The sequence below is a fragment of the Cheilinus undulatus genome, linkage group 16 (genome assembly GCF_018320785.1).
Source record: "Cheilinus undulatus linkage group 16, ASM1832078v1, whole genome shotgun sequence".
NCBI lineage: Eukaryota > Metazoa > Chordata > Actinopteri > Labriformes > Labridae > Cheilinus > Cheilinus undulatus.
Window position 1 is genome coordinate 46,597,521 of NC_054880.1, and position 144,179 is coordinate 46,741,699.

Consider the following 144,179-nt stretch of genomic DNA (forward strand, 5'->3'; position numbering starts at 1 on the left):
TGGTTGTGTAGACTTCAGGCTTCCATCTGTTGAGGACTGGAGGATAAACGCAGACCTGAACTTTCTCCTCTGGTTCTAAAGCTTCCTCTGACCACAGAGGATCAGCGCAGCAGCGTTGTTTGTGTGTGTTTGTGTGTGTGTGCTCCCGCTGTGTGTATCTCTGTGTCGCCCACGTGAGCCAGGAGTTTTGCCCTGTTATTATTATTGTTTAATTTTTTGGTTAATATCGTTTAATGTTAAAATCTCCACACAGCAATTTTACGGAAAGGTTACTGAAACATTTGACACCTCTTTATCAGCAGGGCTCCATAATAAATGTGCTGTTAACTGATAATTAATGGATCTAAAACATGATGTATAAAAGATCGTTCATATTTCTGTTTTTCTATTTACTGCAGTGATATTAAAGACAAAGACAGCGTCAAAAACAGATGTTTAAGTGTAAGTCAAACTCAATGCAGCAAATCTCAGTTATCTGTTATTCTCACAGATAATTTAGTGCATTTTAAAACTTTATTTTTATATAAAGACACATTCACCATAAAGAATACACCAGGATACATGCAGTTTTAAAGAGAATAATGGGTCGGGAGGGGTCTGTCTGAGTGAGAATTAGATATGTTCATGAAACCATATTACTGAAATGTAACAATACCCTTCAAAGAAAAAAGTAAAGAATCATGTTTTTGTGTGTCAGTTATAGCGCTTCAAAGAAAGAAAACATCAGCCAAACATATTCCAGCAGGAGTGTCCAAACGTTTTCTGTTGAGGTGGAGTCACATCCATACACCTTTGAGGTAATAACCAGCACAGGTTATGCTGAGTGATGGGTATGCTTAAGTCAATAGTTTCAAGGCAAATAGCAAATCATTTAAAGGATTTTGAGGAGGCCAGTCTGATTTCAGGGGTCCCACTCAGCTCTGGCTACCTCTGGTTCTGGAACGTCTTCATCACTGCTGTTTGCTGCTGTTTGCTGCTGTTTGCTGCTGTTTGCTGCTGTTTGCTGCCCTCAGCCATCAGGGGGTTGTCAATTCAACTCAGCAACTTTATTAATCCCTCAAGGGTATGGGTTTGGAGCAGCTTCTCCATACAAGTATGAGCTAAAATACACAAAAAGATGTAAAAATGACTGCAGGCATAAATTCGGCTGACAGTAAACAGGCTTATAAAACAATTATGAATGGTCTCTTTAGATGGACTTTCAGGGTGAAAGACTGAGAGATATAAAATCAAAACTCTAAGGAGCATTTAATGATCTGATTGCAGAGGGAATGATTGAGTCAAGATGTCATTATTTTTTGGCCCACATTTTGCCTCTCATGGTCTCGTATCATTTAATCTGGTCTCATCTTGCCTTGTACAGTTTTAAATTGTTTAATCAGGTCTGATCTGGCCTGGCATGGCCTTGTATTGTTTAATCTGGTCTCATCTGGCCTTGCATGGTCTCTTATCGTTTAATTTGGTCTCATCTTGCCTCACGTGGTCTGGTATATTTTAATCTGGTCTCATCTTGCCTCACATGGTCTGGTATTGTTTAATCTGGTCTAATCTTTCCTGGCATGGTCTAGTATCCCTTAATCTGGTCTCATCTTGCCTTGTATGGTGTTGTACCAATTATCTGGTCTAATCTTTCCTGGCATGGTCTAGTATCCCTTAATCTGGTCTCATCTTGCCTTGCATTGTCTCATATCGTTTAATCTGGTCTCATCTTGCCTTGCGTGGTCTCGTATCATTTAATCTGGTCTCATCTTGCTTCGCATGGTCTTTAATCATTTAATCAGGACTAATATTGCCGAGCATGGTCTCGTATCATTTAATCTGGTCTCATCTTGCTTCGCATGGTCTTTAATCATTTAATCAGGACTAATATTGCCGAGCATGGTCTCGCATCGTTTAATCTGGTCTCATCTTGCCTGTCATGGTCTCGTATCGTTTAATCTGGTCTCATCTTGCCTCGCATGGTCTCATACCATTTAATCTGGTCTCATCTTGCTTCGCATGGTCTTTAATCATTTAATCAGGACTAATATTGCCTAGCATGGTCTCGTATCGTTTAATCTGGTCTCACCTTGCCTCGCATTGTCTGGTATCATTTAGTCTGGTCTCATCTGGCCTCTCATAGTCTCGTATCGTTTAGTCTGGTCTCATCTTGCCTTGCATGGTCTCATATCGTGTAGTCTAGTCTCATCTGGCCTCTCATGGTCTCATATCGTTTAGTCTGGTCTCATCCGGCCTCTCGTAGTCTCGTATCATTTAGTCTGGTCTCATCTGGCTTCTCATAGTCTCGTATCGTTTAGTCTGGTCTCATCTGGCCTCTCATGGTCTTGTATCGTTTAGTCTGGTCTCATCCGGCCTCTCATGGTCTCGTGTCGTTTAGTCTGGTCTCATCCGGCCTCTCATGGTCTCGTATCGTTTAGTCTGGTCTCATCTGGCCTCTCATGGTCTCGTATCGTTTAGTCTGGTCTCATCCGGCCTCTCATGGTCTCGTATCGTTTAGTCTGGTCTCATCCGGCCTCTCATGGTCTCGTATCGTTTAGTCTGGTCTCATCCGGCCTCTCATGGTCTCGTATCGTTTAGTCTGGTCTCATCCGGCCTCTCATGGTCTCGTATCGTTTAGTCTGGTCTCATCCGGCCTCTCATGGTCTCGTATCGTTTAGTCTGGTCTCATCCGGCCTCTCATGGTCTCGTATCGTTTAGTCTGGTCTCATCCGGCCTCTCATAGTCTCGTATCGTTTAGTCTGGTCTCATCCGGCCTCTCATGGTCTCGTATCGTTTAGTCTGGTCTTATCCGGCCTCTCATGGTCTCGCATCGTTTAGTCTGGTCTCATCCGGCCTCTCATGGTCTTGTATCGTTTAGTCTGGTCTCATCTGGCCTCTCATGGTCTTGTATCGTTTAGTCTGGTGTCATCTGGCCTCTCATGGTCTTGTATCGTTTAGTCTGGTCTCATCTGGCCTCTCATGGTCTTGTATCGTTTAGTCTGGTCTCATCTGGCCTCTCATGGTCTCGTATCGTTTAGTATCACATGTTCTCGTGTTGTTTTGTCTCGATCGTATCGTATTGCTTGGTCTCCTTCCGTACCTTATCGTATTTACATGAGCAGCTCTTCTCAGAGAGTAAATCTTCCCTCACCGTGTCAGAGTAACGGTTGAGTTCTAGAATTGAAGGATTTCATCCTTGCAAAGAGATCTGTGGAGTTACCAACAGTTTAGGTCCTCTCAGCTCTGGCTTTTTAGGAATCTTGGTGTTTTCTATAAAAGCATGGAGGGTGTTTTACTTCCTGTGTCCGACTGTCTTTGAGTTGACAGCAAACTTGTAGAAACCATAAATTCTCTGAATAATTGAAGGAATGTTTAATAACTGTAATCATAATCTCAGATATGATATGAAATGATAAGACTTGATAAAAACTGTGACAGTTAAAGACAGAGATTGTTCAGGCAGTGTCTGTGAATGCCAAATAAGCCAATTATGACTGAACCCTGCTTCATTCCTTCTTTGTTGAAGTGTTAGCAAACAAAAATATTCTAATGATGCTTCTGCTTGTCTTTATTTAACTCATTGTAAATTACCCTGGAGGAAATGGCCAGGCAGAGTGAATTGTGGGACTTTATTTGAATGTTTCCTGCGGTAAGTTATTCCTTTGTCTGGGCCGTGCTAATAGCAGGGAATGGGATTCAAATAGAGTCAAGCTGCCTCCTGAGATCCCTCAATCCACCGTTGCCATAAAAAGAGGTCTGAGGCCAGTCTAAATATTTGGTAGTCTTAGCAGGTTCATGTTAAAAGACACACACACAGAGCACACACACACACACACATGGTGAATGCACAAGCAGGCCGAGGCTGTGAAGTTGAATGGCATAGCTCAAAGCCTTCCTTCCCCTATCCCTGCCTCTTTCTCTCTCTAAACCGCCAAACCATTCTCCCCCTTTCTCCAGCTCAGAGGAATTCATTAACTGCCTCTCCACAGAGACACTATGGAAATCAGGCAGCTACAAAGGCAGAGAGAGAGGGAGAGAGAGAGGCAGAGAGGCGGGAGGGGTGGTGCTGAATGGGGCTATATTATCCTATTAGGTGGTGGATATGTCTCGTTTCCCTCCCCTGTCATGAGAAAAACATTAATTTTAAGTGAGAAAGAGACAGAGGAAGTGGAGGAGAGAGAGAGAGAGAGAGAGAGAGAGAGAGGAGACAGAGGGAGAGATGGTGAGGGTCTTTAACATTGCTCTTTTATCGAGCTGAAATAGAGAGTCCCTTGGCTCCATTTACCTTGGCAATGAGGATAGAGTCGCTCTCCATGAATGCCATTTAAAATGCCATGGAGATTAAGCATCCTCTCTCTCTCTCTCTCTCACACACACACACACACACACACACACACACACAGCAGCAGTCGTAGTGGTGGAGGCAGAGCTCGTCATAATATGTGTTTAGGAAAACAGCTTTGAGATTCATGAGTAAAGCCCTCTAGGTGCCAGCGCTGAGGAGGGGAGAGAAGGAGAAAGAGACAGAGAGGACCATCACTTAGCCAGAGTGGGCTTTAAGCACTGTAATTAAATCATTAGATCCTCCTCCCTCTCCTCCTTCCTCTCCTCTCCTCTCAGCTCAGCCAGGCTCGTCAGGGGCTCCAGTGTGAAATGATGAATCTGTATTTATGGGGATGGAGTAATTACACAGCTAACCTCTGAGGGAACCCAGGAGGGCCACGGGGCCACTGAGCAGGGCGCAGGGTGCTCAACCTCATTAGCACTGCTCAAGTGTGTGCGTCTGCAAGTGTGTGCGCTGTGCTCGCGCCTGAGTGTGTTTGAGAGGATGTGAGCAGATTGATAGAGCGCTGCTGTTCTGATAGATAAGCCTGTCAATAAGGAAATATGAATCTGCATCCCTCTGAAATGTCTGAAGCCTTTCTTCAGAGTTAGTGGCAGACCTTCTGCACTCTGGGACAGTGGTCCATTCATCTCAGAGAACATCTGCCTGGTTCCACTCCACGGCTCCTGTGTGCTTCATATATCTCTGCTATCCTCCTCTCTAATATGCTCCACTGACTCCCCCCATTATCACGGACACTCCTCTCGGACCTGTCCGACCATAACGATGCTCCTGGACCCATCTGCCGGACAGGACGTCCCGGTAAATCTGCAGATCAGCTGTCAGAGTGTTTGGGGAGAGTGGCCCTGAGATCACAGCAACAGTTGGAGAGAGATGAGTGTGTTTACATGAGCAGTGTTCTTGTTTCTGATACCAGAGTCTGCGTCCATATTTAGCTCTAAACCAGTGATCCTCAGCCTGTGGCTCTGTTGCCTTCATTTTAAATATTATTTTACCTTTAAAAGGGGAAACTTTTGGCACTTTATTTTTCCCTTTTTTGCCCATTTTTACCTTTTTTGCCACTTTTGCCCATTTAAGCTGCCTTTGCCTTTAAATACTAGATTTCTATTTTTTCCCCATTTTTCTTTTAAGCCACTTTTATCCATTTTTTGCCCTTTTTAGCTGTGTTTTGCCATTAAATACAACTAGTTTCATATTTTTTACCCCATTTTTGCCACTTTTCACCCCTTGTTTTCTATTTCCTTATTTTATTTTATTTTATTTTTTGCCACCCTTGACTGCTTTTTACCCATTTTAGTCACTTCTCCCTCATTTTTTCCTTGTATTTGCCACTTTTGGACCATTATTTGCCACCTGTAACTCCTTTTTTTGTAACTTCTCTCCCATTGTTCCACTTTTTATCCCCACTTCTGCCACCTTTACCTAATTGTTACTGCTACTTGAAGCCGTTTTTGCCACTTCTCCCCGCCAGTTTGTGGTTGTTGCAGAGGTGTTTTCAACAGTTTGGCTCTGTGGCTGAGTAACACTGCTCTGAATAATCCTGACTGTAGGACAGACGATCATAAAACACTAACCTGCTCTCCCTTCCGCTAAAACTTCACAGGTTTTATTTCACGTTTGTAGACACAATGAAACTGAAATTAGATCTCTCACAACAACACACACGCGCTCGCGCGCGCGCGACCTGTGCTAACCAATGCACTAATCGCCTGCCCCGGGCATAGGAGGAGCTTGATGCTTAAGTAGACTGCCAATCAGTCAGTCAGCTCCACATCCTGAAGCTCCTGCGGCCAGACGCACGCATCACTCCGCGCGCGAGGTGCCAAACTCCGGCTCTGTGGACGCGAGAGAGCTTGACATCTTCTGAGAGGGGGACTTTAGAAAGCCTCTTCATCCTCCTCTTCCTCTCACTTCTGGGGATTCTTACTCACTCTTTTTTCCTGCCTCCTCTTCCTCCACTGTGGCCTCGACTTTGACAGAGATTTACTGCACGCGCTCACCGGACATGTCTTTTCCTCAGCTGGGGTACCCCCAGTTTCTCAACGCCTCCCATGAGGTCTATGGGGGCGAGCGGCCGGGGTCTGCCCGGGAAGGAGGCGCCGAGGGCGGCGTGACTCCGTCCGCCACAGCCGCGGCTGTCGGCACCATGCTGGGGATGTACGGAAGCCCGTGGACACCTCACAACTACAGCGCCTTTCTGCCGTACAGCGGAGCCTCAGACCTCGCCCTCATCTCTCAGATGGTGAGAGTCCAAGCTTCAGGTCCAGGACTTCAGATCAGCCACACTTTTACCACTGACTGAGCAGGTAGTCCTGGTAGAGAGGGGTCTACTCTGGTCAGGTAGTCCTGGTAGAGAGGGGTCTTCTCTGGTCAGGTAGTCCTGGTAGAGAGGGGTCTTCTCTGGTCAGGTAGTCCTGGTAGAGAGGGGTCTTCTCTGGTCAGGTAGTCCTGGTAGAGAGGGGTCTACTCTGGTCAGGTAGTCCTGGTAGAGAGGGGTCTTCTCTGGTCAGGTAGTCCTGGTAGAGAGGGGTCTTCTCTGGTCAGGTAGTCCTGGTAGAGAGGGGTCTACTCTGGTCAGGTAGTCCTGGTAGAGAGGGGTCTACTCTGGTCAGGTAGTCCTGGTAGAGAGGGGTCTTCTCTGGAGAGGGGTCTACTCTGGTCAGGTAGTCCTGGTAGAGAGGGGTCTTCTCTGGTCAGGTAGTCCTGGTAGAGAGGGGTCTACTCTGGTCAGGTAGTCCTGGTAGAGAGGGGTCTTCTCTGGTCAGGTAGTCCTGGTAGAGAGGGGTCTTCTCTGGTCAGGTAGTCCTGGTAGAGAGGGGTCTACTCTGGTCAGGTAGTCCTGGTAGAGAGGGGTCTTCTCTGGTCAGGTAGTCCTGGTAGAGAGGGGTCTACTCTGGTCAGGTAGTCCTGGTAGAGAGGGGTCTTCTCTGGTCAGGTAGTCCTGGTAGAGAGGGGTCTACTCTGGTCAGGTAGTCCTGGTAGAGAGGGGTCTACTCTGGAGAGGGGTCTTCTCTGGTCAGGTAGTCCTGGTGGAGAGGGATCTTCTCTGGAGAGGGTTCTTCTGTAGTCAGGTAGTCCTGGTGGAGAGGGGTCTTCTCTGGAGAGGGATCTTCTGTAGTCAGGTAGTCCTGGTGGAGAGGGATCTTCTGTAGTCAGGTAGTCCTGGTGGAGAGGGATCTTCTCTGGTCAGGAAGAAATCAGTGCCTCAGGTCTATAGTCAGATAAATCACTGCTCATTTAAGAAAAACTCCAGAATGTTATTCTGCCAATATCAGCTGGTTTAATTAGAATAATAATCTTATAATTGTCAGCTAATTATCAGAATAATTATCTTTTTATTGTTAGGTAATAATTAGAATAATTATCTTTTTTATTGTTAGGTAATAATTAGAATAATTATCTTTTTTATTGTTAGGTAATAATTAGAATAATTATCTTTTTTATTGTCAGGTAATAATTAGAATAATTATCTTTTTTATTGTCAGGTAATAATTAGAATAATTATCTTTTTTATTGTTAGGTAATAATTAGAATAATTATCGTTTTTATTGTTAGGTAATAATTAGAATAATTATCTTTTTTATTGTCAGGTAATAATTAGAATAATTATCTTTTTTATTGTTAGGTAATAATTATAATAATTATCTTTTTTATTGTTAGGTAATAATTAGAATAATTATCTTTTTTATTGTTAGGTAATAATTATAATAATTATCTTTTTTATTGTTAGGTAATAATTATAATAATGATCTTTTTATTGTTAGGTAATAATTATAATAATGATCTTTTATTGTTAGGTAATAATTATAATAATGATCTTTTTATTGTTAGGTAATAATCAGTGATATTGAACCCTCGTGCTCTGATTTCTTCAGTTAACATTAAGTCAGTAGAAACTCACACTGAGCGCGTGAGTGAAGACTGTTCATTAGTCAGACACATTAGAATTAAAAAAGCTGTAAAAACATGTTTATAGAGAAAAGAGGAATAAAAATAGTTTCTTCATTTCTTCACATTAAAATGGAATTATTTGGAGAATTTAAACTAAAATAAAAACATTTTAAATTCGTATTAAAATGGCACCATATGATTAGTTTTAGTGTTTCTCTAATCCCTTTAATAATTAGATTGTTTGAGTTGAAATTTAGAATTTGTAAAAATTTAAATAATTAAAAAAATCTTAAGCTTTAGAAATTAATATTTAAATATGGATTTTTCGCGTTTTTCTCTCTGAAGAGAAAAAGATTTTCTAGTCGCTCAACAAGTTGTCCTCTCTCTCTCTCTCTCTCTCTCTCTCTCTCTCTCTCTCTCGACCCCAGGGCTCCCAGTATGAGCTGAAGGACAGCTCGGGCTCCCACCCGGCCCCTCTGCCTGTCCACTCGGCCCAGGGCTTCTATCCGTACGGCCAGTACCCGTACGGGGACCCGTCGAGGGCCAAGACTGCCACCAGGGAGACTACCAGCACCCTGAAGGCCTGGCTGCAGGAGCACCAGAAGAACCCGTACCCCACCAAAGGAGAGAAGATCATGCTGGCCATCATCACCCGGATGACCCTCACACAGGTGTGTGTGTGTGTGTGTGGGTGTGGGTGTGTGTGTGTGTGTGTGATGAAGAAACTACATGTGACATTCTTAGTTATGTGACTAAAATTCTATTTTATTATTATTGTTATTATTATTATTATTATTATTATTATTATTATTATTATCTTGTATTATTATTTTTATTATTATTATTATATTATTATTATTATGGGTATTATTACTATTATTATTATTATTATTATTATTATCTTTTATTATTATTTATTTTATTATTATTATTATATTATTATTATTATTGCTATTATTATTATTCTGGTTATTATTACTATTATTATTTGTATTATTATTATTATTATTATTATTATTATATTATTATTGCTATTATTATTATTATATTTATTATTATTATGGATGAATGGATGAATCTGAGGAGCAGAGGAATTAACTTTCTTTGAGCACATGTTCTCTATCTGTCCATCAGTGTTTCTAAATTAGATCTGTTTATATATATTTATAATTAAATACATCTAAATACATGTTTGTCCTCTACAGGTGTCCACGTGGTTTGCGAACGCGCGCAGACGCCTGAAGAAGGAGAACAAGGTAACCTGGGGGCGCAGCGCCGAGGACCGGGACGGCCGCATCTTCAGCAGCGACAACGAAGACGAGACCGTGAAGAACGGCAGTGACGACGAGGAGGAAGACGAGGAGATCGACTTAGAAACCGTCGACATGGAGAGGCCGGAGGACCAGCGGACTGGGCTTCAGGGCTCCGGGGAGGACTCCGGGGAGGCCGGCCTGGCAGCGAAGGAGCAGGCCGCGGAGCCTCGGAGCTCGGACGGCAGCAGGACTCTCTCCGTGGAGGCGGCTCTGGCTCTCAGATCTCCGGTGGTCAAACTCGCAGGGGAGCATTCTCCAGACAGACAGGAGTGCCAGAGACCACCCCAGAGCAAACCCAAAATCTGGTCCCTGGCAGAGACCGCCACGGCCCCCGACAGCTCTCACAAACCTTCCCCCCAGCTCCACGCGCATCACCCGAGTTTGGCCTCCGCGAGCCATCCGGCCTTACTCCCGGGTCATGGGATATATACGTGCCAGATTGGCAAGCTGCACAACTGGGCCAACGCGGCTTTTCTCAATGCCAACTCTCTTTTGAACATGAGGTCTCTCCTCGGAGGGGCGCCGGCCGGACACCTGCCTCTCCACGGCACGGTACCGGTTGCGCGTCATGACGCACGACCGACCGCGGGCCCCGGAACATCGGGGACAGAAGACGACAGTGATGTCGAGTCGTCAGGAAGCTTTAGTCCAAAAATAGATGGTATGAAGTCAGTTTGATCGAAACACACTTTAAAATGAAATGATTGACAGAGCAGGCCTCAGAAACCAGCCAAACCTTCAACAGATCCAAACACTCAGCTCTGGTTATTTACTGGCTTTATTTTTATTCAACAGACGAAGAGAGCGACCACAGACCAGACCCCCTGAAGTCCCCGTTCCAGCTGATCACTGACAGGTACATTTAAAACCCTATTTGGCATCATCAGCCTGTGCGTAATGACGGCTTAAGCAGACGTAAACACGGACACACCATAAACCATGTGATCGAGGCTCCACTTTAACGCTCGGTCAGGCAGCTTTTTTTTGGGGGGGGGGGGGCACCACCTATGTCATTGAAATAATCGTTTATTCACGCCCTCTCCCTGAATGGAGCTCATGTATGTCAAAGGAAACGCTGATAGCAGTGTCAGGAATGAAGAGGAGGGTGAAAGACCCCTCCATTAGCATAAACAGCGTTTAACATTGTTTCAGATGAGCAGGGAGGCTGTCATAAATATCAAATGTCTCTGGATAATTATTAGGATTGATGCAGTGAAATCAGACCCTGATAGTCTTCTCTGACCGCTGTTTCTCCTGTTTCAGACCTCACCATGGCACAGCATCCCAGCGGGTTTTAACCACATCATCCTGAGGAGAGAGAGAGAGAGACAAATGATTTTATTTAAGGAGAAGGCTATTTTCTGACAGCTCATAGTATCACTGTTAGCTTCTATAAAATACACAGATTGTTGTTTTTGTCACACATTTGCTGTTCCTCTTTTCTGTCCCATGTTTTGTTGCTTCCCCTCTTTTCTGTTGTGAATGGAAACCCTGACAATTGTAAATACAGGATATGAATTTGTCTTTAAAGAATATATTTTTTGGAAACTTAATAAATGTCATTATAGTCATTTATTGTTGGAGACTGTTTCACACATCTCTCATTGAGAACGCTTTGAACAGGGGCGTCGAACCGCAGGACCACATCGAGTTTATTTAGACCTGGTCTGCAGGACCACATCGAGTTTATTTAGACCTGGTCTGCAGGACCACATCGAGTTTATTTAGACCTGGTCTGCAGGACCACATCGAGTTTATTTAGACCTGGTCTGCAGGATCACATCGAGTTTATTTAGACCTGGTCTGCAGGACCACATCGAGTTTATTTAGACCTGGTCTGCAGGATCACATCGAGTTTATTTAGACCTGGTCTGCAGGACCACATCAAGTTTATTTAGACCTGGTCTGCAGGACCACATCAAGTTTATTTAGACCTGGTCTGCAGGACCACATCAAGTTTATTTAGACCTGGTCTGCAGGACCACATCACGATTATTTAGACCTGGTCTGCAGGATCACATCGAGTTTATTTAGACCTGGTCTGCAGGACCACATCAAGTTTATTTAGACCTGGTCTGCAGGACCACATCACGATTATTTAGACCTGGTCTGCAGGACCACATCATGATTCTTTAGACCTGGTCTGAGGTCTGCAGATTTCCTCCTGTACAGAAATGAGAATTTAATCTTGAAGATTTAAAACATGGGTGTCAAACTCGAGGCCCGGGGGCCAAATCCAGTCCGTGGTACAGTTATACCGACCTGCAAGATAATCTCATATTCTTTAACTGGCCCTAAAATATGAGGTCAGATTTCCTTCAGTATGAAAATGTCAACTTAACCTGATTATATCAAATATCCTTAAGTCATAAAAATGTGACAAATATAAAGAGTCAAAATAATAACATAAAAAATGTGGGAAATTCATTTGTGTTTTCATTTCATATTTTCAATTTCAAATTGCACAGTTATGACTTCTGTCTATTATCTGGACTTTTATCTTATGTTTTGAGCTTTTAATATTTATTATCTTGACTTTTTATCCCATATTTCGACCTTCTAAATTTATTATTTGGAATTTTAGCTAATATTTAGGCTTTTTCTATTTATTATTTTGTTTTTTTATGTCACATTTTGACATTGTCATTTTATTTTTTTATTTTCTGTCTAATATTTTGGCTTTTTCTATGTATAATTGATTTTTTTCTCATATTTTGACCTTTTACGTTCACAGTTTTAAATTTCAAGTTATATTTTGGCCTTAAAAACATGATTGTGACTTTATTTTCATATATATGACTAATTCTAACATCTAATTTTGCACTAATAATTTTGACTTTTATCTCAGATTTTGAGCCTTTTAACTGATCATTTTGACTTTTTAAATCTCAGAATCATTTATCATCAGTGCTTATTTTTCCCTATAATGTATTACAGGTGAAAATGAGGTTGACAGTCTGGTTTAATGTGACCCTGTTAGGCCCTCAGGCTGGACCTAAATTCAGATTGTGGTTGAGTTTGACACCCCTGCTTTAAGAAAAGGAAATATTTGGGCACAAAAACCGAAAAATCGAGCTGATTTAAAGCACTAAAACTAAAATCCAGTTCTTATTTTCAGGGAGTTAATTTTAGTTCCATCAGTAAAATGAAAATGTTGGATTATCATTCATATTCTAGCTCACATTGATCAGATTTATTTCTAGAGGAGAAAATAATAAAGGTATAATCAGATGAATAAGAACAGATTGCTCCCTCTTGTTTGATGATGATCACACTCTTCCTCTCCGCTCTGTTTAGTTTCCACATTCCTGCCAGCTTAAATATGCAGAGTCAGCTCTTTAAAGCAAGAAAAGTCTCGCCCCTATTGAAATCTGCTCTCCCGCCAAAACTCCCAGACTTACGCCAGCACCTTGGAAGCCACTGCAGACTCTGCGAAATTGAAATTGAAGATTTCCAGGACCTTGTGAACTTGCGTCTGTGCTTTCAGCCCAGACCTTCTTGCTTTAATGTTGGATTATGCCTCCTCAGTGCCACAACTGCTGCCTCTGAAATATGGATCAGACGCCCAGAAAGGCCAACAGCCAGTATGGGGGCCTGCAGCACGGAGGGGGGGTGGTGGTGGAGGAGGGGGAGCTGTGTGTCACTCTGAGCCATCCTTGACGTTTATGGGCCAAAGAGAGGGTAGAGAGAGGATGGTGGGGGGTCTGAGGGATCCTGCTGCAGCAGTGATTGTGCTTCTCTGTGCAGGCTTGGATTGGAAGCAGGACGTGCATACGGATGATTTGGGTCGTCTCAGTTCTCATGGGGCCTGAAGCCTTCTGTCTAACCACAACACTAGAGTAGAGAGCACATTTACAGACTCCATAAGAACACTTATTAAGCTGTGTTTAATATTCACAGTGCTCTAGTGGGGATGGCTGTGGAGGGAAATGACGGCTGAACTCCAAGTCCCCAAGTGCACTTGTGTAGGATGGAGAGCGTTTGTATAAAGCTCCTGGATTTGAAAGAATGAGATGAAAACTGGGTCAGTTTGGGCCTTTAACAGTCCGGTCAGTGGCCCTGTTAGGAAAGCTAAAATCAGCCACTGGCATCAAGCAGAACTCTAAATACATGAACGGATGAAGGACGATGAAGACCGGAAGGAAAACTCAGTGCTGCCACCTTACTCCCAGAAAGCATTAATCCACCTTTGTCTCCACGCTGGAAAACACACCTTTTCTTTAATTCATAATTCCTGAGAGAGATAAATGTGCGGTTGCATTCATCGTTAACAGCTCAGAAAAATAAGGACAGGCCAAATAATGTGACTGAATCTGCACGTAGAAACTCTGGAAACTGAATAAGTGGATGCATCCTCCACCTTAAGGATGACGTAGCTGCAGAAAACAATGAAAATCTAAAACTAGATTGTTGGAATATTCAGAGTTTGGTGGGGCATTTTAATCTGTATCATCAAAATCCTGAAGACAGGCCTCTGTGGTTCCTCGATGCGTACACAAAATCCAAACAGCTGTTTCAGCCTGAACACATTTTTCGATCAGGTTAACAGTCCTCAGTCGTTCTTATTATAGAGGAGCATCCATAATGTTGCAAGGATAAGTAAGTGAACTCTGTAGAAGCTGCCAACGAGCAGCTTTTAGTCTTTCACTGTGAGTCTGAGCACTCGGAGGTCGTTTATTATCATGTGATGACATCAGCAGACATTTCACTTTCCTGATTAATAAGATGCATGTTTGACTTTAAGCAGGTTTCTGTAAGTATTTGACAATCATTTCTTAATCTGCAGTTTTCCCAGAATGCCTTTGGGCATTAGACACTTAAGCACCCTGAGAGAAGTTACTGACTCAGTTAAACAGGTCCCCCCTGTGAGGAGCAGTGTCAATGTTGGCATTTTTAGTTTTAGTTGAAATCTTTAAATTGAATGCATTTTACTTTTATTCACATTTTAGTCATTTCTATCCTTCATAGTTTTAGTCGAAGAAAACTCAAAACATTTTAGTCTAGTTTTAGCCCTAGTTTTAGGGCCACACGAAGAGGAAAAAAAAAAGAATTAATTTTCTTTGACATTACGAGAATAAAATTGTAATTCATGAATATAAAGTCATAATATTAAGAGAAAAAATCATAATATTACGAGAATAAACTATTACAAGAAAGAAAGTCTGCCACGGCGCCGCCTCCGTTAAAATGAGCAATGTTGAGCATGTTGTGAAGCTAAACTTTAGTATCAGTTTCACAAATAAGGAAATACTTCATCTTTTGGCACATCAGCATCAAATTATTATCAGAATCAGGACAATACTCCATCGTAGATCCGTGGTGCCGTGGCATTCAGTCTTTCTTGTAATATTTTATTCTTGTAATACTAGATTTTTTCCTCGTAATATTACAACTTGTAATCTCAAAATTGTATTTTTTTTATTCTTTTATTTTTTTTTTTCTCTTCGTGTGGCCCTAATACTCCATCTTATAAAAGTCCTCACATTTAAGTCTTTACTTCTGGTCCAAGTGTTTATTCTCCTGTCTGAATCTGGTTCCAAATCATGGTAGTGTGATCTCTGTCTAACCTGGGGTCCCTGCTCTCTACAGCTGAGAGGCAGAATAGATACAGATGTGTTGTTTTTAGACAGATTTACCCACAGTGGAGAAATATCACAGATTTTGAATGTCTGACAAAAACTACATTACATTTTAGTCTAGTTTTAGTCATCTTGATGAAAACTAGACTTAGTTTTGTCAGTTGTAGTCATCACAGATCTATTTTTGTTAGTCTTGGTTGAGTTTTTGTCATGGAATTAAAGGCTGTGAATGAAAATTTTTAGTCATAGTTTTAGTTGATGACATTGACACAGGTGAGGAGCAGCCATGAAGTCCTGTGGATGGTGTTCCTGATGGCAGAGCACCTCTTGGTTCAGTGTGAATTTTTCTGCAATCGTGACTAGGGCTGGGCAATTAATCACAAATTAGATTAAATTGCAATTTGGCATGCTGCAATTTTCAAATCCCAGACAGTGCAATATTTCTTTAACCTGTAAAGTGTCAAAATAAGCAGTTTGATACAATCTTGTTTCTTTTTAATGCTTACACATAATTCGAACATTCAAGTGTCTTTTTAATTTTTAGGGTTTTTTTTTTTTTGACAAAAATCCTACTTTTCTTGTTTGTGTATTTATTTTTCTTCATCAAAATGAGAATAATATGAGAAATGATCACCCCAGTCAATATAGCAATTGATATCAAATTGCCCATATGAGCCAAAATCTCAACAAGATATCTTTTTCCAAACGGTTTATGTCTAGTTTGAATTATCTAATATTGTGCTTGTTATAATATAGAATGGTATTTTGCTTATGTTTGTTGAACAACACATAAAATGAGGAACCTAAATAATCACATATTAAATCGCTATCGCAGTATTGCAGGAGAACATGGCAGTTAGATTATTTTTATAAAGTGTTCAACCCTAAACGTGATGGGGGGAAAGAAGTTCAGCTACTTAGATTTATTTTTGGCCTTTTCAAGCCTTTACTGACAGAGGAGGAGAGCAGACAGCATCAGAGACGGATGAGAGAGCTGGGGAGAGACATGCAGGAAATGGTGCCACAGGCCGGACTCGAACCCGGGCTGACCGCATACACGGGGCGCGCCTCAAACCACTAGGCCATCAGTGCCCCAGTCACTTAGATTTTAATGGACTCAGTTACTCTAACATTCTGAGTTCTCTCAGGGATTGTAGTGTAAATTATAACTAATTAACCTGAGTCCATTAAAAATGTATTGCCACAGATTTAAAGCGTAGTGAGTTTCAGCAGATATTCTGAGTATGTTTAAGTCGATTGCTTTAACCATGTAGAGATTCTGTTTAGGTGACAGTGTCTGTCTGAAGTCTACATCAGTGTAGGTAAACCCCCAGCTCAGAGATAACTCCGCCCACTTTAGACTTTTGAAAAATGCACGCAAAATGGTTTGGTACTGAGAGGTTAGGTCCCATGTGGGTTTGTCCATACGTTCTATGGTGGCCCATAGATGTGGATGTGGAGGAATTCTCCCCTCCAGAGTCCCTAAAGCAGGCTGTAGTGTGGTGGTGGACCGTGGTGGTCCTGAACACTACCTGTTTGGGCCGTCTGCTCCAGCAACGGTGTTACTAAAGCCGGAGCTCTCTGAGCTGACATGGTATAGGTGCAGGATGGGAGTGGTCTCTGAATGGATGGGAGTGGTTTCTGAATGGATGGGAGTGGTCTCTGAATGGATGGGAGTGGTTTCTGAATGGATGGGAGTGGTCTCTGAATGAATGGGAGTGGTCTCTGAATGGATGGGAGTGGTCCCTGAATGAATGAGAGTGGTCCCTGAATGGATGGGAGTGGTTTCTGAATGGATGGGAGTGGTCTCTGAATGAATGGGAGTGGTCTCTGAATGGATGGGAGTGGTCCCTGAATGAATGAGAGTGGTCCCTGAATGAATGGGAGTGGTCTCTAAATGGATGGGAGTGGTCTCTGAATTGACGGGAGTGGTCTCTGAATGGATGGGAGTGGTCTCTGAATGAATGGGAGTGGTCTCTGAATGGATGGGGGTGGTCTCTGAATGAATGGGAGTGGTCTCTGAATGGATGGGAGTGGTCTCTGAATGAATGGGAGTGGTCTCTGAATGAATGGGAGTGGTCTCTGAATGGATGGGAGTGGTCTCTGAATGGATGGGAGTGGTCCCTGAATGAATGAGAGTGGTCCCTGAATGGATGGGAGTGGTCCCTGAATGAATGAGAGTGGTCCCTGAATGGATGGGAGTGGGCCCTGAATGGATGGGAGTGGTCTTTGAATAGTAAAGACGGTTACAGGTGGGAACAGTCTACCTTTTATATAGAGCACTGATACTCACGCATGGCTTTTGAGGCACATGTGGCTCTTTTGTGATGATTTGTGTCTCTTCAATGTCTCAGTTTGAAATATTATTCCCCCAGTAAACCTTAAATAAAGGGAAGCTTTAACCTCAGGAATTATCCGCTGCCAGTCTCATTAATCAGTTTGTTTCCCACACTTGTACAGTTGGATTTAATTGTAACCTTTTAAATTTGTCGGTATATCCATTGCCCTTATTTGTGTTTTTTACTTCTTTTAATCCATTTTTACTGCTTAAAGCTCACTTTGTCACTTCTTTTTGCCCATTTTGTACTGTTTTATCCTTCTTTTTATAATTTTGCATTTTTTTCCCACATTTTGCCAATTTCAGGGACTTTCCACTTATATTTTGTCATGTTTTTATCACTTTTTGACCATTTTGCCACCTGTAACTAATTCCGTGTCACTTCTCACCAAACTTTTGCCACTTTTCAACCATTTTTATTGCTTAAGCCCCCTTTTATCACATCTTTTTGCCACTTTCTCTCCACCATTTGTGTCTCTTTTCACCCAGTATTTGGCATTTATGCCGATTTTGGCCCTTTTCACCCTTTTTTTGCTGCTTTTTGATCATTTTGCCCCTATAACTTATTTTCAGGGCCACTTTAACCCATTCTTGCCATTTTTCACCACTTAGATTGTGGCTCTTGCAAAGGTATTTTTCAACAATGTGGCTCTTTGGGTGAGTAACACTGAAATAGAGTTTCTGACGTCACATAAGCCCCGCCTTTTCAGGACCGATGTTTCAAAGCAGATGTCCGTTTGAGCTAATTAAAAGCCATAAAATGCAGATTTTTATCAGTTTGGTGCAAATGTCAGAAATAACACCAGCTGTGGTGTGTTTTATCATAGTTCAGTCAGATACTCCAGTGTACAGCTGAAATAAAAATTTCACTTCTACCTCTTTAAAATAAGATGTGTTAACCCTTTAAAACCTACCATTGTGCAAGTCTGCCAGGACATATTCTTACATTTTTACATACTGTAGTGACATTTATGGGAGTATGTTTATTTGCTTTACATTAATATAACCCTTATATCCCAAGTTTTAATAATATGTATTGACTTATGTCTTAACTACAACAAGAAATTGCTTAAAAGTGCAAATTGTATTTGTTTTATTTTGTTTTGTTTGTTGTTGTTGTTTTTCACATATATTTCAAAATACAGAAATTGCACAGCTGTACCCCTCAAATTTGTAAATGTAAAAAAGTTGCACAATATCTTTTGGAACCACAGGAAATTTATTTGGAGTCTGTTCATAACTTGCTTTTTGAGATATAGTCAATGTTGTAACCTTTAAAAAAACGAGCCAGATGAGTAGTTGGACTCTTCATCCAACACTGTAATTAGTGTGAAAGCTTCACGCCAGCTGTTGAACTGTTTGGCACAACCAGGTTTTTGTGAATCCATGACTACATATGTGTGGAAGTGTGTCACAGGTGTGTGATGGATGTCTGGTGTGTGTGGGTTGTGTGTCTGAGTGTTTTTGTAGAAAAGTAGCGGTGAAATGAGGGCGAGGGCGAGGCTAAGTACTTCAGTGTATTCCGCAGAAAAAAATATAACTCCCAGGAAAATTTGCCACTTCCTGTTGTTGGGGGTGAGGAGCCTATGAGGTAGGGACACGTAAGAATCATGTGACAGGTCATGCCCACAGCATGATGATGTATATTTCAGAGTTGGAAGTGCTGCAAATACCCGTGGTCTCATTTAGAAAGATTTTTGTTCTGTATGCTTTATTGTGATTTTACAAACCCGTCACTGCAACCAAAAAAGCGCTCTGAAACATGGTGAATGTGTGAAATGTTAGTGTAACTCCCCAGGTTTTATATGCAAACAGAATGATCTATCTATCTTATCTGGTTTCAAATCTACCGCCAATCAAAAATGGACATGCTTATCGTAGCGCCGGCGCTACGCTGGGTTCTATAGGGTTAATTAATTAATTGATTTATTAATAGCTGATAATTATTGACATATATATCAGAGAGTAAAACGGATGTTTTTATGTGTTTGCATGGATAGGAAGGTATTGTACAGGTATGTTTTTTATAATTGTGGCCCTGTTTAGATTGAAAAGCATCAGGAGTAAACCTGTGGGTTTTCGAAGGAGAATTTTTATATCTTTAAACAGAGAGAGGCCCTCTCCCGTCTGCAGCTTTAGCTTCATATGGGTTTAAACCTCCATATTTAAGTTTATATCCCACATGTTGAACCGTCTCTGAAAAGCTGGCACGCAGGAAGTTGGAGAATAATGAAGCCTTTATCATTTTAATTGATGTGTAATTTCTCGGTTTATCTCTTGTCCATTTTCCATACGTCTTTACGGAGAGAAAGAGTCCGAAACGGAGAGAAACTGGAGTCTAAAGAGGCAGAATGAGAGGGAGAGAGGGAGAGAGATGATGCAGTGAGAGCTGTCATTGATGTGAGAACAGCATGGAAGGAAGCCAGACACTTGAGGCCATTTTTACTTCCCCTGCCAATTCTGACAGACTGCCATCCGCAGCGCTGAGAAGAATATTAGCCACTCTTTCTCATATACACACACTTCAGTTTTTCTACACTTCATCCCAGCCAGATCACGCTACTGTTCTTCCAAGTACCCAAACAATATGTTATTCTTTCAAAGTTGGATAACAGTGAGCTTAGCATGATGGGGCTTAAAATGACATCAAATGGCTGTTTAATCAGTTACACAGCGTGCCCAAAACATGCTTTGTTATGAAAGGAGAGGAAAGAGTGAGCAGATCCAAAATATGATTAGTGATTTCTGGCGGGTGCTGCGGCAAACTTCTTCAGAGTTTCAAGTGTAGCTTTATGTTGGTTGTTTGTCACCCAACTGTCCATAAACTTTTCACAAACACAACTAGAAGAGAGGAGAAGAGCCATGCTAATACTCAGGAATAACACCCCATCTCTGGAGTTGATAGAGTCGTACGGGCCTCTCTGACTCTCGCTGTGAATAGAGTCTTTATTGGTGCTTTGGTATTCTCATATAGACCCTTTGCTGAGCTCTAATCCCCATTAAAGAGCTAGATTATTGAAGGGATTTGTCTTTGATTCTCCTGTCCCACTGCTCTTTTCTGCCTATCTCTCCCTCGTTCTTTTCTTTCAGCTCCTCCGTCTGTTTTGATGGGATGCTCAGCGCATGAACAATGATCACCTCCATATTCCACCCCCCTCACGCTCCCACCCTCATCCATCCTCCTGTGATTATGACTACATGTATGAGGGCCCCTGGTCGCCTGAATGGATTTGTTAAAGGCCCCCACTGGATGAGAGAGTCCCAGGCTCCTTGTGTGAAGATCCAGGCACTCTGCATGGGGGTGAGTCCCCATGCCAGTCCCCTTCACCCCCCGCCCCGGTGTCCACCCCTCCTGCCACACAGAGATAATCAGGCTTATGTAAAGACGACTTGCTCTTTTGACAGTCATCAACTCATCGCTGATCCAATCAAGCCGAAATCCGCCATTGTTCCGCGCTGAAAGTGTCTCAAATCTGCTTGTGTAAGAGAGAGGGGTTGTGCTCTTTATCCTGCCAATCACTCCTGACATTCCTGCCCCTGTTGCCATGGCCGGAGGTCAAAGGTTGAGAAAACACAGAGCATGAGCTGACTCTGGGAGAATGGCGGGCCTCCAAAGGAGGATCTCTCCATGCAACAGCCCCATTGGTCAGCCAATGCAGGGGGTAAATGTAGACAAGTTGGGACTCTATAGCCCCGCTGAGAAGGCCAGCCGGACAGAAAGGAGCATGGGCCGGCGAGGAGAGAGAAGGGGGGATGATTAGGCAGAGAAAGGGCCGAGGAAAGAAAACAGGGGGCAAGAGAGGTGTATGTGGAGAAAAGAGGAGAAAGAGGGAAGATGTTTGATCGCCAAATAGGCTTTACAGAGCCTGACCTTGAGGTTCAGAGTGAATGCACGGTTAAAGGATGTGAGGAGAAATAATGAACATGTGAGTCAACACTGGTGCATGCATGCATCTGAAAATAGAGCGCCATACCCATCCCTGTCCTGCAGAAAGCTGAGGAATAAAAGAAGAGTGTCGATGTTTCTGCCAGGCTGTAATTTGTGATGGAAATGTACCTCCCAATGCAATGAGGCTAATACATGTCAGCGCAGGATAAGCAGGGCACTGGGTTAAATCTGTGATAATGTTGTCAAAAGAATAGTTTTCTGTACCCAGTGTATACGTAAGTGAGCAAATGTTTAGCCTAGACAAGATATCATAGGGAATTACAGCCATTCACTCTTCCTCCGCAGGGATTAGTGGAATTAAGCGTTTACAAAAGCGAAGTATCAAAACTCATGGGTAATTCAGCGAGCCGGCGATTCTGAGTTTACAAAGTGCTGCTTCTTAGCAGCGTTTATTGTGGGGCTGCAGCTGCAGCCATGGTACAGACAAACAGCAACCCTGGCCAAAGCCTTTAAAGGGAGACAAATGTAATATACACATAACCAACACTATAAAAGGCTGGGAGTGATAAGTCTGCTCTCTTGTTGTCTGCCTATTCATCACAATAATCTGAGGGAAGAAGCAGATTAAGACATAGGGAGGGTCGGTAGCTGAGCGTTCGCATCGCTGCCTCCTTTCAGCCATTTTGAAGCTAGCTTTATCCATTGGTTTGTGATAGAGTAGCAACTTAGCATAGCGCACTGCTGTGAGAGACCTGAGGGGTCCGAGGACTCACTGTGGCTTTGTTCAGCATCTATTCATTAAAAACACGGCTGAACCGCAGCCACACAAAGAAGGTGCACAAATTAAATTCATATGTTATCCAAGCTATTTCTGTTATTTGATGCCAGGGTTTAAACTTTCTGTTAAATGCTGCAGGGAATAAAAGATAGCAGGCCTGTCGCTTCGTACGCAGGAGAGAGGATGAAGAGGAGAGGATTCAGACCGTGCAGAGAGACTTCAGGTATGAAGAGAGAGGATGCACTCTCAGCTGCTCGTGCAAAAATCACCTTTGGTCTCTGACATGCTGCAGAATCACTTTTAAAAACAACAATAAATAAAAGAAAATGAAAACTAAATCAACATCCAAAAAAGACTGCAATAAAAATAAAACAGCACTGATTCAATTCAATTCAATTAAAAAAGAGATTGCAAGCATGCATACCATTACATGAGTGGATTGGTACACATTCATCCACACCTTTGACCACACTGGCTCCTGGGACATCCTCCTACATTAACTCATGTTCTTATAATTATTATAAACATGCCACACTGAAGATCTGTTAAACAAAGAAGGTTTACTGCTACAAGTACGAGGCGGGCTAACAGGTAGCAGGGAACAATCCTGAAGCACATTCAGGAAACAAAACACTCAAACTCCACACAAGGCGAACAAAGCGTGCAGGCATGTGGCAACCATTTATGATCTGGCAACAGGGCAAAAGAAACAGTCAAGTAAATATGGAGAGAGGCCAGCGATGGAGGAGGACACAGCAGAGCAGGTCAGAGCGGAGGCTTTGGCTCACCAGAAAAGTTGGAACGGCTAATTAAAGCTGCAGGAATGAAGAAAGGGAGGAAAGAGCAAGGAAGTAGAGCTGGTAGCGAGTGACGGATTGTTGTTTCTTTTAAGGTTAAAAAATACATTTAAAATGCAAAATCATAAAGACATGAATTTCAGTGAGAACGGATCCATCATGGAGCAAGTGCCCTAAAGAAAATAGAAACTTTGGAGAAATGGAGACTGGAGGACGAGCAAAGCACTGGAATATAACCATGAAAACGTTTTAATGGACTGGTAATGATGCCGCGGCCAGACCGTCCACCATGATGGAGATCCAGGACCTGCATCCCAGCATTATCAATGCAGAACAAAACAAATGAAGCATTATGAGACAGCAGAAGTGAACAGGAAGTTTAACTGAGATGACGTAAAGCTCATGCTCAGTAAACTGTGATGGTTTTTATCTTTCATATCAAAGTCTGAACAGGAGGAGAACGTTAGGAAAATCCCTGAAAACCAGCGCAGGTCAGCACGTTGTCTCAGCTTCTCTCTGGTTTCAGTGCTGGCTGCTTACATATGGCAGCAATAAAGCAGATTATTTAGAGCAGGGGTTCTCAACCTTTTCAGCCCAGGACCCCCAAAATAAAGGTGCCAGAGACCGGGGACCCCCAAAATAAAGGTGCCAGAGACCGGGACCCCCCAAATAAAGGTTCCAGAGACCAGGGACACCCAAAATAAAGGTGCCAGAGACCGGGGACCCCCACAATAAAGGTGCCAGAGACCGGGGACACCCAAAATAAAGGTTCCAGAGACCAGGGACCCCCAAAATAAAGATGCCAGAGACCGGGGACCCCCACAATAAAGGTGCCAGAGACCAGGGACCCCCAAAATAAAGATGCCAGAGACCGGGGACCCCCACAATAAAGGTGCCAGAGACCGGGGACACCCAAAATAAAGGTTCCAGAGACCAGGGACCCCCAAAATAAAGATGCCAGAGACCGGGGACCCCCACAATAAAGGTGCCAGAGACCGGGGACACCCAAAATAAAGGTTCCAGAGACCAGGGACCCCCAAAATAAGGGTGCCAGAGACCGGGGACCCCCAAAATAAAAGTGCCAGAGACTGGGGACCCCCACTGGACCTGAAGGTGGATGAACACAGCCATGCATATTCAGAGAACAGTCATGTGGAGACAAGGCTGTCCATAAGGGGGGATAAATGGGAGAGCTTTCTGAGGCCCAGCCAAACTGGGGGTCAGTGGAGGTCAGCATAATCATGGTCTATTGTAAAGTTAAGCTGCAATATCCAATTTTCAATTTTTGACCTGAAAAATAGCCACTCTTATCAAAGGGACAAATACCTTTATTTATTAGTTTGTGTCGTAAAAAATGTGGATCTCTTTTGTCAAAAAAAGATGGAAATGGTTTAAAAATTTCTAAAATGGGTTAATAATGGCAAAAAAATATTAAAAGAGGTGGTGGAGTTGAATTTCAAAAGTAGCAGAAATGGGTTAGAAGTGGCAAAAATTACCTAACAATAGCAAAAATGGGATAAAGTGGTTAAAACTGGCATAGATAGTGGTATAAGAGAGTTAAAATGTAACTTTAAATTGGCGAAAATGGGTGGTAATTTGGTGAAATGGGATGAAAACCTGATTTGAACTGGCAAAAAAGGGTTAACTGAGAGAGAAAAATGGTTTAACTACCAAAACTGGGCTTACCAAATGGGGAAATGTTAAAATGGGGGAAAAATTGGTGTTAAAAGGGGTTAATGGTGGCAATAATGGGTCAACAGAGCAACGTTAGGCTTAATTGGGAAGAACTGGTTTAGAAGTGGAGAAAACAGGCAGAAAAAGTGGTAGAAAGGGTTTAAAATGGACAAAAATAGGCGTTAAATGGCAAAAATGTGTTAGAAATTGGTGGAAAAATTGATGAAAAATATGTTAAAATTGGTGTTAGGTGGTAACAGTGTAAATTTAAAAATATTCTCAGTTTTTTTTAAGGCATCTGGAGACCCCCTGTCAGTGTCTTGCGACCCCAAAGGGGGTCCCAACCCCAAGGCTGAGAACCACTGGTTTAGACTGATGCTGAGATCAAGGCCTGCACAGGGGTTAGCACTGGTGCCTCGCAGCCAGAAGGTCCCTGGTTCACTTCCTGGTCAGGTGTGGAGTTTGCATGTTCTCCCTGTGCACGCGCGGCTTCCTCCCATCACCAGCGGCGTGCTCCTTAGGTTAAGTGGTGACTCTAAATTGCCCGTAGGTGTGAGTGTGAGCGTGCCTGGTTGTCTCTCTCTATATGTCAGTCCTGTGATTGGCTGGTGACCAGTCCAGGGTGCACCCCGCCTCTCACCCAATGACACCTGGGATAGGCTCCAACCCCCCCGTGACCCCTAACAGGATAAGCGTTATAGAAGATGGATGGATTAAGATCATGATGATCAGACCTGAGTTCTCACTGATTTTACATCTACAGCAGTAGATGCCCCTGGGGGGCGCCACAGAACTTCAGGGGAGATGTGGAACCATGAACCCGGATAAAAGTGAGTTGCTTTGCTAACTCCTGCATGGAGCAAAATAAACAGACTTTCAGTTACTTTAAGGCAATGATTCTCAACGTGTGATTATTAGTGGCTCTTTGATGTCTTCATTTCAAACATTATTCCCCCAGAAAACCTAAAAAAAGGAAACTTTTTGCCCCTTTAATCAATTTTTTGATACTTTTTATCCATTTAAGCTACCATTGGTCATCAAAAACCACTTTTTCCTACTTTTGCTCATTTTTGCCACTTCTTTTTGCCATTTCTTTCAATATTTGCCCTTTTTCACCATTTTTTTGCCACTTTTCGCCCATATAAGCATCCTTGTGTCATTGAATACCACTTTTTTCCTATTTTTTGCCCATTTTTGCCACTCTTGACAGCTTTTTGCTCATTTTTTACTCTTTTTTTGTGCTTTACTTTTGCCACCTTTGGACCATTTTTTGTCACTTTTCACCCATCTTTTTCACATTTTATCCCCATTTTTGCAGCTTTTTGACCATTTTTGCCATCTTTAACTTACTTTAATTGCTACTTCAGGCTGTTTTTTTCCACTTTTCACCACTTAGATTGTGGCTCTTGCAGAGGTATTTTTCAACAGTTTGGCTCTTTGGTTGAGTAACGCTGCTTTAAGGATTATCAGAGCAGAATAATCAGGTAGTATTGGCAATAAATTCACGACTGAAACCAAATAACTGATTACCTGGTAAAGGCGAATGTTTAAGAACATTTGCAGACCAAAATACCAAAGATATAAAAATGTTTAAAGTATTTAAAATTAAACACGCATGTTTGAAAATATGGTTCAGTGTTTTTCCAATCTGAATCTTTATGTGGGTGGGGGTCCACCGAATGAATAATTTTCTCTTAGGGGAGGCTCACTCTCACACACTTTGAAAAGCCCTGATCTACAGTAAACTTTAACATTCAGGAAACTTTGAATAAGAAGCAAGACATGAAAATAAAACAGTAATGCGATGTAATCTTGTTCCAGAGAAACACTGAAACATTAAAGTGAATGAAACAGGTCTGCTGGTTTAATCCTGTCTTCATGGTTGCTGTGATTGAAACTGATAATGGATGATTGCCCAGCCCTAGATTAATGCTAACCTAAAGAGCTGAATCAAAGCTGCACAGAAAAGCCAAACAGTGTTTAAGAATCTGTTTCCATGATGAACCTCAGACGTGATTATTTTATTTAGAAAGAGGAATTCTGCTGTCATATTTCAGAAGAGTTTTAGATAGGAGGAGGGTTGCTGTGTTTCTCTGAGTCAATAATAAGATGACTCATGGGTCACATATCTCCACAGTATAATTACACATGAGCTGTGTGTGTGTGTAAAGTGACACACACTCTACACACACAGTTTCAGAGTAATGTGAATCCTCATTCAGCTGCCCAAGTCATTTAGGGTAATAGAGCTTAATGGGGTATATTAACCCTGTCCAGCTTGCCCCCCCCCCCCCCATTAGATGTGTGTGGGGGTGTGTGTGTGGGTGTGTGTGTGTGTGTGTGCAGAGACAGGGGAAACCTGCCAACTGGTTATCTGCACACACACAGAGACAGCAGCACAGACTGAGGGAGCAGTGATCTGGTTTCCCCCTGTCACAGATGCTTACCCGCCTCCCCATCAGTGATGTGATTGGAGTGGACACAGAAAACCACCAGCGTTGTTCCCACTGGAGCAATCTGAGGAAATTATTGCTCCGCTTCTCTCCAGGGACCGTCAGCGCTCAGATAAAGGACTTTATTGACTCCCAGCTCACAGAACTCCTCTGTTTTTTAACATTTGATGTGGATTAATACTTAGACAGTGTGTGATGAGGGGAGCAGTGATCAGACCGTCCAGTGAGGGTCAGTCTATGTTCTGTGATAAAACCTGTGAGGATTCATGCAGGACGACATTAAACAGTTGTGACAAAAATGAAAACAAATGCAGAAAAATGTGAATAAAATAATTTGCTTAAAAAATCCCTGAAATATAAAAACTCACTAGATTAATTAGATTATTTCTTCAATCCTCAGACGTCTTTAATGAACTGTTGCAGAGGTAAAACTGTCCTGAGAGGTGCGGTCAGTAAAACCACATAGAACCGCATCAGGCCAACACTGCTGATGACCTTTTCAACCCGGTCAATAACCACAGCCAGCTCAGCCACAGCACCCTCAGGCGAGGAGAACAACATCAACACGGTCACAGAGGATGTGGCTGTAGTCCCCTAAACCACCAGAGGATGGCGCCTAAGCTCTAAGCTGTGGAAACACAGGAGGAAGAGACAGACTTCATAGTCACTGTCTACATATAAGATGAGCTAGGAACATTTGTCTCATGTCCTATAACCCAGAGATTCTGGACTAATAGTAGAAATGGGTTATCACTCAGAATTGATGATATTCCATTATTTAACATGTAATATTCTTTTGTACATGGATAACTTGAACTCATCTGTTTCAGACATGATTAATACTGTTTAACTAATGGGTAAATATATTCACTGTAGCAAACGGAGATGTGGCAAACCCTCTTCTGAGTGTTTTATGAATGACTTTAATTTTATTTCTTGTCCTTAAAAAAACGATTTCCAACAAGACTGCGAGAAAAATATGTGCTGACTGTCGAAATGTATTTTGATCTGAAATGGTTATTTTTGTTTATTTGTTTTCTGTTTGTTGGAAGCTTGTTTTTATAATACTGCTTGGCTTCTAATCTAGAGTGACTTAAAGACAATTTCACTTATCTCTGTACTGTCATTGTATTTGATTTTTATTCAACCCCCCCGCTAGTTTTTGTTGCCTTGTTTATTGTTTGTTACTCATTGTTTTCCTCAACCAGAGTTTGTGTTTTTTCAAATTGTAATAATTTTTTTTTTAATTATATATATATATATATATATATATATATATATATATATATATATATATATATATAAATATATAAAACATGAGCTAGAGCTACATTCAGTTTACGTGTGAGGCCACAGTCACGTTCAAACTCACATTCTAACATATAAATATTACTCTCCCAGGAAACCTTCAAAAAGGAAACTTTTCACCCCTTTTAAACCTTTTTTTGTGCTACTTTTCATCCATTTAAGCTACCTTTTGTCATTCAGTACCACTTCTTTTTGCCACTTTTTTCCAAATTTTTGCCTTTTTTTTGCCACTTTTCGCCCATTTAAGTTGCCTTTTGCCATTAAATACCACGTGTTTCCTTTCCCCCATTTTGCCACTTCTTTTTGCATGAAAAAAAAATGACTTGTTTTTCTGTTTGTTTTTTTTTGTTTGTTTTGTTTGTTTGTTTGTTTGTTTTTTCCATTTTTGGCCAAAAACAAAAAAACCTGAATAACGAGAGTTTCTCCAGTTTTTTGAGCCTGGTTCAACCAGGAAATGGACACTGACCGTTACACTGACTCAGTTTTACCTGTGCTTTACAGTAGGTAATAACAGGATCTTTGAAAACATGCAGGATGTGGTAAATGAATTCAACTCTTTTTTGTCAGTGTTGGACCTACTCTTGCAAAATCGATTAAAAAATGTGATGACAGTCAAACTAGAGTCGTCAGAATGGAAGGAGGTAAAATGTTGCAGTCCATGTTTCTAGGAGGAGTGAATGATGATGAAATAGTTTCTGTTGTAGGGAAGCTTAAAAACAAGACATCAGTTGGTAGTGATGGATCGATGTGATAATTGTTAAAAAGACCACTGACTGCATAATTAAACCTTCATATTCCTTTATAATCTCTCTTTCATACAGACAGAATGAAAACGGTAAAGGTTATTCCGCTGTTTAAAACAGGAGACAGCTTTACCACCAGTGTCATTGTTATCACAGTTTTATAAAGTGCTGGAAAAAGTATTTGCGAATAAATTTGATTACTTCATAGAAATTAATAAACTGTTAAGTGAGAGTCAGTTTGGCTTCAGAAGCAACAGATCAGCTTCTTTAGCATTAATGAAAATTACTGAAGAACTGAACTTACTGCAGCAGTAGAAAAAGAAATATACTATCGGTGTATTTATTGATTTAAAGAAAGCGCTGGATCACAATATTTCAAAATGACAGACATACGGGTTAAGAAGTGTCGTTTTGAGCTGGTTACGTCGTTATTTAGATAAAAGACAACAACATGTTCACTTTTCTGGTTTTATTTAACGTGGAGTTCCACAGGGTTCAGTGTTGGGACCCAAACTTTTTAACTTGTTTATTAATGATTTATGTGAAGTTTCAAAGTCACTGCAGGCTGTGTTGTTTGCATATGACAACAACTTATTTTTTCTGGAGAAGATTTACAAACGTTGGCAATAAAAGTAGAAAATGATATGGAGAAACTGAATAAATGCTGTGATGAAAACAAGCTGTCTTTAAATCTAAATAAAACAAAGTTTATGGTTTTTACCAATCAAAGAAAAGAGGGAAATATCTCACTGACCATAGACGGCGTTGACACTGAAAGAGTGAAACAGTTTATTAAGGCAGGATTGTTCAAACAGAGATCTGATAGAGCTGCAGGCACTCAGTTATGTTCACAGCTAAAAGTAGAGCATTACCAGAAAATTTACAAAAGTTTGTAGTTTTTAGTTCAGAAGATGAGAACCATAGAAGGAAATTTAATGTCAAGCATCAATTTGCACGGATGACCTTAAAGCAGATGTGTATTTCTGTGTGAAAATGTTTAATTCCTTACAGAGTGATGTGAATATATTTGAGTTCAAGAGAAAGTTTAAAGAGAGACTCATAAGACTTCATGAACATGGCGAATAGGGTGTTTAGTTTTCCTACTTGACTGCTGAGGGCAGGCGTTGTTAGACTCTTTGGAAATGTGACTGTATCTTTTTTGATTACTGCTGTGATATTATTCTCTCAGTTATTGTAAACTTGGCAGACCAACGGTTGAACAGTTGTGTTTTGAGTGAGGGGAAGGCAAAACACGATTTTTTTCTTCTCCTTTCTGGCCACTGAGTGGAGTCAGGTTGAATGTCTCTGTGAGGAAAGGTGGATTTTGCCATGATGGAACAAATAAAAGGAAAAAAAATAAGTTTTACACTCCAGAGACTTCAACATTCTGCTTAAATCCAGCTGATAACCAGATGTTAGAGCAGAGTTTGCTCCCCTACACTGCTGCTGTCACCGTTTCCTCTTACTTCAGGTGTTAACACCTGCTGGTCTAATCTCAGAGACTATTTATAACCTGAAGGAGGCGCTCCTTCATCGCTCTGCTGTAGTGTAACCTTCATCACAGATGGGACTAGTCTAACTGGGTCAGTAACTTCACTCAGGGTGAAAAGAATGGCTGACGCCTAAAGGAATTCTGGGAAAACTATGATTGTCAACCAAAGTTATTCTCAGTCTTCTTTTCTAAGTGTTGATTCCACCGGTCTGTGATCGCAGCCATGTCACCCAGAGAGCTCAACAGCTGCACGGTAACTCACTGATGTCTGAATTCATCCACAGATGCAGATCCATGAGGAGCAGACGTCCCACTACCAGGTCAGACCAAATCATGGCGGCCTCCTGGTGAGTTCAAGCTCACAGATATCTACAGAGTTCTTCAGCTGAGAGACTCAAATATCTCATTAGATGAATCCGTCTGACCATGTCAGGATCCTTTTAAGACTTTATCAGACTTTTCTCTTTTTGCTGTCTAATAATTTCATTTTTATGCTTTTATTGGATTTTGTTTCTTTTCCTTCATTAAGTCATGTTCAGTCTGATCTGTGGTCCTTACGTTAAATAAAGCATACCCCTGCAGATGGACATTAGCTGAGAGCTACAGCCACACAAAGCTCCTTTTCTGTTTGAGGCTGATGACATTTTCTACATTGTCCCTGACTAAAATAAACTTCATAAACTAAACTAAACCCTAGAACCGTCAGCTTCCAGGTTCCACCACAGAACAAAACCTGTTTTTAACACTGAACTCTGAACATCAGGCAGATTTTTAGACGTGTTATTCTAACAGAACACGGATGTTCCTCTGAATATAGATAAAAAGACTCAGTCATGTACATTAAGCAGACAACGATCTGCCTGAGAAGAGGAGGGCCTACAGTCTGACTACTACTGCACCCTCTGGTGGCTGACAGGAGTAAGTACAGCTTCATGATAAAAAAAAAAACTTAAAAATTCAAATAAAACAACTCTACCCAACAACCCTGAAACCACATGAGTGGGTGTTAAGCTCTCCTCTACTTTCCCTGACATGGCCGGACCAATGTCTCCCCACACTCTCACAGTGACGCCCCTACGTGGACTCTTCAGTCTGAGGGTTGTTGGGCAGAACCTGATTCGTCTGAGGGCAGGTCCAGAAGGGATCGGCCCATAATGCTTTGTGGCTTCAAGAAGGAGGCACAGGTACTCGTCCTGGTTTAGACTGCAGAGACGGACTAACTTTCCATTCTGGCTCTGGGAAAGAAAAGCTTTGAGTCCTTCATCAGAAGCTTCTGAAAAAGGGAGCTGGAAATCTGGATTTGTAGAAACAGGAGGGTTTGTTAGCATTTAAATTCTTGATTCTGATTGGTTAAGGTGCACCCTGTCCTTCGATGACCAGGCACTCACACCCTTGCAGGCCTGTCTACATCTGAGCTCAGAAAGCCCAGAGTCTTCAGCTCTTCTCTGACTGAGGTGTCATACGTTCAGACCAGAACCACTGTTTCTGTCACAGCGTTTTCAATGGAACGTTAAAGATGGAAAGCAGCAGCGGACATGACTGTTCCTGTCCATCCGGTAGCACGATGGGAGCGAATTAGCAGCCTGGCATTAGTTCAAAATATTCAACTTTGGCGCCTGAGGCCTTGACATGATGGCCAAGGATAGGAGGACGAGGACGCCATGGAGGAGGAGAACGTAACCATTACTGTCAGCAGGTGTCTGAGCTCTCCAGCTGGATCTCCTCGATAAGGAGAGGGACTGGATGAGGATTTCTGGTATTTTCTAACTTCTCATGTTTTGGATAGTTTGTGTTAAACTTTTAAACCAGTACAAAAAGTTTGGATGTTCTGCAGCAGCTTGCTTTAGAAAACAGCTGTGCTGCAAAAAAAACATCCATTTTAGAGTGAATTTGTTTGCTTCAGGAGATATCTGCACCACTTTCCACATTGTTATGCGAATGACATTTTCCTCTGATTTTTCTAAATATTAATGCAAATGACAGTCAGAGTATTGTTCGTCATCAGCTGTTAGAGCATAATTCAGATGTTTTTGAACAAACTTCATAATGATAACATTACTAAAAACCTCAAAATGCTCTGTTCCACATTATTGTGCAAAACAGAGTTTTAAAATATTTTATGGGTTGTAAAGAACTGAAAATGGTCATCCATTGAATTTTCAGCATTAGGAGGTCATATTTACTGAAATCAAAGCTTTTTCAATCAAAAACATCTGAACAGTGTAACGGGTGGTTTTAGTACCCAGTAGCAACACACTAGAGAAGGAGAATAGACGTAATGTCCTTTAATGATCACAGCTGAACAGCACTTGGATCAACAATAAACAATCACTTCTGAAGAGCTGCCCAGTCGGGGGAGAGATAGAAGATGGGTCAGAACCAGAAGGAGGCAGGAGGAGCACACTCACTGTATCTGAGCAGAGCTGTCACACACCAGCTGAGGAGTCCAGAAGCCGAGCAAACAGAATCCAATCCACAGAGGCAAAAACTTGAGGTCAGGGACAGAAGGCTTAGGTGTTTTTCCAGGGCAGAGGTGCGGTTCAGAGGTCAGAGACAAGCAGGGTCGGTACCGGGTAGTCAATCCTAAAGAGAGTGCTGGAAAGTCTTGCATGAGGGCTAAGAACAATCTGGCAGAGTCTGACTGAGCAGAGGAGGCTTAAAACTGGCTTGATTGAGCATGAGAGGCAGCTGAGAGCACAGGTGAGCAGAGTTGGCTGATGAGGTGGGCATGGCTGACTGGCAGAGTGGAGCAGAGGCAGTGTGGGTGAAAATGCAGCAGGTGAGCAGAGGAGTGACACTGTGACAAACAGGCCAAGTTCCATGTTAACATAGGAGACATTAGTATCTGATTCAGAGCACAGACGGGTTCGTGCAGATAAAGGCATATTGAGGAAGGTTTCTGACAGACAGATTCATCAGATTAAGAGAGCAGCTGCTAAAATGCCATTACAAAGCAGCAAACAGGTATTTGAAGCTGCTGGTGCCTCTGGAGTCCCACCAACCTCAAGGTGTAGGATCCTCCAGAGGCTTGCAGTCGTGTATAAACCTACTATTCAGCCCCCCCTAACCAATGCTCACAAGCAGAAACTGTTGCAGTGGGCCCAGAAATACATGAAGACTCATTTTCAAACAGTCTTGTTGACTGATGAGTGCCGTCCCACCCTGGATGGTCCAGATGGAGGAGTAGTGGATGGTTGGTGGATGGCCACCATGTCCCAACAAGGCTGTGATGTCAGCAAGGATTGGGCGGAGTCATGAGGAGAGAGCTGGTAGGCCCCTTTAGGGTCCCTGAAGGTGTGAAAATGACCTCGGCAAAGTATATAGAGTTTCTGACTGACCACTTTCTTCCATGGTACAAAAAGAAGAACAGTGCCTTCTGTAGCAGAATGATCTTCATGCATGACAATGAACCATCTCATGCTGCAAAGAATCCCTCTGTGTCATTGGCTGCTATGGGCATAAAAGGAGAGAAACTCATGGTGTGGCCCCCATCCTCCCCTGACCTTTAACCTCACTGAGAACCTTTGGAGCATCCTCAAGCTAAAGATCTATGAGGGTGGGAGGCAGTTCACATCAGAACAGCAGCTCTGGGAGGATATTCTGACATCCTGCAAAGAAATTCAAGCAGAAACTCTCCAAAAACTCACAAGTTCAATGGATGCAAGAATAGTGAAGGTGATATCAGAGAAGGGCTCCTATGTTAACATGAACTTGGCCTGTTAAGATGTTTTTGATTGAAATAGCTTTGATTTCAGTAAATATGACCTCCTAATGCTGCAGATTCAACACATGACCATTTTCAGTTCTTTACAACCAATAAAATGTTTAAAACTCTTTCATGCTTGATAATGTGGAACAGTGCATTTTGAGGTTTTTATTTGTAAAAAATAACATCATTATGAAGTTTGTTCAAAAACATTTGAATTATGCTCTATGGCTGATGACTTGAAAAATACTCTGACTGTCATTTACATAAATATTTAGGAAAACAGGAGAAAAATGACATTTGCTTGATAATGTGGAAAGCGGTGTAGGTGTGTGTTGTGAATTTGAACAACCATGCATTACAACCACAACTACAGTATACCTTTAATAAAGACACAAATGTTAAAGCAGAGACTCTGCATGAATGTGGAGGTGGTGTGTCTTGGACACATTTTTGCCACAGAGGCTGCAGCTTCATGAGTACAACTCAAAAACTTCACCACATACATTAAAATTGGCCTTTTAGAAAAATGAACTTTAACTAAAGATTATGAATAATGTCACACCTGAATAAAATTCAACTATTATTCTGGTGACCATTAACTCACCAGTACCTGGAGCTCCTACAGAGGTCACGCTGCTCTTCGTCTAGGTCATCATCACTCTCATGGGTTTCTTTATCTTCAGTGAACACATGAATTTAGGAGGAAAGCTTCTTCATGCTGTCAACCTTCTACTTTGCACCAATCAGTGAATAAAAACACAACAGCATTTTTGGGTAAAGTGGAAACTTCTCTAAGATGATGCTGAAGACCAATAATGAGATTAAATAAGAGTATCTGACTTCTTTTTGCATTGAGTGAATAGTGTGCATGTGTGAATTCCCTCTTATAAATCAGTTAAGCATTAAAGAATAAAATACTAATTCTATTTTTAGTTTTTTACACTCTCTCTAGGGGAGGAAACCCAAATGTTCACAGACTTATTGTCCATCAAGTGAAGGAGTAAAAGAGCAGGTAGTAAGGTATGAACAGAAATAAAGGAGCACTGTGACGTGATCTGTGTGCAGCTAAGAGGATCAGTAAGAGAGTTAAGATAGGTTAAAGTGTTTGTTAAAGGCTCTATCGGTCCCTGTGGACGGAGGCATGAAGGGCTGAATAATGTATGCCTGCTCCTGGAGTAATGAAGTGGAAGTGATGGGGAGGAATACGGCCGGCCTCTCAGGGCTCAACGCAAACTGTACACACTCTTAAGAGCTGCCTGTAGCCTAAACCCGTCTCCCTCTCATCCTCTGTCTGTCTACACCCACCTCTCTCACACACACACACACACACACCCACACCCACACACCCACACACACGCTGAGCAGCGGCTAAGAGGCTTGGCTTGTTTCTCTTCCCTGTGTCCTACATCATTGATGAGGAAGGCCAGGGCATTTATAGTAACCCACTCAGAGGTAGGCAGCTCCAGATCCTCCATGAGGATCCTCAGTGGTCAGACAGGACCTCGGTCTTGTTTATGGATCAGATCCAGTCTGGTTTGCACTTGTTCTCAGGTGATGCAAAACAAGAGGCAGCAGCTGTAGGCGTGTCTGGTGGCTGGAAGGTTCTAGTTTCCTCCTCATCATCCGTTTACTGCTGGTCTTAACTCTTCTCTCTGACCATTTAAAACACTGGCTTAATATGCACACGCCCATCAGTCTGTCTTTGATTAAAGCAGAGGATTTTGCACTATCAACGTTCAATTTTTTTAAATAAATTTGAAAATTAAAGTTTAAGGGTGGATCCTGAATTTTGAAAAATAAAAACACTGAACTGAAAGTAAAAATAAGTGTAAGAGAAGTTTTTTTCAATTTAAGTAAACTTTTGATTCAGCTCTGTAATTATTTTAATAAAACCATTTATTTTTATTTTTTACTCTTAAATATAATTTCACATTTTTTTAGTCTCAGGTTTAATGTTCTCAGATTTAAATCTTTTTGTTTCACACTCAAATTTCGTTTTCATTTGTTTGTTTGTTTGTTTTTTGTTTTTGTTTTTTGTTTCAGATTTTTTTTTTCATTTTTAGATCGTATATTTTTTCAGGTCCAAAAATTTTGGCCCAGTGTTAATTTTGTTAGTGTTAGTCTAGTTTTAGTCATCTTAATGAAAACTAAACTTAGTTTCATCACAGAATTATTTTTGTTAGTCTTTTGGGGCTGGGGGGGGGGGGGGGCTGGTGTGTGACCCTTTAAATTCAACTCAACACAACACGTCTGAGTTCTTTTCATAAAGATACCTGGTCTTCATCTGCAGCCCGTTTCCTGTATTTCTATCACAGACTTTAATTTCAACATTTATGCCTCCTGAGACAGCCAAATGTAACGGACTGCAGTGGTAATGAGGACAATAAAGGCATTCTGGGAAAATGAAAAAAGAACATTCAGAATGATTGAGATCTGTTTTCTTAAAACTAAAAATGTGTTCAGTCAACTCAGAAAAAAGAGCTGAAATAACTATTTGGGGATTTTTAAGTAAACACAGCCTTCAACTGTTCAGTCTTAGAGTGTAGAAAACTACAATAGAAAACATATAAAAACTGTTATGTTGATTCTTATTTTTCTATATTTTCCTCCAACTGACCCTCAGGTTTTGTGACCTTCAGAGGGGTCAGGACTCCACCTGAGACTCACTAGTCTGTTACAGCTGTTAAACACAACTTCATTCAACATTTTAACTTTAAAGTTTTACAGGAATCCTGCATTAGCAGAAATTCTCAGATTCATGTCGCGGGGGGGGGGGGGGGGGGGTGGGGGTGTCACCAGCTGTCACTGGGTGAGAGGCAGGGTACACCCTGGACTGGTCGCCAGTCAATCACAGGACTGACATATGGAGACAGACAACCAGACATGCTCACACTCACACCTACGGGCAATTTAGAGTCACCAATTAACCTAACGAGCATGTTTCTGGTGCTGGGATGAAGCCGGAGTACCCGGAGAGAACCCACGCATGCACAGGGAGAACATGCAAACTCTGCACAGAAAGGCCCTGACCGGGAAGAGAACGAGGGACCTCCTCCCTGCTCCACCATGCAGCCCTGGATTCATGTCATAGACATGTAAATCTCAGGTTTAACAGTGAAATCCAATGATTGCATGTTTCATTTCCACCCTTTATCACCTTGACTGATCAGAGATCGTATCCCGGGGTTAAAAATAAAACACATCAGCATAAAGCAGATATTTTTGTTTTTCTCAGTGAATTTAAGTGGCTAGATCTCAGTATTAACCCTTTGGGCACCAGAGTTTTTTTTCAAGAAAATATCCAATTTTGATATCAAGATTTCAAAAGGCTGTAGCTTGAAAGTGGTTAGAGATAAAGGCATACTGTAAATGTAAAAAATCTTCAGGTTGACCCAAAGTTTGTGATGGGACTAAATTCACTCATCTAATTTGCATATTCTGACAACACCAGGCGGCCTCCACCGCCATTGGCTGTGTGTTTTCTCTCACAGCTTCTAACATGGCTGCCCCTACCTCTGCGGTATTTTTCATTCCCTACCTCAGTCACTGTTCGCAGTTTTTTGACCACCCCGACACCCCCACCACGTCCCCTCCCTCCCTGGCCATGGTGAGGTGAAGCGTCAGCCTCGGTATGTGCTACTTGTGGACTATCATGGTGCATGGACATGCTGTCGGTGCTCACAGACACGGCGTCAGTCAGAGGGTGAATATTCCTCTGTTCCTCCCGGCATTGTAAGTATTCTCACTACATACTAGAGCCTGTTTAATTCAGCAATGTTGCTTTTCGCAATTTTGCGACTTTGGCGTTAACCCACACTGTTGGTCTTTATTCCTCATATTTAGCAGTGAGGGTGAAGCTGTGAAAGGACTGACGGCTTACTGTTCAAATTTTCACAGTCAGAGAAAAAATACTTTTTAAAAAGTTGATGACTGTTTCTCCCAGAATGGATGTCTAGTTCAGGGGTTCTCACGTTTTCAGCCTGCGACCCCCAAAATAAAGGTACCAGAGACCGGGGACCCCCAAAATAAAGGTGCCAGAGACCGGGGACCCCCACTGGACCTGAAGGTGGTTGAACACAGCCAGGAACATTCTAGTATAGTCATGTGGAGACAAGGCCGTCCATGAGGGGGGATAGATGGGAGAGCTTTCTGGGACCTAGCCAAACTGGGGGTCAGCAAAATCCTGGTCCATTGTAAAGTTAAGCTGTAGTAAATGTTATTAAAAAAAACACTTATCTTTCTAATTCATTTGTGTAGTAAGTTGTCCTCTTAAAAATGTAAATCCATTTGTTTAAAACAGAATAAAAAATACATGAGAAATAGCTAAAATGGGTTAATAATGGCAAAAAAATAGTTTAGAAGCTGGTGAAATTGGATTTTAAAAGTAGCAGAAATGGGTTAGAAATGACACAAATTAGATCAAAGTGGCAAAAACAGCTTAAAAGTTTAAAAAGTGGCTGGAATGATGTTAAAGTGCCAAAAAAGGTGGGAGAATTGGAAAAATGGGATGAAAAAATGATACAAACTGGCATAAAGGGTTAACTGAGGCAGAAATTGGGAGAAAAGGGTTAAACTGGCAAAAACGGGCATATCAAATCATGAAATGCGGTGTAAAAAGTGGTAAAGAGGAGTTAATAGTGGCAATAATGGATCAATAGAGGCAACAATAAGTGGAAAGTAGCAAGATTTGGATTAGAAGTGGCAAAAACAGGAAAAAAAATGGTGGAAAGGGTTTAAAGTTGAGGAAAAAATGGGTTTTAAGTGGCAAAAATATGTTAAAATTTAGTAAAACTGGTGTAAAGTGGTAACAGTGTAATCAAAAAATATTCTTAGTTTTTTGAGGCATCTGGAGACCCCATCTCAGTGTCTCACGACCCCTAATGGGGTCCCGACCCCAACGTTGAGAACCCCTGGTCTATGGGTTATGTAAAGACCACCCTTTTCTTCTCTTCAGTACAGACAGAAAACCAACAACAAACCTCGTCCCCAACGGCAACGCTAAAGCCCCAAATGCTTACCCAAAAGCCCCCTCTTTGGGGTGATAAGTAAACTTCAGGCTCAGGTTAGTAAATGTGAGTAGACTATTCCAGAGATCATTGATAAATGATGATAAAAACTTTGCTGAGATTAAAAAAGAGAGCCCTGGCTGAGACAGCAGCAATTTAGAGTTTCACAGGAACAGAGAGAGCCAACATAACACCAGACATGTAAAAGAGACACAAGATAACTCAATACTAAACAGCAGCACAATAATCAGAGGTACCAGATCCAAATGTCAAAATGTTTGTTTACAGACTCAGCATGGTAGCACAGCTGTGTGCTAATGTCACAAGGCAGAAGTATGGTTTTATTGTGTTTTTGTATGCTTTTATGCTTTGGTTTTTAAATGATCTTTAATTTATCGTTTCAATTGTTATGATTTTATTGCATGTTTTTTTAGACCATACTGCCTTGTTGAGACTGATTTTTAGGGAGGGCCTACAAGAGCAAGATGAGGAAAAGGGACTGCAGGCAGACGGAGAGATGAGAAGAACACTAGAGACAAAAAGAAACAACAGACGAGAGGAACACTAGAAACAGAGAGGAACCACAGATGAGAGAAACCGAGAGACAGAGAGGAACCACAGACGAAAGGCTCACTAGATACAGAGAGGAACCACAGACGAGAGAAACACTAGAGACAGAGAGGAACCACAGACGAGAGGAACACTAGAGACAGAGAGGAACCACAGACGAGAGGACCACTAGAGACAAAGAGGAACCACAGACGAGAGGAACACTAGAGACAGAGAGGAACCACAGACAAGAGGAACACTAGAGACAGAGAGGAACCACAGACCAGAGGAACACTAGAGACAGAGAGAAACCACAGACAAGAAGAACACTAGAGACAGAGAGGAACCACAGACAAGAGGCACACTAGAGACAGAGAGGAACAACAGACAAGAGGCACACTGGAGACAGAGAGGAACCACAGACGAGAGGAACACTAGAGACAGAGAGGAACCACAGACGAGAATAACACTAGAGACAGAGAGGAAGCAGAGATGAGAGAAACACTAGAGACAGAGAGGAAGCAGAGATGAGGGGAACACTAGACACAGAGAGGAAGCAGAGATGAGAGGCACACGAGAGACAGAGAGGAACCAGAGATGAGAGGAACACTAAAGACAGAGCGGAACCAGGGATGAGAGGACATTAGAGACAGAGAGGAAGCAGAGATGAGAGGCACACTAGACACAGAGAAGAACAACAGACAAGAGGACCACTAGAGACAGAGAGGAAACACAGATGAGAGGCACACTAGAGACAGAGAGGAACCACGGACGAGAGGAACACTAAAGACAGAGCGGAACCAGGGACGAGAGGACATTAGAGACAGAGAGGAAGCAGAGATGAGAGGCACACTAGAGACAGAGAGGAAGCAGAGATGAGAGGCACACTAAAGACAGAAAGGAAGCAGAGATGAGAGGCACACTAGAGAAAGAGAGGAACCAGAGACGAGAGGAACAGTAGAGACAGAGAGGAACCACAGATGAGAGGAACACTAGAAACAGAGAGGAACCAGAGATGGGAGGAACACTAGAGACAGAGAGGAAGCAGAGATGAGAGGCACACTAAAGACAGAAAGGAAGCAGAGATGAGAGGCACACTAGAGAAAGAGAGGAACCAGAGACGAGAGGAACAGTAGAGACAGAGAGGAACCACAGATGAGAGGAACACTAGAAACAGAGAGGAACCACAGACAAGAGGAACACTAGAGGCAGAGAGGAACCACAGACGAGAGGAACTCTAGACACAGAGAGGAACCACAGACGAGAGGAACACTAGAGACAAAGAGGAACCAGGGACGAGAAGAACACTAGAGACAGAGAGGAACGACAGACAAGAGGAACACTAGAGACAAAGAGGAACCAGGGATGAGAGGAACACTAGTGACAGAGAGGAACCAGGGATGAGAGGAACATTAGAGACAGAGAGGAACCACAGATGAGAAGAACACTAGAGACAGAGAGGAACCACAGATGAGAGGAACACTAGAGACAGAGAGGAACCACAGACGAGAGGACCACTAGAGACAAAGAGGAACCACAGACGAGAGGAACACTAGAGACAGAGAGGAACCACAGACTAGAGGGACACTAGAGACAGAGAGGAACCACAGATGAGAGGAACACTAGAGACAGAGAGGAACCACAGATGAGAGGACCACTAGAGGCAGAGAGGAACCACAGACAAGAGGAACACTAGAGACAGAGAGGAACCACAGACGAGAGGGACACTAGAGACAGAGAGGAACCAGAGATGAGAGGAACACTAGAGACAGAGAGGAACCACAGATGAGAGGAACACTAGAGAAAGAGAGGAACCACAGATGAGAGGAACACTAGAGACAGAGAGGAACCACAGACAAGAGGACCACTACAGGCAGAGAGGAACCACAGAGGAGAGGAACACTAGAGACAAAGAGGAACCAGGGATGAGAGGAACACTAGAGACAGAGAGGAACCACAGACGAAAGGCACACTAGAGACAGAGAGGAACCACAGACAAGAGGAACACTAGAGACAAAGAGGAACCACAGAGAAAGAGAGGAACATTAGAGACAGAGAGGAACCACAGATGAGAGGAACATTAGACACAGAGAGGAACCACAGATGAGAGGAACACTAGAGACAGAGAGGAACCATAGATGAGAGGACCACTAGAGGCAGAGAGGAACCACAGACGAGAGAAACACTAGAGAAAGAGAGGAACCACAGACGAGAGGAACACTAGAGACAGAGAGGAACCACAGAGACAGAGAGGAACACTAGAGACGGAGAGGAACCACAGATGAGAGGAAAATTAGAGACAGAGAGGAACCACAGATGAGAGGAACAATAGTGACAGAGAGGAACCACAGTTGAGGGGACCACTAGAGACAGAGAGGAACCACAGACCAGAGGAACACTAGAGACAGAGAGGAACCACAGATGAGAGGAACACTAGAGACAGAGAGGAACCAGAGACGAGAGGAACACTAGAGACAGAGAGGAACCACAGACGAGAGGCTCACTAGAGACAGAGAGGAACCAGAGGCGAGTGGGACACTAGAGGCAGAGAGGAACCAGAGACCAGAGGAACACTAGGGACAGAGAGGAACCAGGGATGAGAGGAACACTAGAGACAGAGAGGAACCACAGACGAGAGGACCACTAGAGACAGAGAGGAACCACAGACGAGAGGAACACTAGAGACAGAGAGGAACCAGAGACGAGAGGCACACTAGAGACAGAGAAGAACCACAGACGAGAGGCTCACTAGAGACAGAGAGGAACCACAGATGAGAGGCACGCTGAGGAGTGGTGTAAGTCGAGGTACAATCGACTTCGAGGACAGACACCATGAGTAGGGGGACATGAATGCCAGCCAGTAGGAGTGAGGAACATCCAGAGTGTTACAACGTGGATGACACGCATCGGCAGAGTGACGAGCTCTGCCGGTGTTGTGAGTATCCTTTGGTTAGTAATAACTTTTTATTCAACACTGGTTCTTTGAACTTGACTTGTCTGTGTATTTAGATTTGTGTTACACCATACTGGCAGCCTTTTCTCCCTGTTCTGCAGGTGACGGCTGTGAGAAACCGAGTGGCCAACGGCAGTGGACTGTGGCAGCAGTGGTGAGGAATAGACAAACATGGGCAGCCCCAGACTGAAGACAGCGGGCCTCACTTGAGCGACTGTTTCAGCCATATTACATTTTATAACGCCTTTTCGCCTCCTCCTTGCCCCCTTTTAGAGTCTTTTAACCTGTTTTACCAAGCCATTTTACAGACATCTAAGTGCTCTTTTAAAGACATTTTAATGAATTTTTCTCTGCTTTTTGGTGCAAAAAAATGTCTGATGATCATTAAATCATTGTGTGGCACCAAATTCCTGGTCTGTCTTTTGATGACTGTTTTTAACCTGTCCTCACACGGTTTTAAAAGACCTGAAAGTTGTAACTCCTTTTATCTCACTAAGCTTCATGTGTTTTCATGTTCAAATGTGAGACATTTTTTCATTGTATTGCTAAAATTTGCCACTGCCAACTAAAATTGGACTACGGCCCACATCCGGCCCCTGGGCCATAGTTTGGACACTGCTGGTCTAGAGCATGCAAGCTCTGACATGAGGCATGCACACAGTCCAACACTTACAAACAACAGCCGGTCTGCTTCAGACTCAAAAGAGAAGCCAGATTTGGTTCTAAGATCAAACCCGGATTCAGTCTGGGCCTTTAAACTGCTGCTGAATGTGAGGAGGAAAAGAGAGATCCATAAACCTCAGAACAAGCTCACTCTGTCAGCCCTCAGTGGGGATGGGAGGGGGGTTCAGGGGCTCAGATTTAATATCTGAAAACATATGAGCTTCAATCTTTAGCACAAGTTTTGAGATCTGAGAGTTCAGAGTTAGGGCTGAGCAGTTCATGACAGAGTCATCAGCATAAAGGAAATCTGCATTAAAGGGATATTTCAGGATTTTTGAAGTTGGGTGGTTTGAGGTGCTTGGCTATAGTAAAGAAAAAATTTAAAAATCGAACTATCTGAAGATGATCAGTTCCCTAAAAAAATAACACAATGAAGAGCTTTAAGATTTACACACCCACTCCTGCAATGATGTCAGTGACAACTACAGATCTTCAGTCCTGGGAGCAGCTGTGAGACTCTCTGTTCATTTTCAATGCCCAGCTTTGATTTATTTTCTCTCTTTATTGAGGCTAAAGCAGAAACCCCTATCTCACACTGGTGGAATGGTGCAAAAGGAAAGAATGTGGCCATGGCTCTCGAGCCTCGCAGTGGATACTGGACTACTTTTCCATTCCAATCCAAAATGTAGACAAAGTCTTGGACTAAACATGCAAGCGGTGGTTAGAAATCTGCACCCTCACGTTGTCCATCCTGCTGGTGAGGGAGCAAGCACCAGGGAGAAAGATGCTCAGTACAACAGGTTTGTGTGGGGCAGCTCTTAGCCTAGCCTGCAGCCCAGTTTGTTTGCCCCGCTTTTGCCTTCTCGCATAACACCGTCTCTGCCTCCTCCCCACCAGCTGTAGGTGTCGTGCTGCTCCACGTCCTCCTTTCAGTCTCCAAGGGTCCCGTTCTCCAGATAATCTCCGTCAGGAAAGATATAAACTCTGTGGGCATGCTGTCAGTTCTGGTGTAGGTGTAGAGCTTTGTTTTGCTGCTAGTGATGGCGTGCCCGGCTGCTGCAGTTGGTGTGTGTCACCCCATGCTACCTCAGCAGGTAACATTCAGTAGTCTCCTGTTGATCAGGCAGTGTTCCCTGGCAGTTACTGGAAGTTGTTGTCAGCTTTTAAGCTAGCCAGGAGTTGTAGTTGAGACTGAGGTCTTCTTTTTCATCTTTTGGGTTTTGTTGATGGACATTTCCCGTTCTTTCTCTCAGAGGTGTCCTGGACCATTCATCTTCTTTGTTGTCACAGTTTCAACATATGTTGTCATATGTCATATGTTGTAATGAAGTTGACAACTTTATGGTGAAATAACTCTTCAAGTCCAAGATATAACTCAAGAGTGCATCTTTCTTTCTGCCAACTGCTCTGGTTGTCCAGCAACATGCATCAAAGATTTAATTTCAGATGTTAAAAATGAGTGCTTTGGAGAATCTGGGCTCCACTCTGAATTGCTGGGCTAAAGCTAACAGGTTTTTAGTTGGAGTTTCCTCCTGAACCAACAAAGAAGGTGAAGAATGGTACAGTCATGCTCCCACTGAGGTTGTTGAAAGCTCTCTCACTTCACCACCCACCAGGATATTTCTTCACAATGAAACAGCTGAAAACAAGATGAAGGCTCAAAAGCATCTGCATGTTAAACAGCGATTAAAAATGCATCGATTTAAGACTTTGAGGTAAAAGAGTACTCAGATGCTGCACGCTGTGATTGAAAGAACTTGTGATTGGAGTTGTTCGGCCCTCTATTCCAAACACTTTCAGTACAAACGAGGCGTACTCCAGCGCCTCCTGCATTAACATGCCTCCATCATCAACCCCCTCATACCGCCTCCTGCATAATCGCTGCTCTGGATGCAGGAAGGAGAGAATAGAATGTGTTTCCTTTCTGTTTTTCTTGAGGAGCATCTGGAATGAATGATTGATGTTAAGGGAGCGAGATCAGAAAGATATAATCACGGTCTAACGAACTCATAGCCCTAAGAAATATATACTGGAGGAATGCCATAAATTTATAAACACATCATATATTAATATACAAGCAGCTGATTGAATATTCAAAAGAAGGAAATGACATCGTCTTCTATCCACAATGCAATGCATGCTTTTAGTTTTTCTTTCTAAACCCCAGAAGAAATAAGCAGTGGGTTCAGGTTAAAGCCTGTCCATAGGTACTTTATTTCCCCACAAACTCTGACACTAGAGAACGTGTTGTTCACGGTCAGTGGCCAGGTAAATTGCAGTCTTTGTGAGTGATGTGTGTTTGTGTGGAGACATGCAATGTCAGTGTTGGGAGATAACTACATTTCCGAGCTTTGATCACAGATGAGGGGGAGACAGAGCGTCCGTGTTGGCTTTATGAGCACCTCTCACAGGACAAATGGAATGTCAATCAAGCTGCTACACAGATGCTTTCTCCCCGCTGTGGCCTGAGATGCTTTCTGTTGATGCAGCTCTGTTGTTCCAATCCTACTCTGGGTGCTCTGGGAATATTTTGTCCTTTTACCTCTCCGCATCCCCTCGCTCCACTCCACATCCCCCGTCTATGAGGCTAATGGTTTCCTCTGCTCCCCAAGTCCGCCCCGTCAGGTTGTCCCTCGTTTCCACAAGACAGTTTATATGTTAGGTGGCTCACACGCCAACGTCGTTACCCCGGGTCCTTTTATGGGTTCTTCTGTCTTTTTTAATCTCAGCTCATTTTTAATAATCCGTCTTTTATTGTGTGGAGTGTGGGTTCAATTTCAATTTCATTCCCAGTTAAAATTAATGACTACTATGCTCCATACAAATATGAATAAAAACAGTTTAGGCCAGAGGTTTCAACCTTTTCAGCCTGTGATCCCCTGAATAAAGGTGCCAGAGACCGGGGACCCCCACAGGACCTGAAGGTGGATGAACAGCCATGATCATTAAAGAATAGTCATGTGGAGACAAGGCCGTCCATTAGGGGGGAAACGGGAGAGCTTTCTGGGGACTGGCCAAACTGGGGTCCATTGGATGTCAACAAAACCATGGTCTATTGCAGGGCTCATCAAGTAGATCTGCACAACGACCAGATTTAGTCTCAACAGAAACTCTGGGGCCGGACTTTCACATAAGCAAAAATTAAACAATTTTGTTGTGATTAATTCATTACTGCAGCAGTATTTGTCTTTTATTTCAGAGAAGAGGTGATTTAGTACCAGTATTAACTCAATTTTGAAACTTTTAACCCCTTTTTTGATACCGTTTTCCCCTTTTTTCCTCTTTTAAGAATTTTTGCTACATTTTAACTCCTCTTGAACCACGTTTCCTGCATGTTTACCCACTCTTTTATCCATTTTGGTCACTTTTTAACCCCTTCTCATTACATTTTTTTAAACAATTGTTGCAACTTTTAAATCAATGTTTGCAAATTTTCACACATTTTGCTGCTCTTTAACCCATTTTGAAACTTTCCTGCCAATTATTGCCTCTGTGTGCCCCTCTCTTACACCTTTCACTAATTTGTCAGGCTATTTTTGCAACATTTTTGGCATTTTTAACCCATTTTTTGCCACTCTTTAACCCCCTTTGCAACATTACTGCCTATTGTTGCCCCTGTGTGCCAGTCTTTAACCCCTTTTCACTACTTTGCCAGGCTATTTCTTCAATGTTTTTCCACCTGTAACCTATTTTTGATACTTTTTGCCTCTTTAAATAATTTTTTTTCAATTCTTTAGCCTCTTTGAAACCACTTCTCCTGCATGTTTTATCCTCTTTGTGCCACTCTTTATCCATTGTTGCCACTTTTCTTCTATTTTTGCCTATTTTTAACCTGTATTCATTACTTTCTTGCACTATTTTTGCCATATTTAACCAATTTTTGATACCTTTTGTCCCTTGTTTCCTATTTTCCCACTTTTTGCCACATTTTAACCTCTTTTCACCATTTTTTCTGCCAATTTTTGTCCCTTTGTGCCACTCCCCATTATCACCCCTTTTTACCCCTTTTCTGAATATCTAATAAGTATGAATGAAAATTAAATTTCAGTAAAAACAGATCAAGTGTTCAGTCATATTAAAACTATTTTAACATTAATTGTTTATGGGGTGGATTTAACAGCTGCAGACATTTAAAGCCAAAGTATTTTCTTAAAACCACAACATCTTCCTTCCTCCTTTTCTGATTTTAATGACCTTTCAGGGCCCGGACAGGAAGCTTCAAGGGGCCTCATATGGCCCCCGGGCCAACAGTTGATGATCAGTGGTCTATTGTAAATTTAAGCTGTGTTATCCATATTTCATTTCTAACCTGAAAAATAACCACTCATCAATGAAACAAATCTCTTTTTTAAATCATTTGTGTAGTAAATAGCCATCTTAGAAATACTGTATAAATCTATTTGTTAAAAAGAAAAAAATTAAAATGGGTTAAACATCGAATAAATGGGTTACTAATGGCAAAAAATAGTGGAAAAAGAGGTGAAACTGGGTCTAAAAAGTCACAGAAATGGGTTAGAAGTGGTAAAATTATATAAGAATGGCAAAAAACAACAAAAAAAAGTCAAAAATTGGATACAGTGGCTAAAATGAGCATAAATAGTGGTAAAAGAGAATTAAAGAGTGTCTGAAAGGGCTTTAAATTGGCAAAAACGGGTGGAAATCTGGTGAAACAGGATGAAAATTAATATAAACTGGCAAAATAGTGCAAACTGAGAAAGAAAATATAGGTTGAACCCGGCCAACAGTTGTTGTCTGCAGAGTCTCTCCATCTCAGCTGCTGAAGCTTGGAGCTCCTTCAGAGTAGTCATAGGTGTCTTGGTGTCCTCTCTCACTAGTCTCCTTCTTGCACGCCCACTCCGTTAGTGAGGACGGTCTGATCTAGGCAGATTTACACATGTGACATATTCCTTCATTTCTTCATGATGACTTCACTGAACTCTGGGGGATGTTCAGACACTTGGAAATGTTTTGTCTCCATCCCCTGACTTAGATTTTTCTGTAACCTTTTCTCAGAGTTGCTGGGAGTGTTCTTTTGTTTTCCTGATGTAATGGTAGCCAGGAATCCCTATTTCACTCACAGTGAGACTTCTAGCACCAGTGGGCTGGACCTCTGTTGAATTAGGTCAGTCACTTTAAAGAGGGTGAATATTTATGCAATCACTTATATTTTTATTTTATTAACATAACTTTAAAGAAATCTGTTTTCATTTTGGCATTAAAGAGATTTTTCTGACTGACTATAACTGATCAGTGGGAATCCTGCAGGCACTGCTGTTATCACAAACACAGCATGATGCAGTTTAATATCAGTTTTTCAGACAGCTCCACCGGCTCCAGTCTCTAACAGATAAAGTTCTGAAGCTGAACTAGGAGGAAATGTGAGAACATTTCTGTGGGTGAGGAGAGTAAAGACTTAAAAACATGACAAGCCGTTCAGCTGGTAAAGGTGCTTACTCCAGGGAATGCTGGCTGTTTATTCTTTGATTAATTTGCTCGGAGGAGAGCTGAAGCCTCCCCACTCATGAATGTGTGGATGACAGGGAGATCTCTCCGTGCTGACAAGTTATCTAAACTACAGGGCAAAACGATTATGCTAATATCAGGTTGTAGTCATCAATCATCTTGTGTCAATGGGGTGCCAAGGCAGCACGTTCCCGATCCCCCTCTGGCCATAGCGCCGCGTGAGTGTGAATGCAGCTGCGTGTTTATTTGGAGAGGAGAATTGATCACGTTCTCATTACGCCTGGGGGGGGGGTCTGGGTGGAGCTGTTCTCCCGGATAAGAGCTGAGAGAAAACCGGGAGGGAGTTAATTTGGCGAGTTTCTTCATCTTGATAGGAATACCGGGATACTCTCTCTGACGTCAGAGGGACGCACTTAAAAGAGAGGAATGAACTCACCGTGGACTGTTGGACTGCAGGGTCTCTGCTGAGGCAGGGGGACGTGGCGGGACTCTGACAGGTGCGCATTAAGCTGTTGAATTATTGGAGGAAACAGAGAAAATGGTGCGTAAATCTCTGCGCCTTCATTTGGATAGGTAGATTGATTTTTCTTCACCTAAAAGTTGACTGCTAACAAACTCTGAAGTCCTGGTGGCGCGGATGCTGCTGGATGTCTGCGCTCCTGCGTCTCTCCCTCTGAACTGAGCCATGGCTTACTCCCAGCTCGGATACTCCTACCCCAGCACACCGCAGGTACAGTCTGAGTTTCAGTGTCCTTCTGTGTCTCTGGAGATAAATGCTCGACAGTAGACTTCTATGAATGAAAATCCATCCCCTCTCACACATGGACCAAAGCAGCGAGCAGCCCTACACAGCACACCTTCACATTTAAACTGAAAACGCTCTGAAATGATTCTCTGGTGTTAAAAACATCCTCTGATTTATGGCTCATGGTGTTGATTGTGCGTTTCTCTTGCTGAAGTTTCTGATGACCTCCAGCTCTCTGCCGGGCTGCTTGGAGCCGGGGACGCCTCCGCCACACCCGGGCCACCAGCTCAGCTCTGACACCGGCATCGGAGTCTACGGTGGCCCGTACGCAAAGAGCCAAAGTTACTTTAACAGCTGCGCCAGCGACGCCGCTGCGCTCTACTCCAGAGTGAGTTTCAGGTTTCATTCACTTCTCAGAGACCAGGATTTAAACTTTGTTCATGCGTAATTACGCACACATTACGCACGAGGGGAAAAGGGAAATAAAAACCTTTCATTTTAAAATAGACTGCTTATTCTAAGGAAATATTTGATTTACATTCTCACTGGAGGTTAAAACCATGAAAATACATGAACCAACTGTGATATTTTAAAACAGGCCATGCAAATTCAAGATAAGGTTAACGTGAAAGTGAGATTCATCTCTGGTGTCAGACTCAGCCACAGCAGGGGCTGGATTCTGAATTTGGGTCTAACCTGAGGGGCAAAATGTCCCGTGAACTGTCAACCTCACCTTCACCAGTAACCAGTTATAGGGAAAAGAAAATTACATTTATGATAAATGATTTAGAGATTTTAAAAAAACTATCAAAAGTTAAGATCATGATCTTTAATGGTTACAGAACTAAAAAAAATCAAATCGTGAGTTTGAAAGGTCAAAATATGAGATAAAAACTTAAAATTTTGAATGGAAAGGTCAATATTTGGGATTAAAAGATATTTATCAAAGTTGAAAATGTCAAGATATGAGAATAAAAGTCTAAATTGAGAGTTTTCAATGTCCAAATGTGAGATAAAATTGAAAATATTTAGTGAAAAATTCCAAAGATGAGCTAAAAATGTAAGACTTTAAATAGAAAAGGTTATTATTTGTGATTAAAATTCAAAGTTAGGAGCTGAAAATGTCAAAATGTAAGATAAAAATCAATTTCATGAGTTTAAAACGTTAAAATACGACTTAAAATTTTAAATTGTGAATCTAAATGGTGAAAATATGAGATAAAAGTCAAAATTATGATTTGAAAAAATCAAATTATGATATTTACCCCTTAAAGTCTGAAAACACAAATAATAGCCTGAAAATTATATTTTTTTTTGAGTAGTTTAATGAGCATATTGATCAGATAGCGGTATCATAAAAGTATGTATCAAATATGCGACAACAGGCATTAAGGGGTTAAAAGTTAAAACCATAGCTTTAATCCATAATCGGGAGATGCAAATCAGAAAATACAAAATAAAAACACAAATTTTCTTTTCCTACATTCCTGATTTTTTATTTTAACTCTTTATTATTTCTTATTCTTCTGACTTAACAAGGATATTTTCAATCATCAGGGTGAAGTTTACATCGTTATACTGGTGGAAATCTGCAGAGCTCATACTGGTGGGACAGTTAGAATACAAATTGGTCTGGTGGGCCGGGTATAACTGTTCCACGGGCCAGATCCGGCCCCCAGGCCTTGAGTTTGACACTCCTGTGTTAGAATATCTTAGGGAATGTTAGAAAGTAAAATGTGATGTTTGACTTTATTTCAGGGAGCAGCAGCTCCCAAAGATGGAGCCACATCTGTGCATGTGGGAACATCCCAGACTCCCAGCTACTACCCCTATGAGTACACACTGGGACAGTACTCCTATGACAGATATGGGTATGTATGAATACGGACTGAGCTGATATCCTGCTGTACACTGATATTCCTCATCATAAACTCCCATACATCATTGCTTTAAATCTATAATTCAGCAGAGATGGTTAAGGGTCATTCTAATCACGCTGCAGCATTAATCTGACCTCAGCTGTGACCTTTTCGGCTCAGATATTCCGGATCCGATGGTACTTCCCGCCGTAAAAATGCCACCAGAGAGACTACCAGCACGCTGAAGGCTTGGCTGCAGGAACACCAGAAGAACCCTTACCCCACGAAAGGAGAGAAAATCATGCTCGCCATAATTACGCGGATGACCCTCACACAGGTAGATGCCTTGCTGATTGGTTTGTCAGAGGATTCCTCACCCTGTGACGTCTTTACTTATTCAGAACTTTCTCTGACACCCTCCAGTATTTTTCCTCTTCCTAGAGTGATCTGACCCATCCTCGCTCCAGAACGATCCACCTCCCTTTCCTATCCCCTCTCTGAGCTCTGCTCCTCTCTGCTCTCAGGTCTCTACTTGGTTTGCCAACGCACGCAGGAGGCTAAAGAAGGAGAACAAGGTAACGTGGTCGCCGAGGGCGTGTAAAAGTTCTGATGACCGAGGCTGTGATGATGACAGTGAATCTGAGAAGCCCCTAAAAGCTGAAAAAGACCTTCCCGGTGAGCGGATGTGTCCTCTTTTCTTGTTTGCTCTGAGTACGTTTGGTTTGTAACACCTGGAGTAATCGGTTTCATTCTCTCAGATCAACAGTGCGCAGACATACAGAGCGACCTCGAGGACTTCGATCTGCTGGAATCTGACGGTTCTGACTGTGAGAGGAAGCCCCAGTTTCTACCTGAGGATGATGATAAACACCAAAACACAGACCTGCAGCATGGCCGTCTCACACATGACCCCGACCTTCTGCACGGAGAAGAGAGACTGTCCCCTGACTGTCCCAGACTCGCACCGATGCAACAGCCAAAGACTGCTTTTTATCATTCAGACACCAAGCCAAAAATCTGGTCCATCGCTCACACTGCTGTGTCCTCAGACGGCAGGTTCAATCCAGAATACCCTCCATGTATGCTGGCATCCAACGGGTCCGGGTATCCATCAACCATGGGGCTGACCAAGGCGGATCGGCGACAAGAATCCCCGGTAGCATCTCTGAGAGAGTGGGTGGACGGAGTTTTCCACGGTCCCTCCTTTCATCAGCCCAAACCTACTGACATGTGGAAAGGCGCGAATGATTCTGGACAGTCCTTCGAGCTTAGAACGGCACCTTTGTAGTCCCACAGACATCTTTACACAATAATGGACTGACATGGGACAGCAGTCTGCTGGAGCTGCCCAGGGGACTGGTTTCTAAGGGCCCATCTTTACACACACACACACACACACGTCTGTCACATTAGAACTGAAAGTTCAGGCCAGACAAAAATATTGTTTCCAGCCAACAACCATGAGTTTTCCCTGTTGAGATGTGTGGAGCCTTAGCTAAGGTTCTCGTTTACATACTGTCTAAATCTCACACTGGCCTAAGATCCCCGGCTAAACCTCTAAAAAAAAGCAGGCCTAAATGTGCACTCCATGCCCATGATGTGTGCAAATGTTCTTCATCATACCGAGACATGAGGATGATGATGATCAACGTGGAAACAGCCAATCTGGTATGAAGAGTGCTGAATCTGTAATTTACACACTGAGGAGGAACTGAGCGGGTCAGAGGTGTGGCTGTTTCATGGACCACATGTTCAAGTTTGGACGCCATGCTTAGCCACAGCGTTAGCTAGCTGCCTGATTTCAGCTCAACGTACAGAAACTAAGTGTTGAATCATTTTCTCAGGAGTTTTTGCAAAGTTTGAACAACGTCACCGATGTCTGGGCCAGTGGTTCTCAACCTTGGGGTCGGGGCCCCCTTGGGGGTCACGAGACACTGAGAGGGGGTCACCAGATGCCTTAAAAAAGCACTTGACACCAATTTTTCCAAATGTTAACCCTTTTCATCAAATTTAGAGAACCACTGGTCTGGGCTCTTAGAGTCCCTGTGTGGTCCTGTAGACCAGTGGTTCTCACCCTTAGCAGCCCATGGCCCCCAAAATAAAGGTGCCAGAGACCGGGGACCCCCACTGGACCTGAAGGTGGTTGAACAGCCAGGATCATTCTAGAATAGTCATGTAAAGACAAGGCCGTTCATAAGGAGGGAAAACGGGGGCGCTTTCTGGGACCCAGCCAAACTGGGGGTCCATGGAGGTCAGCAAAACCATGGTCCATTATACAGTTATACCTGTGAAATCCATATTTTATATTTGACCTGAATAATAACAACTTTTATCAAAGAAACAAATACCTTTATTTATTCATTTAGCCTCCTTTAAATGAAAATAACTTTTGTTAAAAATATAATTAAATGGCTTAAAAATTGCTCAAATGGGATACTAATGGTGGAAAAGGTGCTGAAATTGGATTTTTATACAACATAAATGGGTTAAATAGGAGAAAATTAGATAAAAGTGGCAAAAGAAACCCCAAAATAAGTTAAAGTGGCAAAAAGCAGGCACCAAAGTGGTAAAAGGGGATTAAAATGTGGCTGAAATGGCTTTAAATTGCAAAAAAACTGGTGGAAATTAGTTGGAATGGGATGAAAAATTGATACAAACTGGCAAACATGGGTTAACTGTGGTAAGATGGGCAAAAAGGAGTGTAGAAGGTGGTTAATAGAGGCAATAATGGGTCAGCAGAGACAAAAACAGGCATAAAAAATTCATGGAAAGGGTTTAAAATGGACAAAAATGGTTTTAAGTGGCAAAAATGTGCTAATATTGGTGCTAGGAAAAAAAAAGAAAGAATTTCAAAAATGGGTTGATAAGGGCAAAAAAAAAATGTTAAAAGAGGTGGTGAAGTTGAATTTTATTTTAATTACCTAAAAATGGCAAAAACAGGATAAAGTGGCTTCAATGGGCATAAATAGTGGTATAAGGCAGTTAAAATGTGGCTTTAAATTAGCAACAATGGGTGTAAATTTGGTGAAATGGGAAGAAAACTTGGTTTGAACTGGCAAAAAAAGGTTAACTGAGAAAGAAAAATGGTTTAACTACCAAAGCTGGGCTTAGCAAACGGTGAAATGTTAAAATTTGAACAAAATGGTGTAAAAAGGGGTTAATAGAGGCAATAATGGGTCAACAGAGCAACATTCGGCTTAAATGTGAAGAATCAGTTTAGAAGAGGCAAAAACAGGCAGAAAAAATGAGGTGGAAACTGATAAAAATGGCTGTTAAATGGCAAAAATAAAAATGTGTTAAAATTGGTGTAAAGTGGCAACAGTGTAATTTTAAAAAATTCTTAGTTTTTTTAGGGCATCTGGAACCCCCTCTCAGTGTCTCACGACCCCAAAGGGGGTCTGGACCCCAAGGTTGAGAACCACTGCTGTAGCCCCTCTGATTCTGAGGCACCAGGTCATTTTGGCTGAAAACCGCAGTTCTTGGTGGACGTTTGTCCGACAGTCACTCTGGTTATTACTGATGATCTCTAACTCTGATTGGTTGTCAGCAGCGAGGTCGTCGGTTCACGCGGCGACAAATGTACAGTGTTGCACTGTTGCACTCCAGCCTGCACATGCACTGAGTCACACAATAAAAGAAAGTATTCTGCAGCGTGGTCATTTCTCTTCCTGGAGCTTTACATGAGCCGTCCCCTGTGTGAGTGAGCCAGCCTTAACACACTAATCTGTTCAGTAGAATACACCACAGCAGGTCTAGGTGTGTGTGTGAGGCTGAGTGTGTGTGTTCTGAAAGGCGGGAAGTGGGCGGTATTCAGCCGTGACTAATGGAAACACACAGAGGAGGGTACTGCTAAATTGTTAAATCGATGCCACTTCCACCTCCACTCCAGATATAGCTGCAATCAGCGATGCGTCCCTTTTCATTAGGAGGCTTTGACTCTGTCAGCCCGGGACTGAAGAACATCCAGCCAGCACTAAATGCTTCATAAAACCTCAGAAGTATTTATTTAAGCAGGTGTTTCATGTTCATCCACTTCAGTGGCTCTCTAATGCAGTAAAAAGAGAAACTACTGGAGGACAGATACAGCTGGCATCATTAGACTTCACTGTAGAAGGAATAAATAAAACACTGGAATAAGAGGACAAATAGACTCACATTTAACCACAAAAACAACATTTTAACCCAGGCTTTCCTAAACAAACCCAGGCACAAGTCAGTCTTCTTCCTCTGCCCCATTTTTCTGCTCCTGTTTTCGATTTAGGAGGAGTCATGAAGTATTTATCAGAACAGAGGAGGGATCTGCCGGGCTTTGTATGGAATTAACCATTTCAGATTAAATAATTCAGCATGAATTCAACCGAGGATTTCATTCTGTTTCTGCCTCATAAATAAGTCAGGTTTAAGATGATAAATAATGACATCTGACTTCTTATTTCTGTCAGGTTCTTCCTTCCACACACTATTTAAGGATAGTCTGAGTGTTTATGCTGTTTCATTGGAGTCAGATTTCCTGTTAACTCTGACTGCTGTGGTCTTCTCCTTTAAATCTGACTGAGAATAGCAGGTGAAGGTGTCATGAATACATCTGTAGGAAGGTGGACAGATAAGGCTGAGCCGTGCTGAGTGGGGGTCAGAGATAGAGACCGCTCCTGTTCTCACCCTCAGCTGTTGGTCACATGACCCGTCTCTTAGAGACAGAGCCAGGTAAAAGGAGATTTAACCCTGCATTCTCCCCTACAATGATGCGGTAACATCCATGTTAGCGTAAATCTCTGAGCTTGATTATGTTCCCAGTCTTCTGCACCCCACTCTTCATGAACGGACATTAATTATCCAATAATATCACCTTCAGGAAATCCTTTAAACTGGGCTGTCAGACTCCGTCACAGCAGGGGCCGGATTCTGGGTTCGGGTCTAACCTGAGGGCCTAACAGGGTCAACATTTAACCAGAAACTGTCAACCTTGTTTCACCAGTAATAAAATATGAAAATAAAAACGTAGCTCTGATGATGAATGATTTTAACATTTAAAAAGTTAAAAAGAAAAGTTTAAGTCTGAGAAAAGTACATTTATTAGTTCAAAAAGGTCAAAACATGAAATTGAGATCGAAAAATAATGTTTTTAAAGGAAAATATTTAAAGGAAAAGTCAAAATCATGAGTTTGAAAGATCAAAATATGAAATAAAAATTCTAATCATGAAATTAAAAGTCAAAATATGATTTCAAATTTTAAATTGTGAGCCTAAAAGGTCAAACTATGGGATTATGAGGTCAAAGTTTGGAGAAAATACAAAATAATTGGTTAAAAAGGTCCAAATATGACTTAAAAATTAGAATTATGAATCTTAGAGCTCAAAATATTTATATGAGAAGTCGAAATTATGAGTTGAAATGCTCAAAGTATGAAATAAAAAGTCAAAATCCTCAGTTTGAGTCCTAACTGTGAGATGCTGAATTGAAAAGGTGAAATTAAAACACAAATCTATTTCTTTTCCCACATTCCTGACTTCTTATCGAAATATTTTCACTCCTTTTTCAGATTTTAATACTTAACAAGGATCATCAGGATAAGTTCACATTTTTATTCTTGAGGAAAACCTGCAGACCTCAGACTGATGGGACAGAAATACCAGATCATCTAGGGGGCCAGATTTAACTGCTCCATGGGCCAGATTTGGCCCCCGGGCCTTGAGTTTGACACCCCTGCTCTCGAGTGTTCATCAGACTTAACGATACAGGTTACTCAGTTTGAGTCCTCATTAGGATTTTGACTTTTATTTTATATTTTGAGCATTTCAACTCATAATTTTGACTCCATATAATATTTAGAGCTTTAAGATTCATGAATTAAAATTTTAAGTCAGATTTTGACCTTTTTCACCAATTATTTTGTATTTTATCTCATATTTTCAACTCCAAATTTTGACTTTATAATCCCATAGTTTGACCTTTTAGACTCACAATTTAACATTTTGAATCATATTTTGACTTTCATGATTTCATGATTACAGATTTTGCTTCATGTTTTTTTTTTTTACTTCATATTTGTTTAAAAACGTTATTTTTTCAATTTCATGTTTTGACCTTTTTGAACTCATAAAAAACTGAATAAATAAATAAATAAGTAAAATGTACTTTTCTCAGACTGTGAGTCTTTAAGCGTATCTTTTTAACTTTTAAAATGTTAAAATCATTTATCATCAGCGCTAAGTTTTTTTTTTTTTCATATCTTATCACTGGTGAAACGAGGTTGACAGTAACTGGTTAGAAAGGTGACCCTGTTAGGCCCTCAGGTTAGACCTGAGTCCAGAATCCAGCCCCTGCTGTGGTTGAGTTTAACATCTCCTGCTCTAGACCAGTGGTTCTCAACCTTGGGGTCGGGACCCCTTTTGGGGTTGTGAGACTCTGAGAGGGGGTCTCCAGTTGCCCTAAAAAACTAAGAATATTTTTAAAATGACACTGTTGCCACTTTACACAAAAAAAGCCAAATTTTAACCCATTTCATCATTTTTTCCCACTGATTTTAACACACTGTTGCCAGTTAAAAACCCATTTTTGCACATTTTAAACCCTTTTTATGATTTTTTCTGCCTGTTTTTGCCACTTATAAACTAATTCTTGCCACTTAAGTCTGATGTTGGCTCTGTTTATCCATTATTGCCACTTGTAACCCCATTTTACCAGGTTTTAGTACCAATTCTTCCCATTTTAACCACATTACACTAATATGCCCATTTTTGCCAGTTTACCCAATTCCTGCCAATATCTGCCTTTTTTCTTTCTCAGTTAACACTTTTCACAGTTTATATCAATCTTTCATCTCATTTCATCAAATTTCCACCTATTTTTGCCCATTTGAAGCCATTTCAGCCACTTTTTAACTCCCTTTTACCACTATGTATGCCAATTTCTGCCTTTTAAATTTTTTTTCTCATATTTAATCTCATTTTTGCCACTTCTAACCCATTTCTTCTACTTTTAAAATCCATTTTCCCCTCCTTTTACACCATTTTTGCCATTTTTAACCCATTTTAACTGTTTTTTTTTTTTTAACAAAGGGGTTTACATTTTTAAGAAGGCTGTGTACTACACAAATGATTAAAAAGATCATTGTTTCATTGATAAGAGTGGATCTTTCATCCATCCACTCTCTATACTGCTTATCCTGTTAGGGGTCGTGGGGGCTGGAGTCTATCCTAGCTGTCACTGGGCGAGAGGAGGGGTTCACCCTGGACTGGTCGCCAGCCAATCGCAGGGCTGACATATAGAGACAGACAACCGTGCACACTCACACTCACACCTACGGGCAATTTAGAGTTACCAGTTAACCTAATGAGCATGTTTTTGGTGGTGCGAGGAAGGCTGAGTACCCGGAGAGAGCCCACGCATGCACGGTACACCCTGGACTGGTCAACCCTGGACTGGACATATAGAAACAAAAGACCAGGCACGCTCACACTCATACCTACGGGCAACTGAGACTCACAAATTCACCTAAGAGGCGTGTCTTTGGTCTGTGGGAGGAAGCCTCGGAGAGAACCCATGAGTGCACAGGAGAACATGCAAAGGCTGCACAGAAAGGCCCTGGCCAGAAGCGAACCAGCGACCTTCTTGCTGTGAGGAAACAGCGCTAATTCCTGCGCTATCATGCAGCCCAAGAGTCATTCTTTTTCAGGTTAAATATAAAGTATGGATACCCCAGCTTAACTTTACAGTGGACCATGGTTTTGCTGACCTCCATGGTCCCCCAGTTTGGTCTGAGCAGAAAGCTCTCCCATTTATCCCCCTCATGGACGGCCTTGTCTGACCATGACTGCTCTAGAGTGTTCATGGCTGTTCAACCACCTTCAGGTCCAGTGGGGGTCCCCGGTCTCTGGAACCTTTATTCTGGGGGTCGTGGGCTGAGAAGGTTGAGGACCCCTGCTCTAGAGGGTGAAAATGAATGTTGAAACTTTACTCTATTTAGAACAGATCTAACATTTTAACATAGGGAGAGAGTAAAGTTAACACCAGTCTGGCGTGGGACCATGCACACTCTGATTCAGTGTTAGATTTAACTCTTTAAGTTTTACTTTACACTGTAAAATCCTCTGTGGACTAACTTGAACAGTCATGTGACCTCTGCTTGGTGCAGAAGTCTTCTAGGTGTAGAATAAGTATTTTTAGGAGGGTTACTTTCTCTTACATCTCTCTCTTCTCTGTCCTTTACCCTCCTTTTACTGCTCTCATCCCTAACATCATAGTTTTATGATCTTACCTCCTTCCCCCAATCCTCACCTCACTCTCAACAAACGAGCCAAAAGTCCAACACAGCGGCCAGCGTGAGACCTCTGAGCCTCAGACTGTGTCTCTACAGCAGGGGGGTCAGACTCAGTCACAGAGGGGTCAGATTCTGGATTCAGGTCTAACCTGAGGGCCTAACAGGGTCCACATTAAACCAAACTGTCAACCTCATTTTCACCTGTAAAACATTATTGTACAGTAGTAGTATTATATTATTTATATTGGAATTTTCCATTGTAGGACTAATAAAGGAAATTTTATCTTATGGGGAAAATAAGCACTGATGATAAATGATTCTGAGATTTAAAAAGGTCAAAATGATCAGTTAAAGGCTCAAAATCTGAGATAAAAGTCAAAATTATGCATTAATTGCACATTGCATTAAAATGAATATTTTGCCTAGAATAATGCATTTATTTCAATCCCTCCCTGTGATTGTCCCTAATAATATTTTCCAAAACCTGAATAAAATTGTTGTTTGGAGTGGTAAAGTGCCACATTTGAGTCTGGAAAAATGATCATGGATCTATAAAATGGGTGGTCTTGGTTTTCCTAATTTCCAGCACTACTACTGGGCAGCAGAATTAAGGTTTCTGTCAGCTCTGTTTGATAGCGGCCTCGCCCCCCATGGACACAAACTGAAATGTATGATCTGGATGAAAAGATGGGAAGTGACTTTATTTACAAATGGAACGAGAAGAACATTATAAAAAAACGGAGAACCCCTTTCCTATCCATCTTGTACAAACATGACATGAGATCCATAAAATACTAGGAGTAAAAAATAAAATGTCTCCTAAAATGCTCTTATGGGAAAATAAACTTCTAGCAATGATTTCTGATCATAAAATGTTCAAGTTCTGGCGTGACAAAGGTGTGAAATATCTTGAACATTGTTATAGTAATGGTAGTTTTATGTCCTTTGAACAGCTAAAAGAGAAATACGAATTATGGAATAAACATTTCTTTTGTTATTTACAACTAAGAGCCGTTCTGAAACAAAGACTGGGGGAAGCATGTTACTACCTGAGATGACAAAAATCAAAGAGATCATCCACAGCAAAAGGGGCTCCAAAAAGTTTACTGGCAGGGTGTACTCTGTAATGATCGATCAATATCCAAAACAAAATGTTCATCGATCAAGAGAGAGGTGGGAATCTGATTTATGTATTCCCACAGATGAAATCTATGGTCTGAGCTGTGCCAAAGCAGTATTTTCACTGTTACAAATGTTAGATTCAGGCTCATCAATCTTTCATCAGCTTTACCTTACCCCTCACAAACTACAGCCATATAATTCTAAAAATCAGATCTTTGCTTTAGATGTGGTGTAAAGGAAGGAACAACGCTTCACTACATGGCAGTGTACTAAAATTACTACTTTCTGGTTTGATGTATGTGAAGCTCTGTCTGAAATAACGGACACACCATTTCCACTTGACCCACAGATCTACCTTCTTGGGAATACAAGATGCCTGAATCTAAATAAAAATACCAAAAAACTAATTGCCATAGCCCTAGCTGTCTCTAGGAAATGTATGACATTGACCTGGAAATCAGAGTCACCCCTCTCCCTATCAGAATGGATTTCTGAAATGTCAAATCATATGCCATTATAAAAAATTACATATGCTCTTAATAACAAGCATGATTTATTTGTAAAGCTCTGGCGGCCATTTATGGATTACATCGAAACATCACGTCTAACCCGAGCAGACCTCTGGCTTTTTACTTTTTAATGGTCCCTATGTCACCTTAATGCACAGGTATTTTAGCTGGAGTATCTCTCTCAGAGACCTCTCCCTGAAAGTCCAAGTTGGCATGTATTTGTTAGATTTCACACTAATTATTGTAAGGACACATATGAACTAATGTGTATACATGTATGCTTGTATGTGATGTAATCGTTTTTTATTATTATTAATTATTTATTTTTGTATTTTACAGCTTATGTGTCTGTCAGATATATTCATTTCATTTTCTAAGGGATTAATTTGTTGTTATTTTCTTTCTTTCTTTTTTGCTTCAATGTAATGGGAAGAAATCTTAAAAATAAAGTATTGGGAAAGAAAGTCAAAATTATTATTGCAAAAGGTCAAAACACAAAATTAGATGTTAATATCACGCTTTTAAAAGGCAAATATATAAAGATTAAAGTCACAATCATGTTTTTAAGGCCAACATTTAACTTGAAATTTAAAACTGTGAACATAAAAGGTCAAAATATGGGAGAAAAAAAAACAATTTTACATAGAAAAAGCCAAAATATTAGACAAAGGTCCAAATAATAAATTGACAATGACAAAATATGAGATAAAAAATCAAAATAATAAATAGAAAATGACAAAATAAAAGATAAAAAAAATCTAAACAATAAATAGAAAAAGCAAATATCAGACGAAAGTCAAAATAATAAATATTAAAAGCTCAAAACAGAAGATAAAAGTCCAAATAACAGACAGAAGTCATTCTTGTGCTTTGGAAAATTGAAAATATGAAATGAAATCACAAATGAATTTCCCACATTTTTTATCTTATTATTCTGACTCTTTATATTTGTCACATTTTGACTTAAGGATATTTGATAGAATCAGGTTAAGTTTACATTTTTATACTGAAGGAAATCTGACCTCATATTTTAGGGCCAGTTAAAGAATATGATGTTATCTTGTACCACGGGCCGGATTTGGCCCCCGGGCCTTGAGTTTGACCCCGTTCTTGGACGGGGTGTGTCCCCAGTGAAACTGGAGCCTTTGTTTACTGGTCAGAAGTTTCATGGCTCTCGCAGATCTTTGGGGGAATTCTGATCAACTCAGGAAAGTAAGTTTTTCTGAACCACTCCTAAATTTTCGATGGAACGTCTGCACAGGAAGTATTGACAGCTTTAAATTACTCCTCTCTGCCCTGTCTGACACCTATTTTCTTTCAGCACCGTCTGTGTCTCTGTCACACACACACAGCTCTAAGTCTCTTGCGTCTTGTCACACACACTTTGGTTTCTGGGGCTATCAAAGTGCTGAGTGCAAACTCTCTCCTCCAAAAACTGTCACATGTCGCCAGAGGTGTCTCGCTCCCTGTGGTAGCCCTCTGAGCCCCTGGCACAAGAACAAGTCATTATTTCCACGGTAAAGGTCAGAAGCTCTGTCACCTGACTGGAAAGTGGAGCTGAGTGGAGTTGCCTCCAGACAGTGACCAAAGGTCAGTTTCCTGTTTTGCCTTTGGTACAGTAAGTATGGATTTGAGGAGTATGGCTGCTCCCAGATCAGCCTATAGCTCTTTTTGGTCACCGTGGCTCCCAGACTCTGAGCTTCAGATAATTGGCTGCAGGGAGCTCCATAATGAGCCTGAGGGTCTGGACTGTGACACATCTTCAAGGAGGAATATTTTAATGGGGCAATTAGAGTGACAAAGAGGATGTTTTGTGTAAAGTGGATGATTGTTGTTAAAGTATTCAGTAGTATTTAACACCATCAGGACTAGAATGGCCTAACAGAGAGGAAATATTTAAGCAGCAGTTCGTTTTATCTTTTCTGCCTAGCCAGCAGAGAAGGTCATGTTTGATTTGACAGTTTTATTCATTTAAAGATCCCATCATATATAAGCCAACCTTCAGATTATCTGGGCTCAGACTGGCAGTCGGGAGGTGCCTGGCACGCCGTCTGTGATGTGAAGAACAGCTGATTATGCTGGTGGATGCATTTAATGTCAGTAAATAATGAAAGAGTGCAGTTTAATCCAGCACAGAAACACAGAGCTGCTTAATTCAGCATGATTCATATGCTCAGTTTCATCTGAAGATTTTGCCTCTGGCAATGCCTCAAACTCATCCAACCACTACCTCTGAACTGCTCAGATACTCCAAACCACAAGACCAAGCAGTCAGCTCTCTGACACCCCGGCCTGCCTGCCTCATTTAAACAATGCTCCCTCTCTCCCCTTCAATCATCCGCAGTGGTACGACTATAGATGAGGTTAACTACAGCATAAGCCTCACTTCCAGGAGTCACCAGGGCCAATTATATCAGCCTGACTACTCCTCCAACCTGAGCTCTATGGTGTGGAAAATGCAGTTCCACTGGCTGCATCAGCGGGGACAGAACAGGCTAGTGCTGTCTGGAGCCTGAGCCCAATTTGGCATGCAGAGGTCTATGGAGAATAGGTCTGATGAAATATATATATGATCTTCTTCAAACATGTATTGTTCCGCGCTGGTGTGTCTTATCAGGCTGGCTCCCTCCTGATGTCTTTTTGGCTTGGCAGAGCGAGACTCCAGCACACAGTGTGTGGGCCCAGAGCACCAGGACTGCTCCGGGTTCTCTGAGTCCTGCTCACAGGGAAGAGCTGAGACTCTCCGTCTCCTCCAGACTTCTCCATCAAAGTCATTTCAGAACAATGCATTCAAAGGCATACTGTTATTTATGTATGTGAAAATACAGCTGAGGAAAAAATCTATTTAATGGGCATAATAATGCAGTAGAGAACATTCATATTACCTCAGCAGTTTCAGTAGATCTTAGTCAGAAATTTTGTTAAAAAATGTAAATAATAAAAATGAAACCTAAAAAGAAATGCTTTGGTTTTATATTAATAAAAAAACAAAACTAAAATCTGCTTTTACTTCGGTACATGCCAGCCCATCCTGCAGGTTCAGATAGATCTATGAGACATCGCTGACCTCTGCCTGTCAAACAGGGGAACTGCAGCCAACTATTTACAGGTGCATCAAAAAATCTAATACCATGAAAAAGTTGTTTTTCTAGAATGTCATTCAAAAAATAAACTTACGTTATTCAAGATTTATCACACACAAAGTGAAATATTTCAGACTTTTTAATTTTAATTTAAAGATTACTGCTTGAAGCTCATGAAAATAAAACACACACTATCAAAAACATAAAAATATTTAAAAAACACTACTGCAGGGGTGTCAAACTCAGTCACAGCAGGGGCCAGATCCTGAATTTAGGTCCAACCTGAGGGCCTAACAGGGTCCACATTAAACCATAGACTGTCCACATAGTTTTCACCACTAATGAAATATGGAAAAAAAAAAAAGAACTGATGACAGATGATAAGTCCAAATGATACATTTAAAGGCTCAAAATCTAAAATAAAATGACAGACTTATTTGTTTAAAATGTCAGAGAATGAAATTAAAAGTCAAGATACATTTTTACAGGCAAAATATTGAATAAAAAATTCAAAATCACAAGTTTTATGGGTCAAATACGAGATAAAATTCAAAATCATGACTTTGAAAGGTTAAAACATGAGATAAAGTGTTGAAATCATGAGTTTAAAAGGAAAAAATATGAGCTAAAATTCAAATCATGAGTTTTAAATTTTAACTGAGTGTTTTCAAGGTCAAAATATAGGATTAAAAGTCTAGATAGGAGTTGAAAAGGCCAATATGTGGGATAAAATATAAAATCATGAGCTGAAATGGTCAAAATATGACTTGAAATTTTAAAATGTCATACTAAGAGATCAAAATATGAGATATGAAGTCACAATTATGAATTTAAAAAGTCTAAATATGAAATTAAAAGCCAAAATCATAAGTTTAAGTTGTAATTTTGAGAATCAAAATTGAAAATTTGAAATGAAAACACTTATTAATTGTATTTTCCCACCTTCTTGGCTTTTTCACTCATAATTTTTCTCTTTACTTTTTCAAATTTGGATGACTGAACAAGGGTATTTCAAACCAACAAGGTAAAAGTGACATTTTTATACAGGAGGAAATCTGCAGAGCTCATACTGGTGGGCCAGTTAGAATAGAAATGTGATCTGATCTGGCGGGACAGGTATAACTGTACCTCGAACTGTGCCTTGAATTTGACTCATGGAAAAAGGATTTATAATAAAGAAATGTTGAGTGTGAATGTTTATTTACACACTCAGGACTTGGGCGGGGCTTCTCTTGCATAAATTACTGAATCAATGTGGCGTGGCATGAGGCGATCAGTCCGTGTCACTGTTGGTGTTATGGATGCTCAGGTCGCTTTGACTGCAGCATTCTGCTTGTCTATATTGTTGGGTCTGGAGTCTCTCATCTTCCTCTTGACAACACCACAGAGATCCTCTATGTGGTTCAGCCAGACCAGATGGCTGGCCAGTCAAACACAGTAACACCAGGGCCGTCAAACCAGTTTCTGGTAGTTCTGGCTTCACTGTGGACAGGTCTTAAGTCCTGATGGAAAAGGAAATCAGAATCTCCATAAATATTCTCAGCGGATGGAAGTATGACGGGCTCTGAAATCTCCTGGTGGCAGCGTTGACTCGACTTAAAAAGACAAGTGGACCAGCAGCAGATGACATGGCAGCCCAGACTGTTGAAACTTCACACTGGACTTCAAGCAACGTGGATTCTGTGCCTCTCCACTCCTCCTCCAGACTCTGGGACCTTGAATCCATGTTGCTTGAAGTTCAGTGTGAAGTTTCCACAGTCAGTGATGATTTGGGCTGCCATGGCTTCTGCTGGTGTTGGTCCATTGTGTTTTCTGAAGTCCACAGTCCATGCAGCCATCTACCAGGACATTTTAGAGACCTTCATGCTTCCTTCTGCTGACAAGCACCATGGAGATGCTATTTTCATTTTCCAGCAGGACTTGGCACCTGCCCACACTGCCAAAAGTACCAAAAGCTGCTTCAATGACCATGGTGTTACTGTGCTTGATTCTGACCTGAACCCCATAGAGAATCTATGGAAGATGAGAGACACCAGACCCAACAATGCAGATGACCTGAAGGCTGCTATCAAAGCAACCTGGGCTTCCATTACACCTGAGCAGTGCCACAGGCTGGTCGCCTCCATGCCACGCCGCATTGATGCAGTAATTCATGCAAAAGGAGACCCAACCAAGTATTGATGCATAGAAATGAACATACCTCTCAGAAGCCTGACATTTCTCTTTAAAATATCCTTTTTTTATTGATCCTATGTAACATTCTAATATTTTGAGACACTGAATTTTGGGTTTTCTTATCTGTAAGCCATAATCATCAACATTTCAAGAAATAAAGGCTTGAAATAATTCACTCTATGTGTAACAAGTCTATATAATATATGGGTTTACCTTTCAGAAAAGAGTGACAAAAATATTGAACTTTTTCATGTCTTCTAATTTATTGAGATGCACCTGTACACCCTTAGGCTACATACTGACATAGTTTTAGGCATGTTTAGGCTGAAATTTGAGGCTGAAGTAAGGGGTATAATGGTGAGTACGCCCACCCGAGGGCCCCATCGGATGGGAAGGAGGATTGACACAACCCAGGTCATGCTCTGGATGTCTTTGTTCATTACCAAGGGCATGGGAACATAACTTGATGAAAACAAAACAAAAACCACAGCTTTAGGGTGGAGCTACGGGTAGATGTGGTGCTTAAACACAGCCTAGGGCAGTGGTTCTCAAATGGTGTGCCATGGCACACTGGTGTGCCTTGAGACAAGTCAAGGTGTGCCTTGAAAATTCGTCTGACTTAACATAAGTACTACAACTATGCAACAACTAAAGACACTATAACCAATGTCCTTGCTGCATGCAAGCGTTACACGTTGCATTGCATCATATAGTATTTCAGCTCACTGTCCATCTGCTATCTGTTAAATATGCAAATGTAAATTTACATGTAAATATATGAAATCTCATGTTTTTACTTAGAAAATCAGAGGTATGGTGCCTCTAACAGCTGTGAGCCACATAGTTTTGTCTCCATGTTAGCACAGGTCAGACCGTAAAAAATCATCAATGGGTATGGAGAATATCCATGCAACACACTCCTCTTTGTAAAACAGGCTAACAAGTTTCAGGAGTGAGAAAAGTGGAAGAAAATTAAGAATTTCCTCTGGTGGGACACTCCTGGTGTCTTGTCATCCTCTGTTCAACCTCTTCCCTTGTTACTTGTCCATCTTAATAGGAGCGACAGAGAGGAAATAGGAACAGGGTGACTGGAGATAAACCTGGGGAGCTGCAGTGCATCACTTGCAGAGTGTCAGGAAGCTACAAAAGAAAACTCTGTAATCAAACTGATGTAGCACTCGCTCACATCGCATGCAGTTGGGACGGGGACACGCTGCTACTTGCTACTTGCTAAAGAGGCTATTTTGCAAGGACATTAATATGGTGTGCCTTGAGACGTCAGCTTGCTTTTTGGTGTGCCTTGGGCAAAAAAACTTTGAAAACCATTGGCCTAGGGTACTGTTAGGGCAGGTAGGAGGGTTGCCACGACCCCCTGGTTGTTGTGTGTACGTTCTAAGCACCTGAAAACTGTTGGTGGTTGCTGGGTGTATTACCATAACCTTGCAAAGCAGATGGATACGCCCGTTTCCTTGTTTTTCACTGGTGAATCCATCTTGTTAAGCACCCGTCTGAACCGTTTGGGCCCAGTTAGAAAGTGACAGGACCAATCAGCGATGAGGGGCAAACAAGCAGCAGAAAGAGCTGGTGCAGATATGGAGGAACAGCTTAGCGTGGATGCTGCTGAAGCACCAGTTTTATCAGAACTTGACGACATGTCTTCATAAAAAGAAGAACAAAGATCAGCAGTGAGTTGTTTTCTTTTCAAAAACGACAAAAGTTGAGTACTAACATGTCTAAAGTCGCCATGTTTCGCGTTAATCCTTGGTAGCAGCACAAGAAAGAAATCCATCTGGCGTATGAGGTTAGTATCACCAGGGGTGTAAAGAAATGCTGTTAAGCTGGACCTTGGCTGCAAAGCAACACACGTACATGTCAAATGTGTGGACATTGACTCTGGCCGCCCTCCCTCCTCTCTTCAGCCCGGGGTTGTGGAACATCAGGACTGTGAAGAGCCATTAACGAAAAAATTTTGTATTTCTTTATTTATTTTTATGTTCGAGATAGATAAATTAAAATCAAATTTTGGACCACTGAGCAGCAGCCCTTTCCTTTTCTCTGTAGCCCAGGTGAGACGCTGATGACGTCGTGGTTCAGGAGAGGCTCAACACTTGGAACATGAAACTTGTAGTCCTTTTCCTGAATGTGGGGGATTTGGCGCCTTGTGGCGCCTTGTGAGCCCCCCCCCCCCAGCACTTGAAACTGTTTTGTGCAGTCATCCTGCTTATGCATCTTTCCTTTCAGCAACATCCATCAGTTCATGACCTCAAGATCAAGCAGCAGGACAACGACCCGACACACACCAGCAAGTCCACCTCTGAATGGATCAAAATAAACTAAATGAAGGTTCTGGAGTGGCCAAGTCAAAGTCTGGACTTAAATCCAACTGAGATGCTGTGGTGTGACCTTAAACGGCAGTTCATGCTGGAAAACCCTCCAATATGGCTGAGTTAAAACAATTCAGTGAAGAAGAGTGGGACAACATTCCTCCACAGCGATGAGAAAGACTCATCAGCAGTTATCACAAACGCTTGATTTCAGTTATTGCTGCCAAGGATGGAACAACCAGTTATTAGGATCAGGGGGAAATTACTGTTTCACACAGGGACAGAGGGGTTTGGATGTTTTTACCTTAATGAATAAAATCATCATTTAGAAACTGCATTTTGTTTTTACTTGGGTCGTCTTTGAGAGATATTTAAATTGGATTGATTATCCAAAACATTTAAGTGTGATAAATATGCAAAAAACAACTCAGGAATCAGAAAGGGATAAATATTTTTTCACGTCAAAGGAAGGCCAGCTGAATGATTCAGGACCCCCACCAACACCTGTACTAATAGAGCTTCATAGAGCCAATGGTTCATTTACTGTTATTGTTGTGTCGACTGTTTTACACCTTTCTGCTTCTTAAAGGGTTTAATACCACAGTGACTTCAACGTCTGTGTCGTTTTTAATGTTTCTGGGTTCTACCTGTTCTGTCACTGACAAAAAGATGCCTCTGTTGTTTTCATAGCGATTACAGAAGGTCGATTACAGATGTGCTGCAGCACTGATTTAAGGATAAAACGCACTATCAGATGGAGAGACAACAGATAATTTATTAACCAATATGTTCATCTATACAGAGAAGCAGCAGAGGGAAAGATTCAATGATGATGCTTCTGCTTGAACTGTAATCCACAGTAGCCACATGTGCCAACTTTTGTGTCCTTATCCTGAAAGACAGAAAATAAAGACATGGAGTGACAACATTAGTATTTTAAACAACTGCTGTTAAGGTGTCTTATTAAAAATGTAGTCATATATGTTGAAAACTGAAATTAGACTGATTGATTATTCAAGCAAGAACATTAAGCCTTTTCGTCCATGCCAGTGTTACTCAACCCTACTCAACCAAAGAGCCAAATTAACATTGCAAAAATAACTTTGCAAGAGCCACTATCTAAGTGGTGAAAAATGGCAATTAAAATAAGTTAGAGGCAGCAAACACTGGGAGGAAAGTGGCAAAAAAGGGTGGGAAGTGACCAAAAAATAAGTTAAAGGTGGTAAAAAATGGTCCAAAAGAGACAATAATGTGAAAAAAGGTGGGGAAAACGGGTATTTAATTGCAAAAAGCAGCTTAAATGGGAAGGAAGTGGCAAAAAAAGGAAAACACTAGGAGAAAAGTGTCAAAATGGGGAGAAAAAGTGGCAAAAATGGTCCAAAAGTGGCAAAACAGTGGCAAAAAATTAGTGACAAGTGACTAAAATGGGCAAAATTCAGCAAAAATGGAAAATGGGCACAATGCATCAAGGAGTTGCAAAATGGGAAATAGGTGGCATTTAATTGCAAAAGGCAGCCTAACTGGGAGAAATGTGGCAAGAAGTGGCAAAAAAGGGGCAAAAAAATTGCAAAAAGTGTCAAAAATGGGTGAAAAGTGACAAAAAGAAGTAGCAAAAACGGGCTAATAGAGGCAAACACTTGGAGAAAAGTGGCAAAAATGGGGAGACAAAGTCACAAAAGTGGTCCAAAAGTGGCAAAACAGTGGCAAAAAAATGGGGGAAAAGTAACTAAAATGAGCAAAAATCAGAAAAAACGGTGGGAAAATGGGAATTAAGTGGAATTTAATGGCAAAAGGCAGCTTAAATTGGAGGAAAGTGGCAAAAATTGGCAAAAAGGGGCAAAAACATTGCAAAAAGCAGGATTAAAGTGTTAAAATGGGTGAAAAGTGGCAAAAAGAAGTAGCAAAAATGGGCTAAACAATAACAGAAAAGTGGCAAAAATGGGGAGAGAAGTGGCAAAAATGGTCCAAAAGTGGCAAAACAGTGGCAAAAAATTAGTGAAAAGTGACTAAAATGGGCAAAATTCAGCAAAAAGGGAAAATGGGCACAATGCATCAAGGAGTTGCAAAATGGGAAATAGGTGGCATTTAATTGCAAAAGGCAGCCTAACTGGGAGAAATGTGGCAAGAAGTGGCAAAAAAGGGGCAAAAAATTGCAAAAAGTGTCAAAAATGGGTGAAAAGTGACAAAAAGAAGTAGCAAAAACGGGCTAATAGAGGCAAACACTTGGAGAAAAGTGGCAAAAATGGGGAGACAAAGTCACAAAAGTGGTCCAAAAGTGGCAAAACAGTGGCAAAAAAATGGGGGAAAAGTAACTAAAATGAGCAAAAATCAGAAAAAACGGTGGGAAAATGGGAATTAAGTGGAATTTAATGGCAAAAGGCAGCTTAAATTGGAGGAAAGTGGCAAAAATTGGCAAAAAGGGGCAAAAACATTGCAAAAAGCAGGATTAAAGTGTTAAAATGGGTGAAAAGTGGCAAAAAGAAGTAGCAAAAATGGGCTAAACAATAACAGAAAAGTGGCAAAAATGGGGAGAGAAGTGGCAAAAATGGTCCAAAAGTGGCAAAACAGTGGCAAAAAATTAGTGAAAAGTGACTAAAATGGGCAAAATTCAGCAAAAAGGGAAAATGGACAGAACGCATCAAGGAGTTGCAAAATGGGAAATATGTGGCATGTAATTGCAAAAGGCAGCTTAAATGGGGAAAAGTGGTAAAAAAGCAGCAAAAATTGCAAAAAGCAGGATAAAAGTGTCAAAACGAAGTGGCAAAAATGGGAATTTCAAATTTAGACATAAAAGAGCCACGTGTGGCTCCAGAGCCACGTGTTGAGTATCACTGGTCTTTGTGTAAAGGCTACTTAGACTAGAGAGCACCAACATGAACATCAGTACAAACTTTGACAGTATTTTATAAGTACATAAATAAGAAGCCCAGTTTCTTCACTGAAGTTACCGGCATTTTGTTTTTGCAGATGTCACTGGGGATAATATTTCTCTTTTTGTGTTGAAATATATTCCTTCTAAACCATGAAAACATTTTCCTCTGATTTACAGACATCTGTAACTTTGTAAAGTCAGTGGATTGGCCATATTCCATGTCTGTTATCAGGTGGATCCACTCTGCAAAGCTTCAAACTGAAACGTTTATTCCCAGTCAGAGAATGAATGGACAGTTGTACTGTAAGCCTGTAAACAATGGCTGCCAAGGGTTAGAAGCAGTAGCTCAGTCTACTCTGTAAGGACTTGGGCAGGGAATCAGTGGGTTGCCAGTTCAAGTCCCAGTTGGACCATATCTTTGGCCTGGTAGCAGGAGAGATGCCAGTTCACTTCCCATGTACTTTCTAAGTGCCCTTGGCACCGGTAGCAAGGCCATCACTCTGACATCCCTCCATTAGTGCATGTCCATGTGGATCCTGTATGTCAGGGGTTCTCAAACTTTTCAGGGCTAGGAACCCCTTAGAGAGCAGAACCTTTTCAACCCTCACGCCGATTAAACACATTACTGCATTTTTACTCATTATGCCTTTATCTGCATGAACCCGTCTGTGCTCTGAATCAGACACTAATGTCTCCTATGTTAACATGGAACTCTGCCTGTTAAGATGTTTCTGATTGAAATAGCTTTGATTTCAGTAAATATGACCTCCTAATGCTGCAGATTCAACAAATGACCATTTTCACTTCTTTACAACATATAAAACCTTTTAAACCTCTGTCATGCTTAATAATGTGGAACAGTGCATTTTGAGAAAAAATAACAGTTATCATTATGAAGTTTGTTCAAAACCATTTGAATTATGCTCCAATGGCTGATGACTTGAAAAATATTCTGACTGTCATTTGCATTCATATTTAGGAAAATAAGAGAAAAATGTCATTTGCATAATATGTGGAACGGGGTGTATGATTCCAAATTTTAAATTGTGATTGTAAAAGGTCAAACTATGGGTTAAGAAGTCAAAGTTAGGAGTTGAAAATATGAGGTAAAATACAAAATAATTGGTTAAAAAGGCCCAAATATGACTTAAAAATTAGAATTATGAATCTAAAGTTCTAAATATGATATGAGAAGTCAAAATTATGAGTTGAAATGCTCAAAGTATGAAATTAAAAGTCAAAATCCTAAGTTTGAGTCCTGATTGTGAGATGCTAAATTGAAAATGTGAAATTAAAACACAAATTAATTTCCTTTCCCACATTCCTGACTTCTTATCTAAATATTTTTACTCCTTACTTTTTCAGATTTTGTGACCAAACAAGAATATCTTAGATAAGTTCACATTTTTATACTTGAGGAAATCTGCAGACCTCAGACTGATGGGACAGTTAGAACAGAAATATCAGATCATCTAGGGGCCGGATTTAACCGTTCCACAGCCAGATTTGGCCCGCGGGCCTTGAGTTTGACACCTGTCCCCTGCCGGCTTCTGCATGAGTTTGATTAACCAACATGATCCAACATGAACAGTAAAAACAGCTTCCTGTCTAGCTTGTGTCCAAGATCGTTTTTTTAAGGTTCTGTCTGTCACAGATATGGTGTATGGACTGTTACCCAGATGGATGTGGGGGTACGGCCCATGCCAGGGAATTAAAAAACAGACTATTAGGCAGGTCATGTTTGTTGTACCTGTGAAATATCATAAATATGAGCCTATTTAAAGGATTTCAGCATGTGTGTGTGAACAGGCTCTAACCAGGTTGATGTAGACTTTGGGATGGCCCAGGGCCCCTCCACCCCCATCACAGGACACCACTCTGGCCTCAATGTCAGTCACTGGCTCCTCTGCAACCAGTTGGATGGCGAAGTTCTTATTCACCTGACAGAAACAATGCACTGAGCTTTGCTGGTATAGGGTTGTATTTTATGTGATAAACTGCTGTTTTCACTGGCATAAGACACAGAGACAACTGTTAGCATGGATAGAGTTTGAATAGAAAATGACTGAGTGTACTATCGCTCCATGTGTGCTGGCATTCATCCAGATTTTAAACTGGGAACTATGGGAAAACTCATACATGCATATGCCCATACGAGTTTGCAAAACATAATTACTGTGAAAATGCAGGTTTGGGTTTGGCTGACTCATTTATGCATGTTAAAAACCCATCTGCTAACCATGATGGTAACTGATTAATGTCATTTCACGGTTGAATTTATCTCTAACAGTGTATCAAAAGGGTTAATTTCACTTCTTACCTCTTTCTGTCTGCCAACGAATCTGGCCCTTCGGGGATCTTTTTCATCAAACACCTTTAGTGAGAAAAACATTATGAACTGTTTAATGAACATAACATTATTTTATCAGACAGCCTACTGTGAGTCAGCTGTCTTTGCTAACCAAATGACTACCATCAGGTAAAGCTATAAGGCCGATAATAAAATGATTAAGACAAAATATGCAAGGCGCGTTTAATGTTGTCCGATAATGGGCATACCCGGTCCATTAGCAACTCAAGGCTACGCTAGCGTTAGCAAACCCAGCAATAACAATCTGACAGGCAGCACAGAGAGCCTCTTTTCAACCCACCTGTCCGGTGTGAGTAATGGGCTCACCAGTACTGGAAACGTCTAAGCTGTACCGGTGCCCAGGTACAACAGACAACCTCATCGGTGAAACAAACACCTTAGCATTTTTACTGAAGGACAAAACTCTCCCTATTGCAGCCGCCATGTTTGCTGCTATGGAGTTCCCAGGCTGCCTTGCAGAGCGCAATCGTACATAGAATCACTTAGCCCTGAGTTATGCCTGTCAGGACCTGACACACACACATTGCATAATAGCCCTCGTTAAGCTCTCACCTAGATCATGCTTTATTTTAAGCTAAACAAGATGCACGAAAATGTAAAGAAAATTCGAGTTTAACCGAGCGAATAGGGTGAGGAGCAATTTTTCGGCTATCCTCTATCGAGAAAACTGTCTGAGAGACAAAACGGAGGGAAAATTTATTTGAAATCTACACATAGCGGAAGTAGCAGTACCCTTGCACCACGGGTTGGATCGAGGACCTGCAGTCGCGTTGTGGCGATTAAAGCGCAGTTTTCAGGGACGGATCCTTCGGCTTCAGTTATTGAGAGAGTTCTGAGGGTATGTAGAGTCCTCTTTTTATTTTGTGATACGGTTTCATCTAATAACAGTGATCTATTCCTGTATGCCGCGGACATGCAGGTTCATGGTTTACTGTCATGCTGTTCTCCTTGACATGTAGCGTAGCTATCCTTGGATGGCAGTCAGCATGTACATCTTAAACGGCCTTTAGGTTGTCTCTTCAGGGCCGTACCATACAGCCTAACCCTGCATCAGGTTCATCCTTAGACAAACAGCTACAGAGGGCGCAAATTATCCGTCCTATACTTTTTATGGGATAACTGAACGATGCCTGACTTGGTTCCTTTTATTTCTCAAGCCCATCTATTATGGCAGTGGTTCTCAACCTTGGGGTCGGGACCCCCGTGGGGGTCGCCAGACACTGAGAGGGGGTCACTACATGCCTTAATAAAGCACTTGACACCAGTTTTACCAAATGTTAACCCTTTTCATCAAATTTAGCACCAATATTACCACATTTTTGCCACTTAAAACCCATTTTTGTCCATTTTAAACCTTTTTCATGACTTTTTCTGACTGTTTTTGTCTCTGTTGACCCATTATTGCCTCTACTAACCACCTCTTACATCCCTTTTTGCCCATTTTACCACAGTTAACCCATGTTTGCCAGTTTCTATTAATTTTTCATCCCATTCCAACTAATTTCCACCAATTTTTGCACTTTACAACCAATTCAGCCACATTTGAATCCCCTTTTACCACTTTTTGTGCCTGTTTTTGCCACTTTCACTTATTTAGGGTTTTCTTTTGCCACTTTTAACCCATTCATGTTGTATAAAAATCCAATTTTAGCACCTTTTCCACTATTATTATCTGATTTGAGCAATTTTTAAGCCATTTTAATGTTTTTAACAAAAGTTATTTTCATTTAAAGGAGGCTAAACGAATAGATAAAGGTACTTGTTTCTTTGATAATAGTGGTTATTATTCAGGTCAAATATAAAATATGGATTTCACAGCTGAACTTCACAATGGACCATGGTTTTGCTGACCTCCATGGACCCCCAGTTTGGCCGGGTCCCAGAAAGCGCCCCCTTTTCCCTTCCTTATAGACAGCCTTGTCTCCACATGACTATTCCTGAGTGTTCATGGCTGTTCAACCACCTTCAGGTCCAGTGGGGGTCCCTGGTCTCTGGCACCTTTATTTTGGGGGTCGTGGGCTGAAAAGGTTGAGAACCCCTGTATTAAGGTATTAAATGTCTTGGGACAGAAAGTTGTAAAGGAAGGTGGTGTTTTTGTTTTTTTCTTCAGTATTGTTCAGTAAGCTTGGAATTTAATTACTGATTAGAGCTCTGAAACCCCTGAAATTGCGAAACTTTCAAAATAAAAATATTAATAATAATATTTGTAAATTTATTTATTGAAGGGATATCCCCTTAAGATGAATCATCTTGTTTTCAAAGGGGTGCCAGTGAACGGTCTTTCATTGTTTATCACTGTTATTAATTTGTAACATCTCATCTTCCCACTCTGCAGCTTGGACACCATGACACCTCTCCTTTTGAAGCACCTTGCCAGCTCTCTCTCTCGCCAAGTGGCCGGTGCGGCTCGGTTAAATCCGGCCATCCTCTCGTCAGCAGCAAGTGCGTACCGATGTCTCTGCACCCTCACCACAGCTCCACGGGCGCTGCTCCTGTCCTCAGTCAGAATCAGCTCCATCCAGCCCCCCTGCTTTGGCTCCTTGGCTCAGTATCGACCATATCTACTGGGAGAGTGCCATAATGTTCAGTTGACCCAGCCCTCTGCAGGGATGAAAACAAAGTCTGCCCTGAAAAGGCGCTGCAAAGACTGTTTCTTTGTTCTTCGGAGAGGACGTTTGTTTGTTTTCTGCAAGACAAATCCAAGACATAAGCAGAGGCAGGGCTAAGATTTTGAAGTAAAATAGAGAAAGTGCTTTCAAATTGTGACTGTGTTGAAATAGTCAATAATAAATAATTGATGCAATAAACATTGTTTGGATAGGCGATGTGTTAACTGTTTTAAATTTCCACGACATTTTAAATACATTAGCTTTCTTACTGAATTACATACACCTTCTAGTCTTGAAAAACTGAAACATTTTTCATTTAAACTGCCAGGGTAATTGTTTTCAACTGGCATTTACTTTTAGCTGTTTGACTGGAGTTGTCAGTATGAAGTCCAAGGGTGTATCAATGTGAGTGGGTTAAACAATCAATAAATCTCTCAGTTCCAAAAGCCTTGGAGTACATTGTTAAAAAGAGAAGCTACTGGTAAGCTCTGCAACATTAAAAGGCCTGAAAGACTTCTGGAATCTGGATGATTGCAGAATTATTTCTTCTGTAAGGAAAACTTCACACACCAAATGTGGGTGGCCAGTTAAAGGGCACCAAGGGCTTGGAGATGCAGGTAGATGTGGGAGGGAAATGTGTTGTGCCACAGGAGATAGTGTGCACTAATATGAAGCCTGACATGGTCTGCCAGTCAGCGTTTAGTTTATCTATGCTGACGTTTCATGGGAGGATGAGTATGAAAGGAAAGAGCTCAGGAGCAGAAGCTGAACAGCGAGGATGGAAAGTTAGGACTCATCCAGTAGAGGCAGGGTGTAGGGTTTGTTTCAGGTCAGCTGTTTCATTACTCAGACAGCTGGGACTGCAGGAATTTACAGAATCTGGGGAAGACAGGTAAAGGAGATGACAGATGAAGCAGTTCAGGCCAGTCAGTGGATCCTCACCTCACCTTAAGCTCTGCCCCCCACCCCATTGCTGACGCTCTCTCTCTCTCTTCCAATCTTTCTCATTTTCTCTTGTGTACCTTTGGCAGTTTCATGTGTAATGTTTGTACCAGGAATAGCTGTCTTCGTGTCGCTGCATTCATGAGTGGTGTTAGGGAAGGTAGTATGAGCACTGTCTCTACCTGGGGCGTGCATGTCCTGGTGAAAACACACTGCCTTATGTACACAGCAGCTGTGCCAGGTGAAGCTGCTCCTCACCGCTGAGCTCTGGTTGTAGAGCTCCTGAAGGTGCTGGGAACAGTGGGGTGGGCTGGCTGCTCTGGACTGACTGTTATTGGGGCAGTCTCTAAAGCACTGATCATCAACTGGCAGCCCGAGGGCCATATCATGCCCCCCAAAGCTTCCTGTCCGGCCCCCAGAAGATCATTAAATTCAGAAAAGAAGATGTTGTGGTTTTAAGGGTATTGTTTTACTTAAAATGTCTGCAGCTGTTAAACCCAACCCAAAATTAATACAATAACAATATTGAAAAAGTTTTAGAATAACTCAACATTTGAGCTTTTTTGTTTTGTTTTGTTTTGCTTTTTTACAGAAATTCACTTGTCAGCCACAATAAGCAATTTTTAAAATATATCTCAAAAAATGGGTTAGGACTGGTGGAAATGTTGCAAAAATGGCCAGATGAAGTGCTGAAAAGGGGTTAGACAGTGGCAAAATGGGTTGTGGGGTGGCACAAAGGGACAAAAATTGGCTGGAAAATGGGTGAAAAGAGGTTAAAATGCGGCAAAAATCGGTAAAAGAGATACAAAGGGGCAAAAAGTATCAAAAATGGGTTAAGAGTGGCAAAAATGGCGCAAACCCAGTAATTAAGAGGGGTTAAAAAGTGACAAAATAGATGAAAAGTGGCAAAAATGTAGTTTAAAAAAACATGAAGGAAAAGTGGTAAAAAAAGGATTACAGAATGGCAGAAATTGGCAAAAGTCTTGAAAATGATCTAAAAGTGGTGAAAATATACCAAAAATAGCCTGGCAAAGTGGTGAAAAGGGGTTAAAAGTGGCAAACAGGGGCAATAATCAGCAGGCAAGTGGCTAAAAGGGTTTAGAGAGTGGTCAAATGGGCAAAAAATGTCAAAAATTATCTAAATGGGTTAAGAGTGGCAAAAAAAAAAATTGCAGAAATGGTCAAATGAAGTAGTGAAAAGGGATTTAAAGTGTAAAAAAATGGGTTAATATTGTTGCTAAATCACATTTGGAGAGGTCCATTTTCTGGGATTCAAAAGAAAATACTAATACTAATACATTATGTTAATTAGCCCAATATAAGTATTTGATTTTTGTTTGTTTGAAAGTCCGGCCCCCAGAGTCTCTCTCAAAACTAAATCTGGCCCTTGTGCAAATTTACTTGATGACCCCTGCTCTAAAGCCTCAACTGGCAAGAGAAACCCAACAACTGCCCCTAACTTGATGGTTACAGCTGTGTTTTGAAGAAGCAGAGGGGCGCATCTTTAAAAGGCTGAGCTTTAAGCGGGGTATGAGAAACCAGGACTGTGTTTCTTAACAAAAGCTTTGGTGGGACTGAGCTCTTTAATGTTGGCATTGCCTCTTACCATACTGTCCAGCCTCAAGCACCCCAGCCCATGCCACTTGTATTGCATACCACTGCTTTACTTAGAGCTTTAAAATAGGGCACTCTTCTCCAGTCTGGTGCTGTGGTTTCCAAATCAAGGTGTACCTGGACTTGAGTCGGCAACGGGCGACCTAGGAGGACCTCACTAGCAATGTCAGCCAAGTGTCTGATGTTCATCTGCACTGGCTTTCCAGAGTACCATCAGGTTCAACACCCAGCAGAGTCTTTACCAGGATGTGAATGCTCATTTCTTGACTTTCTTGAGGGGCTGACTTTTCTTAACCCTCCTATTATCCTCAAATATTACTACCACATTTTACCCCCAGGGTCAATCTGACCCCGGGGACATCTGCCTCCACAAAAAGATTTACATACAATTGTTGACCAAGTTTTTCTATCAGGCACTTTGTTTATTTGTTGAATACATTAATAACCCCTTGATAACGAAAACTATCAGAGAGTTGACCTGTCCTCAAATTTACTGAAAGCATTAATGACCCCAAGAGTGTGAACCCTATTGGCTTAGGTGATGATACGACCTTTCCTGTAGCGCCACCATCAGGTCAAACTTTCAGTTTAGAGTTTGTGTATCTTGAAAATATTTCATACAAATCTTTTCTAATTGGTGTGCACATTCGTGACTCTCACAGCATGAACCATATTGATTGATGTCGTTGACCCCCCCTTTCCTCTCATAAACATATTTATTTACTTATTCTTATCTCATGTTTTGTAACATATTTGTGTTCAGTCACTATAAAGTCTCACTCTCCCCTCTTTTATTATCTGGGCTTGGGACCGGCAGTGGCAGAGTTACAGAGGTTTTTTTTATATATATTTTCATTTTTAATTTCATGATTACAAATTTTATTTCATATTTTGACCTTTTGAACTCATGATTTTGACTTTTCTAATATGTTCGCCTTTAAAAACATTATTTTTCATTTCATGTTTTGACCTTTTTGAACTAATCTATCTATCTATCTATCTATCTATCTATCTATCTATCTATCTATCTATCTATCATTTAGAGTTCAGTGGCCCTAAAACAGCCTTTAGTTTGTGAAATAGTGTAGGTTGGTCACAACTAAATACCTCTAGGAGCGCTCGGCAGCCTCAGAGTTGAAATACGAGGTGAATCTCTCCCTCGGCTGCATCAGGAACCTGCTGGACTTGTTGGATCCAGGACACCCAGCTCTTTCCATGGGGACTGAGTCTTCAAGGGATGGAGGTTGGGCCTCTGTTGACCTCAGAAGGTTCTGGAGGATGCAGGTTGCTTTCACACAGGCTTCTACATGTGGAGATGTTGCCCCATCACCTGCCGGAACATCAAAAACTTGGAAACAAGGAGCCCAAATGTGCACTCTACCCCCAGCAGAGCCCAAGAGAGATGAAAGCTGAATTATATGTTCATATGTATAAATACATGCATGGGGTATCCTGTTGTGTGACCCACAAACATCAAACTGTTCCTGGGACAGCCTGAAGAAGACAAACAGTCATTAGGTTGAGGCCCCACTTGGGATACGCCCCCATGATCATCAGGGGAGGCAAATCTTGCCTCAAATGGAGCTTAAAATCCTGTAGTGTGTGGCCGGTCTAGACTGCTGGGGGTTTTGGCACACTGAGCTCCTGTCTCTCCTGCTGTCTTTATGCCATCATGTTGAATCAAATGTGTGCAGCTTACTCAGAATCTTTATATCTTGTTCATTTACTGAACATTTATCTCCCATATCTCATTGGATCTTCTGGATTGTTGGTGTGGATGACCTGCTGCCAACTCCATCAGCTGCAACCATCATCATCAGTCTACTTTCACCATCATCAATAATGCTAAAGTCCTTTTAGAGCTTCTGGACTCCAACTGCTAGAATAAACATGATCAGTCCTTCCACCATCATTATAGTTAATAGACCTGTTGATGATGATCAGTCTGTTTTTATTATAAATACTGGGCTATCTACTCTGCAAACGTACCATTATGAAAGGCATGGTAACAACAACTCTGGATTAGATGTTGGTGTTGTTGTCTTTCAGACTCTCTCTGCTGATGGTTGTTCAACATGAGTTAGTTCTGCTCAAAGTTCCTGCCTGTCAAAGCCAGTTTTTCCTTCTAACTATGCTAACTGTGTTAGCAAACTGCTAAACATGTGAACACCAAAAGTGGACTTCTAATGATGGATTAATGTTGGGTCTCTACAAAGTACAGTCTAGATCTGCTCTGTGTGTAAAATGCCTTGAGATTTAAAAAATGTGAGAAATTTGCACAAAAACAATTTTTAAATGTTTAATTCATGAATGAAACAAAGTTTTTTGGGTAAATTCCTTCATGTTTGTTCTATGACAAATGTAAAATAATCTAATATAGGAACATGAAAACTGCTCATTCACCAGTGTTGTTAACCATCAGGTAATAGGCTGACCAGAAGCATGTGACTTTTTTAAAAGGAACCCTGCATGATCAGACACATTCATCTTGTTGGATAGATATTTGTGTCTCTCATATGTATACTGATCTAAAAAAGCTCACTAGATGTCCTGATATCTGCATTTTGGGTAAATTTGAGCTCATAAACTCACCAGGAAGCCGCCGTGTTTATTTGTCCTGGTACTGTGATGTCATTGAAGCACAGCTCCCCATGCCGTTGCTTTTCAGTAACCGGTTTTCCAGTCAAAGCTCTGAAGTTTGACCTCAAGAAACCTCCTGACAAGTGTATTCAGTCTCTAGTAGAAGCGTGGCGGAAGCTTTTCAAAATAAAAGCATTGTGTAAAAACAAAGGGAGTTTCTCCAAAGAAATGCTAAAGTGGGCTTTTACTTTGAAAAGCGCAAACCGGAAGTGTTTTGGTACTGTTTATCTTTACCTGCAACATTTTGAACCGTGTGGAAACAGAAAGCTTCATAAATAGTAGAAGTTTGGGGAACTACTTTATTAAACAGACGCATTTTAGGTCGTGGCCTTCATCTGGTTCATCAAGAAGCAGATTTCAAACATATTCTACCCATGTGGATGTAAATATTTGCTACAACAAGGTAAATACGGCTCTGTATTCACCATTTTCTTGTCTAGTTTGACCGATAAACACTCGTGGTGCAAGGAAAAATAGAAGAGCTGTAAACTGTGGAGTCTACTGATGACCTTCTCAAACCAGACTGGGCTCTATTAAAGATTCATGACCTCTATGAGTGAATCTTCCTCTCCATCTCTCACAGCTGGTTCTTCAGGACCTGCTCCTCTAAACCCTCTGTTCTGCTTGGTATCAAAGAACTGGATCACCTGGAGAGGACAGATTGTCTCAGTGACAGCACGCTAAATAAAATTCACTGGTTAATAATAAAGATATACTCACCTTTGGCTTTCAGGTATTTGTTTGATCTCACCTTGATGTGATCCATGTCTGTCCTCTTGATTCTTTGGAGTTAAAACTTTAATGACAAAAAAGCAGAACTCCAACAAAAGAAGACAGAAATGAACTAAAACAATCAGGTGGAAGTGGTTTTTGAGTCAATATGAGCACTAGAACATAGAGCTGGAATACCTGCTCTTTTCTAGAATGGACAGTGAAATGACAACAGACTGCATCAATCTGTTGAAAATCTGATTTTCTTCACATTTTTCATCTGTTTGTTTACTTAAAATCTTCAATCTTAACTTAAATCTTTAAAACTACTTTAATTCCATTTTTAAACTGTACACTACACAATTAGTGGTTGTTGACATCTAAACCAGTTACCAAACCCCCCTTCATCGATGGACATTTATTTTTTTTTTATTGAGGAATAACTTCAATAACATACGTTTCTTAAATTTTTAGAAGTAATTTTATTCTCTTTCATAATTATTAAACTACACAATTAGTGTATTTGTCTTCTAAACCCGCCACCACCTCCCTCATCGGAGGACAAATAACTTTATTCTTGTGAAAAAATACAATTAAAGAACTTTTCTAATGTTTAAAACTACTTTTACTTTTTCTAAGGTTTCAATTGTTAAACTACACAATTAGTGTTTCTGTCATCTAAACTCGCCACCAGCACCCCTCACAGGAGGACAAATAACTTAAATGAGTGAAAAAATACAATGATATAGGTTATTCAAATTTGAAAAGTAGTTTAATTCTACATTTTTAATTGTTAAACTACAAAATTATTATCTTTTGTCATCTAAACCCACCACCACCACCCCTCATCGGAGGACAAATAACTTTATTCTTGTGAGAAAATACAATTAAAGAACTTTTCTAATGTTTAAAACTACTTTTATTTGATTTTTAAATTGTTAAACTACACAACTATCATTTGTCATCTAAACCCAACACCACCCCCCCTCATAGGAGGACAAATAACTTTATTTTTGTCAGATAATACAATTAAAGAAGTTTTCTAATGTTTAAAACTACTTTTATTTAAAGTTTTCAATTGTTAAACTACAAAATTATTATCTTTTGTCATCTAAACCCACCACCAGCACCCCTCATCGGAGGACAAATAACTCAAATGAGTGAAAAAATACAATAATATAGGCTATTCAAATTTCAAAAGTAGTTTAATTCTAAATTTTTAATTGTTAAACTACACAATTATTATCATTTGTCATCTAAACCCACCACCACCCCCCCTCATCGGAGGACAAATAACTTTATTTTTGTCAGATAATACAATTAAAGAAGTTTTCTAATGTTTAAAACTACTTTTATTTAAAGTTTTCAATTGTTAAACTACACAATTATTATCTTTTGTCATCTAAACCCACCACCATCCCCAATAGAGGACAAAAAACTTTATTCCTGTGAAACATACAATAATAAGAGATTTTCTAATGTTTAAAACTACTTTTATTCAATTTTTAAATTGTTAAACTACACAATAAGTGTGTTTTGCCATCTAAACCTGCTACTTTCACCCCTAATCTGAGGAAATATAACTTTATTTGAGTGAACTATACAATAATAAAGACTATTCAAATTTTAATACTAGTTCTATTCATTTTTAATTGTTAAACTACACAATTTTCATCTTTAATAATCTAAACCCACCACCTCTATCCCTTATTGGAGGACAAATAACTTTATTCTAGTGTAATATACAATATTTTAAGTTTTTAATTTTTAAAACTACTTTAATTCTCTTTAAAAATTATTAAACTAGACAATCATTATATTCTATAAATGGGATATTAGAGTATTACAATAAATATTTTATGATGGTATGATTTAAGTTTTTTTGCTCTTTTAGGCCTTGTCCTTCAAAGTATCCCAAATTAATGAAAAATAAATTCAACACTAAATAAATAAAAACAAAACTAAAAAGAGTCATTTTGCCAAATAAAAACTAAACTAATAAAGTGGTATAAAAAATTATGAAAAAAACCATGAAAATTTAACAAAATAAAAACTTATGAAAAATACAAACTATCATAACCGAGGTTTAAGGTCGTGGCTCTGGCTGGACACAGAGTTTGTAAACTTTCCCCAACTGTCCCATCAAACAGGTGGTGGGTTTTAATCCGAGTCGCTGTCGTCACACGGAGGCTGCCAGTGCCAGTGCCTGCTCTGAGTAGAAGAGCTGACTCCAGAGGTGGACGGCTGCTCATCATCCACGTCTTCATCCATCCTCTGTCTCTTAGCACTCTCCTGTGCTGCAGCGCTCTCCTCCCTGCTCCTCTTCAGGCCCACGCCTGAGGAGGATGGAACAGACTCTTTTGGGACAGAAGGTCCAGCGGAGGCTGAAGGTCCTGCTGGAGGACTATCAGGGACAGGAGGTCCAACAGGGGTGGGAGGTCGTGTGGGGATTTGAGGTCCGGCAGGGACAGGGGGGAATTCTCGGGGCCAGCCCTGCCCAAAGTGCTCTGGTGGAAACTGCTGCACCAGAGGGGAACGAGGTCTGATGTCGTCCTCTTCATCTTCTCCTTCTTCTTCCTCCTCATCCTCCAACATGGACTCGTACCCCGAGTCCTCATCCTCCGACTCAGCCCTGGCATTCCAGTCCTCAATCATCCACATCCGCAGCTGTTGGAAGGCTTCATCCTCCATCCACATCCGTAGAAGTTGGACTTCTTCACCCTCCATCAACCTCCACCGTTGTTGGATGTCATCATCCTCCATCCATGGTTGTTGGATGTCTCCATCCTCCATCCATGGTTGTTGGATGTCTCCATCCTCCATCCATGGTTGTTGGATGTCTCCATCCTCCATCCATGGTTGTTGGATGTCTCCATCCTCCATCCATGGGTGTTGGATGTCTCCATCCTCCATCCATGGGTGTTGGATGTCTCCATCCTCCATCCATGGTTGTTGGATGTCTCCATCCTCCATCCACCATGGTTGGATGTCTCCATCCAGCTCCTCCTCCCCACCAGCGATGTCCACGATATTTTGGATTATATCATCGGACTCGTTGTCTGAGTTCGGGGGAAATCCTTCACCTTCACCTGCTAAAGGAACACCATACTCGCCTCCATACTCACCTGCTCCCTGGTCTTCATCAGGGGCGGCTCTGACGACCTCTGGAACGCCATCTCCAGCAGGACGCTCCAGGATGAGGCGTGCGTCGTCTGAAAGAGGCAAAGCTACATTGGGTCAAAATATGAAGATAAACTTTGACTACAAACATGAAATGTTTTTAAGTAAATAGATAATAATCCAGAATCTCTGCTCTGGGATCATCAGAGTATATTTAAAGGTGAACAAAATGACAGTTCCTCACTACAGCTGTACTACACTAATAATCCACCAGCACACAAAGAGGCCTGTTAGCAGTTAGGATTATATCTGATATTGTGCATTTCTTTCTTTTTGGACAGTGGAAATCTATATTTATTCTACATTGACTGAAAGCCCTTGTTAACAGGTTGACCATAAAAGAACAGGCATATGAAATAAATAATATTGAACTGTCTGGCTCATGATTTAAACTCCATCTGATTCTGTTTTAACTCCTGATACAGTAACACAGGTCTAAATCATGCAGGAGCACGTCATCCTGTCTGACGTCATGGCGTTCTGAGCTCAAAGCCACATTCGGAGCAATTTTCAAAAGTCGCATTTATGCTAGCCCTCTCTGAACATTAGTACAAATATGAACATTAGCAACTCAAACCAAAATAAATCTGCTTTAAATCACAATATTCACTCTAATTTCCCTCCACTTTTTCCCGGAATATTGAAAAGATTCAAATCTTTAAAAACAAGGCAGTTAAATGGGAAAAAATCGTCGAGTGAAAAAATAATATAGAAGTCTGTGGGCTAATTGATCCAAACAGGTGGGATTAAGCTAGCTCGTCTTTAAAAGTTAGTCTAATTCATGTAGACCTACTGATAAAGCCTTCAGAGTAGATTAGGTCTGAACAGAAACAGACTACATCTTCAGTAAAATAGTTTAGATGAATTTAGCTCCATTTAAAGTTGTCTTACCTCCATCCTCACGCAGGTGCAGCAGCTGTCTGCCGTCGTTGAGTGGTCTGCTGAAGGTCATTTTACTCTCTCCTCCGCTCTCCGCTCAAAGTTAAAATCCTAAAGGCTTGAAGAAACTGTCCAAGTTGTGTCCAAGTTCTGGTCGCTTTCCAAAAGTTAGCTAGCTCTCAGGTATCTCGGGGTTTGCAGGTCAACTCTCAAAGTTCAAGTGCAAAAGGGGAGAATGGAAGGCTCCAGGGCCTTATATATCCTCGGCTGGGTCGTTTCCATGACAACGACGTGCGTGTGCGTGAGCCGCGAGAAATTATAAAAAATCTTTTCTAAAAGTATAATTTTATTTTTTTATTTCCCTTTATTTAGCCTATAATTATTCATGAAAGTAGATCTACCTTTAAATTTGTTTTGAACCTTTTTATTTTCATTTTTTATAAATACCAGGAAGCCGTGAGGCACCAGAATTACATTTTGGATTTACTCACATAATTTGGCATATTAAAATCAGAAGTTTAAACTGTCTCCCTTCTCATGGACAAATATATTCTTCCCTTGTTTAAAGAAAAGGTTTAGATGTTTCCCACCATAGAGACAGCCTTTTATTTACGTGCAGATAACTGAGTCTTTATTGATTGAAGTGGTAAAGAGGTAAATCATGCATTTCTTGGCCAGTGCAAAAAAAAAAAAAAAATGTATTTTCATCATCAGACCCATGAATTAATCCTCAGAGCAAAATTGAACAACGGAAAGTCTGATAGCTCAAATACTTGCCAGAAAAATCTCATCTTTTAGAAATGAGATCTTTATTCAACCTTTAAAGAAAATTTTAATAAACCCTGAAATTTTGCTTAAATGTTTTTTGGTACCACATTTGATACTTGAGGTGTTTGTTTTTGAAACTGATAATCCACCGGATGGCATTTTTATTGTTTAGAATTGTACACAAAATGTTTTTAAGGAAATGACTGATCATGTTGATGAGGCAGAGGTCTCTAAATATGATACAACTGGCCAGAGTCATTTTTAAGTATCTGTGTTTTGTATTGGAGCATATTTTTGATGGCTTTTAGCTCTGTTGGCTTTGTAGCACTGCAGAGAAACTGCAAATTTAATTTGACATTTGAAACCCTATTATTTTGTTAGCTAAATTTCATATTGATAAATGTAAGATCTTTCTAAACGTAACCTCTTTTTGTGCCTTTAAAAAGATTCAGAGCTCTGTCTTCAGACTGGAACAAACTCTAGGAGCAAAAAAGCTGCTAAAACTTCAACCTTTTTCTCCAGTGTTAAAGTATTTGTTTGACTTTGTTTACTAATACAGTTTTATTTTCTCTTCTATTAGATGTACCTATTCTTATTATTGTCATTGTGTTCAGTTTCATCAAACCCCTGGTGCTTATGTCTAATCCTACGTTGTTCCTGTTTTTGTTTCATTCCCTTATTTGGTGGAGTTGAAGTTGTTAGTAAATCGTTCAAAAAGAGAAAAAGAAAGAATTGTATCACTTTTATTCTTTAAGTAAATTATTATTTATATACATAAAACACTGCATCTCCAACTGGTATAACTTTAAAGTTTCTAAATCTTTTTTTATTGTGTAATTTTGTAAAAAATAAATAAGCAAATTTAGTATCACATAGCTCTGATGTCATTTGGTTACCTGATGCCCATCAAGAGTCTCCAAATACACATTTTAAAATTTACCTGGATATTTTTCTGTTCAAAAAACACTGCTATGAAGTCATTTTAAGCTGATTATTCCCCCTTCAACTTTTTGTTCAGTTGCCAGTTATCGCTGTGCCTATCAAAGATTGTATATTGGTGACTAGATATTCACTCCACCCTCCTACGCTGATCAGTAAGGAGCGCGTCATTCTCTTGGCGTTGTATCATCTTTGCAGTTGCCCAGAAGAAGTTAACCTCGAGGCCTCAAGCACATTTTTCATTGAGTCTATGTTGTTTTCATAGAGGTCAGAGAAAGTGGGTAGGAAAGGACTTAGGATGTATATTTTCGGACTTAACGAACGGACGAACACTTCCGGTTACAGGTACGCCCACCGCAGCTGACAGCGGAATGACATGTTTTGGTAAAGTGCCAGGTTGAGCATGATGAAAAACAGTCGGACGTCATTTCGTACAAAATAAAAAAGGGCAAGCAACACGGAAATTCAACTTTACAACTCTGTGATAAGTAGGCGGGGCAGGAGTTTGAGCGTGTTTTAAGTGCTGGTGACTTCCGTGTATGCCATCTTCTTCTTCTTCTACCTGTGCAGGAAAGAATCTCTGGTCTTACAGGTGGGTGTGCGCTTTATACATTTGTCATTAGATGTCGGCAGAGGTGCTGTAAAGTCCACGACTATAGAAAAAAAAATACAGTAACTGTTGTTGAAATTTACTAAAGTAAAAGTATTTAATTTAAAGCGAAGTACTGAGCAGCTAATGGGCACTCTTTATTATAACAAAGATGGATTTCTCCAGGGCTGGACAGTTTAGGTCAAATTGCAATATGGCCTTCAATTTTCAGACTGTAGAAGATGCAGTATCTCTTTAACCTAAATTATCTTTCAAATACTAGTTAAAACCTTGTTGCAGCAGAGATATCATGCTTTAAACCAGTGGTTCTCAACCTTGGGATCAGGACCCCTTTGGGGTCACCAGACATAAATGGGGTCTCCTGATTCCCTAAAAAAACTGATAATATTTTTAAAATTTCACTGATGCCACTTTACACCAATTTTTCCAAATTTTAACCAGTTTTCATGATTTTTTCACACTAATTTTGACACGTTTTTGCCATTTTAAACTTGTTCCACCACCTTTTTTCTGCCTGTTTTTGCCACTTCTGAACCAATTCTTGCCACATAAGCCAAATGGTGCGTCATTATTGCCACTATTAACCCCATTTTACCACTATTTATGCCCAATTTTCCCATTTTAACCACATTTCACTATCTGATATTCCCATTTTTGCCTGTTTGACCATTTTCTGCCAATATCTGCCTATTTTTTTCTTTCTCAGTTAGCATTATTTTGCCAGTTTATATTGATTTTCTACCCATTTCACCAACTTTTCCCCCATTTTTGCCAATTTAAAGCCTTTTCAGCCACGTTTGAATTCCATTTTACCACTTTTTTGCCACTGTAACCAATTTTTGCCTGTTTTTGGTTATTTTTTCCACTTCTGACCCATTTCTGCTACTTTTAAGATCCTGTGTCACCACCTTTTCCACCATTTTTTTTCCATTATTAACCCATTTTTTCAATTTTTAACCCATTTAAATTTTTTTTTTTAAACAAAATAAAGTTACATTTTTAAGACGACTATATACTACACAAATTATTTGAAAAAAGATATCGTTTCATTGATAAGAGTGGTTAATTTTCAGGTTAAATACGAAATATGGACATCACAGCTTAACATTACTATGGACCAGGATTTTGCTGACCTCCACTGACCCCCAGTTTTGCTGGGTGCCAGACAGCTCTCCCATTTTCCCTCCTAATGGACGGCCTTGTCTCCACATGACTATTCTTGAATGTTCATGGCTGTGTTCATCCACCTTCAGGTCCAGTGGGGGTCCCCGGTCTCTGGCACCTTTATATTGGGGGCCATGGGCTGAAAAGGTTGAGAACCTCTGCTTTAAACATGCAATCATTCAAGTGCAATTTTTAAGAATAGCTTACAAAGTTTTCCTCATGTTTGTTTATGTTTTATCTTAGTTAAAATAAGAATGGCCTAAGATGATGACTGCCCTCAATTAAACAATTTCACATCGAATCAATAATGTGTCAAAATAATCACAAACAAATTATTTTCCCAAACTTGTTCAGCCCGAGTATTATCTACACTTAAAAGAGTAAGGACATCTGTGTTTGGTAGATTATCTCTTTGTTGTAACAATAAATCTTACACTGTTGGAAAGCCTGTTTATTTCCCTTTTTAATGATGCCACATCTGTAAGGATCATGCGTTTGTGGGATGAGCAGCAGAGCTGAGTATGTGGGTTGCACCCATGAAAAATGTGCCAAATCTTCTCTGCCAATGCCAAACAGCTGATTCTGCTGTTGACTCTTGTTTTGAGCTTCTGGTACCTCCAGGTGCTCCAATCAGGTGCCTGATTGTCAGCAGCTGTGAGCATGGGCCCTGCTACAGTGGTCAGTAGATGTCTGCTTCAAGAATCGGCATGCCATGTTTGACTGATCTGGATAGGGCCTGTCGGTTGGACAACTTCAAGCTGGTGTTCAGCAAAACCAAGTTGCAGCATTGTTTGGAGTGAACCCTAGTACCATCTCCAAACTGAAGGACAAGCTCCATGTAACGGGGAATGTCAGAGACAGGCCGCCAAGTGGGCGTCCCAAGAAGACGACACCCCAAAAAGACCGTTTCCTTACCCTGTCAGCAACAACTCTATCCTCCAAGATGACATAGCTGGCCCCCACAGAGCAGGGTTTATCAGAGACTACCTCCAGAATCTGGGAGTGGAGAGGATGGGGTGGCCTGCCAGCAGTCCTGACCTTTAACCCCATTGAACACTTGTGGGATCAGCTTGGGTGTGCTGTTGGTGCCAGAGAGATCAACACAACCACACTGGCTGACTGGAGACTAATGCTGGTTGAAGAATGGGATGCCGTCCCACAGCAGTGTGTGACCAGGCTGGTGACCAGCATGAGGAGGAGGAGCCAGGCTGGTGACCAGCATGAGGAGGAGGAGCCAGGCTGGTGACCAGCATGAGGAGGAGGAGCCAGGCTGGTGACCAGCATGAGGAGGAGGAGCCAGGCTGGTGACCAGCCTGAAGAGGAGGAGGAGCCAGGCTGGTGACCAGCCTGAAGAGGAGGAGGAGCCAGGCTGGTGACCAGCATGAGGAGGAGGAGCCAGGCTGGTGACCAGCCTGAAGAGGAGGAGGAGCCAGGCTGGTGACCAGCATGAGGAGGAGGAGCCAGGCTGGTGACCAGCCTGAAGGGGAGGAGGAGCCAGGCTGGTGACCAGCATGAGGAGGAGGAGCCAGGCTGGTGACCAGCATGAGGAGGAGGAGCCAGGCTGTTGTGGCTGTGATTGGTTCTTCCACACACTACTAAGGCTCCTGTTTCTTAAATGACTGAATTGTGAAATTGTAAATATGTCTTGTTTCTTCAGACTTCAATCATCCAATCCACCAAACACAAACAAGAGTCAGTGGCAGAATCAGCTGTTTGGCATTGGCAGAGAAGATTTGGCACATTTTTCATGGGTGCAACCCACATACTCAGCTCTGCTGCTCATCCCACAAACGCATGATCCTTACAGATGTGGCATCATTTAAAAGGGTAATAAACAGGCTTTCCAACAGTGTAAGATTTATTATCAAGAAGTATTGTTACAACAAAGAAATAATCTACCAAACACAAATGTCCTTACTTTTTGTTTTAAGGTTATATAATATTGTGTTGGCTATGATATACAGTATATAAAGATTTATCGCCTTTGTTGAAAAACACACAAGATGAGGAACTAAAAAAAATAGTTGCATTTTAAATTTCCATATTGGGGAGAAAAATGCAGTTAGCGTTTTCTCCCAAATTGTTTAGCCCTGGATTAAACATAAACTGTAAACGGCATGTATGTTAGAATCATATAACATCATGCATGCATGATTCAAATAAATCAGCAGCAATCATCATTAACCAGGGGTTAAACAGTGTGGAAAAATATCTAATTTTGACTCATATTGCAGATGTAATGTGAATTGTATTGAAGGGAACGATTATTTTTATGTCACTGTCATTTTTAAAGAAAAATATTTTTAAAAATTTGACAAGTAGGAATTTTGCAAACAATCCAAGGAAAAAATTATGCTTCAGTGTTTGCACGATGTGCAGAGCACAACATCTGTGCTGCTGCTGCAAAAAAGATTCCAAAATAAGGCTGAACGATTTGGGAAAATAATCTGATTGCGATGTTTTTACCCAATATTGTGATTGTGATTTGATGAGCGATTATTTCTCAAGTTCCTCTTCTCATGTATTTTCCAACAAAAACAAGCAATAATTCATTCTATACTACAACCAACACAATAGAAGTTTAAACTAGGGCAGAACAATTTTTAGAAATTATCCAATTGTGATGATTTTTTTACTCATTTTGCACATTTGATATGAACTGTTGTATCAAAGGGAATGATCTGTTTTATATGATTCTCATATTTAATAACAAAAACATACCAAAATTAAGAAAATAGGATTTTTTTACACTTTTAAAAAATATGGCACTAGAATGATTGCATAATGTGTAACATCTCTGCTACAAAAAGAAATCTGGTATTTTGACACAAATTTCAGGTTAAAGGAATTTAGCACCTTCTGTGATCTGAAAATTGCAGCAGGCCAAAATTTGGATTTATTCTAATTTGTAATTAATTGCCCAGCGCTGTTCCAAAATATGCTCAAAATAGTATAAGAACCAAAAAACTACTGACTTACTCTAATCTGAGTGTTACAGTGACTTTCCTCTCCATATTGGTTTGTTCAGGTTGGGCCTCATTGGGACTCACTTTAGCTGTTGTTTTTATTATTATTACTATCAGCCTGGTTCTGTATGATAAATGATACTAGGGTATTAAAGCTACAGTGTTTACCACACATTAACTTCCCCTGGGTGTCACACCACAATAAACTGTTTCTGAGATCTGTACCATCAGTGATAAATCAAGAACTGTGTCCTCTCACTGCTGTCAACAGCGTTTGCTAACTGGTGCTAACAGGCTAATGTTTGTGGACACGTCGAGTCGTATGTCCTTTAGCTGTTATGCTAGCGTCTTTCTCTTCACTGCCATTATTTCTGCTAATGCTAGCATCATTGCTAACACCATTACTGAAACAGTTTAGATGAAACCAAGAAATATCTGACTTCACAGCTAGAATTATTTCCTCCAACAAGGAGGTTATGTGATCGGGTGGGTTTGTTAGTTAGTTTGTCAACAACATAACTCAAAAAGTTGTGAGCGGATTTTCATGAAATTTTCAGGAAATGTCAGAAACGGCATAAGGAAGAACTGATTGATTTGGGAGTGATCCAGATCACCGTCTGGATCCAGGAATTTTTTTAAGGATTCTGTACTATTGGGAGATAGGGCTAGTGGCAGAGCTCTGCGCTGTTACCACTTTACACCAGGAGATGGCGGACATGAGTAACTTCAATCCCAGCAGCATTTTGGGTGTTTCCATTAAAAGTTTTGGAGTTTATAGAGTTTGAAAGACGCACGCCCAGTCGAGGAGATGAGTCGGAGTGTAACAGAGAGAAAGACAGAGCATAGTAGCGAGGATACTCACAATGCTGGGAGGAATAGAGGAATATTCACCCTCTGTCATGACCTCCAGTCGTCCAGGTAGACCATGGGTGAGACTGTCAGTGCATCTGTTGGCACCAGCAGGCAATGCTTCCACCATGACAGTCCACCCATAGCAAAGCCAATGCTTTACCTCACTGTGTTTCCACCCCACTGGGGAGGGAGTTATCGACGAATGCCGTGGTGGGGGGCACATGGGGATGGATCCAGGAATTTATTAAAGGATTCTTCACTATTGGGAGATAGGGCTAATGGCAGAGGTCTGCGCACTACGAGTGCTTTTCTAGTTAATAATAAATTAACACTGGTCTTTATTATAATAAGGCATTGTGTTTATTTTAATATTAATGATTAATGCTGGTCTATTATAATAGGTCACAACAGGGAGTATGGTCGAGATTGATTGATTGATTGTGTAATAAAGGATGAACCTTTGTAATGTTCGTTGTTGGGTTGTGAATATGGATATATTCCGGTTAGAGAATAAGGTCAGGAGAGAGGATATATAGAGTCCAGATGTTTAATTATCCTTCACAAAACAGACGTTAAACAATTGTGGTTTCTAAAGAACAAGAGAAATAATATGCATGTAACCAAATTAAACTTCCATAATGGAACACTACACTACATCCTAAATATTCAAGGCAAACTATCATACTAAGCAGAAAACATTTTAACAACAACTTACAGTCATCAAAGATGCACAACAAGGGGATGAAGAACTCCAGCCTGCTCCTGTGGGCTCTGTCAGTGCTCTGCTGCTACTGAGCTGTGCTGCTGGAGCTCTGGCTCCAGACGCTTAACGAGCTCAGTGCGTACGCCAGTCTCTGTTTTCTCAGGGCGTACGCCACTGCTGTTAGAGCAGGCTTTCTCACAGATTGATTGATTGATTGATTACCATTGTACTTTTGTTATTGTAGCTGAAACCCAGCTTGCTGGAGCCATGGTTGAGATGGTTTACCTCTGTGTACTGTTTATTATTGTCTGATTTTTTTTTTACCAAGTATATTCATTTAGTCGGACCATGAAAGTTTGAGTACACATGTAAACGCTAAATCAGTCTAAATATTGCAGCTTAAAGCAGCATGTGAACAACTATTAACACTGTTTGAATGATGATGGCCACACTGAGTACTCTAGTACCAGCACCCATCCCGAATACCTGCAGCTGTTTTACTTCTGAAATATCTCCTCAAGAATGCATTATAAGCATTTATTGTGATCAGTTTTACTTTATGGCCTCTAATCACTCTTATGGTAGGGACAATATTGTTTTAAGGCCTGTTATACAGTATTGAGTGACTGCTTTCTTTTGCTCTGTCAGCATTACAAAGTCCACAATTTAACTTCATTTATTGTCTTCCAACAGCAATAGCTGCCTTGATTGTGTGAGCCGTTGACAGGAATCATGGTGGACTGCTGGGGACTGATAACTTTGAAACAAGAACCAGGTACAGGTCTTAGAACTAGAAGTGTCATGTTGAACCAGATACAAAATGTTGATTTCACTGCTTTTCCAGGCTCTCATGTTTTTCTACAATCCTTTTCTCTGAGTTTATGACAGGAGTGCATTATGTCCATACACCAGCAGGCTCTGTTCCTCTCTGTGGACGTCTGATTCAACAGATGTCTACTGCCACCCTGCCTTATGGGGAGCACTGCGTTTGTGAAAATTTTAGGAAGAATCCTGTAAATCATTATCAACATCTGCAATATTTCACTTTTGCAGATATTGATAGTGGTATATCATGTAAAGCTAAAAAATAAAGACAGGTAATTTTTGGACAGTATAGCCCAGCCCCAGTTCTAACCATCGGTGCTCGTTGTGTTTTCTGGGTCAGTTCCTCTGAAGAGCGTGGAGGTGGAGCTGAAGGTTCGAGACCATGTGGCTACTGTGGTCTCCACTCTGACCTACGAGAACAAAGAAGACACACCCCTAGAGGCCGTTTTTGTTTTCCCTCTGCCTGGAGATGCTGCTGTCTGTCATTTCAGCGCTAAGATCGGACAAACAGAGATTGTAGCTGAAGTGAAGGAGAAACAGAAGGTGAGTGCACAGACACAGTGGGACTTCCAGCGTTACACAGTGAGGACAGTAAACTTGTAATCCGTCTTCTAGGCTCGTGAGGAGTACGATGATGCTTTGAGCTCCGGTCAGCAAGCCTTTCTGTTGGAGGAGAGCGAGCAAAGCCCAGATGTTTTCACTATGAGTGTAGGCTGTCTTCCTCCAGGAGAGAGCGCCTCAGTCAGACTGGAGTATGTCACTGAGCTCGCGGTGCAGGCTGATGACGGGCTGAGGTTTTGTCTTCCTGCTGTGCTCAACCCACGCTACCAACCCCAAGGTATGAAGGCAGCAACTACATGTGTTAGTATCTTCTCAAACCTTACCTTTCCTTATATTTGTTCAACATTAAAAAAATCAGTTTTTTAGATCAGTGCTCAGAGTCCACTTGGCTTTTTAGGCGTTTGGAAAACAAAACTCGATGCCATAGAGTTTAATCTTGTTGTTCAGCTGTTTTCTGATCTCACGCTCAGGGCTTGGCCAAGTGACGTACATATAGATGACATAACTGTAAAAAGCATTCACACCCTTGGATGTTTTACCTTTTTATTGATTTTATAATTCAAGCATGGTCAAAATAATCTGGCTTAAAAAAGTACAACACATCTATCTAATATCAAAGTGAGAACAGATTTCTACAAAAATAAACAAAAATACACTATATTGCCAAAAGTATTCGCTCACCTGCCTTGACTCACATATGAACTTCAGTGACATCCCATTCTTAATCCATAGGGTTTAATCTGACGTGGGTCCACCCTTTGCAGCTATAACAGCTTCAACTCTTCTGGGAAGGCTTTCCACAAGGTTTAGGAGTGTGTTTATGGGAATTTTTGACCATTCTTCCAGAAGCGCATTTGTGAGGTCACACACTGATGTTGGACCAGAAGGCCTGGCTCTCAGTCTCCGCTCTAATTCATCCCAAAGGTGTTCTATGGGGTTGAGGTTAGGACTCTGTGCAGGCCAGTCAAGTTGATCCACACCAAACTCTCTCCTCCATGTCTTTATGGACCTTGCTTTGTGCACTGGTGCACAGTCATGTTGGAACAGGAAGGGGCCATCCCCAAACTGTTCCCACAAAGTTGGGAGCATGGAATTGTCCAGAATCTCTTGGTATGCTGAAGCATTCAGAGTTCCTTTGACTGGAACTAAGGGGCCAAGCCCAGCTCCTGGAAAACAAGCCCACACCATAATCCCCCCTCCACCAAACTTTACACTTGGTACAATGCAGTCAGACAAGTACTGTTCTCCTGGCAACCGCCAAACCCAGACTGGTCCATCAGATTGCCAGATGGAGAAGCGCGATTGGTCACTCCAGAGAAGGCGTCTCCACTGCTCTAGAGTCCAGTGGTGGCGTGCATTACACCACTGCATCCCACGCTTTGCATTGCACTTGGTGATGTATGGCTTGGATGCAGCTGCTCGGCCATGGAAACCCATTCATGAAGCTCTCTACCACTGTTCTTGAGCTAATCTGAAGGCTGCATGAAGTTTGGAGGTCTGTAGCCATTGACTCTGCAGAAAGTTGGCCACCTCTGTGCACTATGACCTCAGCATCCTCTGACCCCGCTCCATCATTTTATGTGGCCTACCACTTGGTGGCTGAGTTGCTGTGGTTCCCAATGGCTTCCACTTTGTTATAATCCCACTGACAGCTGACTGTGGAATATTTAGGAGCCAGGAAATTTCACCACTGGACTTGTTGCACAGGTGGCATCCTATCACAGTACCACGCTGGAATTCACTGAGCTCCTGAGAGCGAGCCATTCTTTCACTAATGTTTGTAGAAACAGTCTGCATGCCTAGGTGATGATTTTATACACCTGTGGACATGGAAGTGATTGGAACACCTGATTTACATTATTTGGATGGGTGAGTGAATACTTTTGGCAATATAGTATATGTATTGTAAAATGAGTAACTGGATATTCACACCCTTCTAGTCAGTATTTAGTAGAGTCTCCTTTGGCTGCAGTCTCAGCTCTGAGTCTGAGTGGATAGGTCTCAGTGAGGCTCAAACATCTGGACTAGGGCTGGGCGATTATAGCAAAAATAAAAATCATGATTAATTAACCTTTTTACCTCCATAAAGATTAACGAACGATTATTCCAACCCCAAGCTCTGACTCTGTTTGTTCTGTAAATATTTGTATAATTTTAGAGCTTTTCGATTAATTGCACAGCTCTAATCTGGACACTGCAGTTTTAATCCATTCTTCTCTGCTAAACTGCTCATCCTCTGTCAGGTCACACAGGGACTGGGCATGAACAGCCCTTTCCAAGTCCAGCCACAAATTGTCTATTAGAAAATGGTCTTTGACTCGGCCTCTCCAGAACATTCTCCTTGTTGTCTCTAAACCATTCCTGTGCAGCTTTCGCTGAATGCTACAGATCATTGTCAAGCTGAAAAATAAACTTCTTCCAAGCTGCTGTCTGTTGCAGACTGGATAAAATTGTCCTCCAGGATTGTCCTTTATTTTGCCACATTAATTTTACCGTCTATCTCTACAAGCCTTCCAGGGCCGGCTGCCAAGAAGCATACCCACGACATGATGCTGCCACCACCGCACTTCACAGTAGGGAGGTGTCTCTGTGGTGATGTGGTCTCAGCAGACCAAAGACCTTTCTTCCTCTTGACCATGGAGTCTCCCACAGTCCTTCTGGTGAACTCTAGTCCAGACTGAATCTGAGTTTTCTTCAACAGTGTCTTTCTCTTTGCCACTCTCCCATAAAGCTCTGACTGGTGAAGAACCCGGCCAACAGTTGTTGTCTGCAGAGTCTCTCCATCTCAGCTGCTGAAGCTTGGAGCTCCTTCAGAGTAGTCATAGGTGTCTTGGTGTCCTCTCTCACTAGTCTCCTTCTTGCACGCCCACTCAGTTAGTGAGGACGGTCTGATCTAGGCAGATTTACACATGTGACATATTCCTTCATTTCTTCATGATGATCTAACTGAACTCTGGGGGATGTTCAGGACAGTGGATTTTTTGTATATCCGTCCCCTGACTTAGACTTTTTAATAGCTTTTCTCTGATTTGCTTGGCGTGTTCTTTTGTCTTCACGGTGTAATGGTAGCCAGGAATACTGATTAACCAGTGACTGGGCCTTCCAGATGCAGGTGTCTTTATACTACAATCACTTGAGGCACACTCACTGCACTCTAGCAGTTATTTTACCTTAAATATTATAATTTAATGGACATTACTTTGTAAAAATCTGTTTTCACTTTGACATTGAAGAGTTTTTTTGTTTTTGTCTAAAAGTTAAATCAGATAGACCATGACTGATTTATAAAATCAATGAAAGGGCGGTGAATAATCTCTGTATTATAATAATTTTATAATAATGTTATAGGTACTGTATGCCTGCTCTTATCAATGTGGATACATTACTTCACAATGATGATATCTCTATGTTTGTGTCTGCTCTAAAGCTACATTACCATTTACACTAAAGCACATCTGTGGCTAAATGCTGCCAACAAGGCTGTAGGCCCGACTGTGGAGTTTTGTTTTTCTTGTGTTTAACTGTGACTAGTATCTAAGTTGAGCTTTTCTGACTTGTCCACAGAAAGTGGAGGTCCCACAGACAGTGTCGTTCGTGTGACCTCGATTCCAGCCTCTAAGGTGCCCTACAGTCTGTCTTTCTGTGCCCGGGTGTCCTCTCCTCGTCCGGTGTCTAAGATCGAGTCCAACTGTTCCCTCGAGCCTCTTCAGTATCTCACCTCGGATCAAACCCAAGCCACGGTAGCCGGAGCACCAGTGTGTCTGAGACTGTGATGGTTTCTCATTCTTAGAGCAAGTTATCATGTTTTTAAATGTCTTTTTGACCTTTAGACCAAGTTGGCTGCTGGACACCAGTTTGACAGAGATGTTGAGCTGCTGATTTATTACAAAGATGCCCACCAGCCCACTGCTGTGGTGGAGGCAGGAGAGGCCTCTGCTAAACCTGGTGAGTTCCTATTTTACAAGGTTCGCTATCCTCAGCCTCCTTCAGATGAGTGACACAAGTACATCTAAGAAATCAGGAAAATGTTTCTTTTATTGTGATCTAATTCAAGAATCGAAACTTCCATTTATTCTGGACTCATCATTACAGAGTGGAATATTCAAGGCTTTTTTGTTTTAATGTTGATGATTTTGACTCACAGCTCACAAAAATAAAAAATCCACTATCTTTAAATATTAGTACAGTGATGCTCACCGCCTGGCTCCTGAGCCACATCTGGCTCTTTTATGTCTTTATTTGAACATTATTCCCAGAAAACCTTAGAAAACAGAAACTTTGACCTCCATTGCAAGTTACTTAAATCAGTTTGTTTCCAGGCTTAAACAGTAGGCTTTAATTGTCAACCTTTATTGTCTGTGTATTTCCATTTCCCTTATTTGTATTTTTTTTCCCTTTTTGCCACTTTTAATCCATTTTTACTGCTTTTAGCCCATTTTTCCCACGCTCATCCCTTTTTTGCCTATTTTATGCTTTTATCCTGCTCTTGGCTAAACTGGCAGGCCAGATGGATTTGTTTCACACATCCATCTGGTAAACCTCTCATAGACAGTGTTTGGGAAAGAGCAGAGCCTTTTTAAAAAAAACTCAGAGGGTGATTGGATGAAAGTCGGGCCAATCAGAGCAAGAAAACACATGACGTAGCCGCTACCGAGGAGTAAACTCCGTAGAGAACTGCGTAACAGTAACCATGGCGACTGTAGACATGTCAGATCACTGCATCTATGCAACGCTGCGTAGAGCCAATCAGTCCGTGGCACTGCTGGGGTGTTATGAGGCCCAGGTTCTCTGATAGCAGCCTTCGCCTCGTCTCTCATCTTCCTCTTGGCATTTCCCCAGAGCTTCTCTGTGGGGTCAGGTCAGACCAGTTGGCTGGCCAGTCAAACACAGTATCACCATGGTCAGTAAACCAGTTTCTGGTAGTCCTGGCCTCACTGTGGACAGGTCAGGTCCTGCTGAAGAAGGAGATCAGCTGGAAGAATAACGTGCTCTAAAATCTCCTGGTAGCTGGCTGACAGCGTTGACTCTGGACTTGATGAAGCACAGTGGTACCATAAACCATCACTGACCATGGAACTGAAAAGCTGAGCTGTAAGCCTTAGTCATCAAAACGTAAAAAAGTTTGAAATATTTCATTTTTTATGAGACAAAGTAAACTATGGACAGCTCTGATCTTGTTGTATTTTTTAGATGCAGCTGTAGATGCTGGAATAACCAGTAAAAGCCAGATGTGATGTTTGTTGTGTCTCAGGAACTGTGATGGGTGATCCTGCAGTGATGCTGAGTCTGTACCCTGAGTTTCCCCAGGCTCTCATGTCTTCTGTCGCTTCATGTGGAGAATTTGTGTTCTTACTGGATCGTTCTGGGAGTATGGGTTGTTCCATGGACACAAAGAATTCTCAGAGTCGCATTGACAGTGCCAAGGTATTGATAATATTATTTTATAATATTTAAAGTGTTTCTTTCACCATAAGTACGTTTACATGTACATTAATTCCAGTTAAGGAGTAAACGTGCACAGTAGGATGATCGTTTCTTCCTGCTGACCTTGCAACAAGAAAGTAAGCAGCAACTGGTTGTATCTCCTACATGGTTGTGTCTGAGCCACAGAAAATACTATTTATTTATTATTGTTACTGTAATTATTGTTAATTTATTTATATTATTATTATTATTATTATTGTTATTGGGATTGTTTTTATTGTTGTTATTATTAATAGCAGCAGTGTAACTATAATAATTATGTTAACAACAATAATTAATGATAATGAAAATATAAATATGATCATTTTAACCCTCAGGGATTTTTTGAATATTAGTAGCTGTGTTTATGGCAGCTATAAAAATACACATTTATACTTTATTCTGCTTTTATTGAGTATTTTTTTCACCTAAAATTGACCTAATTATTGTTATCAAATATTTATTAATTTTTAAGATATTAATCCTTTGAATGCCATTTTTTTTAATGATACCACCATGTCTTTCCATGAAAAACCCAGAAAAATGTACTATTCTGAAATACTACATGCAGAGTAATTATTTGTGTTGAATTATTACAGCCTGGGATTCTCTTTTGTCACACACTCTCTCTTAAGCTGCTATGCACTTTTCATCTGCTACAAAAACCATCAAACAATATTTTATTCTATTTTCATGGAGATATTTTTCAGCTGCAACTTTGCAGCATCACTGGTTTTTATGCATTATTATGCTAAATATGGTCAAAATGACGCCATCTGGTGGAGAGTAGTAAAAATGGTTAAAAAAGCCCAGACAGACACCCAGATATGATAAACATGTATTATTCTGGGAAGAAAGGTCAAAAATAACAGTTTGAATGGGTTTAAATGGGGCATATTTTGTATTTTAGACTAACTGTAGGAGCTGAAATAGAAATAACATGATCAAAAAAAATGTAATAGTTTACAACCAATGCAATAAACATGAACACAGCTAACATTGAAATGATGAATAAAAAGGGTGTAAAATGCCCACATCCTTCCTTAAGGGTTTTTAATGATAATAATAATAGTAGAAATTCTTCTTCTTCTTCTTCTTCTTATTATTATTATTATTATTATTATTATTGTTGTTGTTGTAATTATAAATGAAAATAAGATAACAATAATAATAATTATTATTATTATAACTGTTGTCATTGAAATAAAATAACTCAAATATTAATCATATTAATGATGATATAGTAATGATTTTTATCATTATTATTTTATTATAACGACAACAGTTTTAATAAGAATATTTATATATTATATATAATAATTTATTATTATATATATTATATATATATAATAATTTATTATTATACATGTTGTTGTTATAAAATAATCATTCATATAATGATAAAGATAATAATAATAATTAGTAGCAGTAGTAGTATTGGTTTAAAAAATTACTGGATCCAGACGGTGATCCGGATCGATCCCAAAATCTAATCAGTTCTTCCTTATGCCATTACTGACATTTCCTGAAAATTTCATCCAAAGCCGTCCATAAGTTTTTGAGTTATGTTGCTAACAAACAAAGTAAAAAACAAACTAACAAACAAACAAACCCTGCTGATCACATAACCTCCTCTGCCGAGGTAATAAAATAATAGTATCTATATAGTATATGGTATAAAGATAATATAATATAGATAGTATTTCATTATTACTGACTGTTATTTTATTATAAATTAATTAAATTACTATTATTATTATTATTATTATTGTTATTATTATTATTATATAATTGAAAAAAGAATTATTTATTATTATTAAAATGATTAAAATTATTATATTTTCAGAGTTATATTAATAATGATAATTCATAATTATGCTTGTTACTTTTATTTGTCATATATATATTATTTATCTAATTTATGTCAAACATTTTGTGAGGATTAACCCTAAACAACCAAACGGTCACATTGTAAAACTGTCAGACTTTCAGACCCTGTTCTTCCTCCCCCTGAAGGATACTCTACTCCTCTTGTTGAAGAGCTTACCAGTGGGCTGCTATTTCAACATCTATAGTTTTGGTAGCAGCTATAAACACATCTTCCCGTAAGTCACTCCTTATAAATCAGTCAAACTAAACTGCTCCTGTCTTTGGTGTAAATGTGTCCACATGTTTGTGTGCTCTGGTTTGATATTTTGTTGATGTGATGGCAGGAAGAGTGTGGAGTACAGCCAAGAGAGCATGCAAGAGGCTTTGAAGAAAGTTGGAGAGATGAAGGCTGACCTGGGAGGAACAGAGATCTATGAGCCCCTGAAACATATCTACAGCCAAGCCTGCATTGACAATCAACCTCGACAAGTAAACACACACACACACACACACACACACACAGAAACAGATCAAACATGCTAAACAAATCCAGCATTAAATGCTAGAAACATTAATACACTATTCAGTCATTTACACAGAGCATCCTCCTTTTTAACTTCACTGGTATCTCTGCGTTCTGACCCACTCAGATCCTGACTGTGCAGGTCATTGTTATGGAGAGGACTGAGTTTTTTTCTTTTATGTATATTTCAATCAGGAGAGGCTTCATACGAGTTTAACAACGACTTATTTTACAAGTTTGGAAATGTTTGAAACTGAAATGTCTTTGGCGAATAGACTCCATCGTGAAGTTGAAGGGGAAGGCGGACAGCAGGATGGGATGCCCCCCCATGGAGTCTAGACACTGGTGGTGGTGGAAGGAGTAGGATAAGATGAGTAAGAAACTTCTGAGGAGCAGATTTCTGAGGAGGCTTGACCCAGACACTGATGAGATGCTTGGAAGTAGAGCCCGACCAATTTATCTGTGGGCCGATTAGTCGGTCTGATTATAGCGTTTCACAGATTAATCAACATCGGCCAAAATGTAGCCGATTTATTAACTTTTTTTTGCGTGGATTGTCTCTGCTCCTGTCGCTCTGTGTTGGGTCTCCATGCTGGACTCAGCCCGAGAGCCTGTCCCCTCCCCCTCAGACGCGGACTGCAGCAGCAGCTCTCCCTCACTCAGTGTTGCCAAATCAGTGACTTCATCGCTATATTTAGCGAGTTTTCAGACCCCTCTGGCGACTCTTTTTCAAAAAAGCAACAAGCGACAAATCTAGCCCCTTTTTCTGGTGTTACTGGAGAGTTTTGGAGACTTTGACGTGAAAGCACGTATCGTTGCTCTTCTCACTGAGCAGTGCTGCTGCCGTGGGCCCCCCTCCGTCTCTAAGCACTCACAGGCAGCCTCGTCCTCGCGCCGTTCGAATGCAGCAGAGTAGAGGACTAACGCCCGTTTCAGACTGGGATCGTGTTTTGTGGCTTGCGTGTGCCACGCGTGTCAGCTCCGGTTCCTGCCGGTGCGGCTTTCACACAGGGCGCGAGTTTTCTGCATGTCAGCCGCATCTCCCTGCTCTCAAAGCCCTGTCCTCAAATCGACTTGATTCAGCGTATAGAGGAAGTGTGTTGGGAACTTTTCAAAATAAAAGCATTCTCTCCATTTATCATTTTCCTGTCTAATATGGTCCACAGCCACAGTATAAGACTATTATACAGCATTTTAATGTTGTCTAAGTTGCATCTTTGTGAAAAAAAAACAAAGATAAATGCAACTGGTTATTCACATGTCCACATTTGTGTTCATGTACAGTATATATCCTGTGTATATCAATGTTCCTATTTCAGATATCGGCAAATATATTGGATAGTGGCTTTTTTTTTTTCCCCAATATCGGCATCGGCATCGGCCCCAAAAATCTCATATCGGTCAGGCTCTACTTGGAAGTAGCGATGAAAGGATGCAGAGAGGAGCTTGAACCTGAACATGGATTAGATGTAATGGAGGTAGCTGGGGAGGAGGAGGGTCACGATACGATACGATACGATACACTTTATTGTCCCCTTAGGGAAATCTGTCTTGGACTCCAAGAGCTGCACCGATGAAACTGCCAATTAATAACACAGAAGTAATAGACAGAACAAAGACACAGTCACATAACCCACACATATTACACAAGACTCTCATAGAAATAGTTAAAAAGATAAACAAGATAACACCATGACGTTTTTGAAAAATCCGGCTACATCCTCATGAAACATTATTCAAAACCCTAATTGAGGTGGGCACGAACGAGTTTTTAAAGTGGTTCAGTTTACATTTGGGGACTCTGTATCTCCTACCAGATGGAAGGAGTTCATACTCAGGGTGAAGGATGTGAGAAGGATCAGATAAAGCTCGCTGCGCTTGCCTGATAACAGACTGTTCATACAGGGACTGCAGAGAAAAGTATTCAGTCCTCCCTACAACCTTCATGGCGGTCTGCACCAGACGAGTTCAGATTTTAACTGGACAGAGAGATTACCGTACCAGGCTGACATCCCATACCTAATAATGCTCTCTAAAACAGCCTGATAAAACAAAAACACTCCATCCCCTCGTTCTTTTGTACATTTATGGTGAGATGATTAACATCACACCAGCGGACAACGACTGCACCTCATTAAAGTACAGTGAGGATCTGAGTCTTTGAACAGGAGGCTGAGGATGGCAGTATCATCTGAGAACTTAAAAACATGGTTTCCATGGAAGCTGCTGGTGCAGTCATTGGTATAGATGGTAAAAAGGACAGGTGAGCTCACACAGCCCTGAGGTACGCCTGTGCTGATGCTTTTTGAGTCAGAGATGGTGTTATTAACTCGGACATTTTGAGTTTTATTAGTTAAGACAGAACAGAACCACTAAATAATAAAAGCGTTTACTGACAGTTGAATTAATTGAATCAGTAAATGAGGCTGTAGTGTGTTAAAAGCTGAACTAAAATCGATAAATAAAAAGGCGTGCATAGGCCTTTGGGTCTTCAGGTGTGAAAGGTGGGTCATGCCGTTAAGCGTCATCTGTACCCGCCCTCACCTCACCTGTAAGCAAACTGCAAAGGATCTAGGACAGAATTAATCTCTGATTTTAAAATGGACACAATATATTTTTCAAAGCATTTCATAACTACAGAAGTTGAAGCCACTGGTCTAAAACCATTGTGAACAGATGGACAGGGCTTCTTGGGTACAGGAATAATAGTTGATTTTTTCCAGAGTGTAGGGACTGTGGTGCTGATCTACAGACTGCTGGAAGACAGGGCACCAGGCTGGTGAGCTCTTCTGAAAAAGTCTTTGGGCTCTATTTTCGTGGTGCAGTGCAGGGTGCGTGGTGCACCCCGCACAGTGGTAATTTCGTCCGTGCACCACTGTGTAGCCAATTTGGCAATTTGGTGGACCGGGCTACGCCGAGATGGGTGTGTGGCGCACCAGGGGAGGTGTCAACAGATTCAGCTTGGTGCAGACTTTCGTGCCAAAACACTGTGTGGAAGGTACGCTGAAAGCCCGCCAGCTCCAACCTGGTCTATTCTCGCGCGGCGGCGCCTGGTGTAGTGGTAATTTGGTTGACAGGCGCGCAGTGCGCACGTCACAAAACCTCAAAACCAGGCAGGTTTCCAGTGTGTCAGGAACATTTCAATGCAATAAACAATCACAGCAACCACTATTTAATGTAACCCTCTGAACCAGCATATACATTTGTATCTATATAAATTGTCCCGTCACATCTGATGTCAGATCAAAGATGTTTGTCACGCCGTAACTGAAACTCAACCTGATGGCAACTGGGAGTGATAAAAACTAGCGAGTTCATATCTCTCAGCCAACCACAAACAGCCACGGCATCCGATACGGAGTATATATCCGGCTCCTCTCATCTCATGAAATTCAAAAGAAAAGAAAAAAGAGAGACGCTCGCTGAATAAATGTAAGTCAGTCGGTGTTTAAGGATTTAGCTGTGATTGCCCATATTTCTCTGTTTTAATCTTTATTCTTAACGTGATCTAAAAAGATGGAGTACATTATTGCAAGGAGGATGAGGAGGAGATACCGGGAGAGAATATATCACCAAAGGTTCTCCTATTTGGCGATGACAGAGCAGGAATGCAGGTGGATCACAAGCATGATGCCTGGATTAGCCTGCTGCTGTGTTTAATGTAATTGTCACTTCATTTTGTACTCCTATTCATGACACAGGAACAGATTACATCTGTCCCACGAGGTGGTCCACACGGTGACGCGCATCGTGGCCTCTGATACGCAGCCCGGTGGCCACTGTGTGCCCTCTTTGCTCTGACAGCTATTTTTTTTTACCTTTCTCCTTGCATCAGTGAACCGTTGTTTACATTGGGCAGCGGTTCTCAGAATATCTGGGCAAACTTGATTGACAATATTAGTAACTTCCTCCCAGGCAGTTTTTGCATCATCAGCCCGTGGAGGTCTGTTAGCATTACCATATATTCTGGTACTGCGAGTTTGATACTCCCGGACCAACACATCAGTTTCCTCCTGGGAGAAGTTTGACCGCCTGGAGCTGCTGCTGCTGTCTTCGTCCATGGTGGTGGCGAGGTGAAATTGGCACTGCGCCTTGGCCGCAGCGCATTTAAGGCGAGGAGAGGCGTTCATTTGATTGGTGAAGATTACACTCGGCTATGTGAAACCCACTCACGCCTTCTCTCCTCCCTCTTTGCCACTTGCGCCAGTGGGAGGGACGGAGGCTGAGGCCACACTTCGCCGGACAGCGCCGTGCGCAAATTGCAAAATGCCCTGGACACACCCGTTGGTGCGACGCTGCACAGGGCAGGTGCGCCGCGCCTGCACCTGGTCTACTGAAAATAGAGCCTATAAGAGAAAAGCAGAGATGCCATCTGGAGCAGCAGATTTATTTTTGTGAACCCCACTGAAAAGTGGCCTGATTTTAAAGGCATCGACTGTTAACCTAGTGCACAAACCAGTAGTTGAAATAGATTTTAAAATATAAGCACATCCCGAAGAAAATTCCTGTGTTTCAAATCTCAGATAAAAGTCATTGAGATCATTGCAGTGGTCACCACTGACTGTGGAGGAGAGAAAATGGATTTTTCAATTATGGCAGCTGCAGGATGATTGGATTGAGAAAAGTAATGACTGAGGGGATTGGCTCAGAGCTTAAGTGAGTAGACGCCCATACCCAGCTGATTACTAGAGCAGGAACAGGTGTGAGAAAAGGGAGACAGGTGAGTGAGTGATTGCTGATGAATGAGCGGATGAAAGAGTGAAACAGTTTTCCTGCTTGAACCCCTTCTTAGGGTCTCCCAAGGAGGTCAGTCCATCACCCACTCAGTAAGACCAGGATGTAGTTGCATGTCCCTGAGTATTTGCACATGTGCATATGGCTGTGTGGTCCTCAAGGTCTGCAATTTTACCCAATAGTCATTCTGTTGTTTCAAATCCAGTGTAGATAACGTTCTTAGATTCTTAAAACACAAAATGTAGAACTCTAGACTGAAAATGAACGTATTTATTACATTATCTGTCAAGTATTACATTATCAGACAATATCAGTCAGGATATTTTATTACATTATTGGTGAAGTTATTACATTATTGGGTTTTATTTCATTTTCAATTGAGTTAAGTGCAAATTTTATTACATTTTCAGGAAATTATTACATTATAGGGTGCTACAAGGCCCTAAGGAAAAAAGGTTGGGGACACTGCTTTAAGTGACATGTACATTCTGTTCACCAGCTCTTTGTCTTTACGGAGAAGTGTGGGACACAAAAAGAATCATCGATCTGGTGAAGAGGAATTCCAGTTTACACAGGTAAAACCAGAGCATTTCTACAAACCCCATTCACAGAACACGTCCCATCTTTTCCTGCTGTCTGTGCTCACAGAAAAACGACTGCATTGCAGATGTTTCTCTTTCGGGATCGGGAAGGGGCCAGCTCTGCTCTTGTGAATGGGCTGGCCAAGGAAGGAGGAGGTCACGCTCAGTTCATCACAGGCACCGACAGGATGCAGCCTAAAGTCAGATAAAAATATCAACTGTCAAGTTCTAAAAATAGAACTAAGGATATATTTGGATTGAATTTGTGGTTCCAACTCATTTTTCCCAACCAGGTGATGCAGTCGCTGCGATACGCTCTGCAGCCGTCTGTGATCGACGTCTCAGTCACCTGGGACCTGCCGGATGGTGTGTCTGTCTCTGTCCTCTCTCCACCAGTCACAGCAGTATATCAGGGTCAAAGGTCGCTGATTTATGCCCAGCTCACCGGACAGGTAGAGCCTATGGTATGGCTGTGAAATGATTAGTTTTTGTCTAATGAGGTTTTTAAATGTGTGATCCTGTTCAGATTCCAGAGGCAGCAGAGGGCTCTGTAACAGTGAAGTACACTTTGGCTGGTCAGCCCGTGCAGAACCAGTTTCACTTCAGTCTGACACCTGCAGAGGATGCTGGGTAAAATAGATGTTTTTATCTCATACAGCCCGTACATATGTGTCTATGCTGCAGCCAGTGAGGGATGAAGGAAAGCAAGATGAAAAGAGGTGTTGGTGAAAGAAAGTGACTCATTAACTACACCCCGTTCCACATTATTATGCACAATGGATTTTAGTGTCATTTTTGTTTTTGGTATTGTGTCTCACGACTCATTGGATCACTGAAATCAGTCTCATTTTAGTCTTTACTTCTAGTCCAAGCATTTATTTTCTGGTCTAAATCTGGTTCCAAATCATGGTAGTGTGTTCTCTGTCTAACCTGGGGTCCCTGCTCTCTACAGCTGAGAGGCAGAATAGATACAGATGTGTTGTTTTTAGACAGATTTACCCACAGTGGAGAAATATCACAGGTTTTGAATGTCCGACGAAAACTAAATTACATTCTAGTCTAGTTTTAGTCATCTTGATGAAAACTAAACTTAGTTTTTGTCAGTTTTAGTCATCACAGATCTATTTTGTAAGTTTTAGTCTAGTTTTTGTCATCTTGATAAAAACTAAACTTAGTTTTTGTCAGTTTTAGTCATCACAGATAATTTTTTGTTAGTTTTAGTCTAGTTTTAGTCATCATAGATCTATTTTTGTTAGTTTTTGTCTAGTTTTTGTCGGGAAAAAAATGGCTGTCGACGAACATTTTTAGTCTGAGTTTCAGTCAACGAAATTAACACTGCTCTGGAGTCCCACCAACCTCAAGGTGTCAAAGTGCTGTTAAAATAAAAAAAGATCACAAAAGAAGCTTCTAAACTACAGATACAAAAGCTGAAAAGAAATGGAAACAAAAACAAACTGAATAATCGTTTCACCAAACTCAAAACAGCAATAAACCCACTGCTGCAAATCTCAACACATCTAAACACTGTTTTTAAGAACCCACCTCTCTCTGATCTGAGAGGCTGGTTCAGAATTAAAGGGTTACTGCAGTATTTCACGTCTGCATACAAATGTTTTGTCATCTCTATCTTTTCTGTAGACTAACAGTCCACAGGTTGGCTGCTCGCGCTCTGATTCGATCCATGGAGATGAAGGTTCGAGAGTCTGAAGACCAGCAGGATGAAAGTGTGAAGAGGAAAGTGGTGGAGCTCAGCGTGCAGTCAGGAGTGAGCAGTGCCTTCACCGCCTTTGTTGCTGTCAACAAAGGCGATGGCGAGGCAATACAAGGGCCGCTGGTGCGCAGACATGTTCCAACAGCCGGATTGGGAACGAGTGAGTAGTACAGTGCCTTCACTGTAGACCAAAGTGTCAGCTATCATAGAGAGCAGTAGTGTAGGAAAGCATGATCATGTAACATTTACATTCAGAAATGTTCAGCCTAGGTATATTTTAAATCAGTGTTGTAACAGCATTTGATATGAAGACAAGAATGAAGTGTTTTATGATTTCATGGAAAACTGAAACATGTCTTTTTTTTTTTTGACTTGCAGATTTTTTTCTCAGTCCTCTTTGCTGTAAGTAAAAAAGTGAAAAGCATGGTCATGTAACATTTACATTCAGAAATGTTCAACCTGGGCATATTTAGGGCCCGAGCACCGAGTGGTGCGAGGACCTAATTGTATCTGCTAGGATTATTCAACATATCATTTGCCGTCATTGCATGGCATTTTGAGGCCCTTAACATTTATGAATTTGCAGGAAACTTTGCGTACATCCGGTCTCGCGAAAATTTTGATATTTTTATGGTCTCCAACATGAAAATTCAGAATTGCAAAAATAGCGCCCCCTAACAGTTTTCAAAGTTAAAGCCCCTTCCTTTGACTTTGTCATAGATTCATCAAATTTTGTGTGCAGGTGCGGCTTGGGGAGATCTACAAAAAAGCCTCTTGGGCCCACACTCTATCTCCAACAGAAAATCCGCCATTTTGAATAAATAAGCAAAAACGGGGCTGTTTTTGGCCTTTTCCAGGGGTCATAACTGAACGAACTCGTTCGAGGGATTTCATCAGATCAACTTGTACTTTGGCACAGAGCTACATGAGACATGGACGATGAAAAGTTATTCGGGGTTTTCTCATTAGTCGAAAGGTGTGGCCATGGCGAGCCCTCAAATTTGCATAAGATTCTGGTAAACAGGAAGTAGTTTATTACTCAGCCGTGCATTGCCCGATTGGATTCATATTGGTCAGGTATATTGACGGTCATGGCCTGCACCCATTTATATGGTCAGATTGGATGAAACAGGAAGTAGAATTCTCAGGGGCTTGTGACATGTAGAGCAATAAAACCTGGCAAAACAGTCTCATTAGCATGCTGAGATAATTGCAGTGATGTTTTTAGGGTGGGCGTGGCCAGTAGGCTCAATGGTACCCCCTAGAAAATTTCAAAGATTCAGCCCCCCCTCAGCAGGTTTGACCTAGGATTTCGAAACATGTGTGGGCAGATGCGTCATGTCAGGAAAAATCCTCTTGGACCCATATTGTAAGTCAAACAGGAAGTCGGCCATTTTGAATTTTTTGGTAAAACGAGGAATATTTTAGGGGTTGTATTTGAATGAACTTGTCCAAGGGCATTCATCCAAACTACTTCTTCTTTGGTGGAGAGCACGAAGAGATGTCTTCGGTCAAAAGTATTCACGGAATTTCTCATTAGGCGAAAGGCGTGGCCATGGCGGTCCCTTGAATTGAAATGCCTCATTATGTGATAAAAGTGGCTGGTGCTCACTAAAAAAATTTCCATTTATTACAAGATTGGCCAAATCCTGCTGAAATTAGCCCAGGGACATCCTTCAAGGTTGTTATTACTCAGATTTGAAGGTCAAGAGTCCTTACCTAAAACGGTGTGGTGGTGAGAATTTTTCTTTCGCCACGTAACAGGAAGTAGAATTATCTAGGGCCTACAAAACTTGTAAATCCATGAAACTTGGCAGGAAAATACTCAGTAGCAACATGAGATGATTGATAATATAATTTTTGGTGGGCCTGGCTTTTATGCTCAGTGGCGCCCCCTACAGTTTTTTGAAAATTCAGCCCCTGCAGCAGGTTTAACCTAGGATTTTCAAAATTCTTGAGCTTCTACATCATTTTAAGTTCTACAAAAAAGCACTTGGACCCATACTGCAAAACAAACAGGAAGTCCACCATTTTGATTTTTGTGGTCAAAAAGCAGCACATTGCAGACTTCACAATTTTCAAAATTCCTCATGAGGAATTCATCCAAACACCATCATGTTAGGGATATTGTAAGAAGACATGTCGAAGGTGAAAGTTTCCTTAGAAATTTTTCATTACTCAAAGGGGCGTGGCCACGGAGAATTTTTCTTCCCCATGAAAAGGAAGTAGATTTATCCTAGGCTTACAAAACTTACGAAGCCATGAAACTTGGCAGAAAAATACCAAATTAGGAAACGAGAAGATTGATAGGATGATTGTTGGTGGGCGTGGCTATTTGGCTCAGTGGCGCCCCCTACAATATTTCAAAAAATCATCCCCTGCAGTTCATATTACCTAGGTGTTTGAAAATGCTTCAGCATATCTGTCATATCAGGATCTCTTGGACCCAAATTGTAAAACAAAAGCAAGTCTATTTTTGTCATTTTCCATGTGGAAATGTTCAAAACAGTCCTCTCTTAATGGAACCAAAATTAAGGCTTTGCTGCCATCTTTTGATGATACACAGCATTGCACCATATTTAAGGACAGGGTCCAAACAGCAAACAACACATTACAAAGTATACTTCTATCTATCCATGAATATAAGGTAAATTGCCAAAATGAGATAAGATATAAAAACACTGAATAAAATAATGAAACAAACATGTACGCATCTGTACCTCTGTATTTTATGCATCTATATCTGTTTATTTTACACTTCTGTCGCTGTGGCAAAACATTAAAAGTCATGAAAAAAAAGGTGGGGGTAACTAGAAGAACTGGAAAAATATCTTCAAAAATGAATGATTTAGCGAGAGCAACAGTCTGGATATAAAAGAATTAGGTTTATTATAAAGTGTCTGTAGTCAAGATCTTTTAGACTGTGATCAATAGTTCCATGTATGCATAGACAATTCTGAATCCTGCGTTTCAACCGTGTCATCATGTCAATCCAAACCCTCTTTTTACAGCTACAGGATTGTATAATATAAAGGTCAAAACCTTCAGTGACACACCAGATGGCAGCAAAGACCACGTTTTTGTAGCTGTGAGGCTCTGAAGGGTCAAAGTGATGGGAAGACATTGGGGTATCAGCTACAGGTGGATTTATTTGACTGGGACAACCTTTAATTAAAAAAAAACTTTAAACTTAGGATGAAATTTATTGTTCTGATTATCAAATGGGATTGTTGCTTGGTCTGGTTGTCTGCTGTATACTCCTTGAGTTTTGATCATAGAGTGACAAGAAGGATACTGTTGGAATCTGAGGAGTCTCGGCTTGTGTCGCAGGCATGAAATATAAAATACTGAGGGTGCGTGGTTTGCAGTAAAGTACTGCTTGTATCTGTCTGTTCATCCATAAATACATGGTAAAAAAATCTGAGAGGAGATATCAAAGCATTGAAGATAATAATGAAACAAACTTGTACACATCTATATCTCTGTATTTTCTCCTCTATCTTCCACACTGATGATTGCAACAATCTGAGAACAGTTAATGCTTTCAGCCACTCAGTCATTTTTCTCCTGTGGAGTGAGCGTGAACAAGAGGAAGAGGGAGTGAGGCTGCAAGCATGCAAAAGAGAAAGAGAGAGAGAGTAACTGAGCCAAGCAGCACAGACAGAGGAGCTGTGAAGCTGACATTCAGTGATTTGTTCATTTTTTGGAGTTCCAAATTTTCAGGGCTCATACCTCATGCTCATGTGGTTTTACTGCCAAAGTAACAGCAAGCTCTGGAAATTAATGAGGAGGTTCCCCCTCTGTTTCTGTGAAACTGTGAGTGTTGCAAACCCACAATCCCCATGGAAGCAGCGCGCCTTGTTGCTGGCACCTGACGGTTGCCATATACCCACAGTCACAACACATCCCGATGTGCAACAGGTAGCGAGGGCCTGTCATCGCTGCTTGCAGCTTTAATTTAAATCAGTGTTGTAAAAACATTTGATATGAAGACAGGAATGAAGTATTTTATGATTTCGTGGAAAATTGAAACTTTTTTTTTACTTGAAGGTTTGGGATCCGATGGTGATGACTGTAAGTAAAAAAGTGAAAAGATGAATGTTTAGTTTAGTCAGATTTTCCTTTAAAATGACCTGATGTATCTTAATCTTGTTTTTTATGTAAAGGTCTGAGCAGAGGTGTTGCTAGAGAGATGCTAGACTCAGTGGATTATATGGAAACAGCCAGTTGTGAACCACAATGTGAGTCTGTTATAAACATAAGAAGAGCTGACAAATGATGACATTTTAATCACCATCACTTCATCAATTTTAATACTTAATTGTGATCAGTCATATATTTTAATGGCATGTTGAAAACTGTACTGTTTTGTACTTTGAAACAGTCTAAATCGACAATGTGAAGCAGTTCTTTAAGTGTCTTGATTTGGAAAAATTGATGCAAAGAGAACTGTTCTATGATTGCTACACACTCACTCAGTCTGTGAGGACGGCCTGATCTAGGCAGATTTACACATGTGACATATTCATTCATTTCTTTTTGCGCCCTGGAAATGTTTGAATATCCTTCCCCTAACTTATACTTTTAATAACCGTTTCTCTGAGTTGCTTGGTCTGTCCTTTTGTCATCATGGTGTAATGGTAGCCAGGAATACTGATTACTGTGAGACCACTAGCACCAACTGACTAGACCAGGGGTGTCAAACTCAATCCCAGCAGGGACCGGATTCTGAATTTAGGTCTAACCTAGGGGCCTAACAGGGTCAATATTTAACCATAAAATGTCAGCCTCACTTTCACCACAAATGAATTATTAAAAAAGTCAACATGATAAGTCTAAAGGCTCAAAATCTGAGAGGAGAAAGCCAAACTTGTTGGTTTAAAAGGTAAAAACATGACATTTAAAGTCTAAATAATGTATTTAAAAGGCAGAAATATAAGATAGAAAGCTGATATCATGATTTTTGATTGTAAAATTATGAGATTAAAGTCAAAATCATGAGTTTAAATAGTCAAATATGGGATAAAATTCAGATTTGTGTTTTAAAGGTCCAAAGACGAGATAAAATTGCAAATCACGAGTTTTCATGGTCAAAACAATAAGATATAATTCTTTATCATTAGTTTTAAAGGTCAAAATAAGATATAAAAGTCAAAATTAGGAGTTGAAAATGTCAAAATGTTCGAAAAAAGTCAAAATCATGAGTTTAAAAGGTCAAAATGTGAGATAAAATTCAAAATCATGAGTTTTAACGGTCAAAATATGAGATACATTTCAAAATCATGAGGATTAATGGTCAAAATGTAAGATACAATTCAAAATCATGAGTTTTAATGGTCAAAATGTAAGATACAATTTAAAATCATGAGTTTTAATGGTCAAAATGTGAGATAAAATAAGAAATTATGAGTTTAAAAGATCAAACTTTTACCTCAAATTTCAAATTGTGACTCAAAATATGAGAGAAAAAGTTAAAACCATAACCTTGAGTCATAACTGTGAGATACAACATTAAAATATGAAATGAAAACAAATTTCTTTTCCACGTTCCTGACTTTTAATCAAGTTATTTCTACTTTTTACTATTTCTAATTTTTATGACTCATTGAGGATTTTGTAAAACATCAAGGTTAAGTTCACATTTTTATAGTGGGGGAAATCTGCAGACCTTATACTGGTGTGCCAGTTAAAATACCAGTTAAAATATGACTTGATCTGGTGGGCCGGGTAAATCTGCACCAAGGGCCAGATTTGGCCGCTGGGCCTTGAGTTCGGCACCCTGGACTAGAGTGTTGAAGAAGGTGTTCACTTAAAGGGGTGACTGTTTATGCAGTCACTTGTTTTATTTGACATTCCTTTGTAGAAATCTGTTTTCACTTTGACATTGAAGAGTTTTTTCCTTTAGTGTTTTTTTAAGCTCAATAATATTGGTGATTGATCAAATCAGTAAAAGGTTAAAAAAAAACAAGAGGGTGAATACTTTTTACAGGAGCTTTATTCACCTGTATTTAGAACGACATCTTTAACAGATGGAGTGAGGACAACAAGCATGCCAGCTGTGAAATGTAACGTCTATAACGAGCACATGAAGTATTTAGAGGCAGGAATGCTTTATGCTTCATCTTTTGTTACTGCTTTGACTAAGAGCCCCTGGTGGCAGTAATACAAGAGTATTATGACTACATGGAGATATTTCACCTTACTGCCACATGTGTGGCTTTTAAAAAACATTTTTTTACATTTTTGGTCTACAATTATTGGTGTAAGTATGACACAGGCTGTGTTTATTTCTCTCTCAGCATTTTATGAGCAAAAATCTGGTGGCATCTCCGGATGGTTCTCTAATGCCTGGGGTAAGATAAGGGGATCATCTAAAAAAAACAAAGGACCTTTAAATCCTCCTAAAGCCCACCCAACCCAGCTAAGTGGTGAGTTAAGGTTACAGTCTGAAAGCCTTATAATAAAGAGTTCACTACTATTGAAAAATGTCATGTATGTATTATTCAACATGTTTAATAACGATCAGAATCATGATTCTCTTTATCAAACTGCTTCATTGGCAAGGTAGAATACAGGAGAAACTGGGAATTATCCATTCTTCTTTTTTTCCCTGGCTACATGTTTTAATCTTTGTGTTTATCTGATTTTTTATAATCCAATAATGGCCTTTTTCTGACTAACAGTATCAGAGTTTTCAGCTTACATGAGGGATCAGCATGATTGGTTTATTAGTGTGCAGGTAAAAATACTCAATGAATGCTTTAAATGAATAATAAAATCCACACTGATTGTTTTATCTTTGCATTGATTCTCTTAGAAAAGTCCAGCGAGCCCCCCAAGGACACTCTGCTCCAGTTGGTGTCCCTCCAGAAGGCGTCTGGATCCTGGGACCTAGCTCCAGCTCTGGCTGCTGCCATCGGCAAAACCAGTGAAGAGGTGGAGAAGCTGAAGCCTGCCTCGTGTGTAACTGTTGAAGGAGGCATTAATCCTGCTTATATAGGAGCTTAGTTTTGAAGCATGGTTGGATAAAAAGCAGGGGCGATGAAAGATAAAGCAACAAATCATTAAAACAAAATTTATAAATTTAACAAACAAAACAACAAAACAAATTTAACAAAGTTTAATAAATTTATGTCTACGGGGAAAAATGAGTCAGAAACAAGGAGGCAAAATAGTAGAGGCCCTAAAGCCCTTCAGCACCTGTTAGGCTGGAAGTTTGGAATTAAAAAGTACCATGAAGTTTCTCCATGGCACATTTGATTATTAGCCATAATGCCATTACTACTAGCCATCTGAGAGTGACAAGTCTGTAGATCAGGGGTCATCAACCACATTTGCACAAGGGCCAGATTTAGTCTTGACAGAGACTCTGGGGGCCGGACTTTCAAATAAACCAAAATTAAATAAATATTTTAGTCAGATTAACATATTATTGTATTCTTATTTTTATCATCTTTCTAAACACAGGATGTTTTTAGGCATCACCAGTGAGATCTATCTCGATTATCTATAATGCAACAGGCCACAAGGAGACCCAGAGAAGGTTCCCTGCCCAGTTGTGATTTAGCACCATTATTTACTCATTTTTTACACTTTTTAACCCCTTTTCACTACTTCATTCAGCCATTTCTGAAACATTTCTACCCTTTTTAATTCATTTTTGATCATTTTTGCCACTTAAAAACAATTTTGCCTCTCTTAAACCTCTTTTTGCAACTTTCCTACCAATTATTGCCCCTGTGTTTCACTCTTTAACATCTTTTCACTACTTTGCCAGGCTATTTTTCTGTTATTTTTTCCACTTTTAACCCAATTTTGATACTTTTCCCCCCTTTTTGCATCTTTAGCCCAATTTCTGCCATTCTGTAACCCCTTTTTAACCACTCTTCCTGCAAGTTTTATCCTCTTTGTGCTTCTCATTTTCAATTTTTTCTGCTTTTTATCCCCTATTCATATGTTTTTTTGCACATTTTTGCCACTTTTAACACATTTTTTAAACTTTTTGCCACATTTTAACCTCTTTTACCATTTTTTTGTCAGTTTAACCTTTTATCACCACTTTTCCTGCCAATTTTTGCATTTCTGCTAATTTTTAAACGCTGTGCATCATTTGTTTTGCACCATTTTTGCCACTTTAACCAATTATTGATACCCTTTGCCATTTTCTCCTTTTACCAATTTTTTTGCCACATTTTAACCTGTATTTATCACTTTTCCTGCCATTTTTTGTCCCCTTTGTGCCACTCCACAACCCATTGTGATGTTTTTCACCCAGTTTTGCCACTCTCTAACCTCTTTTCACCTCTTTATCTGGCCATTTTTGCAACATTTCTGCCACTCTTCACCCATTTTTAATAAAATATTCACTAATAGTGGCTGACCAATGAATTTCTGTAAAACAGATCAAATGGTAAGTCATTTTAAAACTATTTAAATATTTATTGTTTTAGGGGTGGATTTACCAGCTGCCAAGCTGACATTTAAAGCCAAAGGATTCTCTTAAAACTACAACATCTTCTTTTCCTTCTTTTCTGAATTTAAGATCTTCTGGGGGCCGGACAGGAAGCTTTTGGGGGCCTGATATGGCCCTCGGGCCACCAGTTGATGATCAGTGCTGTATATTATCCACCTTCACTCACCACAATCCTAGAGTGTCACAGCAGCTACTCTGGCTGGAAAAATGGAGGCTGTCATTTTTAGTGATGTTTTAGTCGACGACACTAACACTGTAAGGAACTTGATACTAGTAGTTTAGTTCTCAGGAGATTTTAATCTGCATTGCCCCTTTAAAGCCAGGCATACACTGTGTTTTTCACCTAATTCAGACTCAGATTTTGAGTTGCACTCCTCACTGCGAAGCCTGACCATGTATCAGCCTGATCACGTGTGTTTAGTATTATACAGGGGACACTATGGCCGACCAGCTGTTCCCTAATAACTCCCCATCAAGACTGGTGATGTCATCCGCCATCAGGACGGTTTCCCTCCATTTTAGACTTTCTATCCTCTAATGCCTGTTTGTTTTTTATTCTTTTCCATGATGTTAATGAATTAGGTGAACCAGGAAGTGTGGGCCACCATTCTGTCTCTGATCTGGCTTCATGGTTTCCAGAAGGACGCCATGCAGGAGTGGGAGCTTCTGGCCGTGAAGGCTGGGTTATGGCTACGTGTGCAGAATGGTAATAACTAAAGTAAAGAGTGTTGTTTTTAACTTTATGGATAAAATGACGTAAAACAGCGTTTTTAGCTTAAATCTGCTGCTTGACCACTCAAAGTCACCTGATTCTTTTCCCTTTTTTTCAGCCTCATGTCTGGAAGAGTGCGTGAAAGCAGGAAATGAACTGTTGGGTTGTCAAGTGCAGAGGAGTGCTCTGGGTTTTTGAGGTTTTGAGTACTGGTTTGTCCTTTAGGACGAGTGCACCGTGCCTTCTGCTGAGATTGCGTCACAAACATTTACACTAATAAGCAAAATTTACTATAAATATGAACTTCTTTACAAGGCTCTGCTGCTGGCCCCTCATGCTTTGACCAGTGATTTTCTTTTTGTGCTCCAACCTGCAAAATCAGAGATGAATTTTACAAACTGAGTCTCACTGTGGCCTGAACTACAAGATGGACATCAACTGATAATCAGCCCGGCTTATTACTGGGACAGATTTAGGTGTTTTCAGAGTCAAGACTCTAGTTCAGGGGTCATCACGTACATTTGCACAAGGGCCAGATTTAGTCTGGACAGAGGGCCAGGCAGGGTCGGACTTTCAAATTAACCAAAATTAAATAAATATTTGCTCAGATTAACATATTATTGTATTGGTGTTGTATCATCTTTCTAAAAACAGGACGTTTTTAGGCATCACCAGTGAGATCTATCCCTGTTATCTATAATGCAACAGGCCACAAGGAGACCCAGAGGAATCCCTGAGAAGGTTCCCTCCACGTCTGTGATTAAGCACCAATATTTACTCATTTCTGACTCTTTTAACCCCACTTCACTACTTCATTCAACCATTTCTGAAACATTTTTTGCCATTCTCAACCCATTTTTGCCACTATAAAAACAATTTTGCCTCTCTTTAACCCTTTTTGCAACTTTCCTGCCAATTATTGCCCCTGGGTACCACTCTTTAACACCTTTTTCACTACTTGGCCAGGCTATTTTTTGATATTTTTCCCACTTTTAACCTGTTTTGCCTCTTTAACACAATTTTGCCATACTTTAACCCCTTCTAAACCACTTTTCCTGCATGTTTTATCCCTTTGTGCAAGTCTTTAAACCATTTTTGCTCATGTTAATACCTTTGCATTACTGTTTTTGCACTATTCCTTTGATACACTTTGCCCTTTTTTCCTCTTTTACCAATGTTTTGCCACATTTTAACCTCTTTCACCACTTTTCCTGTCAATTTTTTTCCCTTTGTTCTGCTACATGACCCATTTTAACACTTAACACCCATTTTAGCCAGTCTCTAAACCCTTTTCTCCACTTCAGCTGGCCATTTCTGCAAGATTTTTTTGCTACCCTTAACCTATTTTTAAACATTTTTGCCCCTTTAAAACTAATTTTTGCCTCTTTCCCCCCATTTTGCCTCACTTTAACCCCCTTTTGCAACTTTCCTGCCAGTTAATGCCCTTGCATTTCACTCTTTAACCCTTTTTCACTACTTCGTATGGCCATTTTTTGCCACTCTAAACCAACTTTTGATCATTTTTGCCACTTTTAAATCATTTTTTTGCAGCTTTTCACCTTGCCACACTTCAACCCCTTTACACTACTTACTTACCCCTTTTAAACCACTTTTCCTGCATGTTTTATCCCCTTTGTGCCATTCTTACATCCATTTTTGCCACTTTTTCTATTTAGCCACCTTTTAATGCCTTTGCATTACTTTTATGCACCATTTTTGTCATTCTTAACTGATTATTAAAACTTTCAGCCCCTTAAACTCAATTTTCGCCATTCTTTTACCCCTTTAACAACTTTTCCTGCATATTTTATTCCCTTTGTGCCACTCTTTAAACCATTTTTGCCACTTTTTAACCCCTTTTAATTAGTTTTGCACAATATGAGCCACTTTTAACACATTTTTGATACTTTTTGCATCTTTAACCCAATTTCTGCCATTCTTTAACCCCTTTTAAACCACTCTTCCTCCATGTGTTATCCTCTTTGTGCCTCTCTTTCATCAATTTTTGCCACTTTTTATCCCCTATTCATTATTGTTTGTTGCACATTTTTGCTACTTTTAACCCATTAAAAAAAAAATTTGCCCCTTTTTTCCTCTTTTACCAATTTTTTGCCACATTTTAACCTCTTTTCACCACTTCTGCCAATTTGTGCCCCTTAGGGCCACTCCACGACCCATTTTAATCACCTATCACCGTTTTTGCCATCTCTAACCCCTTTTCACCTCTTTAGCTGGCCACTTTCGCAAAGTTTCTGCAAAATTTCTATTTTTAAAAATATTTACTAATAATGGCTGACAAGTGAGTTTCTGTAAAACAGATCAAATGTTAAGTCTTTTAAAATTATTTCATTATCAATTGTTTTTGGCATGGATTTAACAGCTGCACACATTTAAAGCTGAAAGATACTCTTAAAACTACAACATCTTCTTCTCCTCCTTTTCTGAAAGTAAAGATCTTCTGGGGGTGGACAGGAAGCTTTGGGGGGCCTGATATTGCCCTGGGACCACCACACTAGAAGACCAAAGTCATTAAACGTTAGTCATGGTGTCTGGGGTCTGTCACATTCTTTAAATTAATGTAGATTTTAAAAATCTTTTAGTTCATACGAGGCTTCTTTATTGCCTCTCTGGGTTTGTTGAACTATTTCTGTTAACCCTGTAGACAGCCTGAGGTCTGAGTTAGTCCACTGGCTGCCCTCTCCAAGTGGCCCGGGCTGATATCATCCACTGTAGGTAATGCACTGAGTATTAATGAGTACCTCACACACCAATCCACTTCAGATTCTCCTGACTACCCTTAAAGGGTTAAATGCCTTTAATGCCAACAACTGATAATAAAACTTGGATCTTTGAGCCAAATGAGTGTTAGTGGCTTTATTTGATAGACCACACTTGCTCCATTCACTGTGCTGTAAAAACTGAGTCACACTTGATATATTTAAAAGCTGTCCCTCCAGCTGCTATCTTAGACAGCTTTATCAGCTGGCCTTCCTTCCACATCATATCATATGCCTTTTCAACAGGGCCAGCCCAAGCTTACTTGGGGCCCTAAGCAAAGTTTGATTGGGGGCCCCAAACCACTGATCACTGTAACTGATGCAGTCAATGCTGGATAATCTGCACACATACAACTAATCTAAACCCCAGTGGAGAAACATGTGGTAACAGAATTTGAGATTTTGTTCATTTTATTTCAAACCACATTATAGATATTGAGAGAAATTCAACATATAACGTCATGTACATTACTTTAGTTAAAGCTGAAGTGATCTGTCTCAGCTGATTGTTTAAATGAGTTAAACTAGACTCATGTATCTGACCAGTGTGTATGAACTGTCTATTTAGTCCACTGATGATCATCCCTGTACATAATGGTAGTGACTATTACATCCAGACTGTGGACCCACTGGCATGCATGCAGTAAACTGAGCTGTGAGCTGGACTGTTGTGGATCTGCAGAGGACTGTGATTGTCTCTGGGAGATCAGGAAGTCCTCCACTCCTCTGTCTCTGCTGGGATGTTCTGGGTTTTACCTTTATGCACACAGAAGAAGAAAGTTTCCAGTCTCCCCTCTCTTTTCTGGACTGTCTGTTAGGAGATGGCTGTGTCGGAGTCCCTTAAGGTCCTGAAGTCTGTAGGAGTGGACACTTATGAAGGAGGTGGACTTCTTCTTCTTTTTCTTATCAGTCAGTCATTTTTTGGAGACCCTCCTCATTAGCAGCTTCCAGACTAAAAAATAAAATCAATCTTTTTAATGGTAATAACTTACATTTATGTACAAAACACAGAAATCAGGGGTGGAAAGTAACTAATTACATTTACTCACAATATTGTAATTGAGTAGCATTTTTGTGTACTTGTACTTTTCAAAGTCAGTACTAATACTTCAGTATGTTTGGAGAGAAGTATTGTTCTTCACTAAATTTTAAAAAGTTTTAAGTACTGAGTAAAAAAAACAAACAAAAAACACTAAAAGCCAAATTGAGGCGATTTTAGCTTTCAGCCTACAAGACAATGTCCAGAAGTTTGACTTTCACAGCACATGATGGTCAGCAGAGAGAGAATGATTTCAGATTTCATCCTGAAACAGCTGCTGAATTTGACTTTAGGTTGAGTCTCACCTTCTTAAAAACAACCTGGTTATAGATTCATATTCTTATGTAGTTATTTCACATTCAGAGAAGATCAGATTTTACTGTAAAACCTCCTCAGGAATCAAATATAGCTACTCAGTACTTTGAGTAAATTATAAATGACTTACTTTTGACTTTTACTTGAGTAGATTTACAGATGACTACGTTTACTTCTACTGAAGTATATTTTATCCAGAGTAACTTTACTTTTACTTGAGTACAATAGTCTAGTACTTTCTCCACCTCTGTCAGAAATAAACCTGCTGATGTCCTTCACCCTCCTATTAAAACACATCCTCCTCTTTCTGAATCACATTTAGAAGGATTTAGAGCCATTAAACAATACATAAGGCTAGTAGTTCATTTATTTGACATGCTTTTAACCTCATAAACCCTATTACAGTAACAGTCAGCTAGTTTTATATAATAAGCATTTACTTTACAGCTCTTTAATGATCAGTATTAACATGACATCTCCTCCTATAGTCAGATATTATGACTTGATGCAAGCTTTGTTTTCGTCAATAAACGCTAAAATAACAGGCTGCAGATCTTTAAAGTCACGTCATTCCTCTATAATCATGTTAATCTGGATAAATTCATCAAACTGTGTCTTAACTGTGACCGTATTTATCCATCTCTGTGGTCTGCAGATGCTGTCTGTGTGCAGGAGGGCATGACGACGAGTCTGCTAACTTTGATCCTCTCTATGTCCTTTCTCCCGGTCCGTACTAAAACAGTTAGACTCTACACAGCTCAGCTTCCCGCTAAGGAGAGACTTTATGGAGTAATTTGGTAACAGAAACTTAAGAAAACCACGAGTATCACAGGACTCTAGTTAGTGTTTAGCATGCCTGTAGGGGACAGTGGGGTGGTTTGTGCCAAAGGGCCTGGGTTAAGTTGTGCCAGTGGCACATCCACAAACCCAGACCCACAGACACACCCGAACCCTGACACCCACACAACCAGACCCAAATACCCACAAATCCAGACCCACACATGCAGACCCACACACCCAGATACACACACACACACAACAAATCCACACAACCACACACCGAGACCTACACACCAAGAACCCAGTAAAGAAGGGCCAAGAACAGCTGGAGAAGTGAGGAGATGGGCCTCATCAGTGTTTGGTTTACCTGCCATTTGTTTAATTGAGCTAACACTGATTTCAGTTTTGAGTTCTCACTGTTATTAAAGAGCAGTTTATTCAGTTTTTAACTGGCCTAAGTCACAATGAGATGTTCAGAAATTGGCCTAAATCCCTTTATTCATATATGTTACATAATTGACAGACAGTGTTCTATGTATGAAATTATTCACAAATATATAATGTGTATTTGGGTTTTCTGTGTTTTCCCAAAAACTAGAAAATATGACTTATGCTATTAGTTTAATAGGATGATTATATCTAAATAAACCTTAAGTGAGTATTTTTGTATTGAATTTGTCTTGCTTTTATATAGCATTACAGTTAATGAGATTAAAATGTCCTGTTTTACTTCAATAACTCTGGCACACTTTACCCCAACGTATTCTCCTGAAAGGCACAACTTACCCCACACCGGGGGCAAGTTGTGCCACAAGACCACTTTTTTTCTGAAACCTATATTTGTTAAACAGTTTATTTCAGATTTAAAGTTATTGTTCCCAGGGATGCACCACATCCTGAAATATATGTACATACTTAAGTTGGAGGCATTAGTGTCACGGCCTCACTTTAAAGTCACTTTGAATAAAAACTGGTGCATGCAGAGACGCTGTTTGACTTTCATGTGGTGTGTTCAAGAACATTACGTTACATTTGTTTTGATAAACAAATTTGAGAAACAGCCTAAAACAGCGTTATACGAATCCCCCGAAGTAAAACATTGACTTAAACTGCTGAATCTGAGGTGGGGCTCTGTTTCTTCCTGACCTTTACTCTCAGCACCTCATTCCCTTCACAGCCTGGCTGATCTCACTATAGTTTGATTCCGAGCTGCTTGTGAACATTCACTTCCTCTCTTTTGGGGGGCCCTTGGTTGTGACGGGGCCCTAAGCAGCCACTTATATCACTTATGCCTCTGGCTGGCTCTGGGTCCGCCTATAGAAACCCCCCTGATCCCTAGGTTTTGAGGTCACCAGAGGCTTCACCTTGGCATGCACCAGGTAATCCTGCAGATTCTTATTTTTTTTAATAATTCTGGTCCTCCAGGATGTTGGAATTGCCATTTATGTTGTTGAAATTGTTTCTGATCACCTTGATCAGTTTGACTGCAGGTCTGGAGTCTGTGATGACATCAGGGACTGCTGTGGAGACCAGGTCTGGAGTCTGTGATGACATCAGGGACTGCTGTGGAGACCAGGTCTGGAGTCTGTGATGACATCAGGGACTGCTGTGGAGACCAGGTCTGGAGTCTGTGATGACATCAGGGACTGCTGTGGAGACCAGGTCTGGAGTCTGTGTTGACATCAGGGACTGCTGTGGAGACCAGGTCTGGAGTCTGTGATGACATCAGGGACTGCTGTGGACACCAGGTCTGGGCCTGGTTTGTAGGAAGGTCTTCAGGGCTGCCCTCCTGAAGGAGTGGCTATACCCTCTAGTGGCCAGAGCCTTGAACAGCGCCCTAGTGGCCTCCATGAAACCCTGTTGTGAGTACATATTTTAGCTGGGACTTCAGCAGACCTGCACAGGTGTGTTTGGGATGATGGCTGGTCGTCCAGAGCAGAGCGTGAGTGTCTGTCTCCTTAAACAGTACTTTAATGTCCAAGTATTATTCTGATAAAAGTCCTCACCTTTGTAGGTGGTGTGTCAGAAATCCACTGATGTGAGGCTGGTGGAGGATTTTAATTTAACAGACAGGTTGTGGTTGTTTAAGGTGGTCAGAAAGTGTTCAAAATCCAGGGCAGAAGTCTCCCACTCAGCCATGAAGATGTCGGCATAGGCTGGAGTGAACGTCTTACCCATGGCCGTACCCTTTAGTTGAAGGTAAAACTCTCCATTGAATTCAAAGTTATTCCTCCTGAGATTGATCTCCAGCAGCTGAAGGAGCTCCTTTCAGGTCTCTTTTTATCTGGATGTCTATTAAATATGTTTTTTGAACTGTATGCCCTCGTTGATATCTAAATTAGTGTATAAACTACCTATATCACTGGTGAAAAGGATGGATTCAGGAGGGATGTGGAGCTGTTTAAAATCATAGCTATCTTTAATGTGTCTGGGGTGTTTGTTGGACAGAGGATTGAGGAAAGTTGATGTATTCTGTGGTTTGGTACGTCAGAGACCATGGGTCTGCCTGCTCCGTTTAGCTGGGTCCTTGTGGATTTTGGCCAGTAGATAAAAGAGCCTGGTTCTGGGTTTGGGGTCACCTAGTAGGCAGATTTGTTGTTTTTTGTTGATGAATTTCCTCTCCACTAATTTGTCACAATCATAGAGAGTCAGCACAGGGGTTTCTCTGAAGCTGTTAGGCTAGAACAGGGGTGTCAAACTCAAGGCCTGGGGGCCAAATCTGGCCTGTAGAACAGTTAAATCTGGCCCCCTAGATGATCTGATACTTCTGTTCTAACTGTCCCATCAGTCTGAGGTCTGCAGATTTCCTCAAATATAAAAATGTGAACTTATCCTGATGATTTAAGATATCCTTGTTAAGTCATAAAATCTGAAAAAGTAAGGAGTAAAAATATTTAGATAAGAAGTCAGGAATGTGGGAAAAGAAATTCATTTGTTTTAATTTCACATTTTCAATTTAACATTTCACAATCAGGACCCAAACTTGAGATTTTGACTTTTATTTCCTACTTTCATTTCAACTCATAATTTTGACTTCTCATATAATATCTAGAGCTTTAAGATTCATAATTCTAATTTTTAGATGGTATTTTGACCTTTTTAACCAATTATTTTGTATTTCTCTCATATTTTCAACTCCAAACTTTGTCTTCATAATAGCATAGTTTGACCTTTTAGACTCACAATTTAAAATTTTGAATCATATTTTGACTTTTAATTTCATGATTACACATTTTATTCCATATTTTGACCTTTTAAACTCACAATTTTGACTTTCTTCCTGATATATTTGCCTTTAAAAACATTATTTTAAATTTCAATTTCACGCTCTGACCTTTTTGAGCTAATTAATTTCTTTTTCTCAGATTGTGAGCCTTTAAACTTATATCTTTAACTTTTTAAATGTCAAAATCATTTATTTCTGGTGAAATGAGGTAGACAGTTTCTGGTTAAATGTTGACCCTGTTTGGCCCTCAGGTTACACCTGAATCCAGAATCCGGCCCCTGCTGTGACTGAGTCTGACTCCCCTGGTCTAGAATAAGGACAAGTGTCCAAGCTTGCCCTGATTGAAATCTTGATCGTAAATCCCTTTAACAATGAGTCAAATTCCAGTCTGGTTTCTAGACAGTGTAGTAAGGGTCCAGGTTGTGCAGTCTGTTAGCATTGTTCTGTCTCTGCTTTTAAAGGCACTACATCAAACTGGAGCTCACTTCATCTATAGAGGAGAAGCATCCTGGATGCTGAGTACACAGAGCCCAGAGATAAGGAGCCCAGGTTGAGCCAAACTGGAACAAATGTGGAAATTTCTGTAGACCAGGGCTCATCAAGTACATTTACAAGGGCCAGATGTAGTCTCAACAGAAACTCTGGGGGCCAGACTTTCAAACACCATCCATCCATCAATCCATCTTCTTCCGCTTATCCGAGATTGGGTCGCGGGGGCAGCAGCCTAAACAGGAAGCCCAGACTTCCCTCTCTCCGGCCACTTCATCCAGCTCTTCCCAGGGGATCCCGAGGCGTTCCCATGCCAGCCGAGTGACATAGTCTCTCCAGCGTGTCCTGGGTCTTCCCCGGGGCCTCCTCCCAGTGGGACTTGCCCAGAACACCTCACCAGGGAGATGTCCAGGAGGCATCCCGACCAGATGCCCGAGCCACCTCATCTGGCTCCTCTCAACACGGAGGAGCAGCGGCTCTACTCCGAGTCTCTCCCGGATGGCTGAGCTTCTTACCCTATCTCTAAGGGAGAGCCCAGACACCCTGCGGAGGAAACTCATTTCAGCTGCCTGTATCCACGATCTCGTTCTTTCGGACACAACCCACAGCTCATGACCACAGGTGAGGGTGGGAACCTAGATCGACCAGTAAATTGAGAGCTTTGCCTTTCGACTCAGCTCTTTCTTCACCATGACAGACCAATGCAGAGACTGCATCACTGCTGATGCCGCATCGATCCGCCTGTCGATCTCCCGCTCCATTCTTCCCTCACTTGCGAACAAGACCCCGAGATAATTGAACTCCTCCACCTGGGGCAGGATCTCATTCCCAACCTGGAGAGGGCATTCCACCCTTTTCCGACTGAGGACCATGGTCTCAGATTTGGAGGTGCTGATTCTCATCCCAGCTGCTTCACACTCGATTGCAAACCGTTCCAGTGAGAGCTGTAGGTCACAGCTTGATGAAGCCAACAGGACCACATCATCCGCGAAAAGCAGAGACCTAATCCTGAGGCCACCAAACCGGACACCCTTTACGCCCTGGCTGCGCCTAGAAATTCTGTCCATAAAAGTTCTGAACAGAACCGGTGACAAAGGGCAGCCCTGGTGGAGTCCAACACGCACCGAGTCCGACTTACTTCCGGCAATGCAGACCAGGCTCTGGCACCGGTCGTACTGTGACTGAACTGCCCTTATCAGGGGGTCCGGCACCCCATACTCCCAGAGCACCCTCCACAGGATTCCTTGTGGGACACGGTCGAATGCCTTCTCCAGATCCACAAAACACATGTAGACTGGTTGGGCAAACTCCCATGCACCCTCTAGGATCCTACCGAGAGTGTAGAGTTGGTCCACTGTTCCACAGCCAGGACGAAAACCACATTGCTCCTCCTGAATCTGAGGATCGACTATCCGACGGACCCTCCTCTCCAGGACCCCCAAATAGACCTTACCAGGGAGGCTGAGGAGTGTGATCCCTCTATAATTGGAACACACCCTCCGGTCCCCCTTCTTAAAGAGGGGAACCACCACCCCAGTCTGCCAGTCCAGGGACACTGTGCCTGATGTCCACGAGATGTTGCAAAGGTGTGTCAGCCAAGACAGCCCTACAACATCCAGAGTCTTGAGGAACTCAGGGCAGATCTCATCCACCCCCAGGGCCCTGCCACCAAGGAGCTTTTTGACCACCTCAGCGACCTCAGCCCCAGAGATAGAAGAGTCCACATCCGCGTCCCCAGACTCTGCTTCCTCATCGGAAGGTGTGTCATGGGATTGTGGAGGCCTTCGAAGTATTCCTTCCACCGACCCACAACGTCCCGAGTCGAGGTCAACAGCGCGCCATCTCCACCGTACAAGGTGTTGACAACGCACTGCTTCCCCCTCCAGAGACGCCGGATGGTGGTCCAGAATCTTCTTGAAGCCGTACGGAAGTCATTCTCCATGGCCTCTCCAAACTCCTCCCATGTCCAAGTTTTTGCCTTAGCAACCTCTGAAGCTGCAAACCGCTTGGCCTGCCGATGTCTGTCAGCTGCCTCTGGAGTCCCACAGGCCAAAAAGGCCCGATAAGACTCCTTCTTCAGCAGCGGCATCCCTCACCACCGGTGTCCACCAGCGGGTTCGGGGGTTGCTGCCACGACAGGCACCGACCACCTTACGCTCCTATCAGCTGCCTCGACAATAGAGGCATGGAACACGGCCCACTCGGACTCAATGACCCCCGCCTCCCCTGGAACGTGGTTGAAGCTCTGTCGGAGGTGAGGGTTAAAGCGCCTTCTGACAGAGGACTCTGCCAGACATTCCCAGCAGACCCTCACCATACGTTTGGGCCTGCCAGGTCTGACCGGCTTTCTCCCACACCAGTGGAGCCAACTCACAACCAGGTGGTGACCAGTTGACAGCTACGCCCCTCTCTTTACACGAGTGTCCAGGACATGTGGCCACAAGTCTGATGATACGACTATAAAGTCGATCATCGAACTGCTACCTAGGGTGTCCTGGTGCCAAGTGCACATATAGACACCCTTATGCCTGAACATGGTGTTCGTTATAGACATCCCATGACGAGCACAGAAGTCCAGCAACAGAACACCACTCCGGTTCAGATCAGGGGGGCCGTTCCTCCCAGTCACCCCCTTCCAGTTCTCGCTGTTGCTGCCAACATGAGCACTGAGGTCTCCCAGCAGGACAATAGAGTCCCCGGAAGGAGCACTCTCCAGCACCCCCTCCAGCGACTCCAAAAAGGGTGGGTACTCTGAGCTGCTGTTCTGTGATACGGACAAACAACAGTCAGGACCCGTACCCCCACCCGGAGGTGGAGGAAGGCTACCCTCTCGTCCACTGGGGTAAACCCCAATGTACAGGCTGCCAGCCCGGGGGCAATCAGTATGCCCACACCTGCTCTGTGCCTCTCACCAGGTGCAACTCCAGAGTGGAAAAGAGTCTAACCCCTCTCAAGAGGTCTGGTTTCAGAGCCCAAGCTGTGCATCGAGGTGAGACCAACTATATCTAGCCTGTACCGCTCAACCTCACGCACAAGCTCAGGCTCCTTCCCCACCAGAGAGGTGACATTCCATGTCCCCAGAGCCAGCCTCTGCAGCCGAGGATCAGACCGCCAAGGTCCCCGCCTTCGGCCACTGCCCAGCCCACACCACACCCGACCTCTATGGCCCCTCCTATGGGTGGTGAGTCCATGGGAGGGGGGACCCACATTGCCTCTTCGGGCTGCGCCCGACTGGGCCCCATGGGTGCAGGCCCAGCCACCAGGCGCTCGCCATCAAGCCCCACTCTCAGGCCTGGCTCCAGGAGGGGGCCCCGGTGACCCACGTCCGGGCAAGGAAGATCTGAGTCCTTCCTGCCATTCTGCCATATACAGTCTATGAGCCGCGCTTTGTCTGGTCCCTCACCCAGGACCTGTTTGCCTTGGGAGACCCTACCCTAAATATTATTGTAGTAGTATTTGTAATTACTTTCAAAATACAGGACATTTGTAGTCACAAGTGAGATCTATCCCTGTTATCTAGAACACAGCAGGCCACAAGGAAACAGGTCTGGGCCCCTGAAAATCACAGAGAATGGGTCCGTCACAGTTACTGATTTAATACCAATATTAACCCATTTTTGATACTGTAACCCCTTTTTGATTCTTTTTACCTCTTTAAACAATTTTTACAAGATTTCAACCCCTTTTAAACCACTTTTTCTGCATGTTTTATCTCATTTGTGCCACTCTAATCCATTTTCACCACATTGACTTAAACTGCTGAATCTGAGGTGGGGCTCTGTTTCTTCCTGACCTTTACTCTCAGCACCTCATTCCCTTCACAGCCTGGCTGATCTCACTATAGTTTGATTCCGAGCTGCTTGTGAACATTCACTTCCTCTCTTTGGGGGCCCTTGGTTGTGACGGGCCCTAAGCAGCCACTTATATCACTTATGCCTCTGGCTGGCTCTGGGTCCGCCTATAGAAACCCCCCTGATCCCTAGGTTTTGAGGTCACCAGAGGCTTCACCTTGGCATGCACCAGGTAATCCTGCAGATTCTTATTTTTTTTAATAATTCTGGTCCTCCAGGATGTTGGAATTGCCATTTATGTTGTTGAAATTGTTTCTGATCACCTTGATCAGTTTGACTGCAGGTCTGGAGTCTGTGATGACATCAGGGACTGCTGTGGAGACCAGGTCTGGAGTCTGTGATGACATCAGGGACTGCTGTGGAGACCAGGTCTGAGTCTGTGATGACATCAGGGACTGCTGTGGAGACCAGGTCTGGAGTCTGTGATGACATCAGGGACTGCTGTGGAGACCAGGTCTGGAGTCTGTGTTGACATCAGGGACTGCTGTGGAGACCAGGTCTGGAGTCTGTGATGACATCAGGGACTGCTGTGGACACCAGGTCTGGGCCTGGTTTGTAGGAAGGTCTTCAGGGCTGCCCTCCTGAAGGAGTGGCTATACCCTCTAGTGGCCAGAGCCTTGAACAGCGCCCTAGTGGCCTCCATGAAACCCTGTTGTGAGTACATATTTTAGCTGGGACTTCAGCAGACCTGCACAGGTGTGTTTGGGATGATGGCTGGTCGTAAAGAGCAGAGCGTGAGTGTCTGTCTCCTTAAACAGTACTTTAATGTCCAAGTATTATTCTGATAAAAGTCCTCACCTTTGTAGGTGGTGTGTCAGAAATCCACTGATGTGAGGCTGGTGGAGGATTTTAATTTAACAGACAGGTTGTGGTTGTTTAAGGTGGTCAGAAAGTGTTCAAAATCCAGGGCAGAAGTCTCCCACTCAGCCATGAAGATGTCGGCATAGGCTGGAGTGAACGTCTTACCCATGGCCGTACCCTTTAGTTGAAGGTAAAACTCTCCATTGAATTCAAAGTTATTCCTCCTGAGATTGATCTCCAGCAGCTGAAGGAGCTCCTTTCAGGTCTCTTTTTATCTGGATGTCTATTAAATATGTTTTTTTGAACTGTATGCCCTCGTTGATATCTAAATTAGTGTATAAACTACCTATATCACTGGTGAAAAGGATGGATTCAGGAGGGATGTGGAGCTGTTTAAAATCATAGCTATCTTTAATGTGTCTGGGGTGTTTGTTGGACAGAGGATTGAGGAAAGTTGATGTATTCTGTGGTTTGGTACGTCAGAGACCATGGGTCTGCCTGCTCCGTTTAGCTGGGTCCTTGTGGATTTTGGCCAGTAGATAAAAGAGCCTGGTTCTGGGTTTGGGGTCACCTAGTAGGCAGATTTGTTGTTTTTTGTTGATGAATTTCTTCTCCACTAATTTGTCACAATCATAGAGAGTCAGCACAGGGGTTTCTCTGAAGCTGTTAGGCTAGAACAGGGGTGTCAAACTCAAGGCCTGGGGGCCAAATCTGGCCTGTAGAACAGTTAAATCTGGCCCCCTAGATGATCTGATACTTCTGTTCTAACTGTCCCATCAGTCTGAGGTCTGCAGATTTCCTCAAATATAAAAATGTGAACTTATCCTGATGATTTAAGATATCCTTGTTAAGTCATAAAATCTGAAAAAGTAAGGAGTAAAAATATTTAGATAAGAAGTCAGGAATGTGGGAAAAGAAATTCATTTGTTTTAATTTCACATTTTCAATTTAACATTTCACAATCAGGACCCAAACTTGAGATTTTGACTTTTATTTCCTACTTTCATTTCAACTCATAATTTTGACTTCTCATATAATATTTAGAGCTTTAAGATTCATAATTCTAATTTTTAGATGGTATTTTGACCTTTTTAACCAATTATTTTGTATTTATCTCATATTTTCAACTCCAAACTTTGTCTTCATAATAGCATAGTTTGACCTTTTAGACTCACAATTTAAAATTTTGAATCATATTTTGACTTTTAATTTCATGATTACACATTTTATTCCATATTTTGACCTTTTAAACTCACAATTTTGACTTTCTTCCTGATATATTTGCCTTTAAAAACATTATTTTAAATTTCAATTTCACGCTCTGACCTTTTTGAGCTAATTAATTTCTTTTTCTCAGATTGTGAGCCTTTAAACTTATATCTTTAACTTTTTAAATGTCAAAATCATTTATTTCTGGTGAAATGAGGTAGACAGTTTCTGGTTAAATGTTGACCCTGTTTGGCCCTCAGGTTACACCTGAATCCAGAATCCGGCCCCTGCTGTGACTGAGTCTGACTCCCCTGGTCTAGAATAAGGACAAGTGTCCAAGCTTGCCCTGATTGAAATCTTGATCGTAAATCCCTTTAACAATGAGTCAAATTCCAGTCTGGTTTCTAGACAGTGTAGTAAGGGTCCAGGTTGTGCAGTCTGTTAGCATTGTTCTGTCTCTGCTTTTAAAGGCACTACATCAAACTGGAGCTCACTTCATCTATAGAGGAGAAGCATCCTGGATGCTGAGTACACAGAGCCCAGAGATAAGGAGCCCAGGTTGAGCCAAACTGGAACAAATGTGGAAATTTCTGTAGACCAGGGCTCATCAAGTACATTTACAAGGGCCAGATGTAGTCTCAACAGAAACTCTGGGGGCCAGACTTTCAAACACCATCCATCCATCAATCCATCTTCTTCCGCTTATCCGAGATTGGGTCGCGGGGGCAGCAGCCTAAACAGGGAAGCCCAGACTTCCCTCTCTCCACTTCCTCCAGCTCTTCCCAGGGGATCCCGAGGCGTTCCCATGCCAGCCGAGTGACATAGTCTCTCCAGCGTGTCCTGGGTCTTCCCCGGGGCCTCCTCCCAGTGGGACTTGCCCAGAACACCTCACCAGGGAGATGTCCAGGAGGCATCCCGACCAGATGCCCGAGCCACCTCATCTGGCTCCTCTCAACACGGAGGAGCAGCGGCTCTACTCCGAGTCTCTCCCGGATGGCTGAGCTTCTTACCCTATCTCTAAGGGAGAGCCCAGACACCCTGCGGAGGAAACTCATTTCAGCTGCCTGTATCCACGATCTCGTTCTTTCGGACACAACCCACAGCTCATGACCACAGGTGAGGGTGGGAACCTAGATCGACCAGTAAATTGAGAGCTTTGCCTTTCGACTCAGCTCTTTCTTCACCATGACAGACCAATGCAGAGACTGCATCACTGCTGATGCCGCATCGATCCGCCTGTCGATCTCCCGCTCCATTCTTCCCTCACTTGCGAACAAGACCCCGAGATAATTGAACTCCTCCACCTGGGGCAGGATCTCATTCCCAACCTGGAGAGGGCATTCCACCCTTTTCCGACTGAGGACCATGGTCTCAGATTTGGAGGTGCTGATTCTCATCCCAGCTGCTTCACACTCGATTGCAAACCGTTCCAGTGAGAGCTGTAGGTCACAGCTTGATGAAGCCAACAGGACCACATCATCCGCGAAAAGCAGAGACCTAATCCTGAGGCCACCAAACCGGACACCCTTTACGCCCTGGCTGCGCCTAGAAATTCTGTCCATAAAAGTTCTGAACAGAACCGGTGACAAAGGGCAGCCCTGGTGGAGTCCAACACGCACCGGGAGTTCGACTTACTTCCGGCAATGCAGACCAGGCTCTGGCACCGGTCGTACTGTGACTGAACTGCCCTTATCAGGGGGTCCGGCACCCCATACTCCCAGAGCACCCTCCACAGGATTCCTTGTGGGACACGGTCGAATGCCTTCTCCAGATCCACAAAACACATGTAGACTGGTTGGGCAAACTCCCATGCACCCTCTAGGATCCTACCGAGAGTGTAGAGTTGGTCCACTGTTCCACAGCCAGGACGAAAACCACATTGCTCCTCCTGAATCTGAGGATCGACTATCCGACGGACCCTCCTCTCCAGGACCCCCAAATAGACCTTACCAGGGAGGCTGAGGAGTGTGATCCCTCTATAATTGGAACACACCCTCCGGTCCCCCTTCTTAAAGAGGGGAACCACCACCCCAGTCTGCCAGTCCAGGGACACTGTGCCTGATGTCCACGAGATGTTGCAAAGGTGTGTCAGCCAAGACAGCCCTACAACATCCAGAGTCTTGAGGAACTCAGGGCAGATCTCATCCACCCCCAGGGCCCTGCCACCAAGGAGCTTTTTGACCACCTCAGCGACCTCAGCCCCAGAGATAGAAGAGTCCACATCCGCGTCCCCAGACTCTGCTTCCTCATCGGAAGGTGTGTCATGGGATTGTGGAGGCCTTCGAAGTATTCCTTCCACCGACCCACAACGTCCCGAGTCGAGGTCAACAGCGCGCCATCTCCACCGTACAAGGTGTTGACAACGCACTGCTTCCCCCTCCAGAGACGCCGGATGGTGGTCCAGAATCTTCTTGAAGCCGTCACGAAGTCATTCTCCATGGCCTCTCCAAACTCCTCCCATGTCCAAGTTTTTGCCTTAGCAACCTCTGAAGCTGCAAACCGCTTGGCCTGCCGATGTCTGTCAGCTGCCTCTGGAGTCCCACAGGCCAAAAAGGCCCGATAAGACTCCTTCTTCAGCTTGACGGCATCCTCACCACCGGTGTCCACCAGCGGTTCGGGGTTGCTGCCACGACAGGCACCGACCACCTTACGCTCCTATCAGCCGCCTCGACAATAGAGGCATGGAACACGCCCACTCGGACTCAATGACCCCGCCTCCCTGGGGCGTGGTTGAAGCTCTGTCGGAGGTGAGGGTTAAAGCGCCTTCTGACAGAGGACTCTGCCAGACATTCCCAGCAGACCCTCACCATACGTTTGGGCCTGCCAGGTCTGACCGGCTTTCTCCCACACCAGTGGAGCCAACTCACAACCAGGTGGTGACCAGTTGACAGCTACGCCCCTCTCTTTACACGAGTGTCCAGGACATGTGGCCACAAGTCTGATGATACGACTATAAAGTCGATCATCGAACTGCTACCTAGGGTGTCCTGGTGCCAAGTGCACATATAGACACCCTTATGCCTGAACATGGTGTTCGTTATAGACATCCCATGACGAGCACAGAAGTCCAGCAACAGAACACCACTCCGGTTCAGATCAGGGGGGCCGTTCCTCCCAGTCACCCCCTTCCAGTTCTCGCTGTTGCTGCCAACATGAGCACTGAGGTCTCCCAGCAGGACAATAGAGTCCCCGGAAGGAGCACTCTCCAGCACCCCCTCCAGCGACTCCAAAAAGGGTGGGTACTCTGAGCTGCTGTTCTGTGATACGGACAAACAACAGTCAGGACCCGTACCCCCACCCGGAGGTGGAGGAAGGCTACCCTCTCGTCCACTGGGGTAAACCCCAATGTACAGGCTGCCAGCCCGGGGGCAATCAGTATGCCCACACCTGCTCTGTGCCTCTCACCAGGTGCAACTCCAGAGTGGAAAAGAGTCTAACCCCTCTCAAGAGGTCTGGTTTCAGAGCCCAAGCTGTGCATCGAGGTGAGACCAACTATATCTAGCCTGTACCGCTCAACCTCACGCACAAGCTCAGGCTCCTTCCCCACCAGAGAGGTGACATTCCATGTCCCCAGAGCCAGCCTCTGCAGCCGAGGATCAGACCGCCAAGGTCCCCGCCTTCGGCCACTGCCCAGCCCACACCACACCCGACCTCTATGGCCCCTCCTATGGGTGGTGAGTCCATGGGAGGGGGGCCCACATTGCCTCTTCGGGCTGCGCCCGACTGGGCCCCATGGGTGCAGGCCCAGCCACCAGGCGCTCGCCATCAAGCCCCACTCTCAGGCCTGGCTCCAGGAGGGGGCCCCGGTGACCCACGTCTGGGCAAGGAAGATCTGATTCCTTCCTGCCATTCTGCCATATACAGTCTATGAGCAGCGCTTTGTCTGGTCCCTCACCCAGGACCTGTTTGCTTTGGGAGATCCTACCCTAAATATTATTGTAGTAGTATTTGTAATTACTTTCAAAATACAGGACATTTGTAGTCACAAGTGAGATCTATCCCTGTTATCTAGAACACAGCAGGCCACAAGGAAACAGGTCTGGGCCCCTGAAAATCACAGAGAATGGGTCCGTCACAGTTACTGATTTAATACCAATATTAACCCATTTTTGATACTGTAACCCCTTTTTGATTCTTTTTACCTCTTTAAACAATTTTTACAAGATTTCAACCCCTTTTAAACCACTTTTTCTGCATGTTTTATCTCATTTGTGCCACTCTAATCCATTTTCACCACATTGACTTAAACTGCTGAATCTGAGGTGGGGCTCTGTTTCTTCCTGACCTTTACTCTCAGCACCTCATTCCCTTCACAGCCTGGCTGATCTCACTATAGTTTGATTCCGAGCTGCTTGTGAACATTCACTTCCTCTCTTTTGGGGGGCCCTTGGTTGTGACGGGGCCCTAAGCAGCCACTTATATCACTTATGCCTCTGGCTGGCTCTGGGTCCGCCTATAGAAACCCCCCTGATCCCTAGGTTTTGAGGTCACCAGAGGCTTCACCTTGGCATGCACCAGGTAATCCTGCAGATTCTTATTTTTTTTAATAATTCTGGTCCTCCAGGATGTTGGAATTGCCATTTATGTTGTTGAAATTGTTTCTGATCACCTTGATCAGTTTGACTGCAGGTCTGGAGTCTGTGATGACATCAGGGACTGCTGTGGAGACCAGGTCTGGAGTCTGTGATGACATCAGGGACTGCTGTGGAGACCAGGTCTGGAGTCTGTGATGACATCAGGGACTGCTGTGGAGACCAGGTCTGGAGTCTGTGATGACATCAGGGACTGCTGTGGAGACCAGGTCTGGAGTCTGTGTTGACATCAGGGACTGCTGTGGAGACCAGGTCTGGAGTCTGTGATGACATCAGGGACTGCTGTGGACACCAGGTCTGGGCCTGGTTTGTAGGAAGGTCTTCAGGGCTGCCCTCCTGAAGGAGTGGCTATACCCTCTAGTGGCCAGAGCCTTGAACAGCGCCCTAGTGGCCTCCATGAAACCCTGTTGTGAGTACATATTTTAGCTGGGACTTCAGCAGACCTGCACAGGTGTGTTTGGGATGATGGCTGGTCGTAAAGAGCAGAGCGTGAGTGTCTGTCTCCTTAAACAGTACTTTAATGTCCAAGTATTATTCTGATAAAAGTCCTCACCTTTGTAGGTGGTGTGTCAGAAATCCACTGATGTGAGGCTGGTGGAGGATTTTAATTTAACAGACAGGTTGTGGTTGTTTAAGGTGGTCAGAAAGTGTTCAAAATCCAGGGCAGAAGTCTCCCACTCAGCCATGAAGATGTCGGCATAGGCTGGAGTGAACGTCTTACCCATGGCCGCACTTTAGTTGAAGGTAAAACTCTCCATTGAATTCAAAGTTATTCCTCCTGAGATTGATCTCCAGCAGCTGAAGGAGCTCCTTTCAGGTCTCTTTTATCTGGATGTCTATTAAAAATGTTTTTTTGAACTGTATGCCCTCGTTGATATCTAAATTAGTGTATAAACTACCTATATCACTGGTGAAAAGGATGGATTCAGGAGGGATGTGGAGCTGTTTAAAATCATAGCTATCTTTAATGTGTCTGGGGTGTTTGTTGGACAGAGGATTGAGGAAAGTTGATGTATTCTGTGGTTTGGTACGTCAGAGACCATGGGTCTGCCTGCTCCGTTTAGCTGGGTCCTTGTGGATTTTGGCCAGTAGATAAAAGAGCCTGGTTCTGGGTTTGGGGTCACCTAGTAGGCAGATTTGTTGTTTTTTGTTGATGAATTTCCTCTCCACTAATTTGTCACAATCATAGAGAGTCAGCACAGGGGTTTCTCTGAAGCTGTTAGGCTAGAACAGGGGTGTCAAACTCAAGGCCTGGGGCCAAATCTGGCCTGTAGAACAGTTAAATCTGGCCCCCTAGATGATCTGATACTTCTGTTCTAACTGTCCCATCAGTCTGAGGTCTGCAGATTTCCTCAAATATAAAAATGTGAACTTATCCTGATGATTTAAGATATCCTTGTTAAGTCATAAAATCTGAAAAAGTAAGGAGTAAAAATATTTAGATAAGAAGTCAGGAATGTGGGAAAAGAAATTCATTTGTTTTAATTTCACATTTTCAATTTAACATTTCACAATCAGGACCCAAACTTGAGATTTTGACTTTTATTTCCTACTTTCATTTCAACTCATAATTTTGACTTCTCATATAATATTTAGAGCTTTAAGATTCATAATTCTAATTTTTAGATGGTATTTTGACCTTTTAACCAATTATTTTGTATTTATCTCATATTTTCAACTCCAAACTTTGTCTTCATAATAGCATAGTTTGACCTTTTAGACTCACAATTTAAAATTTTGAATCATATTTTGACTTTTAATTTCATGATTACACATTTTATTCCATATTTTGACCTTTTAAACTCACAATTTTGACTTTCTTCCTGATATATTTGCCTTTAAAAACATTATTTTAAATTTCAATTTCACGCTCTGACCTTTTTGAGCTAATTAATTTCTTTTTCTCAGATTGTGAGCCTTTAAACTTATATCTTTAACTTTTTAAATGTCAAAATCATTTATTTCTGGTGAAATGAGGTAGACAGTTTCTGGTTAAATGTTGACCCTGTTTGGCCCTCAGGTTACACCTGAATCCAGAATCCCCTGCTGTGACTGAGTCTGACTCCCCTGGTCTAGAATAAGGACAAGTGTCCAAGCTTGCCCTGATTGAAATCTTGATCGTAAATCCCTTTAACAATGAGTCAAATTCCAGTCTGGTTTCTAGACAGTGTAGTAAGGGTCCAGGTTGTGCAGTCTGTTAGCATTGTTCTGTCTCTGCTTTTAAAGGCACTACATCAAACTGGAGCTCACTTCATCTATAGAGGAGAAGCATCCTGGATGCTGAGTACACAGAGCCCAGAGATAAGGAGCCCAGGTTGAGCCAAACTGGAACAAATGTGGAAATTTCTGTAGACCAGGGCTCATCAAGTACATTTACAAGGGCCAGATGTAGTCTCAACAGAAACTCTGGGGGCCAGACTTTCAAACACCATCCATCCATCAATCCATCTTCTTCCGCTTATCCGAGATTGGGTCGCGGGGGCAGCAGCCTAAACAGGGAAGCCCAGACTTCCCTCTCTCCGGCCACTTCATCCAGCTCTTCCCAGGGGATCCCGAGGCGTTCCCATGCCAGCCGAGTGACATAGTCTCTCCAGCGTGTCCTGGGTCTTCCCCGGGGCCTCCTCCCAGTGGGACTTGCCCAGAACACCTCACCAGGGAGATGTCCAGGAGGCATCCCGACCAGATGCCCGAGCCACCTCATCTGGCTCCTCTCAACACGGAGGAGCAGCGGCTCTACTCCGAGTCTCTCCCGGATGGCTGAGCTTCTTACCCTATCTCTAAGGGAGAGCCCAGACACCCTGCGGAGGAAACTCATTTCAGCTGCCTGTATCCACGATCTCGTTCTTTCGGACACAACCCACAGCTCATGACCACAGGTGAGGGTGGGAACCTAGATCGACCAGTAAATTGAGAGCTTTGCCTTTCGACTCAGCTCTTTCTTCACCATGACAGACCAATGCAGAGACTGCATCACTGCTGATGCCGCATCGATCCGCCTGTCGATCTCCCACTCCATTCTTCCCTCACTTGCGAACAAGACCCCGAGATAATTGAACTCCTCCACCTGGGGCAGGATCTCATTCCCAACCTGGAGAGGGCATTCCACCCTTTTCCGACTGAGGACCATGGTCTCAGATTTGGAGGTGCTGATTCTCATCCCAGCTGCTTCACACTCGATTGCAAACCGTTCCAGTGAGAGCTGTAGGTCACAGCTTGATGAAGCCAACAGGACCACATCATCCGCGAAAAGCAGAGACCTAATCCTGAGGCCACCAAACCGGACACCCTTTACGCCCTGGCTGCGCCTAGAAATTCTGTCCATAAAAGTTCTGAACAGAACCGGTGACAAAGGGCAGCCCTGGTGGAGTCCAACACGCACCGGGAGTCCGACTTACTTCCGGCAATGCAGACCAGGCTCTGGCACCGGTCGTACTGTGACTGAACTGCCCTTATCAGGGGGTCCGGCACCCCATACTCCCAGAGCACCCTCCACAGGATTCCTTGTGGGACACGGTCGAATGCCTTCTCCAGATCCACAAAACACATGTAGACTGGTTGGGCAAACTCCCATGCACCCTCTAGGATCCTACCGAGAGTGTAGAGTTGGTCCACTGTTCCACAGCCAGGACGAAAACCACATTGCTCCTCCTGAATCTGAGGATCGACTATCCGACGGACCCTCCTCTCCAGGACCCCCAAATAGACCTTACCAGGGAGGCTGAGGAGTGTGATCCCTCTATAATTGGAACACACCCTCCGGTCCCCCTTCTTAAAGAGGGGAACCACCACCCCAGTCTGCCAGTCCAGGGACACTGTGCCTGATGTCCACGAGATGTTGCAAAGGTGTGTCAGCCAAGACAGCCCTACAACATCCAGAGTCTTGAGGAACTCAGGGCAGATCTCATCCACCCCCAGGGCCCTGCCACCAAGGAGCTTTTTGACCACCTCAGCGACCTCAGCCCCAGAGATAGAAGAGTCCACATCCGCGTCCCCAGACTCTGCTTCCTCATCGGAAGGTGTGTCATGGGATTGTGGAGGCCTTCGAAGTATTCCTTCCACCGACCCACAACGTCCCGAGTCGAGGTCAACAGCGCGCCATCTCCACCGTACAAGGTGTTGACAACGCACTGCTTCCCCCTCCAGAGACGCCGGATGGTGGTCCAGAATCTTCTTGAAGCCGTACGGAAGTCATTCTCCATGGCCTCTCCAAACTCCTCCCATGTCCAAGTTTTTGCCTTAGCAACCTCTGAAGCTGCAAACCGCTTGGCCTGCCGATGTCTGTCAGCTGCCTCTGGAGTCCCACAGGCCAAAAAGGCCCGATAAGACTCCTTCTTCAGCTTGACGGCATCCCTCACCACCGGTGTCCACCAGCGGGTTCGGGGGTTGCTGCCACGACAGGCACCGACCACCTTACGCTCCTATCAGCTGCCTCGACAATAGAGGCATGGAACACGGCCCACTCGGACTCAATGACCCCCGCCTCCCCTGGAACGTGGTTGAAGCTCTGTCGGAGGTGAGGGTTAAAGCGCCTTCTGACAGAGGACTCTGCCAGACATTCCCAGCAGACCCTCACCATACGTTTGGGCCTGCCAGGTCTGACCGGCTTTCTCCCACACCAGTGGAGCCAACTCACAACCAGGTGGTGACCAGTTGACAGCTACGCCCCTCTCTTTACACGAGTGTCCAGGACATGTGGCCACAAGTCTGATGATACGACTATAAAGTCGATCATCGAACTGCTACCTAGGGTGTCCTGGTGCCAAGTGCACATATAGACACCCTTATGCCTGAACATGGTGTTCGTTATAGACATCCCATGACGAGCACA

The 144,179-nt window shown here is 41.8% G+C and overlaps 3 protein-coding genes and 1 pseudogene across 3 annotated transcripts; 3 read left to right on the top strand and 1 right to left on the bottom strand.

Moving 5' to 3' along the window:
- Positions 1 to 6,329: 6,329 nt before the first annotated feature.
- irx1b (iroquois homeobox 1b) lies at positions 6,330 to 10,892 on the top strand. The gene is made up of 5 exons (XM_041809753.1): positions 6,330 to 6,566; positions 8,644 to 8,886; positions 9,421 to 10,189; positions 10,324 to 10,384; positions 10,792 to 10,892. The coding sequence occupies exons 1-5, from the start codon at positions 6,330 to 6,332 to the stop codon at positions 10,838 to 10,840; spliced, it is 1,359 nt and encodes a 452-aa protein (XP_041665687.1). The 3' UTR covers positions 10,841 to 10,892.
- Positions 10,893 to 49,607: 38,715 nt separating this feature from the next.
- irx4b (iroquois homeobox 4b) lies at positions 49,608 to 52,814 on the top strand. Its single transcript, XM_041809491.1, has 6 exons — positions 49,608 to 49,652; positions 49,882 to 50,055; positions 51,426 to 51,538; positions 51,707 to 51,863; positions 52,051 to 52,201; positions 52,285 to 52,814. The coding sequence occupies exons 1-6, from the start codon at positions 49,608 to 49,610 to the stop codon at positions 52,812 to 52,814; spliced, it is 1,170 nt and encodes a 389-aa protein (XP_041665425.1).
- Positions 52,815 to 69,755: 16,941 nt separating this feature from the next.
- On the bottom strand, positions 69,756 to 74,696 carry ndufs6 (NADH:ubiquinone oxidoreductase subunit S6). The gene is made up of 4 exons (XM_041809255.1): positions 74,524 to 74,696; positions 74,193 to 74,246; positions 73,690 to 73,812; positions 69,756 to 69,892 (listed from the first exon to the last, which is right to left on the bottom strand). Exons 1-4 carry the CDS (start codon positions 74,665 to 74,667, stop codon positions 69,824 to 69,826), a joined length of 390 nt encoding a protein of 129 aa, XP_041665189.1. The 5' UTR covers positions 74,668 to 74,696; the 3' UTR covers positions 69,756 to 69,823.
- A 14,224-nt stretch (positions 74,697 to 88,920) lies between these two features.
- LOC121524217 lies at positions 88,921 to 118,095 on the top strand (annotated as a pseudogene).
- Positions 118,096 to 144,179: the final 26,084 nt, after the last annotated feature.

Coding starts and splice junctions, on each gene's coding strand:
- irx1b (XM_041809753.1), top strand. CDS start 6,330: ATGTCTTTTCCTCAGCTGGGGTACCCCCAGTTTCTCAACGCCTCCCAT. Junction 6,567..8,643: donor TCGCCCTCATCTCTCAGATG/GTGAGAGTCCAA, acceptor TCTCGACCCCAG/GGCTCCCAGTATGAGCTGAA. Junction 10,385..10,791: donor TTCCAGCTGATCACTGACAG/GTACATTTAAAA, acceptor CTCCTGTTTCAG/ACCTCACCATGGCACAGCAT.
- irx4b (XM_041809491.1), top strand. CDS start 49,608: ATGGCTTACTCCCAGCTCGGATACTCCTACCCCAGCACACCGCAG. Junction 49,653..49,881: donor CCTACCCCAGCACACCGCAG/GTACAGTCTGAG, acceptor CTCTTGCTGAAG/TTTCTGATGACCTCCAGCTC. Junction 50,056..51,425: donor CCGCTGCGCTCTACTCCAGA/GTGAGTTTCAGG, acceptor ACTTTATTTCAG/GGAGCAGCAGCTCCCAAAGA.
- ndufs6 (XM_041809255.1), bottom strand. CDS start 74,667: ATGGCGGCTGCAATAGGGAGAGTTTTGTCCTTCAGTAAAAATGCTAAG. Junction 74,247..74,523: donor CCATTACTCACACCGGACAG/GTGGGTTGAAAA, acceptor TTCTCACTAAAG/GTGTTTGATGAAAAAGATCC. Junction 69,893..73,689: donor CCAAAGTCTACATCAACCTG/GTTAGAGCCTGT, acceptor TCTGTCTTTCAG/GATAAGGACACAAAAGTTGG.